Source organism: Papio anubis, chromosome 8 (assembly GCF_008728515.1).
Source record: "Papio anubis isolate 15944 chromosome 8, Panubis1.0, whole genome shotgun sequence".
Classification (NCBI taxonomy): domain Eukaryota; kingdom Metazoa; phylum Chordata; class Mammalia; order Primates; family Cercopithecidae; genus Papio; species Papio anubis.
The window spans coordinates 40,681,643-40,795,701 of record NC_044983.1 but is presented as its reverse complement, the minus strand read 5'-3'; the positions used below and the strand labels follow the sequence as shown (position 1 = coordinate 40,795,701).

General features: G+C 45.9%; 2 protein-coding genes, 2 long non-coding RNA genes and 1 other non-coding gene across 16 annotated transcripts; 3 read left to right on the top strand and 2 right to left on the bottom strand.

Annotated features, from left to right (window-relative positions):
- The first annotated feature begins 20,060 nt into the window (after window positions 1–20,060).
- LOC116268775 lies at window positions 20,061–20,162 on the top strand. The gene has a single exon (XR_004175940.1). It is a non-coding gene; the product is annotated as a small nucleolar RNA U13 (small nucleolar RNA).
- Window positions 20,163–30,183: 10,021 nt separating this feature from the next.
- On the top strand, window positions 30,184–71,429 carry PLAT (plasminogen activator, tissue type). 4 transcript variants are annotated; one of them, XM_021942276.2, is made up of 14 exons: window positions 30,184–30,959; window positions 53,493–53,590; window positions 55,574–55,616; window positions 57,881–58,018; window positions 58,941–59,051; window positions 59,384–59,558; window positions 61,470–61,561; window positions 63,788–63,959; window positions 64,655–64,740; window positions 65,994–66,189; window positions 66,301–66,437; window positions 66,638–66,778; window positions 67,639–67,805; window positions 70,515–71,429. In XM_021942276.2, the coding sequence occupies exons 2-14, from the start codon at window positions 53,519–53,521 to the stop codon at window positions 70,671–70,673; spliced, it is 1,689 nt and encodes a 562-aa protein (XP_021797968.2). In that variant the 5' UTR covers window positions 30,184–30,959; window positions 53,493–53,518; the 3' UTR covers window positions 70,674–71,429. The 4 variants fall into 4 exon arrangements, with proteins under 4 accessions (XP_021797968.2, XP_021797966.2, XP_021797969.2 ...); XM_021942274.2 differs by lacking the exon at window positions 30,184–30,959 and adding an exon at window positions 38,414–38,641; XM_021942277.2 differs by lacking the exons at window positions 30,184–30,959; window positions 70,515–71,429 and adding exons at window positions 38,414–38,641; window positions 68,012–68,198.
- A 3,386-nt stretch (window positions 71,430–74,815) lies between these two features.
- Window positions 74,816–93,161, bottom strand: AP3M2 (adaptor related protein complex 3 subunit mu 2). 9 transcript variants are annotated; one of them, XM_021942272.2, is made up of 11 exons: window positions 91,558–92,385; window positions 91,134–91,478; window positions 87,988–88,159; window positions 83,611–83,748; window positions 80,835–80,920; window positions 80,435–80,568; window positions 78,636–78,843; window positions 78,190–78,334; window positions 77,030–77,037; window positions 75,936–76,046; window positions 74,816–75,073 (listed from the first exon to the last, which is right to left on the bottom strand). In XM_021942272.2, the coding sequence occupies exons 2-10, from the start codon at window positions 91,404–91,406 to the stop codon at window positions 75,960–75,962; spliced, it is 1,251 nt and encodes a 416-aa protein (XP_021797964.1). In that variant the 5' UTR covers window positions 91,407–91,478; window positions 91,558–92,385; the 3' UTR covers window positions 74,816–75,073; window positions 75,936–75,959. The 9 variants fall into 9 exon arrangements, 8 of the variants coding, with proteins under 8 accessions (XP_021797964.1, XP_017817467.1, XP_021797963.1 ...); XR_004185802.1 differs by having other exon boundaries at window positions 75,776–77,037; window positions 91,558–92,051; XM_017961978.3 differs by adding an exon at window positions 92,998–93,161 and having other exon boundaries at window positions 74,816–77,037; window positions 91,558–91,616.
- A 9,524-nt stretch (window positions 93,162–102,685) lies between these two features.
- On the bottom strand, window positions 102,686–105,368 carry LOC108587217. Its single transcript, XR_001905505.3, has 2 exons — window positions 105,265–105,368; window positions 102,686–102,872 (listed from the first exon to the last, which is right to left on the bottom strand). It is a non-coding gene; the product is annotated as an uncharacterized LOC108587217 (long non-coding RNA).
- Window positions 104,440–106,876, top strand: LOC110743936. The gene is made up of 2 exons (XR_002523781.2): window positions 104,440–105,225; window positions 105,363–106,876. It is a non-coding gene; the product is annotated as an uncharacterized LOC110743936 (long non-coding RNA).
- Window positions 106,877–114,059: the final 7,183 nt, after the last annotated feature.

Genomic DNA, 114,059 nt, shown 5'->3' with positions numbered 1-114,059 from the left:
GAGACGGGGTTTCACCGTGTTAGCCAGGATGGTCTCGATCTCCTGACCTCGTGATCCGCCCGTCTCGGCCTCCCAAAGTGCTGGGATTACAGGCTTGAGCCACCGCGCCCGGCCGACCAACTTCTTTTGAAGCTATTTTTCCTAATTAACGAGAGTGAATGGATTCTTCACTCTAAAGATGAAAGGTTCTTGTTCCCTCTGAACTGTGAGAGTGCTCTAAATAATTAGAGACATGGTGAAGGTGTTGGACTCTTGTCCATGATATCTAGTGGCCTTACAGGGTTTCCTCTCTCAGAGGAACATCTGCAATCTCTTGCTCTGCCAGCAAATGCACATGAAGCCTGGTCACCTAGCACTAGTGAGCCCTCTGTGACCCTCCAGGGACTCCAAGTTTCTAAGACACATAAAGAGTGGACCCAACTCATTGGTGACATATTGAGGAGCTACACTCACAAGCAGCATGTTTTGAACCACAACATTCCCCAGAGCTTAGTCCTGAGTGATTCAGCCCTCTAAATTATGAGTGTTAAAGCAAACTAAATATGGCCTGAGAAGGACTCCATACTTCTACATTTGAGTCCTTGCGGACGAACTGTAACCTAGCTTAATAGGCAGACAAGGCTGGTTTGCAGTGGCTCACACCTGTAACCCCAGCACTTTGGGAGGCCAAGGCCAGTGAATCATTTGAGGTCAGGAGTTTGAGACCAGCTCGGCCAATATGGTGAGACCCCATCTCTACTAAAAGTACAAAAATTAGCTAGGCGTGGTGGCACACACCTGTAATCCCAGCTACTCGGGAGGCTGAGGCAGAAGAATCGCTTGAGCCTGGGAGGCGGAGGTTGTGGTGAGCCGAGATCGTGTCACTGCACTCCAGTCTAGGCAACAGAGTGACACTCTGTCTCCAAAAAAAAAAAAAAAAAAAAAAAAAAAAAAATGCAGACAAGATTGAAAATCTAACTTAGGAGTATGTGCCTGTAACAATAACTGAGTCTTGGCCAATCCCAGCAGCCATACTTCAACCACTCATAGACTGCTAAGTGTTCAAACTGTGTTCAAATAAGGTAAACACCAACCTGCAACCGATCCAGCTGTTTCTGTACCTCACTGCGATTTCTGTATGTCACTTCCCTTTTTTTGTCTATAAATTTGTTCTGACCATGAGGCATCCCTGGAGTCTCTCTGAATCTGCTGTGATTCTGGGGGCTGCCTGATTCACAAACCGTTCCTTGCTCAATTAAACTCCTTAAAATTTAATTCGGCTGAAGTTTTTCTTTTAACGTGGGGTAACAAATCATCCAACTCCAAAGACTCTCTAAGGAGGCAGCCTTTCTTGGAGACACCAACTGGGTTTATGTACAACACCTAATGGGGTGTCCTCTTGTAAATATCTAGGAAAATGGACCCACATAACCCAGGGATAGTCATAAGCAACAGTGGTCAAAATGGGGGTCCTTTGAAATGCCTAAAATAATTCATTTGCATGCACTATTGGAAAAAGCTGGTTTTAAAACCATGCAAATTAAATGACAGACCTACTTTCTCTTTGTCCTGGATGAAATCTAGTAATAATAGATTTGAAAAAAAATGTTTTAAGAGCTCCGTGGTCAGAAGTCAGCCTAACTAGAAGTTTGTAAACGAAAAATAAAATCCTAAGTCCCCCAACTGACTGAATAGATCCCCTCTTGGCCAAGGAGACCCCAGAGAAACCTGAAAAACTGAATTCCCAGCCATAATGATGTTGAGGAATAGAGTCAAACTCTGTAAAATATTTGAAGAGATTTATTCTGAGCCAAATATGAGTGACCAATGGCCTGTGGCACAGCCCTCAGGAGATCCTGAGAATATGGTGGTTGGGCCACAACTTGGCTTTACACATTTTAGGGAGACATGAGACATCACTCAATACATGTAAGATGTACACTGGTTTAGTCCAGAAAGGCAGGGCAACTAGAAGCTGGTGGAGGGCTTCTAGGTCATAGGTAGATTTAAAGATTTTCTGATTGGCAATTGGCTGAAAGAGTTAAGTTACTGTCTAAAGGCTTAGAAATGTCCAGGTTAAGATAAGGGATTGTAGAGACCAAGGTTTTATGATGCAGGTGAAGCCTCCAGGTTCGGAGAGAATAGATTATACATGTTTCTTATCAAACTTAAAGATCCTGTTCTATCAGTAAATCCAAAAGGGAGGAGGGTATCATGAGGCATGTCTGAACCCCCTTCCCATCATGGCCTGAACTAGTGTTTCAGGTTAACTTTGGAATGCCCTTTACAGACAGGAGGAGTCCATTCAGATGGCTGGGGGTTTAGACTTTTATTTTTGGTTTACAGTGGGACGTGAGGTCAGATGCGGCTTGTTATACCCCTCTCCCCTTTGGTGTTTAGGCACAACTGACAAGCATTGTGGTTAAAATAGGGATTATAAGACTGGCAAAAGAGAGTTTTTGTGGCAATAAGATACCAAATTTTTTTTTTTTTTTTTTTTTGAGACAGAGTCTAGCTCTGTTGCTCAGGCTGGAGTGCAGTGGCACGATCTCAGCTCACTGCAAGCCTCACCTCCCAGGTTCATGCCATTCTCCTGCCTCAGCCTCCCAAGTAGCTGGGACTAGAGGCACCCGCCACCAGGCCCGGCTAATTTTTTTTGTATTTTTAGTAGAGATAGGGTTTCACCATGTTAGCCAGGATGGTCTCAATCTCCTGACCTGGTGATCCGCCCACCTCGGCCTCCCAAAGTGCTGGGATTACAGGTGTGAGCCACCACGTCTGGCCTAAGATACCAAATTTTGAACAAGAATCTGTTAGGTACAAACAGTTTCTCTTCAAAGGTTTCACTTCCTGATTCTTTGTTCTATTCTGAAAGTAATCTTACCCGTCCATTCATCAGCCCTCCCTATCTCTGTTGCATCCAAACACATCCAAGCATGTCCTGTCACCTATGTACCCGTCCTTCCCGTCAAGTGGCCACTCTTTCCTCCTTCGATGATGTCAATACTAGCCAATTGGAATTAGCTTAGATTGTGTGGTCTGACCCCAGACAATGGGGGGAGGACACAGGAACAGGGTCTGCGTTAGGGATAAAAACGCCTGCTCTCCTTTGTTCACTGTGCTCCCTTGCCTCTGCCTTGCATGCAGTAGCACCCTTCTATAGAAGTAAAATTTTGCCTTGACGGGGTGCGGTGGCTCATGCCTGTAATCCCAGCACTTTGGGAGGCCAAGGCGGGTGGATCACAAGGTCAGGAGATCGAGACCATCCTGGCTAACACGGTGAAACTGTGTCTCTACTAAAAATACAAAACATTAGCTGGGTGCAGTGGCGGGCACCTGTAGTCCCAGCTACTCGGGAGGCTGAGGCAGGAGAATGGCGTGAACCTGGGAGGTGGAGTTTGCAGTGAGCCGAGATCACACCATTGCACTCCAGCCTGGGCAATAGAACGAGACACTGTCTGAAAAAAAAAAAAAAAACGAGTAAAATTTGCCTTGCTGAGAAGTTCTCTGAGTGCTCATTTCCTTTGTGACTTGAGCTTTATTTCCAACAAATCTAATAACCAGGCAGAATTAGGGGAAAAATAGAATTTCCAGAAATTAAAAATATGATATTTTAATTAAAGACTCAGTGAAAGATTAGAAACTGCTAGAGGCCATGAAAGGCAAGGGTTAAATCATACCCAACAAACCATAAAATCTCGTTAACTGGGTTTTTTAAATTAACGCAGTATACTATGGCATACTTTCCAACCTGACTGTGGCTTAGCACCACATGGCAGATAACAGGCCCTGAAGGAAATAAAAATATTTTACTCCAAAATATATTTGTTTGGCATATTTTGAAATGGCCCTGCAAAGCTGTCTTTTGTGGGGAAAGTTTGTATCTATAGAGAATCTCCATCACTGCAACTAGGTCTTCCCTTTCCAGGCCTTTCCAAGATCTAGGAGAGATTAACTGAGAGGCTGACACTTTTAAAAATCTGAAAAGAGACATTTACCATCTATTCTTTCTGAGGACTGCTCCCTGTGAGGCTTCATCTCCATAATAAGGGCCTTGGCACCAATGACTCCCTTTTTTATTTGTTGTTGTTGTTTTTAGACAGTCTCACTCTGTTGCCCAAGTTAGAGTGTAGTGGCATGATCTCGGCTCACTGCAACCTCCACCTTTCAGGTTCAAGGGATTCTCATGCGTCAGCCTCCCAAGTAGCTGGGATTACAGGCGTGCACCACCAGGCCCGGCTAATTTTTGTATTTTTAGTAAAGAGGGTGCTTCACCGTGTTGGCCAAGCTGGTCTTGAACTCCTGACCTCAAGTGATTCACCCACCTCAGCCTCCAAAAGTGCTGGGATTACAGGCATGAGCCACCAAGCTGGTCTGACCCTTTTCCCTTAACTCAAGCATTCTTTTCTACTGATTTCAAGTCTTTAAACAATAGCTTAACTCTCTCAACTATCAACTAAAGAATTTCTAAAACCCATCCATGACTTGCAAGCTCCCACTTCAAGATGCCTCAACTTTTCAGGCCAAATCAATGTACACCTTTTATGTATTGATTTATATCTTTGCCTGTAACTCCTGTCCCTCAAAAATGTATAAAACCAAAGTGTAACCTGACTCCTCAGGCACACTTTCTCAGGACCTCTTGAGACTATTTATTCCCCTGGCCATGGTCACTCATGTCGGCTCAGAATCAACCTCTTTGATATATTTCAGAGTTTGGTTTTTCTGTTTACAAGCCAATACCCAGGCTATATTTGGGGCTGGGGGCTTTTTGCTTTTTCTGTTTTGGATTCTGTTTCTGGGAATTTTTTTCAGTCGATTGACACCCCTTTAAAAAAAAACGTTCGATCCCTGTTTGCTTTCTTGTTGGCATGATTTTGCTGATGAAAATGTAAAACTTAACTGGCTTTTTAGAAAGCTTAAAATCTCCCCAAATTGGCTCCTCTAAGATTTGTTCTTCCATTTCCTGCCACTTCTGGTCCTCTATAACCCACATGCTATAGCTCAACACTGTACAGCCAATCATTAATCAATGTTATTTCTGTAAACCAATGAGAATTCCTGACAAACAACTTTGTATCAGCCCACTCCTTGTCCCCTTTTTTGCCTTTAAAAACTGCTTGTAGGCCGGGCGCGGTGGCTCAAGCCTGTAATCCCAGCACTTTGGGAGGCCGAGGCGGGTGGATCACGAGGTCAGGAGATCGAGACCATCCTGGCTAACATGGTGAAACCCCGTCTCTACTAAAAATACAAAAAAAAAAACCTAGCCGGGCGTGGTGGCGGGCGCCTGTAGTCTCAGCTACTCGGGAGGCTGAGGCGGGAGAATGGCGTGAACCCGGGAGGCGGAGCTTGCAGTGAGCTGAGATCACGCCACTGCACTCCAGCCTGGGAGCACAGCGAGACTCCGTCTCAAAAAAAAAAAAAGAATTCAGAGGCTAGGGATTTTATGGCTAATTTAGCAAGCAGAGGCTAGGGAATGGGTGCTGCTGATTGGTAGGGGATGAAATCACAGGGGTGTGAAAATGAGTCCTCTGGGTGGTGGCCACAGGACTGGGTGAGTCATGACTCTTGGGTCCAGGTGGAGTCAGTTGGTCCCAGAATTAAAAAGCCTGAAAAATACCACAAAAGACCAATCTTAGGTTCTACAACAGGGATGTTATCTATAGAAGTGATTGGGGAAGTCACACATCTTGTGACCTCTGGCACCATGACTCCCAACTAGTAAAGGATTATAGGAAAGCCACCTGAGGAACCATGGTTGGTTATCATTTAACTACACTTGCATCTTAGCAAAATTCAGGCCCCTCCCATCATCCTCATCTTGTGGACTTTCATTAGTCTTACAAAGGCTGTTTCAGTCCCTGAACAAGGAGGGGGTCAGTTTTATGGAGGGGCTATTATCATCCTTGCTTTAAAGTTAAACTATAAACTAAATTCCTCCCATGGCTAGCTTGGCTTGCACTCAGGAATGAGTGAGGACAGCCAGCCTGTAAGACTAGAAGCAAGATGGACCCAGCCATGCTAGATTTCTCTCACTCTCATAATTTCAGCAAAGATGATTTCACATGCTCCCCACTCCCCACTCAGCCAATGTTGGTTCTCAAGGGTGGGGACTCATTACTGCTAGGCAGGGACAATGGTTTCCACTAACACTTCTCTGGCTGGCAGGGATTGGAATTCCTAGTTACTGCTCCCCACTTGGTCTCTACTGATACTAAGTTGTGGGGTAGCCTTGTTACCCCTGGGTCTTGGTGAAAGTCCTTATTCTTTTTTTTTTTTTTTTTTTTTGAGACAGGGCCTTGCTCTGTTGCCCAAACTGAAGTGCTGTGGTACCATCTCAGCTAACTGCAACCTTGACCTCCTGGGCTCGAGTGGTCCTCCCACCTCAGCCTCTGAAGTAGCTGGGACGATAGGCATGCACTACCACACCTAGCTAATTTTTGTAGAAAGGGGGTCTTACTCTGTTGCCCAAGATGATGTTGAACTTCTACATTCAAGCAATCCTCCTGCCTTGGCCTTCCAAAGTACAGGTGTGAGCTACTGCACCTGGCCAGTCCATATTCTTCACCAGGCTCTTCTGTAACCCCCAGAAGAGAGGAGCAGATCCCCCTCATCATAACCTGGGGAGAGAGAGAGTCCCCCACTTGGCCTTTAGTGGTAGGGGTGGGTGTCAGTCCAGAATTTTTTCTTCGATGTTTGGCAAGGTATAAACTAAAAATAAGATCCTAAGGCCCACATCAACTGAATGGGCCCCCTCTTGACCAAGGGAACACTAGAAAAACCTTAAAAACTGAATTCCCAGGCACTACGGGAAGGGAGGTCACATATGCCCCATTATATCCCTCCCTTTCAGAGTTTAGGTGGAGCAACTGATGAGTATTAATGTTAAAATAGAGATCATAAGACTAGGCCGGGCACGGTGGCTCATGCCTGTAATCCCAGCACTTTGGGAGGCCAAGGCAGCAGGATCACCTAAGCTCAGGAGTTCGAGACCAGCCTGGCTAACATGATGAAACCCTATCTCTACTAAAAATACAAAAATTAGCTGGGCATGGTGGTGGGTGCCTGTAGTTCCAGCCACTCAGGAGGCTAAGGCAGGAGGATTGCTTGAACCCGGGAGGCGGAGGTTGCAGTAAGCCGAGATTGCACCACTCCACTCTATCCTGGGCAACAGTGAGTCTCTATCTCAAAAAACAAACAAAAAACATCAGCCTTCTCTCATAAAAGAGATAAGATTGGGGGTGTTTTTTTTAAAAAACAACTACATTGGCTGGGTGTGGTGGTTCATGCCTGTAATCTCAGCACTTCGGGAGGCTGAGGTGGAAGGACTGCTTGAGCTCAAGAGCTCAAGACCAGCCTGGGCAACATGGTGAGACCTTGTCTCTAATTTAAAAAAGATTTTAAATTAAAATTTGGAAATATTTTTTAAAAGCTATGTTAGTTTTTGTATTTGCTCTTGAATTTTTTTTTCACTTTGGTTATATGGATAACTAAGTATTGTTTCACAGTTACTTGTGATTTCTTTGTGTGTGTGTGTGAGAGAGAGACGGAGTTTCGCTCTTTTTGCCTAGGCTGGAGTGCAGTGGCACAATCTCAGCTCACCACAACCTCCACCTCCTGGGTTAAAGCAATTCGCATCTCAGCCTCCAGAGTAGTTGGGATCACAGGCATGCGTCATCACGCCCAGCTAATTTTTAGTAGAGACGAGGTTTCTCCATGTTGGTCACATTGGTCTCAAACTCCCAGCCTCAGGTGATCCATCTGCCTCGGCCTTCCAAAGTGCTGGGATTACAGGCATGAGCCACTACACCCAGCCCCTGTTGATTTATTTTAATCAAGAATTTTAAACGTTTTGACAGTTTTGACAACTTTCCCAAATTAAAATCTAAATGAAGTCTTTTTGACCTAGAACTCACTCTGAGATTTTACAGAGAGGTATTAAACTAATTAGGCTTATTTGATATGTTAAATTACATAGGAAGCATGACTGAAAAAGAAGTAGCCAGGCACAGTGGCTCACACCTGGAATCCCAGCATTTTGGGAGGTCAAGGTGGGGGGATTGCTTGAGGCCAGGAGTTCAAGACCACCCTTTGCAACATGGCAAGACCCCATCTCTAAATATTAAAAAAAATAAAAAGAAAGAAAGAGAGAGAGAGAGAGAGAAAGAAAGAGAGAGAGAGAGAGAGAGAGAGAGAAGTGATGCTTAATCTTTTAAAAGTTTCCTTTGTATGGATATATGTTATTAATATGAATGTTCCATGCTATGTCCTGGTATAATGCTATCAGTCATAATTCTAGTTTTTTGGTTTTTTGTTGTTGTTGTTTCTTGAGATGGAGTCTCACTCTGTCACCAGGCTGGAGTGCAGTCATGTGATCTCAGCTCACTGTAACCTCCGCCCCCCAACCCCCACCTGGTTCAAGCAATTCTCCTGCCTCAACAGGCGCCTGCCACCATGGCTAGCTAATTTTGTATTTTTAGTGGAGATGGGGTTTCACCATGTTGGCCAGGCTGAGCCAATGGGTTCTTACTGCCCACTACACAAACAAAATCAAGTCACTCAGACCATGGCATTGCAGTAAAGACAGTTTAATTGACATGAGGCTGGCCATGCCACGTGGGAGATGAAGTTATTACTCAAATCGATCTCCCCAGACGCTTGGAGGTTAGGGGGTTTTCAAAGATAGTTTGGTGGGCAGGCCGGTAAAGTAGAGGGAATACTGATTGTTTGGGTTGGAGATGAAATCACAGGAAATTGAAGCTGTCCTCTTATGCTGAGTCAGTTCCTAGGTGGGGGCCACAAGACTGGTTGGTGGGGCCATCTGGTTGTCAGAAATGCAAAAACTTGAAAAGTCATCTCAAAAGGTCAATCAGGCCATGTGCGGTGGCTCATGCCTGTAATCTCAGCAATATGGGGCACCAAGGTGGGTGGATCACTTGAGGCCAGGAGTTTGAGACCACCCCGGTCAACATAGAGAAACCCTGACTCTAGTAAAAATACAAAAAATTAGCTGGGTATGGTGGTGTACACCTGTAATCCCAGCTACTTGGGAGACTGAGGCATGAGAATCGCTTGAACCTGGAAAGCAGAGGTTGCAGTGAGCTGAGATTGTGCCACTGCACTCCAGCCTGGGCGACAGAGGAAGACCCTGTCAAAAAAGAGAGAAAGAAAGAGAAAGAAAGAAGGAAAGATGGAAAAGAAAGGAAAGGAAAGGAAAGGAAAGGAAAGGAAAGGAAAGGAAAGGAAAGGAGGAGAAAGAAAGAAAGAAAGAAAGAGAAAGAGAAAGAAAAAGAAAGAAAGAAAGAAAACAAAGAAAGAAAGAAAAGGAAGGAAGGAAGGAAAGAAGGAAGGAAGGAGAAAGAATCCACAGTAACTAAAGTAAAAAGAAAAAAATCAAAAAGAAAAAGAAAAACATTTTGACATCAAAAAGCCAACGTTAGATTCTAGAGTAGTGATGTTATCGTCACGAGTAATTGGAGAAGTTGCAAATCTTATGACCTCCGGAATAACGGCAGGTAATTATTTGGAATTCGAGCCCTTCTCTTTCTCTTAACTTGGTGGCCTTTCATTAGTTTTATAACAGTTCAGTTTTGGGGAAGGACCATCATTATTTAAACTATAAAATAGGCCAGCACAATTGCTCACGCCTGTAGTCTCAGCACTTTGGGAGGCCGAGGTAAGCGTATCACCTTAGGTCAGGAGTTCGAGACCAGCCTTGCCAACATGGTGAAACCCCATCTCTATTGAAAGTACAAAAATTAATCAGGTATGGTGGTGAACGCCCGTAATCTCAGCTACTTAGGAGGCTGAGGCATGAGAATTGCTTGAACTTGGGAAGTGGAGGTTGCAGTGAGCCAAGATTGCACCACTGCACTCCAGCCTGGGTGATGGAGTGAGACTCCGTCTCAAAAAATAAAATAAAATAAAATAAAGTATAAAATAAATTTCTCCCAAAGTTAGCTTGGCCCACGCCCAAGAATGAACAGACAGCCAATCTGTGCAGCTACAGACAAATGCAGTCAGACACATCAGATTTATCTTCCTGTCTTAATTTTGCAAAGGTGATTTCATTATTGCCTTAAAATGTGTATCACGGAAATAATCACATTTTCTTATCAATTACATTATAATGAACTCTCATAAAATCTTTAATCATGACCATTTTAAGAATTTCATCATCCATAGTTAATTGTTTTATTTTTGTTACAGTGGGAAGCTAGTCAGGCAGAAACAGGGCAGGAGCAGGCCTCATGCCTCACCAGGAATTGCCTTTGCAAAATGACTGAGACAGTGAAAGAGGTCTAACTTAACCGACCCCATCTTGCTTCTAACCTCCAAGCTGCCCTTATTCATTCCTGGGCATAGGTTGAACTAACTTTGGAAGAAACTCAGTTTATAGCTTATAGTTTAAAACAAAGATGATAGCAGCCCTTTCCCAAAGCAGATCTGCTTCTTGCCTGGGAACTAGATTACCTTTGTAGGACTGACACTAGCCACAAGAGTAGAAATTATGGTTTAGGAGTCATGCAGCTGGAGGCTACAAGATTCTGACCCTCCCTAAACTGTTCCTAAGATCAGTGCTTGATATTTTGCAGACCCTGTACTTGATGGATCAGCTGGCACCACCCAGTTCAATAAACTGACTCATCTGATCTTGCAGCCCGCACCTAGGAACTGACTCAGTGAAAGACAGCTTCAACTCCCTATGATTTCATCCCTGACCAATCAGCTCTCCTGGCTCCTGGCTTCCTCCCACCCACCAAGTTGTCCTTAAAAACTCTGCTCGCCGTCTTCTGGTATGTCCAAAATTGGTGGGTTCCTGGTCTCACTGACTTCAAGAATGAAGCCGCAGACCCTCATGGTGAGTGTTACAGTTCTTAAAGATCGTGTGTCCGGAGGTTGTTCCTTCTGATGTTCGGACGTGTTTGGAGTTTCTTCCTTCTGGTGGGTTTGTGGTCTCGCTGAGCCTCAGGAGTGAAGTTGCAGACCTTCACAGTGAATGTTACAGTTCTTAAGGCAGCACGGCTGGAGTTGTTCATTTCTCCCGGTGGGTTCATAGTCTTGCTGGCCTCAGGAGTGAAGCTACAGACCTTCCCCGTGAGTGTTAAAGCTCATAAAGGCAGTGCGGACCCAAAGAGCAAAAGAATAAAGCTTCCACACCCCCGAAGGGGACCCAACCAGATTGCCTCGGCTGTCTTGGGCAGCCTGCTTTTATTCCCTTATCTGGCCCCACCCACATCCTGCTGATTGGTCCATTTTACAGAGAGCTGATTGGTCCGTTTTGACAGACTGCTGATGGGTGCATTTACAATCCTTTAGCTACACACAGAGTGCTAGACAGAAAAGTTCTCCAAGTCCCCACTAGATTAGCTGGATACAGAGTACTGATTGGTGTATTTACAAACCTTGAGCTAGACACAGGGTACTGATTGGTGCGTTTAGAATCCCTGAGCTAGATATAAATGTTCTCCAAGTCCCCACTAGACTCAGGAGCCCAGCTGGCTTCACCTAGTGGATCCCATGCCAGGGCTGCGGGCGGAGCTGCCCGCCAGTCCCATGCCACGTGCCTGCACTCCTCAGCCCTTGGGTGGTCAGTGAGACCAGGCGCCACATGGAGCAGCGGGTGGTGCCCGTTGGGGAGGTTCGGGCAGCGTGGGAGCCCACCGGCGGGGAGGCTCGGGCATGGTGGGCTGCAGGTCCCCAGCCCTGTCCTGCGGGGAGGCAGCTGAGGCCCTGCAAGAACTCCTGTGGGTGGGCCACCAGTGCTGGGGGACCTGGCGCACCCTCCACAGCTGCTGACCCAGCTGCTAAGCCCCTCACTGCCAGGGGCCAGTGGTGCTGGCCGGCCGACCAATCCAAGTGTGGGGCCCGCCGAACCCGTGCCCACCCAGAACTCCCGCTGGCCCGCGAGCGCTGCATGCAGCCCCAGTTCTCGCCCATGCCTCTCCCTCCACACCTCCTTGCAAGCAGAAGAAGCTGGCTCTGGCCTCGGCCAGCCCAGAGAGGGACTCCCACAGTGCAGTGGTGGGCTGAAGTGCTCCTAAAGCACGGCCAGAATGGACGCGGAGGCTGAGGAGGCACAGAGAGGGAGGGAGGGCTGCTAGCATGTTGTCACCTCTCACTGGGAGAGACTGATTTGAGTAATAATAAAACTCCGGTCTCCTGCACAGCCAGCTCTGTGTGAATTAGTCTTTCTCTATTGCAATTCCCCTGTGTTGATGAATTGGCTCTCTCTAGGAGGTGAACAAGATGAACCCCTTGGGTGGTTACAATCAGGCAGTTGTCACACTGCCTCTCTAAAATAATAATTCGTCCCAGCCACTGCCAAAGAAAGGCAGTCTCCCTATAGATTAAAAAAAACCCTGAAACTGGTGATCAGCATCTTCCTGATAAGATCTCAGGAGTTGGGCGAGTGAGTTCAAGCATGCACATTAAGAGGCAAAATGGCAGAGTTTAACTGGTATATGACCTTCTTGGGGTATTCCACTGGAAAAGGAATGCAAGATGCTGGAAGTATGCCAACATATAAAGCCCCAAGTCAAAAGGTCAAACCTGGCTGGGCACGGTGGCTCACACCTGTAATCCTAGCACTTTGGGAGGCCGAGGCAGGCAGATCACTTGAGGTCAGAAGCTTGAGACCAGCCTGGCCAACATGGTGAAACCTTGTCTCTACTAAAAGTACAAAATTAGCCGTGCATGGTGGTGTACACCTGTAATCCCAGCTACTCACTTGGGAGGCTGAGGGAGGAGAATTGCTTGAACCCAGGATGTGGAGGCTGCAGTGAGCTGAGATCAAGCCATTGCACTCCACCCTGGTCAAGAGTGAAACTCCATCATATAAAAAAAATTAAAAAATAAAAAGGTCAAACCCCACACTTGACCTCCAAGATGTCCGCATGGCTCTCTTCCAAGTGTACTTTCTTTTCATTACTGCTCTAAAGCTTTTTAATAAACTTTCACTCCTGCTCTGAAACTTGCCTTGGACTCTTCTTCTGCCTTATGCCCCTCAGTCCAGAATTCTGATAATGAAACTGGTGGGTTCTTAAAACCAAGATAAAGCAAAACAAGAATTAATTACCTGGGACTAAATAAACTGAGGAGGCTGATTATAATTTTTATGACTCCTTGTTTGAAACATTGCTTTTTTAAATGTTTTGTTTTTTCCTGATTTAAGGAAATTTTTTTTTCTTTTTCTTAAGCTAACTATAATTTACAGCAATCTGCTAAATTATACGTTTGTAAACAGAATTGAAGTATTTATTTTTTTCTCTCTACCTGTTCCATCTGGAATTCAGAACTCTTACGAAGCAGTCTTATTTTCATGGCAATGTAGTTTTTTGCATAGGTTCAATGAGAATCTGTTCTGTGTATAATAGAACACAACTGGAAACACTGGTGATATTACCAATTATTTCACTGAGCCGTACATGAGAAGAACGTGCACAGAATCAGATATGACCTGACTGTTTTTGGGAACTAAAGAGGACTTTAAGGAACCAATAAGGCCTTTTGGAGGAATTGACTTGGTACCTGGCTCAAAAGGGCTCCTGGCCTTATGGTGTCAACCTAAAAGGAAGAAGTTGTGGCAAAATTAGTACAAGTAAAATGTTTATTTGAGTCACGCGTGAGGATTGCAACCCAGGAACACAGATTCAAGTTGCCCTGAATACGTACTCTGCTTAGCAGCAATTACAAGTGGATTTTTATGGGAGGGAAGAGGCAGTTTCTGAGTTGTTTACCAAGAATTTACATTAAAACAACATGAGTTATTGATTGGCTATACATCGTTAAACTGACAGTGTGGGTTATAGTGTCTGTTATAGCATTGTTGTGTTAATTTATAGCTACCTGTGGTAATAGCAACAGGTTCAAGAGATGAATACATAGCTCAACAGAAGGGGAGTAGAATGTGTAGAATGTGATTGCTGTCAGCACACTGATCATAAGATCCCCTCGTTCACCAAAAGCTAAAGGGCCTTAGCAGCAAGCACACTGTAAGGCATACCACATCTTGTTTGACCATGTCACCCCGGAATCAGCAGTGATTTTTAAAAATCAAATGATACATGAGGGTTTGACTAAGCTATCCTCAGAATGGTAAATTTCATCCTAGCAACTGAATTTAAGTGAATGGTATCATTGACTTAAACAAGTACTCTCCAGTGTGCAGTATGTTTAAAATTTAAAAAGTGGCTGGACGCAGTGATTCACGCCTGGGATTTACTCATTTTTTAGGTATCGCCCATGTATACATGAGGCACACATGTAATTAAACATCTGCTTCTTTTTCTCTTGTAATCTGTCTTTTGTTACAGGGGTCTATCCTGTCCACATAAAAGGAAGGGATTGAGACACAAAGTATAATTTGAAGAGTCTACTTGAGACAATGTGAGGACAGCTGCCTGGAGGACTCCGACTCAAGCAACCTCGAATAGAAGCTCCATTTGGTCTTGGCTACAAGTGGATTTTTAAAGGCAATAAAAGGGGGATACAAAGTTGCTTGTCCAGAATTCTCATTGTTTACAGAAATAGCACTGATTTGTGATTGGCTGTATATTGTTATAAGGTACAGGGTATGTGTCATAGTGTGCAGTGCACCATTCTTAGGTTAATTCACTACTTGTGGCACTAGCAAGTAGTTTCAATAGATGAACACATAGCTCAGTGGGGAGCAGGACATGATTGCTGGCTCATTTTTATGCCTCTCTGGGGTTGAATAATTTCTTTTCTTTTTTCTTTTTTTTTTCCTGAAACAAAGTCTCACTCTGTTGCCCAGGCTCCAATGCAGTGGTGCAATCTGGGCTCCCTGCAACCTCTGCCTCCTGGGTTCAAGCAATTCTCATGCCTCAGCCTCCAGAGTAGCTGGGATTGCAGGCATCCGCCACCACACTCAGGTAATTTTTGGTGTATTCATTAGAGGTAGAGTTTTGCCATGTTGGCCGTGCTGGTTCTTGAACTTCTGGGCTCAAGTGATTTGCCCGCCTAGGCCTCCCAAAGTGCTGGGATTACAGCCTGGGGATGCTAATTTAAAAGGCTCACTTTCATCACATAAAAGTTATTTTCTCAGTTCCAATTAAGAACTGTGGGCCGGGCGCGGTGGCTCAAGCCTGTTATCCCAGCACTCTGGGAGGCCGAGACGGGCGGATCACGAGGTCAGGAGATCGAGACCATCCTGGCTAACACAGTGAAACCCCGTCTCTACTAAAAAATACAAACTAGCCGGGCGAGGTAGCGGCACCTGTAGTCCCAGCTACTTGGGAGGCTGAGGCATGAGAATCCGTCTCAAAAAAAAAAAAAAGAACTGTGTATAATAGAAAATGATCTTTCCTCCTCTATGTAAACATTACTGTTTCACTGGTAGGTCTAAATTAACTATTTGCAGCTCTCTAATTGTATGGAATTATTATAATAGAATATAGGAAATTTATATATCAATTAATTAATTAAGACAATGTCTTGCTCTGTCACCCAGGCTGGAGTGCAGTGGCACAATCATAGCTCACTGCAACCTCAATTCGCCTAGGCTCAAGCGATCCTCCTGCCTCAGCCTTCTGAGTAGCTGGGACTACAGGCGTGTGTCACTAAACCCAGCTAATTTTTTAAAAATTTGTAGTAGAGGTGAAGTCTCACTATGTTTCCCAGGCTGGTCTCCAACTCTTGAGCTCAAACAGTCTTCCTGCCTCAGCCTCCCAAAGTACTGGGACCACAGATGTGCCCCAAGGTACTTGGCCGAGGATCCTTCTTCTTGGCACTGGGCCACTGTTCAAAGCAATTTCTAGGCTAAAATATAGACAGCTAGTATCTGAGTCTTTCTTCAAGATCATGCAACCCAAAATTAACCTTCATTCTCTTAAATAAAACATTATGACAACGAATTCATGACTAATAGATCTGTAGTCATGCATAACTGGTTTCATCTGTTGGATATCTTTTGTTTTGTTTTATTTTAATGTAACCTTAGCAGAAAAACAGAAAAGTGCACGAATCATATGGATACAGTTTGCCATCACCCAGGTCACATGGTATCTTATTAAATATGAAGGATGCTGCAACCCTGATATGGCCATGGAAACCAAAAAATAGGATCACAGCTTGCCAAGTGCAACCTGGAAATGCTGTTTACTTAATGTTTGTGAGTAGTCAGGTATGGTGGCTCACGCCTGTAATTCCAGCATTTCGGGAGGCCGAGGCCACTGCACTCCAGCCTGGGTGACAGAGTAAGACTCTATCTCAAAAAAAAAAAGTATAAAGTAGAAATAAATATAAAATTAAATTAATCTAATTAATTCACCACAAATCCTCCCACCTCCCTGAATTACTAACCCTATTACTTTTATTATCTTGTTAAGCCTCTAAAGGAAGATTAGTATCTACAACAGCAATAGCTATTACACTATATGAGAAGGCTAATTGTTAAGTATAAACAATGTTTAAGTTACTAATGTGTCCTATAATACTTGTAAATTGGATTTACATTTATGTAAACTACTTGATTTTATGCTTTAATAACGACACAGGCTGGGCATGGAGGCTCACACCTGTAATCCCAGCACTTTGGGGGCCGAGGTATGCGGATCACTTGAGGTCAAGAGTTTGAGACCAGCCTGGCTAACATGATGAAACCCTGTCTCCACTAAAAATACAAAAATTAGCCAGGCGTGGTGGCGGGTACCTGTAGTCCCAGCTACTCGGGAGGCTGAGGCAGAGAAACACTTGAACCCCGGAGATGTAGGTTGCAGTGAGCCAAGATCACACCACTGCACTCCAGCTTGGGCAACAGAGTGAGACTCTGTCTCAAAAAAAGTAATAATAATACAGACACAGGACACAAAAGCTTCCCGAGTTAACTTAGCTTATATGAGAGCCGGGCAATGGAAACCCACAGATGGGCTTTTATAGGCCCAGAAGCATAGAGGTTGGGCCTGGCTTCACTGTTAGTTGTCAGCAGAACTATGCATGGGAGCATCAGCACACTGATCATAAGGGCCCCTCGTTCACCGAAAGCTCAAGGGCCCTGGCAGCAAGCACACCATGAGGCAGTTCACCATATCTTGTTCGACTGTGTCACCTGGAAATCAGCAGTGATTTTGGAAAATCAAGTGATACCTGAGGGTTTAACTAAGCTATCCTCAGAATGGTAAATTTCATTCTAGCATAGTAACTGAATTCATACCATTCACTTAAACCAGTACTCACCAATGTACAGTATATTTAAGATTTACAAAGTGAAGTTAAGTTTCAACTAAATCATGGATGGCTCCAGCTGAAATAAAAATGAAGCTAAAACTATTTTTCCATTTTTGAAGGGGAGGGGTTCCAACACAGAAAAGTTGAAAGAATGGTACTATGAAAATCTATACACCTTCCACCCAGATTAAACAATTGCTGACATATTATCATATTTGTGCATTCTTTCTCTCTCAACCTGTCTCTTAGGTGGACAGATGAGAGATAGATAGATAGCTAAATAGAAAATGTTTGTTTAGATTTTGCTATACCATTTGAAAATAAGCTGTAGAAATTATTATGAATGACAGGTCATCCCTAAATATTACAGTGTGAATATTCTTTTTTTTTCGAGATGGAGTCTCACTCTGTGACCCAGGCTAGAGTGTAGTGGCATGATTTCGGCTCATTGCAACCTCCCCCTCTTGGGTTCAAGCGATGCTCCTGCCTCAGCTTCCCAAAAACCTGGCACTACAGGCATCACCACCTCACCCAGCTTTTTTTTTTTTTTTTTTTTTTTGAGACAGAGTTTCGTTCTCATCACCCAGGCTAGACTGCAGTGGTGCAGTCTCGGCTCACTGCAACCTCCACCTCCCAAGTTCAAGCGATTCTTCTGTCTCAGCCTCCCAAGTAGCTGGGATTACAGGCACCAGCCACCACCCCTGGCTAATTTTTGTATTTTTAGTAGAGACAGGGTTTTACCGTGTTGGCCAGGCTGTTCTCAAACTCCTGACCTTGGGTGATCTGCCCACCTTGGCTTCTCAAAGTGCTGGGATTACAGGTGTGGGCCACTGCTCCCAGCCTCCAGTGTTAATCTTCTAAGAATAATCTCCTATGTAAGCACAGTACTATTATCAGACCTGTAAGAACAAATCATATTTCCATAAGATCATCTACATGCAAACCGTATTCCAATTTCTGAAATGATCCCAGGAATGTCTTTTGTAGCTTTCATTGTTTGCAAGCGCTAGTTGTGTGTTCTTCCATCATCCCTTTCAGCCTAGCCCTGAAACACCCAGCCCTTTTTTTCCCCCTCCATAACTTTAATTTTTTTTTCTTCTTTTTTAGAGACAGGATCTTGCTGTGCCACCCAGGCTAGAGTACAGTGGTGCGATCGCAGCTCACTGCACTTTGAATTCCCAGGCTCAAGCGATCCTCCCACTTCAGCCTCCGCAGTAGCTGGGACCACAGGCACATGCCACCGTGCCCTATCCGTTTAATTTTTAAACATTTTTTTGTAGAGACAGGGTCTCACTATGTTGCCCAGGCTGGTTTTGAACTCCCGGCTTCAAGTGGCCCTCCAGCCTTGGCCTCCCAAAGTGCTAGGGTTATAGGTGTGTGCCACTGCATCTGGCTGACCTTGAATTTGTGGTAAGTCTGGGACAGTTGTCTTGTGGAATGTTACACAGGTTGAAGTTGCCTAGATTTGTGTAATTGATCTCTTGATGGCTTTTTAAAGTTTTTCTCTATCCCCTCTGCTTCCAGGGACCTGGAGGTTACGTTTACCACCTTGAATAGACTCAGATTAAACATTATGGACAAGAAAGAGTTCATGAATGATAGGGTGTACTTTTTGCATCACATAAGGAGGCACATTGGGTGAGGTTGTTCCACTATCTGTGAGGCTAATTTTGATTGCCTTATTAAAGTGGTGACTGCCAGATCTCTCCATCATAAAACTACATTTTCTCTTTGCAACTTGCAATGAATCTGTGCATAATTATTTAGTGCCATGAAAATATTCTGTTTACCATAACCTTTCACCTGATGGTTTTAGTATCTGTTGATAATTCTTGACTAAATAAATTATTACATTTAGGTTTGTAAGTAGGTGATATTACAAAAATGATTTTAACATTAGAGAATACATAAGTCGAGACCCTGACGAGAAGTAGGTATCTCACCATGCTTTGTCCTAAATACAGACAAATAATTTTTTTACCAGAGAACTGCAAGTAATGGCTTAACATTAAATGTGTGGTGCTAATATCTCTCTGAGAACCTCTTCTAGAAATGATATTCTCCTATAACCTCAGCTTATTTGCCCACCATATTAGCAAAGCCTTGGTTGAATAGAAGAGTCAGTACAAGTGTAGTTATAAAACTGTTAGGAAGGCTGGGTGCAGTGGCTCACACCTGTAATCTCAGCACTTTGAGAGGCCAAAGTGGGAGGATCATGAGGTCAGGAGTTTGAGACCAGCCTGACCAGCATGGTGAAACGCCGTCTCTAGTAAAAATACAAAAGTTAGCCTGGCATGGTGACGTGTACCTGTAATCCCAGCTACTTGGAAGGCTGAGGCAGGTTAATTGCTTGAACCCGGGAGGCGGAAGTTGCAGCGAGCACAGATTGCACCACTGCATTCCAGCCTGAGTGACAGAGTGAGACTCCATCTCACAAAAGAAAAAAATAAAAAACTGTTAGGAAAAGCGCAGACTTTAAATTTAAATCAACAGGCTACATTCACTTGCTTAGACTACAATGTGAATGAAGGTCTCCATGGTTAAATAGTCCAAAGGAGAATTTGACAATTAATAAAACAGTCCATAAAGTGCTCATACACCACCCCTCTCTCTCCTCAATGAAAAATCTGTAATTCATAATATGATGCATTTTATTGGAACTTCTAAAGGACATGAGTCAGAACATGGTAAGAATGCTAAAAGGTTTCGATGATCAAATTATAGCTCAGTCCAAGAAACTAATTTACTAGGGGTAGTTTTGGGGACATCTGATTACTCTGAATTCACCCTAGTCCTTTCCCAAGTCTAATTAAATTGTGTTTAACATTTCCCAAAATATTCATATTCAGTCATTGACATGAACAACACTGGGAATCTAGAAGAAGTGCTACGTAATCCTTTCGTAGCTCATAAGCAGATGGTTGAGTTTTCACGATCATGGGTGGATGTGCCTCCCTCAAAACTTATCAAGATGTCGGCACACTACCTGTGTGATGTAAATTTTTAAAAAGAAAAAAAAGAAACAGTGCTGTATGAAAATAACAAAGTAGGCCGGGTGCGGTGACTCACACCTGTAATCTCAACACTTTAGGAGGCCGAGGTGGGTGGAATACCTGAGGTCAGGAGTTCGGGACCAGCCTGACCAATATGGTGAAACCCCATCTCTACTAAGAATACAAAAGTTAGCCGGGCATGGTGGCATGAGCCTGTAATCCCAGCTACTCGAGAGGCTGAGGCGGGAGAATCGCTTGAACCTGGGAGGCAGAGGTTGCAGTGAGCTGAGATTGCGCCACTGTACTCCGACCTGGGTGACAGAGTTAGACTCCATCTCAAGAAAACAAAAACAAAACAAAACAAAACAAAAAACAGCAACAACAAAAGAAAATAACAAAGTAATAATAAAAGTGAGCAAAGACAAAAAGTTACATAGTTAGCATAAAAAATTAACTGGAACTATACACCCAACTCTTATCAGTTTAAAATCCCATAACTAACGTTAACAGTTAACAGAATGAAGTCATCTATGTTGCAAAATAGTGAGAAGATTTATTAATAGTGGAAGAGGCCAACTTCACTTTGACATAGTTGTTTAAATGGAACTTGGGTTAAACTTTAAATACGCTTTTACCAATAATAACCTTAGGATTATTTTAATAGAAAAAAGAGGTACAGCTATTTGGAAATAAGGAATATTATTTGTCCATGAAGAAAAACACCAAAATTCCCTAGCAGGCATAAGAGAAGTCATCAATTAAGTGGCTTAAGTCCTATAATCAACCAGCACTTTTTTTTTTTTTTTTTGAGACGGAGTTTCACTCTGTTGCCCAGGCTGAAGTGCAGTGACGTGATCTCTGCTCACTGCAACCTCCACCTCCGAGTTCATGCGATTCTCCTGCCTCAGCCTCCCCAGTAGCTGGGACTACAGACATGTGCCACCATGCCCAGCTAATTTTTGTATTTTTAGTAGAGATGGGGTTTCACCATCTTGATCAGGCTGGTCTTGAACTCCTGACTTCAAGCGATCCGCCCACCTCAGCCTCCCAAAGGATTACAGGTGTGAGCTACTGAGCCTAGTCTCAATCAGCACTCTTAACAGTCCGTTGAAGAATTCTCCAACCTTTTTGGCACCAGGGACTGGTTTTGTAGAAGACAATTTTTCTATGAACCAGGGTTGTGGGGCATGGTTTCAGGAAGATATAAGAGGATTACATTTATTATGCACTTTATTTCTATTGTTATTACATTGTAATATATAATGAAATAATGGTACGACTCAGCATAATGTGTAGAATCAGTGGGAGCCCTGCACTTGTTTTCCTGCAACTAGACAGTTCCGTCTAGGGGTGATGGGAGACAGTGACAGATCATCAGGCATTAGATTCTGATAAGGAGCACACACACAACCTAGATCCCTCACATGCGCAGTTCACAATAGGGCTCACACTCCTGTGGGAATCTAATGCTGCTGCTGATCCGACAGGAAGCAGAGCTCAGGTGGTAATGCTAGCTGGCCTGCCACTCACCTCCTGCTATGTGGCCCGGTTCCTAACAGGCCATGGACTGGCACCAGTCCATGGCCGGGAGGTTGGGGATTCCTGCGCCATTGGACTTGTCTATATATTTCTAGAAAAAAAATTATGTAAATTAGAAATAAGAAAATCAGATTTGTTAGCACACCTTCATTTAAAGGAGAAGTAGGATAGAAGTAGGCTGGAAGTGTGAGATGGGGACCAGATCGGGGAGGCCTTGAGTTCTAGAGTCTGCACATTTTCCCACAGGTAGCAGAGTGTCAGTGAAGGTTGTGGAACGAGGTGGCAATGTGTACAACACGTGGTTGGGAGATGACTAGGGGCACCTCTCTGAGAAATAACATCTAATACAAGCTGAACACTGCAGGCCCAGCTGACATGTTTTCTTCAGTCGTCAGAGCTATTCTGCAAAGTGAATATTGTCCCTGTCGGAACAGGCTCAGAGAGCATGTGTCTCGCTGAAGGCCACACTACTGGTAAATTGTGGAACTAAGATTTAAAACAGGTGTCTGATGTGGGAGCTGGCATTCTTCCTTCCACCACAGGCAGTGGCCATGAAGCAGCAGCTGCTGCAGCCAGAAATGTAGAAATCCTGCCTGCCACGGCAAGGGAGGGCACTGGCCTGGCACATGGGTTTCTCCTGTCTTTCCGGGGACATTGGCACAACCAGGGCATCCTCTGGGCTTACGTGTCCCTCTCCCCTCCCCATCCCTGCTGCTATGTGCGAGACCTTGGAAAAACCACCTTATCTTCTCTTTAGATGGCTAAAGACTTGGCAAAGGAATGAATTAACAGGGCACAGGATGTACACACCCTACGCAGAGTGGCAATTTCAGAGACGAGGTGTTCGGCTGTCACCCTCAAATGTGTCATTTCAACATTTTTCTACTCACTTCCTTCTTACCTACTTAAAACCATTATTGTTGCCAAAAACAGGGATGGGACAGGTACACTCAAGGGGAAGAATTTGGAAGAGGAAATTTGTAGGGGCTCATGATGTTTTCTGAACTCGGAATGTAACTTGATTCTGAATATATAAAGAATATCACTTTAGAAGTTATCAAAGGAATGGAATTGGGGTTAGTGATTGTTTCAGGGCACAAGTGCAAAATCACGTCTCCATTGTTTCTCAGATCTTAACGTGCACATGAAACACCGGAGGATCTTTTTGTAATAAAGCTTCTAGTTCAGCAGGTCTGGGGTGGAGCCCGGGAATCTGCATTTCTCACAAGCTCCCAGTTGCTGCTGGTCCCAAGTCCACACTTTGAGTTGCAAGGAGCCAGATTTCTTTGCTGTTTTTAAAATTATATATATATAAAGAGAGAGAGAGAGAGAGAGAGAGACTCAGTCTGTCACCCAGGCTGGAGTGCAGTGGTGCTATCTCAGCTCACTGCAACATCCACCTTCTGTGCTCAAGCGATTCTCCTGCCTCAGCCTCCCGAGTAGCTGGGATTACAGGCACCTGCCACCATGCCTGGCTAATTTTGTATTTTTAGTAAAGACAGGGTTTCGCCATATTGGCCAGGCTGGTCTCACACTCATGAGCTCAGGTGACCCACCCACTTCGGCCTCCCAAAGTGCCTGGATTACAGGTATGAGCCACCACACTTGGCTGAGCCAGACTTCTTTAAGGATAAATCTCTATAAAATGGTGGCAGAAGGTCTTGCTTGGTGTGGAGTAAATGTGAAGGAGTAAATAAAAGGCATTTGTACAAATGATGCACTTCAGTATTAATTGTTTAACTCAACAGATATTCGGTGAGGATTCCCCAAATGCCTGGTGCATATGACAGAGGAAAAGGGACCTGTTCTTGCAAATGGCTCCAACTTTCAGAGAGTGGAATGAAAAGAACCAAAATGTTCTGCAACTAAGCAACCGAGTAAACTGGGTGCAGAGAGGAGATGAGCTGGGGCTGACGCCTCAGCAGGAATCTCTGGAATTCCTCTCGCCTGGTGACCTCAGTCACAGAGCTGCGGAGCCACGACCCCTTGGGTGGGCTCCGGGTGGGTCTCAGCCAGGATGAAGGGAGCAGAGCAGACAAACACTCCACTCCCTTCTCCCCAAGGGAGCTAGGCTTTTGCATCCCCAGGCAGCTTCCCGGGGTGAGTGGCCAACGCCTTGAGGTCCCCACCCTGTACCACCCCAGGTTCCAGGGTCCAACTCTGGGAAATCGTGGCATTCTCTGAACCCTTCCTGCTGGTGGGGTGAGGAGGGGGGTGGTTCCTGGCAATAGGATGAGGGAGGAAAAGCGTCCTGGGTCTCAGGCTCCGTTGGAGGCTGCACTGTGGAGAGAGCAGGGGTCCAGCTCCTGGAGGATCTGGGTTGGACCGGACTCTGCCACTTAGGGAAAGCAGTAAACATTGAGCTAGTGTTGCTGTTGCAAAATGGGATGTGTAACACCCACCTCATCAAATTTCGTGAGAATGAATGAGATCATTAATCATTTATGTAAACTATCTGGAACAGCGATGAAACCCAGAGGCTCCATTAGTTCCTATTCTCCCTGCCCTGAGGATAAAGACCAAAGCCCTTAGCGTGGCTCACAGTGCCTCTCAGAGCTGGCCCCGCCTCCCTGTCTAGCCTAATTTCTGGCTTTCACCTCCCCCGACTCCAGCCACACTGATGGGCTGAGACTGCCATGGCCGCCACGATGCCATGCTGCAGGGCTTGGGCTCCCACCTATGCCCCCCTTTCCAGCAGTGCCCCTCGCCCCAGCCTGCTTGGCAAATGCCTACTTCCCTTATTCAGGTCTGCACAGCAATGCCTGTCTTACGAAGCCTGTCCCATTCTAACCCCCTGCTCGGTAAAAGCGACCAGTCCCTCCTTTGAGCTGCTTCTGTCCTGTGTGTCTCCTCTCTAGTGTAAGGTGGCAAACAACAGCCTACGGACTAAATCCAAATCACCACCCGATTTTGTAAATAACCTCTCACTCTGTCACCCAGGCTGGAATGCAGTGGCACGATCTCAGCTAACTGTAACCTCCGCCTCCCGGGTTTAAGTGATTCTCCTCCCTCAGCCTCCTGCGTAGCTGGGATTACAGGCACGCGACAGCACTCCTGGCTAGTTTTTGCATTTTTAGTAGAGATGGGGTTTCACCATGTTGGCCAGGCTGGTCTCCAACTTCTGACCTCAAGTGATCCACCTGCCTCAGCCTCCCAAAATGCTGGGATTACAGGCATGAGCCACTGTGTCTGGCCTAGAAATAACATTTTATTAGAACACAGCCACACTCATTGCATAGGATCCCTGGCTGTTTTCACACTGCAAGGGCACAATTGTGTAGTTACGACAGAGATCATGCGGCCTGTACAGCCTACACTATTCACCACCCGGCCCTTCCCAGAAAAGTGTTTCCACCCGCCAGCTCTAGTACTTCCCTGTCTCCTTTCCCTAGACTTCTGAGACATTTGTCCTGAGGGCCAAGAACAAATGTCACTAGCTTCTGCAGCACGCTACCTGGCCTAGCAGAACCCAGCACTGAGGAGGAGAAGGCTGAGCACATAATCATATGCGTGTTTTCATCTTTGTCCTTCTCATTCCCAGGGGAGGGAGGGCCCCTCCTGTGCCTTGAATTAGAGGCATAGGTTCTGTTTGATGGAAGCAAGGCTTCCTGGGTCCTAATAAGTAGACCAGAGTGAAACTGTGATGTGAAGCAGCCTCTCTGGATCAGGAAAAGCTCCGTCAGGAGAGATTCCCCTCCTGGCACAGTGCTCCTGAGGACAGCTTCCAGGACGTCCTAGAACCAGAGAGAGGACTCTGGGGATAGGAGAACAGCAGGGAAACCTGGCAGAAGTTCTGTCCGAGGAAGTGTTATACAGTCAGATTTTATAAATGTCAGATTTTGACAAACGATCAAATCAGTTTCTTAGGAAGTGATGATGACATTAAACTGGCTGAGAGTTTTTTTTTTTTTTTTTTTTTTTTTTTTTTTGTAGAGACGGGCTCTCCCTATGTTGCCCAGGCTGGCCTCAAACTCCTGAGCTCAAGCAATTCTCCTGCCTCACTCTCTCAAAGTGCTGGGATTACAGGAGTGAGCCACTGCGCCTCTCCCTACCCTTTTTCTTCAAGAGACATGGTCTTGCTCTGTCACCCAGGCTGGAGTGCAGTGGAGCAATCATAGCTCAATGCAGCCTCAATCTTCCAGGCTCAAGCAATCCTCCTACCTCAGCTTCCTGAGTAGCTGAGACTACAGGTGTTTGCCACCATGCCTGGCTAATTTTTAAATTTTTTTTTTTTTTTAGAGATGGGGTCTTGCTATGTTGCCCAAGCTGGTCTGAAACTCCTGGCTTCAAGCAATCCTCCCACCTTCGCCTCCCAAAGCTCTGGGATTGTAGCCGGGAGTCACCACACCTGGCCTGTTTTTAGAATTATAGTCAGGTCAAGGGAACCCGTGGTGGTGAAATGTTTGAAACCTTGACAACAGGAGTGCCAGTGGTCACAGCTGGTTACAGCAAGAGGCCAGACCCCAGAGGCCTCCCCTGCATGCTGGATAATCTTGTTGGGGGCACAAGAGAGCCACACAGAATCACAGAGACATGCGTTTGCTAATGGCAGTCACTCTCAGGAACACAGCCTCTCCCAGGGACCTGAAACCACCAGGAAATAAGAATGCAGGTTCCTGGGTTCCCAGAATGTTCTCTGCGGTGGGCGTGCCAGCACACACCAACAGGGGGCCCTGGTCCTTCGATGTCTTCTGTCACCACTGAGGAAGTTTGGACCATCCACTGAAGCACATTCTCCTTTCAGCTTGGGAGGGTAGGTGACTTAATATATTAATAAACACTTGAGTTTGACTTTTTGTCCAACTCCTGGCTGCCGGATAGGAGCACTTCAGATGTATTTTTGTTTATTCCTTTACCTTGAATCGTTTATAGGAATTTGGCAGTCAGGCACTACTTGCTTTTTAGGGGAGGCAGGAGTGCTTCAGGGAAATGGTGCTGTTCAGCCACTGGGTGCTTTGCTCCCTGCACTGTTGACCCCCTAAACCCCCAGTGCTTCCACTAGCACAGCTGGAGGACCCCAGGGCGGCCTGAACAACATCCCATGCAGCTGGGCTCCTAGGCAGAGCTGCAGAGGTAGCTGCATTCCTTCCCACCTTCTCTGCTCCCGATCCTCCTTTCTGGTCTGTGCAGTTTACAAAGTTACTTATTAGGGAATAATAATTTAATGTATGCTTGATTATAGAAATGTTGCACAAAATCTCCTTTGATCCTCTAAACCCCCTTTAGGGTAGATAGTGTCAGGTGCATTCCCATTTTATTTAATTTTGTTTTATTTATTTATTTAAGAGACAGGGTCTTGCTCTGTCACCCAGCCTGGAGTGCAGTCACATGAACATGGCTCACTGCAGCCTCGACCTCCTGGACTCAAGCAAACAATCTTCCCACCTCACCCTCAGCCTCTCGAGTCACTGTTAGCACAGGCAGACACCAAGCCAGGCTAATTTTCTAAAATGTTTTGTAGAGATGAGATCTCACTGTGTTGCTCAGGCTGGTCTCAAACTCCTGAGCTCAAGTGATCCCTCTGCTTCAGCCTCTCAAAGTGCTGGGGTCATAGGCAGGAGCCACTGTGCCCCGCTCACATTCCCATTTTACAGATGAGGAAACTCGGTCCAAGAAGCGAAGTGGCTTGCTCAGTGGCTCACGGCAGATGGTCTCGGGTGTGGTTTGACCTCTGGATCATGTTGATGTTAATGCGGGATGCCAGGGCCTTTGGGTAGATGTGTTCCACGTGTGGGCCTGTTCCCCGATTGGCCTCCTCCAGCCTCGTTCAGCTGGAAAATGGCTTCCCCTCCTGGCCCTGTGGCACAGCCAGGACAGCTCTGCCCTTCCGGAGCACAACCTCCTGCTGCTCTGACATCCTAGTGGCTGAGCGCAGGCCAGGAGGCTGCCAACATCTGCAGGGACAACTTAAAGACTCTGGCCAGGCAATGCCTTTGGCATCTGTGGGGATGGAAAATGGGCCACCTGTCCTGGCCCCGCAGGGTGGAGGCTGCTGTGAGGGCAGAGTGCCACCGCAGCTGCAGCTTCCCGGATTGGCACCTGCCCTCTGGCCAGGAGGCTGCAGCCACTGAGACCAATGGTTCCTGTGCTCAGCCGGGGGCTCCTAACTGGGAGATGGGCACAGAAGGCCCCAGAGGAGATGTGGGGCAGTTGTGGGACTCAGGAAGGGTTCTCTGTTCCCATCATGAGTGAGCAAGCAGGAGGAAATATCATGCAAAGTCTCAGGAATGTTCTGCGGAGACAGGAGCCCCACTTGCCCCCTCTGCCTTGGGGACCGGCCGCAGCATCTGCAGGGGTGGCCTGAGCTCCAGGAAGCCACAGGACATGCAACTGCCACCGCAATCCCTCCTGGCCAGCATGCTGTCGTCGGTGTTTCTCCTCTGGTGTGGGCTCTGCGTGCAGCGCAGCAGACAAAACATCAACAAACTCCGTCCTCACTTGAGCTGCCTTCTGGGAGGCTGACAGGTGGCCCAAAGGCATGGAGTGTCTCTGTGCATGGCGCCCTGGCTGGAACCCAGATTCCACTGTGGTTGGCCTTGTTGGTTTCCCTTATGTACCGATGAGCAAACCTGTGCCATAGGCAAGTCACCTGACCTCTCTGGGCCTTGGTTTCCTGTTCTGTGCATTGGGTATGACACCATCTCTGTCTGTTTCTCAGGATATGACACTTGTGAAGAGCAGATGTGGTGGTGTGCATGAAGGAGTTTTGTGAAAGGCGATGCACTTACAAAGTTGGTCCTTAGGCCCACCTGGGGTCTGCAAGGCAGGCTCTTGGGGAATTCTCTTGCTTCTCCTTGTTCGATTCTCCTTCCTCTCTCCCTCTTCTCTCCAAATCCTTACCATCCTTGAGGTATCGTGGTGGTGGTATGATGACTTGGAGGGCCACGCCATGCAGAATCAGGAATCACTGTCACCTTCCTTGATGACTCAGAATACTTTCATTTCCCCACCACTGCTTCCTTCTCTGCTCCATGTTAGAGTGACCCCCCCTGGCTTATCTGTGGTTTCACTTTCCACAGGGTAACTACCCGTGGTATAGCACTCACTGCAGCCTTGACCTCCTGGGCTGCAGAGATCGTCTTACCTCAGCCTCCCAAGTAGTTGGACCACAGGCGCAAACCACCATGCCTGGCTAATTTTCTGTATTTTTTTGTAAAGATGAGGTCGGTCTCACTATGTTGCCCAGGCTGATCTTGAACTCCTGGCTTCAAGCGATCCTTCACCTTGACCTCCCAAAGTGCTGGGATTACAGGTGTGAGCCACACCGTGCCCAGCTCAGAACTATAATAAGTTGAGAAAGAGGTATATATATAGAGACCACAGTCACATAACTTTTATTATAGTACCTTGATATGATTGTTCTATTTTACTGTTGGTTGTTGTTGTTAGTCTGTTGCCATGACTAATTTATACATTAACCATTTTTTTTTGTTTGTTTGTTTGTTTTAATTTTTTTTTGAGACACGGTCTCCCTCTGTTGCCCAGGCTGGAGTGCAATGGCACGATCTCGGCTCACTTCAGTCTTCACCTCTTGGATTCAAGTTATTCTCATGCCTCAGTCTTCTGAGTAGCTGGGACTACAGGTACACGCCACCACACCCGGCTAAGTTTTTTATTTTTAGTAGAGACAGGGTTTTACCATGTTGCCCAGGCTGATCTCGAACTCCTGACCTCAAGTGATCCACTTGCCTCGGCCTCCCAAAGTGCTGGGATTACAGGCATGAGCCACCGCGCCCGGCCACATTAACCTTGATCCTAAGTATGGATGTATAGGGAAGAGCATTTTATATATAGTGCTTGGTACTACTCATGGATTCAGGCATCCATTGGGATCTTGGAACACATCCTTGTGGTTAAGGGGGACAGCTGTGTGTGATGGCCCTCCCAGCTCCCTGCCTCCTGCTCCTGGAGTCTCCACAGCTCCTCAGCGCCACTCCTCCCTATCTTTCAGCCCTTTGCCCTCTGTCAGCCTAGACTCAATGACCCATCGTGAACCATTACCACCGTGCCCATTGACATGCTGGAAACTCTTTCCTTCTTATTCTAAACCCAAGTCCCTGTCAACACTCTCTACTGGGGAAGCACACCTACTGCTTTGGTTTCTAATATGATTTCAGAGCAATTACCTTGCAAACCTTCAGCAACAACCTCTCCTGTGCTGTTAACCCTTTGAGGGAGTGTGCATTTTTTAAAAGTTGGCATTGGGCACAGTGGCTCAAGCCTGTATCCCAGCACTTTGGGAGGTCAAGGCGGGTGGATCACCTAAGGTCAGGAGTTCAAGACCAGCATGGCCAATATGGTGAAACCCCATATCTACTAAAAACACAAAAATTAGCCGGGCATGGTAGTGGGCTACACAGGAGGGTGAGGCAGGAGAATCGTTTAAACTCGGGAGGCGGAGGTTGCAGTGAGCCGAGATCACATCATTGCACTCCAGCCAGGGTGATAGAGCAAGACTCTGTCTCAAAAAAAAAAAAAAAGTTGGCATCAATGTGTTTTTCCATCTGATTTATGTCTTCACATTATAGCATACTTTCTGCATGAGCCCACACATATCGGATGGTAACTTTGGAATGGGTGGGTCTGTGCCATTGTCCCTGCACAGCTGTGAGAGTGGTGACAGGCAGGTCAGCAGGTGCGTACAGAGGGGCTTTCTTCTACATTGGAGTTCAGGTCGGATGATTTGGGTCCATAGTGCTCATTCAGGGCTCTGTGTTCTGGTGGCTTCCGTTGATTTCTAATAAAAGCTGCAGACTGAGCCAGTCCTGCACACACAGGGAGATAGGACAACGGACATTTGGAATGTGATTAAGCCCATCAATCCAATCGGTGACTAAAATCAGACAGGAAGCCGTGTGCCCCTAGATAAAGACAGGCTGGGGGGAAAATGATCTCAAGTTCATTTCGATTGGCGCAAACTCCTCACAGAGGAAAAAATGTACAGTTAGAATGAAGCAAAAGAACAGCTCTATAAAATATGTGTCACTTCCCCTGGCGAGGAGGAGAGAGGAGCTACGGAAAGCTGCACCAAAGCTGTATTCACTGGACAAAAATGCTTGACTCAGGAAGGAGGCTGGGGCGGTGAGTCCTGTGATGCCATGGCGGGAGATGGGTCCCACGTAAACAGTGGTGTTCCCGTCACCCTGAGCACATGCAGTCTCCCGTGGGTGACCAGAACTGATGCAAGAGCCTCTGCTGCGGAAGTCACCATGCTCTCCTGGAACGCGCCTGCCCCCAGGTCTGAGTGATCTCATTACTGAGGTGAGTAGGGCTTTGGCCACTCTCCCAAAGGAGCCCACCCCAGACGCAGCCATGGCCTGGGACTCTGGAGTCACCCTGGGGTCAGAAGGAATTGAGTTATCCATATTGACTTGGTTTTGGTTATTTTCAGTGTTATTTGTTTGTTTGTTTATTTATTTTTTAGTTTTAGAGACAGGGTTTCACTCTGTCTCCCAGGCTGGAGTGCAGTGATGCGATCACAGCCCACTGCAACCTCAACTTTTCAGGCTCAAGGGATCCTTCCACCTCAGCCTCCTAAGTAGCTAAGTAGCTGGAACTACAGGCATGTGCCACCACACCTAATTTTTGAATTATTTGTAGAGATGGGGTCTCACCATGTTGCCCAAGCTGGTCTCAAACCGCTAGGCTCAAGGAATCCTCCCACCTTGGCCTCCCAAAGTGCTGGGATTACAGGAGTGAGCCACCTCGCCTGACCTGGTGTTGTTATTTTAAAACAAGAAAAGAAATGACCAGAAAGGCTGAAAGGAAACAAGCACCATCCTCCATAGGAGGCTGCAAAGGTTGGTGGCACCAGGTCCAGAAGAAGAAGGACCCATAGAGCAGAAACCAGAACTCCAGTACCAGCCGGGTGGCATTTGGAAGTGCCTCAGCACAGCCACTTTGCAGAGTTTGCACATTTAAAATAGGGAGTAGGCTGGGCACAGTTGTTCATGCCTGTAATCTCAGCACTTTAGGAGGCTGAGGCAGGCAGATAACTTGAGTTCAGGAGTTCGAGACCAGCCTGGCTGACATGGTGAAACCCTGTCTCTATCAAAAAAAAAAAAAAAAAAAAAAAATTAGCCAGGCATGGCTAAGTAGTGCCTGTAGTCCCAGCTACTCAGGAGACTGAGGTGAGAGAATCACTTGAACCGGGGAGGTGGAGGTTGCAGTGAGCCAAGATCATGCCACTGCACTTCAGCCTGGGCAACAGAGTGAGACCCTGTCTCAAAATTAATTAAGTTAAATAAAGAGTAGCTCAATTTTACCAAACAGATTGACCATAGACACCCTTAAAATTATAAGACTGTGATAAAATTCCTATATTCATTAGCTATGATATACTTGGATATGTAAATAAGCAGATGGCAGTGAATGTTCTCACAGACCAAATATTTCTGCAAATAAAATTAAATTCTTATGTATAATATGCATACATAAATATAGATATGATTTTATAATATTAGAAATGATAATATTTTTCATTTGCAAGTACTTTCTTTTTTTTATTTTTAGAGTTTGGGGTCTTGCTCTGTTGCCCAGGCTGTACTGCAGTGGCATGATCATAGCTCACTGCAGCCCTGGGATCCTGGGCTAAAGTGGTCTGCCTGCCTCAGCCTCCTGAATGGCTTCTTCTTCTTCTTCTTTTTTTTTTTTTTGAGACGGAGTTTCGCTCTTGTTGCCCAGCCTGGAGTGCAATGGCACGATCTCAGCTCACAGTAACCTCCACCTCCCAGATTCAAGCCCTGAATGACTTTTAAAAAATATTTTCTCGGAGTCAGGGTCTTGCTCTGTTGCCCAGACTGGTCTCAAACTTCTGGACTCAAGCGAACCCTCCTGTCTTGGCCTCCCAAAGTGCTTGGATTATAGATGTTAACCACTGCATCTTGTCAATATTTTTTAAATTAATAGACATTCCTTAGAGCAGTTTCGGGTTTACAGAAAAATTGAACAGGAAGCACAGAGTTCCCATATTATTATCCCTTCTCTTCCCTCCGCAGTTTCCCCTGTTATTATCTTGTACTTAGTGCAGTGATATTGTTTTTTGTTTAAACTACTATTGTTTTTCAGTTTTTAGACAGTCAAAACAAAGTTGTAGACCTATCATTATCTTGTATGGGAATTTTAAAAATGTATTTTACTCGGCTAATGTATTAGTCCGTTCTCATGCTGCTGTAAAGAAATACCCGAGACTGGATAATTTATAAAGAAAAGAGGTTTAATGGACTCAGTTCCCCATGGCTGGCAGACCATCAGGAAACTTACAATCATGGAGGAAGGCACCTCTTCACAGGGCGGCAGAAGAGAGAATGAGCACAAGCAGGGGAAATGCCAGACGATAATAAAACCACTAGAACTCGTGAGACTCACTCATTATCACTAGAACAGCTTGAGGAAAACCGCCCCCATGATCCAATTACCTCCACCTGGTCCTGCCCTTGACACGTAGGGATTATGGGGATTACAGTTAAAGGTGAGATTTGGGTGGGGACACAGAGCCAAACCATATCAGCTAAATAGTCAAAAAAATTGCTGCTCTGAGAGAATTCTCCAATTCTTAACTTTGTAGCCTTGGTTTTTTTTTCGTGTGTGTGACTTATGTTGCTTAGGAGACAGTTGGAGAAAATTTCAGTCAGGGGCTCTTTAAAGTTCCTTTCTTCATCTTTGAGAAAAGAGTATGAGGCTTTCCCTTGCAAAGTTCTTTCCTTCTGAGGATGGATATAGCTAAAGAACAAAGCTACAAAAAATGTTTATAAAACAGTTTACTAAGTCACCAATAGCATGTCCCAAAGCGTTTTCCTTCCCATGGTATCCTATTTGAGTCAAATAATAATCCTGTGAGTTTACTTCTCTTATCTGAAACGCAAGGAACCTATAGCTTAGCAAAGGCAAATGGACTTGCCCAGAGTCGCACAACTGACCTCAGAGGAGAGAAAGGAAACTTTTTGACTTCCAGGCGCAGGCTCATTCCAGTAGTCTGCATATTCACCAGCTCGGGGCAGGGTTGGGGGGGGGTGTTTATTTGAAGATTGATAGCTGGGGATGTGGGATGTGTTAGGAGGCTCAAAAGAGGTAGATTTAGGAGCAGAGAAAGTTCTGTGTTGGAGAATCAGCAAACCAATCTAAGAAACTCAACTCACTCCACAAAAGAATTGATTGAAAATGAGATGTGTTCAAAAATAATTTGAATAAACTCATGGATACTCCATCATAAGGAATAAGGAAAATTCCTATTCTTCTGACATGCTTCCATGAACAACCAGGCCCTTCCAGGGCCAGAGAGAGAGTGTTGGGCTGGTCACCGAGGGTGGAGCCAGTACGTCTACTTTTATGAAAGCCATTTAGAAGCATCACTAAAGGAACTGAAAAACAATTCACCAATAATGACAGTACTCCAACATCTCATTTTCTCTTCTAATCTCTATCCATATATCTATGTAGTGTTTACATTATTATTATTTTTTGAGATGGAGTCTCACTTTTGTTGCACAATCTTGGCTCACTGCAACCTCCACCTCCCAGGTTCAAGTGATTCTCTTGCCTCAGCTTCCCGAGTGGCTGGGATTACAGGTGCCCGCCACCATGACTGGCTAATTTTTGTATTTTTAGTAGAAATGGGGTTTCACCACGTTGGCCAGGCTTGTCTCGAACTCCTGACCTCAAGTGGTCTGCCTGCCTCAGCCTCCCAAAGGGCTGGGATTATGGGCGTGACAATGCCTGACCTACATTATTTATATCACAGCTCATGTACAAATTTATTTTCTTCTTCTTTTGGGCAAGGCAATTTTATGACTGATTTTGATATGTCGGTATAATTATGTTACCAGTCATCCCAATGGTTACACAATATTGCACTATTCTAACATGTCCTAGTCTACTAGGCCCCTATTTTTTGACATCTAAGTTATTTTCAGTTTTTAGATAGTCAAAACAATGTTGAATACCTATCATCATCTTGTATGGGGATTTAAAAATGCATGTCAGCAGGCTAAATATTCAAAAAATCACTGCTCCAAGAGAATAATCCAATTTTTAACTTAATATTTTGAAACAATCTCAAACTTACCAAAGAGTTGCAAGAATAAAGACCTCCTGCTACAGTTTGGTGAACAGCTCTTAACAAGAATAAGATTTGTAAGAGTTCTTCCCATGCCTTCAGCTTGTCCTGTTTTATGTTTCTCGTTGTTTGAGTGGAATTCACACAACTGGTGCTGTTACCACCATGGGAGTCTAGTCTAGATCAGTGGTCTTCAGCCTTTTTTGCACCAGGGACCAGTTTTGTAGAAGATAGTTTTTCCACGGACGGGGGAGGGGAGACAGTTTCGGGATGATTCAAGAGGATTACATTTATTGTGCACTTTATTTCTATTATTATTACATTGTAAAATATAATGAAATAATGGTATGACTCAGCATAATGTAGAATTAGTGGGAGCCCTGAGCTTGTTTTCTTACAACTAGACAGTCCCATCTGGGGGTGATAGAAGACAGTGACAGATCATCAGGCATTAGATTCTTATAAGAAGTGCACAACCGCCGGGCGCGGTGGCTCAAGCCTGTAATCCCAGCACTTTGGGAGGCCGAGACGGGCGGATCACGAGGTCAGGAGATCGAGACCATCCTGGTAAACACGGTGAAACCCCGTCTCTACTAAAAAATACAAAAAACTAGCCGGGCGAGGTGGCGGGCGCCTGTAGTCCCAGCTACTCGGGAGACTGAGGCAGGAGAATGGCGTGAACCCGGGAGGCGGGGCTTGCAGTGAGCTGAGGTCCGGCCACTGCACTCCAGCCTGGGTGACAGAGCGAGACTCCGTCTCAAAAAAAAAAAAAAAAAAAAAAAGAAGTGCACAACCTAGATCCCTCGCATGTGCAGTTCACAGTAGGGTTTGCACTTCTATGAGACTCTAGTGCCACTGCTGATCTCACCGGAGGCGCAGCTCAGGCAGTAATGCGAGCGATGGGGAGCGGCTGTAAACACAGATGACGCTTCACTAGCTCTCCAGCCACTCACCTTCTGCTGTGCAGCCTGGTTCCTTACAGGCCATGGACAGATACCAGTCCACGGCCCGGGGGTCAGGGATTCCTGGTCTAGATTGAGACCCAGACAAGGCGTGCACAATAACACCGATTTCAGATCCATCATGACATTTACCCCATTCCCTGGAAAACCAGATGACTACCAAAATTAAATTTTAGTTTAGACACAAAATGTCCATCTTCTGGTCCAAAACCAGCTTGTCATAAGTTTCTTGCCTACTTTTCCTTTCTCTGAGTTTCCAGAGACATCACGTCATTTCTTACCCAGCTGAAAAGAGTCTCAGCATGGCTCTCTTTCGAATGCCCATCCTGCCACCTGCCCCAGTGAGAAGGGTCCGAGCAGCCCCTGTTCTCTGCCCCTGCCACCTGCATGACTCATGCATTCCACGGAGGAGGCGCCCGCTGCAGAAACAGCCGGGCTGGGAAAAGCTCTGCAGCAATTCCCCATCCAGTTTCCCTGTGCCCACTTTGTATCTGTGTTATCTAGGCCTGGATTTATTTCTCTGTTTTGAAAACGAAGGACTTTGATAAAATGTTCCCAGGATGTGAGGTCACCAAGATTTATTTCCCTTTTTTCTATTATTTTCTTTTCCTCGACGTGATCCCTTGACTAAAATCAAGCCTCCCACTGTCACCTTATCAGCCTGCCCACTCCTACTTCTGCATTCTCAGGCTTCTCCAGAATCTGTCCAAGGGAAACCGATCTCAATTCAGAAGGAACACAGATACCCCAGTTTCTAGGGCTGCAGGGTACTACTGGGTCTTAATCATTCGGGTATATTTCAGCAAAGCTCAGGGCCCCGGCTAATGATGTGCAAACCCTCTCCTCTCAGTCTCCCATTGTTTAGCCCCTATTTATAAGTGAATGCATGTGGTTGTTCACTTTCTGTTCCTGAGTTATTTCAGTTAGGATAATGGCCTCCAGTTTCATCCATGTTGCTCCAAAAGACAGACTTTATTGTTTTTTATGGCTTTGTCATATTCCTTGGTGTATATGTGCATTTTCTTTATCCAGTCCTCCATTGATGGACACTTAGGTTGATTCTGTGCCTTTGCTACTGTGAATTGTGCTGTTATGAATTGTGTGTGATAAACACATGAGTGCAGGTGTCTTTTTGATGTAATGAATTCTTTTTTTTTTTTTGAATAGATACTCAGTAGTGGGATTGCTGGGTCAAATAGATGTCCTATTTTTAGTTACTTGGGAAATCTCCATGTTGTTTTCCATAGAGGTTCGGGTTCCAGTATTTAAGTGCAACCATTCAGTGGAAAACCATCCTCTCAAGAGTTCAAATGACAGTCCTCCTGACCAGCACTCCCTGCTGAACCACAATGCCCCACCCCCCAAAAAAGCCTCCCTCCTCACCATCTTAGACCACCTGACCATCTTAGACCACCTCACCGTCTTAGACCATCTCACCATCTTAGACCACATTGCAGCAAAGCAGCCCCGTGCCCACCAGACAGACCCACAGTTGCTGCCGCTCATGGGAGGTCTACCTCCCACGCTCAGCAGGCGACCCACCCCCAGTGCCCCTTTTCTACAATGACCATCAGCAGGGTTGCAGCTTGATAAAAATGTGGAAAAGCAGTTTGAAAGCAATGTGAAAAGCAGTTAGGTGCCTTTCAACTTCAAACTCAGCACTCATGGTTTGACACATATGAGTATATTTAGGATCAGAATGTATGAAATCTGGCCTCTCCTGGATAGTTGGTCGTCCCGCAATTTCCTCTGCCAAACTTCTCTTCCCTCCCTGCATTCTTTCTTTCACCTCTCTCTAATTTTTAAAAGGTCTGGTCTCAGCCAGACATGAACCAATGATGATAGATGCTCCTGCTGAGCCCCATGATGTGCCAGGGACCTGACATGCATGGCTTCTCTCTGATCCTCACGTGACCTGCAGATGCAAAAGCCAGAGCTCAGCATAGTTGAAAACCTTGACTGAGGTCATACCCCAGTTACTGGCACAGCCAGATTTAAACCTAAGACTTTCCCCTACACCACAGGGCTTTTATTTCTTAGTCATCTGAAAAGGTGTCAGCAAGGGAAATGGCTTGTCTATTTCCAGGGGCATTTTACAAGCAAACACTGAAAGGCTTCTGTGGGCTTAAGGGCTGATGGCTTTGATCGAATTTCAGGCATGTTGGCCCCAAGGCCCTGTGTATATTCCCTGGGCCCACTCGAGGGGATGCTGGAGTCAGAAACTCCCCAGAGGCCACCTACTGCAGCCCTGCACTTTACAGGGAAGAGAAAGATTCTCCCTAAAATTACAGAGCTGGGCCTGAGATGCCTACTGGAGCAAATCCCCATGGGGCACCTCCCACCACAGGTGAGCCAGAGGCTAGTCCTGCCTTCTCAGTGGCTACCCCCCTAAGCTCCCGCCACCACACAAAGTGTTCCAATCTTAACCTCTCATGTCCTGAGAGGCCAGAGCTACAGCCACAGATTCCAGAAGACACCCCACTCCCAGCCGCAGCCTGGTGCCTTTAGAATTATAAACACTTCTTGTCATCACAGGGTCCTGAAAGTCCCTTTTAAGTCTTGGACACTAAGACTCTAAAGGAAGATGAATCTTAAGATCCCGTCCCACTTCCAAATTCCTGCGATTCAATGACATCAGGGTTGTGAATAATCAGCCTGGCCCGAAGCCAGGATGGGCTGTGCTGCTTCCACCGTGAACTTCCTCCCCCTGCTTTATAAAAACAGGCCCGCCCCAGCTCCCTCATGGCCCTGTCCACTGAGCATCCTCCCGCCACACAGAAACCCGCCCAGCCGGGGCCACCGACCCCACCCCCTGCCTGGAAACTTAAAGGAGGCTGGAGCTGTTCAGGGAGCTCAGAGCTGAGATCCTACAGGAGTCCAGGGCTGGAGAGAAAACCTCTGCGAGGAAAGGCAAGGAGCAAGCCGCGGTAGGTCGGGTTTCTGTGTTGGGGTCTGTCTCCTCTTCTGTCTCTTAAAAGTCTTTCCAGCAAGCTGAGCCAGTGAAGGAATGCTTTAACCAACGGACCAACTTTGTAATTCAGGCAACTAGAGGATCCGCTAGAATCCACTCCAGAGGGGAGATGTCTGTTTGCATTTGCATGTGATTGGGATAGGCTGGAGTGTTTTGGAGGTGAGAGGGAGTCAGGGGAAGGGAGACTAGGGAGTTTGCATTCATTGGAGGAGCCTCTGCTGGCAGAGTAAGGGGGAAGGTGAAAAGAACGATACAGAAATGCCCCAAATAGGCTGTGGGAGCACCTCAAGATGAGCAGGCAATAAAAGGAAAATCGGCTGCCTTGGGACACGTGGCTGTGACAGCTGCGAGGGCCCTCTGGGGTCCCCCAGTTTCCTCCCTCCCCCGATGAACTCCCAGGAAGGAACTGAGGCTGTGGATGGAGCAGAGGGGCCTTACTTCCAGAGCACTATTCGCTAGGTGCTGGGAGAGGGAAGCAGGTGGCTTTCGCGCCCCACATTACCCCGTGGGGTAGAGAAATGCCTCTGATCTCCTCCCTAGGTGCCACCTCCACAAGTCTCCACAGGTCAGTTTGGCCCTCTGGCTTTTTGCCCAGGGTGCATCAGTCAAGCGTGTAGTCCTCCTTAAAGGACATTTTAATTACAGGGGAAAAAACTAACATCAATGTCTTTTATTCCTAAAGCACTCTGCAGAAAGCATGTGGGGTTCTCTAGATTTTCACTGTTATTATCTTTATTTTCTTAACCTCACAGGGAGGGAGAGAGGAAGGGAGGGAGGGAAGAGGAAAACATGCCGAGGTCCCAGGTAACTAATGACAAACTCAAGCTCAAAGAAGTGTGGTAACAAGGATGCATTTGGCGGCCAATTGGGAATAATATGGTGGTCTCCTGTAGCTGCTTGATAACAGAAAAAATGTCGTGTGTGTGTGTGTATGTGTGTGCATTGCAATCCCAGGAAGCGGTCCTGCAAATACCATTGTCAGGTGGAGTTCCCTCAAAGGTGACTTCCTAGCAGTACTTGCTGTGGCAAGAACACTCATTCTGGGATCTAGAATCAATCCACGACGGTCAGCTTGAGCTGCTGGGTGCGTGCTTCCTGTGCAGGCAGAGTCGGACTCCAGCACTGGCAGGGACACCGTGAGTATTGAGATATGAATAGCTCCATCCTGCCCACCCATTTATTCCACCTAAAATGTTCTCAAAGACACCAGCCTCCAAGCTCTGGATCAAATGATAAAGCCCAAGATCAAAATCTCAGGAGCAAATGAAAGCTGCCCTGTCTCCAAAGTGCTCCTTCTCTGCCCAACTCCCCAAGACCAGCTCGGTTTATTTCACGATGGCTTGCATCGGATTCTCCCAGTGTCTGTGGCTCCCCCTGCTTCATCACAGACCTGGGACAGTCCAGGCAGCCAGGGAGTAGCTGGGAATAGCAGTTCCCCTTTGTTGGTTTTTGAGTTCACTGAGGCTTTGATTTCCCCCAGGGCCTGACATTGCCGAGCAGAGTCAGTGGCCAGTAGATTTCAAAGGATTTCAACAAACAGCCCAGGCATTCCTTTGTCAACCCAAAAGTAACTGAGACAGGTCTGTCAATTTAGAAAGTTTATTTTGCCAGTGTTAAGAACACACCTGTGACACAGCCTCCAGAGGTCCTGAGGACGTGTGTCCAAGGTGGCCAAGGTGCGGCTTGGTTTCATACATTTCAGGGAGACATGAGACATCAATCAATGCATGTAAAGTGTGCACCAGTTCGGTCTGGAAAGGCAGGACAACTGGAAGTAGGAGCTTCCAGGTCATAGGTAGAGAAGAGAAGATATCATTCTTCTGCGTCTTTGTCAGCCTTTCACTGAATACACAATTTACAGGTGAGCGGGGGCAGAGGAAGAGTCACTTATGCCTTAGTTGGCTCAGTGAATCTACTTTTTTTTTTTCCGAGACGGAGTTTCACTCTTGTTGCCCAGGCTAGAGTGCAATGGCGTAATCCTGGCTAGTGCAACCTCCACTTCCCAGGTTTAAGTGATTCTCCTGCCTCAGCCTCCTGAGTAGCTGGGATTACAGGCGCCTGCCACCACACCCGGCTAATTTTTGTGTTTTTAGTAGAGACAGGGTTTCACCATGTTGACCAGACTGGTCTTGAACTCCTGATCTCAGGTGATCCACCCACCTCAGCCTCCTGAAGTGCTGGGATTACAGGCATGAGCCACCATGCCTGGCCTGAATCTTCATTTTTACAAAAACAATAGGGCAGAGGAAGCAATCAGATATGTGTTTGTCTCAGGTGAGCAGAGGGATGACTTTGAGTTCTGTCCTTTGTCCTGCACCCATTTGCATTGCCAAGGTGAAGTTCAGCAGAACTGTTTTAGGGTACAGATCTTGAAGTCCACAAGGAGTTTCCTTGTGGGTAAATTGTGAGGGAGGTATGTAGCTTTTTATCTTTGTAGCTGTCTTATGTAGGAATAAAATGGGAGGCAGGTTTGCCTCATGCAGTTCCCTGCTTGGCTTTTCCCTTTGGCTTAGTGATTTGGGGGTCTTGAGATTTATTTTCCTTTCATACCTTGGTAGTGTCACTTGAAGCCACCATTACCATCTAAGGCTTTTCTTTTTTTCTTTCTTTCTTTTTTTTTTTTTTTTTTTTTTTTTTCTTCTTTTTGGTAAGTGAGTAGCCAGGACTAAAGCACATTTGGGAAAACTTACTGTGTAGCTCAGGCGAGGCCTATTACTCTTCTGCCAACAGGTGTTTTTTTGGTCAAGGGTTTTTATTTTTATTTTTATTTTTTTTTTGAGACAGAGTCTAGCTCTGTCGCCCAGGCTGGAGTGCAGTGGCCGGATCTCAGCTCACTGCAAGCTCCGCCTCCCGGGTTTGCGCCATTCTCCGGGGTTTTATAGCAGCCTAAGAGGGCCTTTTGCTGGGTTCCTCCATTTGGAAAAAGTAGTGCTGGCTTCAGGATTTCCAAAGAGTATGTAAAGATTATTCTCAATCCTACGGCTGAGGGGGCAACATGGCTGATAAACAATGGTGGTGAATGTAGCTCCCCTTGGAATTCAAAATCCTTCTACTTCTCTGTGATACTGAGTATCTGGTGGTGAGGACAACTTTAGGTTTTTAGTTGAAATGCCAAGTTTTCCTTTTATTTTTATTTATTTATTTATTTATTTATTTTGAGATGGAGTCTTGCTCTGTCGCCCAGGTTGGAGTGCAGTGGCATGATCTCGGCTCACTGCAACCTCCACCTCCATGGTTCAAGCAATTTTCCTGCCTCAGCCTCCTGAGCAGCTGGGATTACAGGCATATGCCACCACGCCCGGCTAATTTTTGTATTTTTAGTAGAGATGAGTTTTCACCATGTTGATCAGGCTGGTCTCAAACTCCTGACCTTGTGATGCCCTCCTCCTCCAAAGTGCTGGGATTACAGGCATGAGCCACCATGCCCGGCCAATGTTTCTTTTCTTTTTTTTTTTTTTTTTTTTTTTTGAGACGGAGTCTCGCTCTGTCACCCAGGCTGGAGTGCAGTGGCCGGATCTCAGCTCACTGCAAGCTCCACCTCCCGGGTTCACGCCATTCTCCTGCCTCAGCCTCCCGAGTAGCTGGGACTACAGGCGCCTGCCACCTCGCCCGGCTAAGTTTTTGTATTTTTAGTAGAGACGGGGTTTCACTGTGTTAGCCAGGATGGTCTCGATCTCCTGACCTCGTGATCCGCCCGCCTCGGCCTCCCAAAGTGCTGGGATTACAGGCTTGAGCCACCGCGCCCGGCCTCTTTTCTTTTTTTTTTGAGACAGAGTCTCACTTGGTCACCCAGGCTGGGGTGCAGTGGCACGATCTTGGCTCACCGCAGCCTTTGCCTCCTGGGTTCAAGCGATTCTCCCGCCTCTGCCTCCTGAATAGCTAGGATTGCAGGTGCCCGCCATCACACCGGGCTAAGTTTTCACCATGTTGGCCAGGCTGGTCTTGAACACCTGACCCTAAGTGATCTGCCTGCCTTGGCTTCCCAAACTATTGGGATTACAGGCGTGAGCCACCACGCCCAGACAGGTTTTCCTTTGATTATTTGGCATTACGCATCTGCAGTCTCAAAATACATTTTTTACTTTCTCTGAGTGACTTCCGCTTCTGCCTTGACGAGACTGTTGGGACGGACAATGAGGGACCAGTGCATTCTGCTCATTCCTTCTTGGGGCCATTTCTTTCGTATGTACGGGAGAAAATTTCTGTCCATAGTGTCAGGCTATAAACCTCATCCTAGTCAGCCAGCTCACAAAACCATATGGTGGGTCTCACATCAAACCAGGTAAAAGAGTGAGGATGATTTAGACTCAAAGAAAATTAGAGCTAGAAAGAAATTTAAAGCTCATCCACTCTGCTCCAACCCTAAGTCAAGCCACATGGTCTTCTGATAGTGGCTGTTTTCTACTTACATATAAAGACAGCACATTCTCTTAGCAATATGTGTTTGTATATGTGTGTGTGTATATATATATATTTAGAGACAAGGTCTGACTCCATCACCCAGGCTGGAGTGCAGCAGCGTGATCACAGGTCACTGAACCTTCAAACTCCTGGGCTCAAGTGATCCTCCATCTCAGCCTCCCAAGTAGCTAGGACTACAGGCGCATGCTGCCACATCCAGCTAATTACAAAATTTTTTTTGTAGAAGCAGGGTTTTGCTTTGTTGCCCAGGCTGGTCTCAAACTCCTGGCCTCAAGCGACCCTCTTGCCATGGCTTCACAAAGTGCTGGGATTGCAGGCAAGAGCCACTGTGCCCAGCCCCTCTTAGTGATATTTTGCATATTATATATTCAAAAAATATTTTCTATTTATGCCACTTGGGAAACTTCTGTAGAATGGGATAGAGGGACAGATAAACCCAATTCTTGATCCACTGAAAAATAACACCTGTGACAGAGTGAAGATGAAACAGGTGCTGGGCACACAGCAAGTTTTGGAAACATTTTTGAACTCAACTTTGCTTGAGTTGTGGTGCTGATCATGACTGCCAGGGAATGCTAGCCAGCTGTTCTTCCTATACAAGTTACATGACCGGGTGTCTGCAGCAGCTGCCCCACTGTGAATTGCACACACCAATGGCCAAGACCCAGCAACGACTTGGCCAACAGGCCCAGCCGACGCACATGGGTGGCCACATGATGCTCCTGACACACGCACCGGTGGCTGGGGGAAGTTTTTTGAGGATTGATCAGAAGATCTGATTCCACCTGGAGCCTCTGAAGTGATCACTTCCGGGCTAGGCTGAACCCGGATACCAGGAGACCTATGTATTGAGAGCCTTTTGTGTTTATTATGTAGTCACAAATATTCCATTAACATATAGTTAGGCATTAGAGAATCCATGCTGGATTCCTCCAAAGGCCCCTAGATCCTTAGAACACTCAGAGATTCCAAAGCACACGTCCTCCTAGGACACCCTGGCAGGAGAGCCCGTGGGCGACTCTCACCTTTGCCTGCTGTCAGGGCCTGTGCTGATGGGTAGGGGCTCTGTGCTTGCTGTGGCCCAGGCCTAAGCTGTGGGGATGTGCTCTATCGGGAGCAGACCCCTTCGCTGTCTGCCTAACTCCTTCATGTGTTCCCGGAACAGCTTCTGTGTTATGCATTCCAGAAAGCCTGCCTGACCACCCCCACCTCAGCAAGCCTGGGATGGACACCCTCCCCCACATTCCACTCCAAGCCTACCCCCATCCCCCGCCTGCTGCGTGGTATGGCACTGCTCTGCTGTACCCTGAGTGTCTAGTTATTCATCAGGCCCCTTCCTAACTATGAGCTCTTTCAGGATAAGAGCTGTGTCTTTGCATGGCCAGAGCCTGTGCCAGGTCACAGCTGGTGCCCCATACACGTTGATGGTGAATAGATAGCACGGGTAGATCATTGTCTGTGAGTGCTTAACAGAGAAGCAGCTCACATGGGTGCTTGAGACCTGCGGGGGAGAGGTGGGGGTCTGGTAGGCGCTCGGAGGAGGACACCCCTGTAGCTTCTCCAGTCCCATAGATGAGACTCTTGATGTGGGCAGTTTTATTTTAGCTGAGTCTCCAGAAGGCAGGGGACGGGGACTGGTAGGGGATGCTAAACCTGGTAACCCAGTATGGATGAGCTAACAGAGGCCAGGCGCACAGCTCCTGCCTGTAATCCCAGCACTTTGGGAGCCCAAGGTGGGCGGGTTGCTTGAGCCAAGGAGTTCAAGACCAACCTGGGTCCCAAACCTAGAGAGACTCTGTCTCTACAAAAAAATGAAAAAAAAAAATTAGCCGGACATGGTGGCATGCACCTGTAGTCCCAGTTACTTGAGAAGCTGAGGTGGGAGGATCACTTGAGTCCGGGAGGTTGAGACTGCAGTGAGTTGTGATCACGCCACTGCACTCCAGTCTGAGTGACAGGGCAAGACCCTGTCTCAAAATAAATAAATAAATAAGAAAGAGAGACTACTGGTCAACTTGATTTCTGCTGGTTATTCTCTTTCTGTCATGTTCACCGAAAAGAGAAACTTGTTGTATTTTATCTTGTTGTAGCAAGAGCCAGTGTCTACCACCTGGGCTATTGAGAGAAAGGGAAGGGTTTTTTTCTGGGAAGCTCCAATTTACTTATTTCTCTCATGTGATGCCTCTGACTTTCATGGTGTGGCCTGGTCAGGTGGGCCTTATCAATAGAGATGGCCTGATGTCCCAGCTGTCTCATCTCAGCGGCTAGTTCTGCCTTCTGCTGGGAGTCCACAGTGGCCTCTGCATGCATGGTGTGGGAAAGGCAAATAAAAAAGCAGATTAAAAACCAGATTAAAGACACCACCCTGTATTTAGGAAATAATGGTTCCTGTTGATACTGTTCTACGAACGCAGATGAAGGCACAAAATTCTACGTCAACTGCAGAGAATTGGTTATAGACTAACACAGGTGGTCAGATGATCTAGGAAGCAGGATTCAGGATTAACAGGGATCCCTGAGGACCCCATGGAGCATGGCATCTCCTCTGCATCAGCAGCTTCAAGTCGTTCCAGGGAGAAGCTGGAAGCCTCAGTGCTTTTGTTGAAGAAGGATGTTCATGACAGTAGGTACAGGTCGTTCCTGCAGTGCACCCAGGTGTGGGGGAAGGACTTTGCTGCTGCTTCTCTAATTACCTTACAGTTCAGCAAGACGGAAATGATTAGCCCATGACAAAAACCAGGAAACGGGCTCAGAGAGAGTGAGTTGCTCACACAGGACCTGTACTGTAAATGCAGTTAGATTTCCAGGTTGAGAATCCAGTGACTACGCCCCTTCTTTGTGGCATTCTGCTGTTGTATACCACGTGGAACACATTAAGAACGTTATGGCCAGGTGTGGTGGCTCATGCCCGTAATCCCAGCACTTTGGGAGGCTGAGGCAGGCGGATCACCTGAGGGTGGGAGTTTGAGACCAGCCTGGCCAGCATGCCGAAACCTTGTCTCTACTAAAAATACAAAAATTAGCTGGGCGTGGTGGCATGCACTTGTAATCCAAGCTACTCGGGAGACTGAAGAAGGAGAATCGCTTGAACCCAGCAGGTAAAGTTTGCAGTGAGCTGAGATTGCTCCATTGCATCCAGCCTGGGCGACAGAGTGAAACTCTATCTCAAAAAAAAAAAAAAAACAACGTTACAATTCGGTGTCACATAGACAGTGAGGAATAGTGGAAAGAGTGTTAGGTTTGGGGTAAGAGAACTGTGTCCCCTGGGCTTGAGTCCTGATGCCAACTCTCACAGGATGTGTCACCATACAGCACGACCCTTATACTTTTTTTTTTTTTTTTGAGACAGGGTCTTGCTCTGTCACCCAAACTAGAGTGCAGTGGTATGATCACAGCTCACTGCCGCCTCAAACACCCAGGTTAAGGCCATCCTCCCACCTCAGCCTCCCAAGTAGCTGGGACTACAGGCATACACCACCATGCCCAACTAATTTTTTGTATTTTTTGTTGAGATGGGGTTTTGCCATGTTGCCCAGGCAGGTCTCAAACTCCTGGACGCAAATGATCCACCCTCCTCAGCCTCCCAAAGTGTTGGGATTAGAGACGTGAGCCACTGCTCTCAGCCCCTTACACTTTTTTGAAGTTCAGTTCTTCCGTCTGTAAAAACGAGGTAATAACATTGCCTCAGATTACTTAATGGATGTGAAAGCGTTTTGTAAACTCTGTGCCTGGAAAGGTGGAAGCTACTCAAATACCTGTTGAGTGAGTGGCATTAATCCGTGTACATTTCTCAGGCAACAATAATGTTACTTTCATGTAAGGCCAGTAAAATGTGGGTAAAGTCATGTAACAATACAATGAAAGTTTCTGATCAGTATTTCCTAATTCAAGTGTGTTGAAATGTGGAGTTGGGCTGGAGAATTGTCAAATCATTGAGTATTTAATTACCATGTGGTGATGTTTGCTTTAGGGAGTGGAAGGAACATAAGGAACGAACCACCTCCATCACGGAAGATGACACTCATTTAGATTCACTTTAGATCTCAGGGCTTGTTTAGATGCAGACTTTGCGGTTAACATTTTATTGTACTGACTGATTTAGTTTTCACCAGATGGACCTTGTGTTTGCTTCAGAATGATCTAAGTTTATTAGGACAGGGTTTCTTCTGTTTTGATTGTGGAAGGAGGCAGGATAGACTTCTGTTTTCCTAGACCGGAAACCAACATTCCCCACTCCTCCAAATAACCAGGATTACCAGGCAGAGGGTGGAGCATCGAGGAGATGACAGCTGTGCATGCCTGCTCTAGGTTTTTCTGAGTTTAATTCCATATAGCTTAGACACAGGCCATATGCCTACATTTGGAAGATGCTTTGGAGAAAATTCTGCTCTGATGGGTGGGGGACAGGGTGTGCCAGGAAAAGATTCTATTCTTTTGAAGACACGGGGTCTTGCTATGTTGCCTAGGCTGGTCTTGAACTCCTCACCTCAAGTGATCCTCCTGCCTCAGCCTCCTGAGTAGCTAGGACTACAGATGCAAACCACCACACGCAGCTCTGAGATGATTCTATTCTCTTCACCTTATTGGAATTGGTGAAATTAGATAAGAAACAGACTCTTCCTCTCTTCTCCCCTGGATATAAATGTTCTGTTAAGAGAGGGAAAATAACCATTTAGCCTATAGCAAATCACCTTTTCAAAAAGTTAAGAATTACTTATGTGATGGTAGTTTTTGAAAGTGGTTTTTATTTTGAGATCATGGCCTCTGTAATACACGGGGCCTGGAGAAGTCAGATGAGAGCTACCAGGCTCAAAGCTCCTGTCCCGAACAAAGGGATGCTTTCGTGGGAGCACGCCACCCTTTCCAAGGCTAGTTGCTCTCCCAGCATCACACTTCGGCTCTCATCCTGCTCTAGAAACGTGCCTTTGCTGGTCCAAGGAATCCTGGTCATTTCTTTTCTTAATTGTTGGCATCCATCTGGGCTATGGTGGCAGTGGAGAGTGTGTTGTTTTAAACCCGTGAGTCATTTTAGGGTATTGGTACTCTTGGAGACTGACTTTCTCTTGCTCAGGTTTTCAGAGAGACCTTTTGCAAAGCAACAATAACCTAAGAATCTCCTTGACCAAAGACAAATGTAGCAAACTTTGCACATGGTGCAACATTTGATAATGGTATCAATTTACATTTGTGTTTTCCTTGCAATTTCCCTCCTCCTCTAGCTTGCTCATGTTTCTGCCTTCTTCTTGCTGGCAAGAGTACAGACTATAATTCTCCAGTTCACTAACATCTGGAGTGACTGCACTGTTTGCAATTTGATTGATTGACTACATGTGTACAGTTCCTGTATTGCAAATCACTTTTCTATATAATCTTTTTTGAGATGAAGTCCTGCTGTGTCGCCCAGGCTGGAGTGCAGTAGCATGATCTTGGCTCACTGCAACCTCCGCCTCCCAGGTTCAAGCGATTCTCCTCTCTCAGCCTCCTGAGTGGCTGGGATTACAGTCATCTGCCACCATGCCCGGCTAATTTTTTTGTATTTTTAGGAGAGATGGGGTTTCACCATGTTGGCCAGGTTTGTTTTGAACCCCTGACCTCAAGAGATCCACCTGCCTCGGCCTCCCAAAGTGCTGGGATTACAGGCATGAGCCACCGCATCTGGCCATATAATCTATTTTTTTAAAAATGTTTTTGTATTAAAATAGATAGAGACAGAGTCTCACTGTGTTGCCCAGGCTGATCTCGAACTCCTGGGTTCAAGTGATCCTCCCACCCTGGCCTCTCGAAGTGCTGGGGTTACAGGCGTGAACCACCTCATGAGGCCTCACTTTCCTATATAATCGAAACAATAGATCTATAGCGCCATTTGTAAGAGTTTCCCAGTTTATACCCAGCATGTGACACTCCCTATATCACATGTCCTCACAGCAGAACAGAAACCACAGGATGTCAGCCCCAGAGGCAACCTTGGAGCATCCAGTCCACTTGGTTTTGCATTGCTGGCAGTAGCTTTTATGTCAAAATATAGATACTTTTTCGAAGGTCAGCACATTAATTTTTTTTCAGTCATTTTTATCTTATGTGAATAAGCTGATTAGTTCCTTTGCTAGGAGCTGGTTTTTATGGAGGGAAGATGGGGCTGGTAGAGGCAGATAGAGGGAGAAGTAATACACAGGCGCTGAGACAGCACCCCACCGACTTTCCCCTGTCCCTCTTCCAGTTGGCCTCCTCCTTTCCAGGGGCTGTGCCCAATCCAGAATCAGTTATTCAGTGGTGCCCATTGACCATCATTTCCCCATGTGGCCACCACAGAAATGAACACCACTTTTCTGGTTGGCATGATCATCAATTTCTCAGCCAAAAAGGCACACATCCTTGGCTCTGGGAAACAGTACATCTCCCAGGAAAGGGAGCTTACAGCACAGTACCCCACTTCCTGGTTACCAGACTATTGTTCCTATTTTCCCCGAGAACAGTCATCATTCACAGGTTGTTCGGCGGGGCCCGGGAACAGAGTCACTCCGGTTGCTACAGCCAACAGACCAAACACGGCTTCCAGGCAGGAAGGTCAGAGCTGCTCTGCAGGACGCACATGCAGATTAGAAGCAGACAGGGCCGGCCAAGCACAGATATGCTGGCTGTGTCCTACACACAGGTGCCTGCACACACATGCTTCAGATCCAGGCTGCACTCTATCAGCCAACCCATGGACTCTGTTTTTTCTAATTTGCACAGATTCTTTGTCAACCTGCCATGCCCTGAGGCTGTTGAACTTCATCCAACAGAGAGGGAGCCTTTTGCAAATCTAAAAAAATCAACTTTGTGTGCTAGGGTGGCCTGACAGGGCTAGGCCTTGGGGTCTTGGGGACCAGCATTCCACCTCTCCTCTCATATAGTGATTCCGGATTCCAGCCCAGCAAAAGTCAGTCAACCTTGGGGCCTTCCTTTCTTTTATCCTTTCTTTTTTTTTCCCTTTTCTGTCTTTCTGTGCGTCCCTTCCTACCCCCTTCCTTCCTTCTTCTCATTTGCCCGTTTTTTGTTTTTCTTTTTTTTTTCAGTTCTTTGATGATCCTGAGAAGCTACCAAATATAGCAAAAGGGAGATAACACATAACAAAATTAGAATTCTTTCTATTTATAAAAATGAGCCCCTGAAGGCTTCTACCATCCCTTCCGCCAATGTCATCTCTCACCCGGGCCTCGCCAGAGCACTCGTGGACCTCCCTTCGGTGAGGCCCAAAGTCCATCCCAGCCACGCCCTGTGGTCCCGAGTCTGAGTCCATGGTTCTGGCTTTCACTCTGCTCTGCATCCCGGCACTGCCCCCAGACCTCGACGCCCACCTCTTCAGCGAAGGCAAAACAAGGACACATTTTTCCTCCCTCTCTTCTCTCTTTCTTGTTTTCAGACTGCACTGTTTTTCTGCTGGCCAGATGACTCATTTCTTTGTCATCTCTTACCCCACTCGGCCTTTCCAGCTGCTCGAATCGCCTCTGCGTGATGCAGACAGAGCTATCGCCCCGCTGGGGTGAGATTCACTTGCACTGAATCAGCTCAAGGTGCAGCAAGGTCCAGGGAGGCCAAGGAAGAGAAGAAACAAGTCTCCAACTCTCTCAGGAGCAAAGACAAAAATATGTTCCTGCTCTCTTATCTCGTATTCAGATTGTTCAGTTGCAAAAGGGTTGAACATGATGCAGCCGGTGGTGTGTGTGGACCGGCCCTAGGTCGTGCTCCTCCTCCATCTGGTCCCCCCACCCCTAGTTATCCAGAAAGGGGGATGTTCCCAGGCAATGCCAACATGTCCATACTGCACTCTTGACATTGCAGTTTCCCGGCATCTGGGATTGCATTCCGTTTAGAAGGACTTTGAGTTCTTGAAATAAAACAGTATCTTGGTGGGCATCTGGAAAAAACACCCAAACTGATATCCCAGGCTGGGGTGCAGGACCCTATCGAGAGGGCTGGGTGGTATGGACAGCACAATGAAGAAGGTCAAGTTCCTTGTACTCACTCATTTGTTGTTTCATTCAGAATTCCTGTGAAGTGGGAGCTCTCACCATCCTTGGGTCTTACTTAAGAGTAAGGAGTGGGGTAACCTAGAAATACATGAACATCAGGGAGAAATGGGGAGGGAGTTTCACATGAGCTATTTTTACAAGATTAGGTAATGGGATAAAATTAAAAAGGGGAATTTAAGAGGAATTTTGGGAAGTTCTGAGAAACAGGACGTTTGAGGAAAGCTGAGAAAGAGAAGATCTGGAGTAAGTCTCCGTGATGAGAAGATTCCACCCCACACTTCTGTTTTGGGTGGCCTTGGCTTCTGACCTGCACTCCTGTTTTGGGTGGCCTGGGCTCCTGACTCCCTTTCCTCTGAAACTGCCTGGAGCCAGGGAGTAGCACAGCTGCTTCCTCCCAGGGAGAAAGGGATCCCCGAAGAGCGCACTGCAGGGAGACCTCAGGCACTGCGGGCGCAAAGGCTGGAGATGGCACTTCTGTTCCCTTGTGATGGGATAGGTGCAGGGAGGCTGGGAGGGTGCCAGGCTCGTGAGCCTCCCTCTGGGCCATGTTTTCCCATTGGAATCACTGTACCCAGAGCCTCCTGCAGGCTTCCCTCTCCCTCTCCCTACACCCCTCTGCCTGACACAGCAGCCCAGGGAGAATTCGTCAGGCATGAAATGTAGCAAGGCGAGGAGGGTGATCAGCACCTCCCACGGGGGAGCTCTTTTGAAAGTAATGATCAAAGATCCAGAGCCAGACCCAGGCAAGAAGGCAAGGCCTGGAAGCCCCTATGCATGCCTCCATGCCCTTAGGACACTCGGGGAAGCGGGAGGGTGGGACCTAAAGTTGTTGTGACCAAAGGGAAATGAGTCAGGGAAAGAAATGCCATGCTTCAATTTTTGTGGATGAAGGAGGGAGCAGGCCGCCAGACCACAAAATAACACCCGACCGACTAACCTACTTTGAGCTGCCAAGGGCAGGATCACAGGGGAGAAGCAGATGGAAACTGGGGCTCCGGGGTCCAGGAAGATCTGAGTCTTCCGACCAAACACCAGATGCCTCCCCTCCTTCCTGCAAATATGCACATTGCCAGATCTGTTGCAGGCTATGGAAAAGGAGACAGATGTTCGGCAGAGTGGTGGGGAGGGGTGGAGGTTGGGCTGGGGGCCTCTGCTTTGTGGGGAGACCCTCAGGCAGGGGAGTAGGCTCCATCCCGCACGGAGGAACCTGGGCAGTCTAAGGCAGGCTGGCTGTATGATGTGCTGGCAATAAAATCCCGACGGCTTCCGCTGCAGAAGTCCAGGAGGACATGACTGCGGCTCCATCTAGTCAGGCCCAGGGCGGGAATGCCCTTCCAGGAAACCAAGCCAGAGTGCTGTGGTCTCTGGGCTGCCAAAGAAGTCTCAGAAATGGTCTAGCCCTTCAGCCCACAGAAATCTCTGGGCAAAATTATCTCCCAGCATTGACAGATGAATGGATAAACAAAATGTGTTCTATCCCACAGTAGAGTATTATTCAACCTTAAAAAGGAAGGAAAAATGCTGGGCGCGGTGGCTCAAGCCTGATCCCAGAGCTTTGGAAGGCTGAGGAAGGAGGATCATTTGAGGCTAGGAGTTTGAGACTAGCCTGGACAACATTGAGAAACCTTGTCTCTACATACACACACACACACACACACACTCTCTCTGTCTCTCTCTCTCTCTCTCTCTCTCTCTCTCAGCCAGGCACGGTGGCATATGCCTGAAGTCCCAGCTCTTTGGGAAGCTGAGGCAGGAGGATCTCTTGGACCTGGTGGGTCAAGGCTGCAGTGAACCGTGTTCGTGCCACTGCACTCCAGTCTGGATGACAGAGCGAGACCCTGTCTCAAAAAAAAGAAAGAAAGAAAAAAGAAAAAAAAAAAAAAAGGACATGCTACAGCATGGATACACCTTGAAGACATTTGCAAAGTGAAATAAACCAGTCACAAAAGAAGAAACACTGTCTGATTCCAATTCTAGGATGTATGTAGAGCAGTCAGATTCCTACAGACAGAAAGTAGCAGGGTGGCTGCTGGGGGGAAATGGGGAATGGGGAGTTACTCTCTGGTGGCTACAGAGTTTCAGTTGGGGGTGATGGAGAAGTTCTGGAGATCGGTGGTCACAATGTGACATGCTTAATTCCACTGAACTGTGCACTTAACATCGTTAAGGTGGTAAATTTTGTGCTATGTGTATTTTACAACAATACAAAATACGTAGTTTCTAGAATCCTCTTCTAGATGTATGTCTGGCGTTTCTCCCGCGGGGCTGGCGCTGGAGGAAGCCAGCCAGGACAACATTGCGACTTCTCCTCCTCTGTTGCCATCATGGACTTCTCGCACCACGTGATCAAGCTCTTTTTTTCTCTTCTTCCAGAATTTAAGGGACGCTGTGAAGCAATCATGAATGCAATGAAGAGAGGGCTCTGCTGTGTGCTGCTGCTGTGTGGAGCAGTCTTTGCTTCGCCCAGCCAGGTGGGTGTCCCGGATCCCTATGTCCTGCCCCTCGAGGCTGCGATGCTTCCGGAGGCTCCAGGAGTCTGCATCCATCTGGGCCACGGGGGTGGGAATGCTGTCAGGGAGCAGAGAGGCACAGGGACCAAGGGCTGCATCGCTGCAGAGCACACAGCACACACTCCCTTCGGTACAGCAGACTCTGTATTTTCAGCCCAGTGCAGAGCCCAGGCACTTATTTTGACCTGAGTAAGCAGTTAATTCCACTCCCTGCCTGTGCCTGCCTTTTTTTGCCGCTGTTTTTAAAGAATGTATTTGAATTAATCCATAAAATACAGTTGTCCCTCATATCTGTGGAGTATTTGTTCCAGGACCCCCAAGGATACCAAAATCCAGAAATACACAAGTTCCTCATATAAAATGGTGCAGAGTTTGCATATCCTATACACATCCTTCTGTATACTTTAAATCATCTCTAAATTACTTATAATACCTAGTATAATATTAATGCTATGTAAATAGTTGTTATAATGTATTTTTTAATTTGTGTTATTTTTATTGTTGTATTATTTATATATTTTTTGGAGACAGGGTCTCACTCTGTCACCCAGGCTGGAGTGCAATGGCACAATCATAGCTCACGCAGCATCAAACTCTAGGCTTAAGCCTTGGCCTCCCAAAGCTCTGGGGTTACAGGTGTGAGCCACAAGCCCAGCTTATATTATTATTTTTAATTTTTCAAATATTTTACATCTGTTTTGGTTGAATCCACAGACATGGAACCTGCAGATATACAAGGTGGACTGTATTTATAAAAGACAATGCAAGGCCAGGCGCGGTAGCTCAAGCCTGTAATCCCAGCACTTTGGGAGGCCGAGACGGGCGGATCACGAGGTCGGGAGATCGAGACCATCCTATAGCTGGCACCCCGGTGAAACTCGTCTCTACTAAAAAATACAAAAACAGCAGGGCGAGGTGGGGAAGCCTGTAGTCCCAGCTGGGAGCTGAGGCAGGAGAATGGCGTGAACCTGGGGCCGGGCTGCAGTGAGCTGAGATCAGGCACTACACTCCCAACCTGGGCTGAAGCTGAGACTCCGTCTCAAAAAAAAAAAAAAAAAGACAATGCAGGGCAAGGCACAGTGGCTCACACCTGTAATCCCAGCACTTTGGGAGGCCGAGGTGGGAGGATCACTTGAGCCCAGGAGTTTGAGACCAGCCTGGGCAATATAGTGAAGGACTTCTCTACCACAAAAATTCAAAATTGTAGTCCAGGTGTGTGAGTGGTATGCACTTGTGGTCCCAGCTACTCTGAGGCTGGTGGGAGGATAAGCAAAGCCGGGAGGTTTGAGAGATTTTGGTGAGAGCTATGAGTTAAGCTAATGCACTCTAGCCTGGGTGACAAACTGAGATCCTGTCTCAAAAAAAAAAAGGCAATGCAAGAGCCATGAGCCACAGCAGAGGCAAGCTGCCCTCATGGTGTCTACTCTCTAGCTGAGATGGAAGTGCTACACACGCTCTCTGAAAATGCCTAGCAATAAAGGGCCTCATGGAAGTCCAAACTAGCCACACCTCTCCCCTAGAGTGGGGAGAGCCCAGGTGACTGTGTGGAGTAGACAGGCAGCTGCAACTCCACTGCCCAATATGGTGGCCACTGACCATGTGTAGTGGTTTAAATTTAAAAGAATTAAAGTTAAACATTGTTTCTTAGTCCCACTGGCCACATTCAAAGCCCTCGGTGGCCCTGTATCGCGTCTGTCGTGGACAGCACAGACAGAAAACATTTCCACCATGCAGAAAGCTCTTCTGGACAGTGCCAGTCAGAAAGGAAAGGAAAAATTGGACTAGAAGGCAGGAGATGGACTTTCACTTGGGCCAGTTACCCGAGGGGGTCTCTGAGCAGGGGCATCTGGCCGGCAGGTTCCTGTGGGCTTCTGGGTTGGCCACCTTTACTCTCAGTACACCTGGCGTGTGCTGATCCTTCCTCCACCTCTGGTTTCTTGGCAGGAAATCCACGCCCGATTCAGAAGAGGAGCCAGATCTTACCAAGGTCGGGTGAAGCTGAGGGGTACATGGGGTCATGGGAGTGGGAGGCAGGACGGGGGTGCGGGGTGCATTAGGCCCTATGAGGCCTTCTTCCACCTGCCACCTGCCTACGGTGTGACAGTGCCATTGCAGCATGATTCTACAGAGATGCCTGTGTCGGCACCATTCTCCCATCAGCTGCGGCCACGGGGCGGGTTCTGATTCTGAGGGAAGCAGAAACAGGTGTCCCCCCAAGGAGCCAGGCTGTCAGGGATCACAACCTGGTGGGGGGCGGGGGGCAGCCACCAGCCCAAGATCCTGGTTATACAGATCAGAAGGCGGAGCCCAGGAGAGAGCAAGCGGCTTGCCCAGGGCCACACAGCTGCCAGCAGCAGGGTGAGGGCAGTCACGGCGGAGGCCAGCCCCATGCTCTGGGTCTCATCCTAGGCTGTGATCCCACCACAGGGTGCCAGCGGCTTTGGTAACAACATCCCTGTGTATCCATTTCCCTCTGGTGATCTAACTGGGATGTCCCAACCGGAATGTCCCACCCAGGCAACCCCCAGACATGGTGGGGTCTCTAAGTCCACGCCTAGAGTTGACTCTAGAAGGCTGAGGAATGCGAGGCCCAGCTTCAGGTCCAAAACTACTAACCCAGGCCCTCAATTTCCCTCCTTCACGACCCAGTTCCTTTGAGTCTGGAAGACTCCGCAATACCCTTTGTAAAGGTGTTAAAAAAGGAGTGAGTCACACCTCGACTCTTAATGCCTTCACTGTTGGATGGCCTCCTGCTTCCTATGAGGGTATCCTGGCATCAGCGACCTCAAAAGCAGCAAGGGTCTGACTTACAGTGGGCACGTGCTACTTCTTTAATTAACTGAAAGTAAAGTTGTTGTTTTTTAAGTTGGCATTCTGACTTGAAAACAGAAAGATGGCATGACAATATTAATGGGAGTACTTCAACTACTTTCAGTATGCCAAAAATACTTGGAGAAGTAGCACATTTTCTGCAAAAACTAAAATGTCAATTTTCTTTGGGGCCAAAAATGCATCATTTCTGTGTGGTTAATACTTATGTGGATCAAAAACTCTGGTAGACAGTTATGCATATATATATTTGTTGATTAATTACAATGAGAAAAAGTCCAGGTGCAATGGCTCACATCTGTAACTCCAGCACTTTGGGAGGCTGATCCAGGAGGACGGCTTGAGCCCAGGAGTTCAAGACCAGCCTGGGCAACATAGTGAGACACTCCCCCCGCCGCCTCTCCCACCCCACCCCGCCTCTACAAAAAATTTTAAAAATTAGCTGGGTGTGGTGGTGTGCACTTGTACTCCCAGCTACTTGGGAGGTTGACGTAGGAAGATTGCTTGAGCCTGGGAGGCAGAGGTTGCAGTGAGCCAAGATAGCACCGCTGCACTCCAGCCTGGGTAACAGAGACCCTAAAAAAAGGAAAAAAAGAAAAAATTAGGCTGGGCGCGGTGGCTCACGCCTGTAATCCCAGCACTTTGGGAAGCCAAGGCAGGCAGATTACTTGAGATCAGGAGTTCAAGACCAGCCTGACCAATATGGTGAAACCCCATCTCTACCAAAAATACAAAAATTAGCCAGGCATGGTGGCGGGCACCTGTAATCCCAGCTACTCAGGAGGCTGAGGCAGGAGAATCACTTGAACCCGGGAGGTGGTGGAGGTTGCAGTGAGCCAAGATCGTGCCACTGCACTCCAGCCTGGGCGACAGAGTAAGATTTTGTCTCTAAATAAATAAATAAATAAATAAATCATATGAGAAGGTACTCAATGGCACTCAGAAAAGAAATGCAAATTTATTTTATTTTATTTTGAGATGGAGTCTTGCTTTGTCGCCCAGGCTGGAGTGCAGTGGTGCAATCTCAGCTCACTGCAACCTCCACTTCCTGCGTTCAAGCGATTCTCCTGCCTCAGCCTCCTGAGTAGCTGGGATTACAGGCACCTGCCACCATGCCTGGCTGATTTTTGTATTTTTAGTAGAGACAGGGTTTCACCATGTTGGCCAGGCTAGTCTCCGAACTCCTGACCTCAAGTGATCCGCCCACTTCGGCCTCCCAAAGTGCTGGGATTACAGGCGTTAACCACCATGTCCGGCCAGTATTCGTTATCTTTTTGTCTTCTAGTTGTGCCTCTTCAATAAGGGAGTATGCAATGGAGTCTATAGAAAGCAAGTGAGGGAGTTTTCTCAGTAGGTCCAAGGGTGGTAAGTCATTTCATCTTGAGTCATACTCTAATGAGGCTGGCCTGTCTTTTCTCATAGTGATCTGCAGAGATGAGAAAACGCAGATGATATACCAGCAACATCAGTCATGGCTGCGCCCCGTGCTCAGAAGCAACCGGGTGGAATACTGCTGGTGCAACAGTGGCAGGGCACAGTGCCACTCAGTGCCTGTCAAAAGTACGTACTGAGGCTGCGAGGTGGCGCATGCCTGTGATCCCAGCACTTTAGGAGGCCAAAGTGGGAGGATCACTGGAGCTCGGGAGTTCAAGACCAATCTGGGCAACATAGCAAGTCCCCTCTCTCTACAAAAAATAAAATTAGCCAGACCTGGTATGTAGTCCCAACTACTTGGGAGGCTGAGGTAAAAGGATCACTTGAGCCCAGGAGTTGCAGGCTGCAGTAATCTATGATTGTGCCACTGCACTTCAGCCTCGGTGACAGGGCAAGCCCCCATCTCTAAAACAAAACAAAACAACACAACACAAACAAAAACAAAAACACAGAAAAGCCCAGTACAAATCGACTTTAAGCTGAGGCTTCGAGTTCAGGGGTCCAGTCTCATGAGCCCTGTCCTTCATGGTCCCCAGCAAGTTCAAATCTTCAAAAGGAGCCTCCAGGCCTGTTCGACCTTAGGCAAAGGTGAAGGTATAAGCAGAAAAGGGAGCAAGACCAAGTGACCTTGGGCAAATGCCCAATTGCCTCAGTTTCCTCAGCTGTAAAGAGGCAGGAATAACAGTACACACTTCATGGTTTGCTGTGAGGATTAAATTAGCTAATTTTTGTAGACTGTACAACAGTGCCTGGCACGTAGAGCACATTCTTAATATTTTAACTCACATCATCCTTGGAGCTGCTTTGAAAGTACAGGGGACCCTTGAACAACACTTGTCTGACCTGCAGGGTCCACTTATGCATGGATTTTTTTCAACCAAAGGCAGGATGAAAACAGTATTTGTAGGATGCGGAACAGTATTTGTAGTGTGTTGCACACTGCGGGACTTGAGTGTGTGTGGACTGTGGTAGACAGGGCTCCTGGAACCATGGCGCGAGCACACAGAGGGAGGCTGTCATTAGGGGCTTCCCTGTTTATACTCAACAGGTTGCAGCGAGCCAAGGTGTTTCAATGGCGGCACCTGCCAGCAGGCCCTGTACTTCTCAGATTTCGTGTGCCAGTGCCCTGAAGGATTTGCTGGGAAGCACTGTGAAATAGGTGAGTAGGTGGGAGCATGTGAGAGGAGCTGAAATCCCACCTCCCCAGTTCTCCCCCACAGGAAGGAAAGGTAGGGTGCGGATGGCAGGGCCAAGGGTGGGGGCCAGGGACAGCACAGGCGCTTCTGCCATGGGTCGGGAAGCACAGTGCCAGGCAGCAGGCAGAGCCCAGGTGTGAATCTGGATCCAGGCTGGCACCCTCACTGCCCAGCCTATGGCTTCCCAGCCAGCCTGCGTCAGGCCTGGGGGATGACAGGGCAGAGAGGGGAGCGTCCTGAGGGCTGAATGAAAGGGGATTCCCATGTGAGGCATCCGTGCCCTGCTTTCCATCAGATACCAGGGCCACGTGCTACGAGGACCAGGGCATCAGCTACAGAGGCACATGGAGCACAGCAGAGAGCGGCGCCGAGTGCACCAACTGGAACAGCAGCGCACTGGCCCAGAAGCCCTACAGCGGGCGGAGGCCTGACGCCATCAGGCTGGGCTTGGGGAACCACAACTACTGCAGGTGAGGGCACATCCCCCAGGAGGGTTTCCCCCCGTAAGAAGCTGCTATGGCTGGGGAAAGATTCTGTCAGATCTGTCAGGGTTCTCCCAAGAAACATAACCAATATAGGATAGATGGATGGATGGATGGATGGATGGATGGATGGATGGATGGATGGATAGATGGATGGATGGACAGATGATAAATAGATGATAGATGGATAGATGATAGATGATAGACAGATGATAGGTGATACATTGATAGATAATAGATGATTGATAGATGATAGATTAGATAGATGATAGATACATAGATGATAGATAGTAGATGTAACATGATAGATGATAGATAGATGACAGACAGATAGATGATAGAGAGACAGGAGAGAGAGAAAGAGAGAGAGAGTGTGTGTGAACCCAAAGTATCTGAGACAGGTCTCAATCAATTTAGAAAGTTGATTTTGCCAAGGTTAAGGACACCCCTGTGACACAGCCTCATGAGGTCCTGAGGACATGTGCCCAAGGTGGTCAGGGCACAGCTTGCCTTTAGACATTTTAGGGAGTCATGAGACATCAATCAGCATGTGTGAGGTGTACATCCGTTTGGTCTGGAAAGGTGGGATAACTTGAAGCAAGGGCTTCCAGGCCATAGGTAGGTAAGAGACAAAAGGTTGTATTCTGAGTCCTTGATCAGTTTTTCACTGAACACACAATTGAGTCTGGCTCAGTTGATCTGCATTTTTACATAAACAATAGGGCAGAGGAAGCAATCAAATATGCATTTGTCTCAGGTAAGCAGAGGGATGACTTTCTGTCCTGCACCTGGGAAGATCAGCTATCCATTGACAATGCCAAGGTGAAAGTCAACAGAACTGTTTTAGGATAAAGATCTTCAGGCCCACAAGGAATTTCCTTGTAGGGAATTAAAAAAAAAAAAAAACAAAAAAAACAAAAAAAACCTTTGCAACTACCTTATTGAGGAATAAAATGAGAGGCAGGTTAGCCATAGTTCCTGGCTTGACATTTCCCTTGGCTCACTGACCCTGGGGTCCCCAGATTTGTTTTCCTTTCACACCAGATAGAAAGACATTTATGTTAAGGAACTGGTTGACAGGATCGTGGGGGCTGGCAAGTCTGAAACATGTAGGTAAGCCAGGCTGGAAATGCAGGCAGGAGCTGAGGCTGCTGTCTTAAGGCAGAATTTCTTATTCAGGAAACCTCATATTTGCTCTTAAGGCCTTTAAGTAATTGGATGAGGCCCAACTACATTATCTAGGACAATTTCCTTTTCTAAAGTCAGCCGGCTGTAGGTATTAACCACATCTATAAAACACTTTCACAACTCCTAGATGAATGTTTGATTAACTGACTGGGTGCCACAGCCTGGCCAAGTGACACATAAGACTATTCCAGTCCACGCCTTGTCAACTTGGCACCCACATGCAACTCCTTAAACCATACTTCACCGCCAAGTAAACACAGGAACGAAATCATACTCCTGCCTAACATGATACAACTACCAGTGTATAACCAAAAATGCACTCCTGGCTGGGCGCAGTGGCTCATGCCTGTAATCCCAGCACTTTGGGAGGCTGAGGCAGGTGGATCGCCTGAGGTTAGGAGTTCAAGACCAGCCTGGCCAACACGGTGAAACCTCGTCTCTACTAAAAATATAAAAATTAGCCAGGCATAGTGGTGGGCGCCTGTAATCCCAGCTACTCAGGAAGCTGAGGCTGGAAAAATGCCCAAACCCAGGAAGCAGAGGTTGCGGTGAGCAGAGATGCGCTGCTGCACTCCAGCCTGGGAGAAAGAGCGAGGCTCTGTCTCAAAAAAGCACTCCCCATTCCTCCAGAAAAGGATAGCAAACCTTGGGTCCTAGAGGAGAGGCTTCACCTTTGACCTACCCTGGCCCTTCCCTTGGCTGATTTTTCAGAAACCCAGACCGAGACTCAAAGCCCTGGTGCTATGTCTTTAAGGCGGGGAAGTACAGTTCCGAGTTCTGCAGCACCCCCGCCTGCTCTGAGGGTAAGTGGCAACCATCCCTCCTTTCCCTGAGTGTCCCTGGGGGAGGAGAGTCTGGGAGGACAGGCCGAAAGCCCTCCTGCGCCTGAGGGGAGAAAGGGGAGGCCAGGAGTGAGTCATTTTGGTTGCAGAGGGAAGAAAGACAGGACTTAGGTCTGTGCCTGGGCTTGGCCTCTGACTGGCTATTTGTCTGACCTGGAGCTGATCTCCTCACACTCTGACCCTCAGTTTCCTCCACTATGGAGGAGAGGATGGGGCTGAATCAGTGGTTTTCAGTCCTTTTGAGAATGAATGAAGATTCTCCCTTTTTTGATTAATGGGTGAATGGGCCTTTCTCTCTCTTTTGCTCCCTCTCAAACCTGTTAATGCAAAAACAAACAAACAAACAAACAAAAAAACCCACAAACTTCCAAAATTGAACAAAGAAAATATTAAGTTACAAGGCCAGGCACAGTGGCTTATGCCTGTAATCCCAGCACTTTGGAAGGCTGAGGTGGGTGGATAACCTGAGGTCAGGAGTTTGAGACCAGCCTGGCCAACATGATGAAACTGTGTGTCTACTAAAAATACAAAAATTAGCTGGGTGTGGTGGCAGGCACCTGTAGTCCCAGCTACTCAGGAGGCTGAGGCAGGAGAATTGCTTGAACCTGGGAGGTGGAGGTTTCAGTGAGCCAAGATGATGTCACTGCACTCCAACCTGGGCGATGGAATAAAAAAACTGTTTCAAATAAAAAAAAAGAAAGAAAAAAATCCTAAGTTACAGAAAGGTACTATGAATTCAGTGGTGCTTTTACAAATCATTACATTATTTATCACAGCACTATGAAAGATATTTTTTTAAGTTCTAAATATTTTTAGGGCAGGCACAGTGGCTCATGTCTATAATCCCAGCACTTTGGGAGGCTGAGGCGGGAGAACTGCTTGAGCCCAGGAGTTTGAGACCAGCCTAGGCAACAAAGTGAGACTCCATCTCTACAAAAAATACAAAAATTAGTAAGGTGTGGTGGCACATGCCGATGGTCCCAGCTGCTTGGGAGCCTGAGGTGGGAGGATCGCTTGAGCCCGGGAGATTGAGGCCGTGGTGAGCAATGATTGTGCCACTGCACTCCAGCCTGGGTGACAGTGGGATCCTGTCTCAAAATAAATACATAAATATGTATGTGTGTGTGTGTGTGTGTGTATATATATATATATATATATAAAACACACATATATTAAATTTGTACATGATATATATAAACACGCATCAGCTATGTGCATTCAGCACCCAGGTCCACAGGTGATGCCTGTGACTCTGAAGACTTTATGGTGACTCTAAAGCATCCTCCCCTTCCCCCATGATCTGGTCTAAATGAGGACTTGCAGATCTAGATAATCTTGAAAATCCCTTCCATTTATGGTATTTATGTATAGAAGTATGCTTTGTCAGTTTCAGGTGGGGAGAAAAAAATGGAAAAATGGGGGAAATAGATGAAAACAGGCAGCACTCTACGGCTCATCCCCTCCTCCTTCCCAAGCCCATCATCAGATCCTCAGGACACTGGCAGACACAGTCTGAGAAATAACTCCCACCCCAGCCCTACTGAAGCACCTTGGTTCACCGCAGCCTGTTAAGTGTACACAAGGAAACCCCTACCAGCTTTCAAAGCAGCTCCAGAAACAGTCCCCGCTCATGGAACGCAGCAGCCTTCCTGCTGAACCTGAAGATGCCCCCAGTCTGTCTCTCAACACAGCAATCTAGGGAGCCACTTCCGGTGGAGATGAAACCCCCCTGCCATCTCTAAGTAAAAGGACTCAAAGAAGGGGGAAAAGGCTCAGGCCGGGCGCGGTGGCTCACACCTGTAATCCTAGCACTTTGGGAGGCTGAGGCAGGCGGATCACCTGAGGTCAGGAGTTCAAGACCAGCCTGACCAACATGGTGAAACCCCATCTCAACTAAAAATACAAAATTAGCCTAGCATGGTGGCGCATGCCTGTAACCCCACCTACTTGGGAGGCTGAGTTAGGAGAATCGCTTGAACCCAGGAGGTGGCAGTTGCAGTGAGCCGAGATCGCACATTACACTCCAGCCTGGGCAACAAAAGGGGAAGTGTGAGGTGTTACACTCTTCTCAGTGCTGGGCTAGTGGCCTCCAGCTTCCCCGGCCGGCAGCTCTTCTTCAAGCCCCAGCCCCGACTTGCATGCTTCAGAATTTGTTTTTGTTTCAGTTTGAGAATTCTTTTCTTCTAGGAAACAGTGACTGCTACTTTGGGAATGGGTTAGCCTACCGTGGCACCCACAGCCTCACCGCATCGGGTGCCTCCTGCCTCCCGTGGAATTCCATGATCCTGATAGGCAAGGTTTACACAGCACAGAACCCCAATGCCCAGGCACTGGGCCTGGGCAAACATAATTACTGCCGGTAGGTAGCACAGGGGCGGGGGGTTCAGGTTTTGGCAGAACGTGGGATTAGGGTGTGAGATGGGGGAAGATTCAATGCCTCAAGTTACATGACAGACCCAGTATGTGGGAAACACCCATCAATACTATCTAGTCCAACCTCTTCACTTGCTAGAATAACACTTATTGTGAAAAGGAAGGTCTGCCAGTTTTCCAACCCAAATCCCAAGTTAAGGGTCCTGGCCTGTAACCATTTAGTCCTCAGTTGTTCTCATGACATCTTTATTCCAACGATTTGTAAGAGTTCCATAACAGGACAGCTCACACAGTTCTGCCCAACAGCCCTATGAGATTAGAACACTGCATTACTGATTGCATAACAAAGTTAAAGAGAAGTTCTCCTAGGGTGGGGGTGTGCCACAAAGTCAAGATGAACTCAGCGTCCTCCCTCCCAGCTCAGTGGTTTTCATCGGTTTACTGAGTCTCCTACTCTTACATGGCCTGTGATGTGACTGAAAATGGGATTGAAAACCTTAAACTCCTGACCTGGTCTGGTGGTGTACGCCTGTAATCCCAGCACTTTGGGAGGTTGAGGCAGGAGGATCACTTGAGCCCACGAGTTCAAGACCAACCTGGGCAACATGGCAAGACCCCATCTCTGTAAAAATTAAAAAATAAGAAGATAAAAAGGAAACGTTAAACTCCCTTATCATTTAGGAATCCTGATGGGGACGCCAAGCCCTGGTGCCACGTGCTGAAGAACCGCAGGCTGACATGGGAGTACTGTGATGTGCCCTCCTGCTGTAAGGACTGGGCCCCGGCCACCTCCCTGCACCTGGTTTCCCTTCTTCACCATCTCCTCGTCACTTTCTAGGCCTCCATGGCTGTCCGGTGCAGATTGTGTGCCTACCAGACTTCCAGGCTGGGTGTGGAGGGGGCTTCCATGACTGAAGCCATGGTGGGTGGACAGGTGTCCATGTCCCATGCATGGGGGTGGTGGGGAGTGGCGAGAAGAAAGAAAAGAACACAGCAACCTCTCTGAGAAGTCAGTAGGCTCTACCCCACTCTCTCTAGACGCCTCTATTGGTGATGCTGACAGTAATGGGGAATGAGGAGGAGGCCTCGCATGCATGGCTCCTTAGATGATAAAGTGCCTTCACCACATTCGTCCAATAGCGTGGTGGAGGTGGTCTTCCCACCTCCAGTTCACTGAGTAGGAAGCAGTCTCCCAGACGCCAGGTGGCCTGCCCAAGCTTGCTGGGCGCCGGGAGGTAAAGCCAGGGCCTGCCCTCATGCCCTCTGACCCCAAGGCATGTACTTCCACTGTGAGCTCTCCCGCGTTTCCTGCTGACCTAGTTCACACAGGGGAGCTGGCTCATGACGTGGGTGAGAGATACGAGATTCAAGTTGGTGCATATTGCTACAAAATGAAACTTTAGTTTGGAAATGGCTGGTGAGTAGGTTATTAATCAGCTCCTGTGAACACACAGATCAACCATGTTCCCCAAGGAACACAAGTCTAATTGGGACGATGAGACACAGACCACCAGCTAACTCACACCCAAGGGCATTAGTGTGAGTCCGCAGTGGTCCGTGCCCCTAAGCTCCTCAGAGCTGAGCGGGCGGGGACGTCAGGAAAGCTTTGTGAGGAGGCAGGATTGCACATGGGCCTTGAAGCATGGGTAAGGTTGGGCAGATGGAAAAGAAGTGAGCAGACATTCCTCAGAAGGAAGCTGCAATCCTTTATTTCTTAGGCCAGGAAATGGCTGTAGGAAAACATTAGAAGAAATGAAGGATGGCAGATCCCCAGTTTTGGAGTCAAACATACTTGGGAACTAATCCGGGTGCCACTGCAACCTTGGGCAAAAAAAGGAGTCTCCGCCTCCTGAAACTCATTGCTGTGAGAACTAAAGAGAATGTATGGACAACACTTGGCATGCTGATCCCACCAAGTGAAAGTTGTGGTTTTACAGCCACGCAGACGGCCCCCTCCCTCTACCTACACACATGCAGGAGGCCTGTGGGTCTGACAGCTTCCTCATCCTTTCCTCCGAAGCCACCTGCGGCCTGAGACAGTACAGCCAGCCTCAGTTTCGCATCAAAGGAGGGCTCTTCGCCGACATCGCCTCCCACCCCTGGCAGGCTGCCATCTTTGCCAAGCACAGGAGGTCGCCGGGAGAGCGGTTCCTGTGCGGGGGCATACTCATCAGCTCCTGCTGGATTCTCTCCGCCGCCCACTGCTTCCAGGAGAGGTAGGGGCTCGGAAACCTAGCTGGTTTTTCCACCCTCTAAGGCCTAGAAATCAAGCCCTTTAGGGGAAATCCCACAGCAAAAATAGCATTCTAAGGCTGTTTCTCCACCAGGTTTCCACCCCACCACCTGACGGTGTACTTGGGCAGAACATACCGGGTGGTCCCTGGTGAGGAAGAGCAGAAGTTTGAAGTAGAAAAATACATTGTCCATAAGGAATTCGATGATGACACTTACGACAATGACATTGGTAAGAGCTCGTCATTCCCGACTCCAAGAGCTCGTCATTCCCGGCTCCAGTTCACACTCAGATCACACCACACACCCACATGCACTCGCCTGTGTTTACACACACGGGCCTCCTCCTCCAGCCCCTGTCCCTCCTGCGTGTTCCTCCCCTCCCAGGGACGTGGCCCTCACGCCCGCTCACTCCTCCTTTCTCTCTCCCAGCGCTACTGCAGCTGAAATCAGATTCGTCCCACTGTGCACAGGAGAGCAGCGTGGTCCGCACTGTGTGCCTCCCCCCGGCGGACCTGCAGCTGCCGGACTGGACTGAGTGTGAGCTCTCCGGCTACGGCAAGCATGAGGCCTGTAAGTGGAAGGATGTCTCGGCCCCATCCTGTCTGCAGGACAGCAGGGGAAGCTGCGGTCCACCAGAGGAAAATGGGGTCAGGAGAGTGAGGTTCCAGCCCAGGTCAGGCACTGACACCAGTCCCCTGTCTCCCTGTGAAGTGGGGGTCTGTCTCTGCTGTCCCTGCCTCACAGGGACACTGCAGGCCAGGAAAGAACACAACAGTATGAAGACCTCAAAGTGCTGCAGGTGTTGGGAAGGTTCTGAGTAGGAAGTGGAGTACAGTAGCTAAGCGTGTGGGTTCTGGGAAGCTGGAGTTGCATAGACCCGATTTCAAATCCCAGTTGCTGAACTATGTGACTGTGGACATGGACTTTTATTTTGAACTGTTCCCAGCCTCAGTTTCCTCATTGGTAAAGTGGAGACAGAACTATCTCCCTAATTAGATTAGGAGGGTTAAATGAGATACCATTGAACAAATGGTTGTCAGCTGGGGTGCTTTTGTCCCCCAGGAAACGTTTGGCGAGGTCTGGAGACATTTTTGGTTGTTAGAGTTCAGGGTGAGGGTTAACACCAGCCTTCAGTGAGTGCAGCCAGGGACGCTGCACACTGCAGGGCTCAGGACTGTCCCCGTCCCCCACAACAGGGACCTGCCTGGTCCAAAGCATCAGCAGTGCCACTAGGGAGAGGCTGGGGGTTCAGTCCCGGAATCCTGTTGTTTTTGTGGGTCAAAACGATAAAATACCAGCAGTGTCATAGGATTCGACCTAATATATGTTGAATCTAGATCAATGTTAGCTATTGGAAAATTTGGCTTTCTCTTTCTAAAAGGTTTATAAATAACTTTCCCTAAAACCATATGACGGTTCTCCCCTTTCAGCGTCTCCTTTCTATTCGGAGCGGCTGAAGGAGGCTCACGTCAGACTGTACCCATCCAGCCGCTGCACATCACAACACTTACTTAACAGAACGGTCACCGACAACATGCTGTGTGCTGGAGACACTCGGAGCGGCGGGCCCCAGGCGAACCTGCACGACGCCTGCCAGGTAAACAGGAGTGGCGCGCCCATGCTGGGCACAACCCAGGGGAAAATGCCCCTGGGACAACAGGTTCTTCACCAAGGAAAAAAAAAGTTATCACCAGAGTGATTTCCTCTTAGCGATACCCCTGGGGATTCCAGATGAGGGCCTCAGAGAATAAAGCAACTGGAGGAAGATCAAAGTCCCCTAAACCTAAGAACTTTAAACTGCAGGAAATTTCCCCAGGATCTGCACAAGAAACTCCACCTGTACAGGATTTCCTTTCAGCCCAGGCAATTGACTGACTGTTGAAGCGATGGAGAGAGCCACATAATTAAGAAATGTTTGCCACGGCCTGGTGTGGTGGCTCACGCCTGTAATCCCAGCACTTTGGGAGGCTAAGGCGGGCGGATCACCTGAGGTCAGGAGTTCGAGACCAGCCTGACCAACATGGAGAAACCCCATCTCTAATAAAAATACAAAATTAGCCTGGCGTGGTGGCACATCCCTGTATTCCCAGCTACTCGAGAGGCTGAGGCAGGAGAATCGCTTGAATCCAGGAGGCAGAGGTTGCACTGAGCCGAGATTGCGCCATTGCACTCCAGCCTAGGCAACAAGAGCGAAACTCGGTCTCAAAAAAAAAAAAAAAAGAAAGAAAGAAGTGTTTGCCTCTGTTGGTGCTAGAGAATTGGAGTCTGCTTTGTAGAAGGAGAAGGTAGAAAGGCAACTTATTGGGAAGCAGGATCTAGATGATGTGAGAAAGAAGTTTTCAAAACTCACATTCAGCCCTAATACTCTGGGAAAGCACACTATTTGGAGTCCTTTGTGTGGGCATCCTTATCAGAATTAGTACTTATATTTCATGATTAGCCAGATACGGGGGTGCGGGAGGACAGGCCAGTCTGCTGGTATTAAGACCTACACATAGCCAAGGAATTGATCTTCCTCAGACATTTCAGTGTCTGCAGTGTGCCAAGCTCTTCTTTAGGGGCTGGGAGTAGAAGAGATACAAAGAGAAGTGAGGCCAGGCTCTGGCACTGAAGGATGTGTGGGCTTTGTTTTTGCAAGGCAGTCATATCAGCGGTTTCCCCTCTGATTCCCTGACAGTACTTAGTTTCTTTTTGAATGGTTACTTCAGAAACCTCAGCTGTACCACCCAGCTTACACTCCAAAAACAAAAAGGTTGTACCAAAGTGAAACCATTATCTATCTGCATGCTTCAAAGCAAAACCAAATCATTTTAATTTAATATAAGAACAGCTAACAATTACCAAGACTTTTACTAGATATCTTCCATTGCTTTTCACGCATTTTTCTACTGAATGCCATAACCACCCTATGGTTAGTATTAATATTATCTCTATGGTACCGATAAGAAAACCATGGTTAGTCTAAGGCCACTCAGCTAGTAGGTGGTGGAGCCAAGCCAGGGTTTTTGAGGCCTGAAACGTTTGAGTAATTAACTCTACTTTACCAGAATAGATACAGCCTAATCCTCCAGAGGACCAAGATAACTGAGATACAATTTTCCCACTCTTCAGTAAGTCTCCACTTAACAGCATGCCAGGAAAAAACAGGTTCTTAGAAACTGCAACTGTAAGTGAAATGACGTATAACAAAACCAATTTTACCATCAGCTAATCGATATAAATAAGAGTTGGTCAGGTGCGGTGACTCATCCCTATAATCCCAGCACTTTGAGAGGCTGAGGCAGGCAGATCACCTGACCAAGGAGACCAGCCTGACCAACATGGTGAAACCCTGTCTCCACTAAAAACACAAAAATTAGCCAGGTGTGGTGGCGCATGCCCATAAGCACAAGAATTGCTTGAACCCCGGAGGCGGAGGCCACAATGAGCTGAGATTGCGCCACTGCACCCTAGCCTGGGTGGGTGACAGAGTGAGACTCCATCTCAAAAAAAAAAAAAAAAAAGATAAAAAGAGTGAAGTTCTTGTGGCAATATTTCTAGTCATAAAAATATCAGCAAACTTCTAAAGACCCAAAACACTTCTAACATTCAATATTGACATAAATACAACATTTAAGAAAAGTTAATAAAAACAAATGGTATTTATTCACCCAATTTTTGGAGAATAAGTGAATGATGGCAGTCGAAATAGTGGTGGGTTAATTCAGGGAATAAATGTTTGCAAAGCAAAAATGGTAAGGAACACCTTACTACCATGAAGTTCAAAAACAATCACAAATAGGGCAGGCTCCCTGACTGCCTCCACACCTCACAGTTTATCATCATTCATTCGTGTATTTATCATAGACCAGACAGATTTTTACTTTATAACACTTTGTATTCATTCATTCATTTTCCAACCTGCTTATTTGAATTCAGGGTCTCAGGTGGGGGTGGCCAGAGCCACCTGGCAGCTCAGGGTACCAGGCAGGACCAGCCCTGGACAGATGCCACCAACCTATTGCAGAGCCACTGACACCCACACTCACTCAGACTGGGCCCATGTAGACACATCCTCAGTCAGCCTAACGTGCAAGCTTTGGGATGTGGAAGGAAACCAGGATACCCGGACAAAACCCAGGCAGACAGTGTCCCCAGACAGGAATTGATTTTTTTTTTCTTGTCAATGTTATAATGAAATGACATTGAATGGAATATTATTGAAGGGCTTGCTGTATTTTGAAGAATACAATGTTCATGCTGCACATACTTTCTCCAGATAGTCTGCTTTTTTTTGCAAACACTAAACCTGCTATCTCCTTTGCAGGGTGATTCGGGAGGCCCCCTGGTGTGTCTGAATGATGGCCGCATGACTTTGGTGGGCATCATCAGCTGGGGCCTGGGCTGTGGACAGAAGGATGTCCCAGGTGTGTACACCAAGGTCACCAACTACCTAGACTGGATTCAAGACAACATGCAACCGTGACCAGGAACAACTGACTCCTCAAAAGCAAATGAGACCCCGCCTCTTCCTCTTCAGAAGACACTGCAAAGGCAGAGTGCTTCTCTATACAGACATCTCCAGACCCACCACACCGCAGGAGCGGGAGGAGACCCTATAGGAGAGGGAAGACTGCATTTTCCCAGATACTTCCCATTTTGGAAGTTTTCAGGAGTTGGTCTGATTGCAGGATGCTCTGTCAGATGGGAAGACATGAATGCACACTAGCCTCTCCAGGAATGCCTCCTCCCAGGGCAGAAAGTGGCCATGCCACCCTGTTTTCAGCTAAAGCTCAACCTCCTGACCTGTCACCGTGAGCAGCTTTGGAAACAGGACCACAAAGATAAAAGTATGTCTCAATAGTAAAACATAACAAGATCTTTCAGGAAAGACAGATTGCATTAGAAACAGACAGTATATTTATAGTCACAAGAGCCCAGCAGGGCCTCAACGTTGGGGCAGGCTGGCCAGCCCGTCATGTTCCTCAAAAGCACCCTTGACATCAAGTCTCCTTCCCCTTTAGCCACTCCCCGGCTCTCGGAAGGTATTCCTTTTGTGTACAGTGTAAAGTGTAAATCCTTTTTCTTTATAAACTTTAGAGTAGCATGAAAGAATTGTATCATTTGAACAACTAGGCTTTAGCATATTTATAGCAATCCATGTTAGTTTTTACTGTTGCCACAACCCTGTTTTGTACTATACTTAATAAATTCAGATATATTTTTCACGGTTTTTCCAAAATCAGAGTGGAATGGTTTTGATATAGATGCTGTATCCCACTGTTTATTCATGTTCACATTTTAAAATCATTTGGAATTCTGCTTCACTCGTTCAACACGTACACAACACCTGTAACATACAAGGCTAGGTGCTCCGGAACAGGAAAAGGAGGAACAGGGATGCTTGGTCTGATGGGATGATCGGCATTTAGAGAAGTACTAAGGTACAATGGAGCTGGCCACAAAAGGGCAGACTTGTAGTGGAACTCAGTTGCAAGAGGGTTTGGGGAATCTTAAGGAAAAAAATAACTGGGTGAGATGTGGACTGTGGACAGGTGTGGAAAAGGCACTCTCCATGGAGAGGTGAGTATCTAGAGGACCAAGAGAGGGGAATACAGGGAGAAATGAGGAGTTGAGCTTGTCTAAAGTGAACTTCAGGAAGAGGAACATAGGCTGGAATTTAGATTATGGGGGCTCCGAACACCAAACTGATTTTGGACTTAATTGACTTAATTCTGTAGGCAACCAGCAGCCATGGAGATTTGTGCTCAGGGAAGTGAGGAACTAAGCATGCCCTAGGAAAATTAACCAGAGGGTGGCTGGCGAGCGAGCAGACAGCAGGAGAGGAATGTTGCGGGGATAGGGAGGAAGAACCTCACACGACCTTGCTAACACAGCAACATCCCAACTGTTGGTTCGGCCTAGAAGCTGGTATTTGGGCCATCTGTTTCCCATTCTGTCTTAATTTTCTGCTCATTAGCAAGAACCCCTAGACCAGTCCACACAAGTATGTTATCTAAGTAAGGCTGCATTCTGCTTCTCTTAGATTACTTTCTACTCGTGAGATGCAACCCCTATTCCTGGCTGCTGCCTGGCAGCTTTTGTTCTCGCTGACATCCTAGTTCCAAGAATAAATCAGACGCTGCAATGCTGCTGTTGGGGATATGCTGACACAGCTCCTCAGAGAGGAGAAAGGTGGTCTCTCTGGTGCAGTTGTCAGAACTGCTCAGTTTAGAGGTTCTTGGAAGAAAAGACGTTTAAACTCACAAAAGAAAGAGATTCTTTAACACCCAAGAGCTTGATTGGGGTGGGGGGAGGCAGTGGGGGACATCCCTGAAGTGCTGAAGTCCCTAGGCCAGTAAGTAAATGCAGGTCACAGAGACTTAAGTCACATATTTCTTGACTTCAGACTGCTCACTTGCATGTTCTACAATTTTTAGACAGATGTGTATCTCAGTCATTTCAGAAAAACATTGTCTGAGGCCAGGAACGGTGGGTCATGCCTATAATGCCAGCACTTTAGGAGGTTGAGGTGGGCGGATCACTTGAGGCCAGGAGTTCGAGACCAGCCTGGCCAACATGGCGAAACCCCAACTCTACTAAAAACACAAAAGTTAGCCAGGTGCGGTGGTGCATACCTGTGGCTCCAGCTACTTGGAACACTGAGGCAGGAGAATCACTTGAGCCTGGGAGGCAGACGTTGCAGTGAGCTGAAATTGTGTCACTACACTAAGGCCTGGGCAACAGAGCAAGACTCTGTCTAAAAAAAAAAAAAAAGAAAGAAAAAAAAAAAAAAACACTGAGGATCAGTACAAAGGAACCCCCAGCCACTGAATCTCTGGCAGAAATTCAGCTGATTTCATTCCCTCCCGCTTTGCAGGACAAGCTCTTCTTCAGGATTAATGAAATGAACTGAGGCAATGAGGCCCCTGGGGATGGAAAAGGGAGGTTAAAAGGCCCCAGCATTCCTCCCACACAGTCTTGGAACCACAGACTAGATAGAGACAATTGCTCAGAAGAGGCCCCTGACTGAGGGACGGGGCCCCAGCCCAGTGAGGCAAATTCTAAAACACAAAGAACACCACATCATTACCGGGAACGGGTGTCAGGGGAAATTAAATATCATCTCCTCATTATTCCCAGCTAGTTAATAAAACAAATAGATGGTAACAGCCCAGGAGAACAAGATCTCCAGGTACCTGTGCAACTCTTCCTACTGGGTGAAGACCTAGAGGAACTCGGATGGTGACACTGTACCCTCCCAGAGCCCGTCATGTCTGTTTATCAAAAAGTGCATAAACTTTTGGTTACACTTAACTTCAAAAGAGAAAGACTCATGCAATCCTCAGTACTTAGGATCTTGGAGGAAGTTTGAATTTGAAATTCAATTTCCTTTTATTTATTTTGTTTTATTTTGAGATGGGGTCTCACTCTTTTTGCCCAGGCTGGAGTGCAGTGGCGCGATCTCGGCTCACTGCAACCTCCACCTCACGGGTTCAAGCGATTCTCCTGCCTCAGCCTCCCGAGTAGCTGGGATTACAGGTGCCTGCCACCAGGCTCGGCTAATTTTTGTATTTTTCAGTAGAGATGGGTTTTGTCATGTTGGCCAGGCTGGTCAAATTTCCTTTGAAAAATTCTAACAGTTTGCCAGGCACGGGGGCTCATGCCTGTAATCCCAGCACTTTGGGAGGCCGAGGCGGGCAGATCATGAGTTCAGGAGTTCAAGACCAGCCTGGCCAACATAGTGAAACCATGTCTCTACTAAAAATACAAAAAAAAAAAAAAAATTTAGCTGGGCATGGTGGTGGGCGCCTGTAATCCTAGCTACTCAGGAGTCTGAGGCAGGAGAAAAGCTTGAACCCAGGAGGTGGAGATTGCACTGAGCCGAGATCGCTCCACTGTACACCAGCCCGGGCAACAGTGCGAGACTCCGTCTCAAAAAAAAAAAAAAAAAATTCTAACTATTAACATAATGAGTATTGATGGCATAGAGTCCCCACCTACCGGCCACAGAGAAAAGTACATGTATACAACCAACTTCCTCTGCCACCACCAGGGTCAGAGCATCAGGAGCACAGGCAAAGAGGCAGTCAACGCTGGCTGAGAGGGAGAAGGGGTGGAGCACTAGCTGGCACTGAACACTCACAGCGACTACACACAAGTTTTAAGGTCTTTTCACGGCCATGAGATGTTTACAGAAAATCGTTACAGGTGTGGCGTAACCATCGGCTCCCAGTGCCTTATCTTGTAAGAAGCCTGTCCTGGAATAAAAATGCCAAGTACCGTGACACCCTGTTTCAAGCCTAAATTAACAAGACAAGAGAAGCAGGTCAAGAGAATGGGGAAAGTGCTAGACTAAATGCCTGCAGCTTCAACGGTTTCGTCTTTTAAAACCCTGGTGAAAAATAACTAGCACAACCCTAAAAATGATGTTAATATCAGTATCCGCTATCTTCCCGATGCGACCAGAGAACTGATAGAAACACATGCTTTAGGTCTGCTGGCTGGAGAGGACAGAAGCGGTAAGATCCTCCCAAGTCGATGAGTTCCTTACTCACTGCTTCTACTGAGGTGTGAGTGGCATAGCATTATTGTTAGTTCTGGTAACAAACCACTTAGGACATAGAGGACTGGTGAAACTCAACTTTATTAAACAGAGAAGCTACTTCTGCACGTTAAACACACATGGAACCGAACAGCTTGATGGAGACACCCTACACTGCTTATGCTGACGCTGCAGGGATGGTGGTGGCGATGCCTGCTTCACTCCATGGTCTGCACCACATGTGACAGGACAGTTATTTCATCTATGCTTACACCTGCAGGTCCTTTACTCTAGAAACACTCTATATCTTCTTAGGTGCTTCCCTTGAAACAGGATGAGTTCTAGAGGAAATAAAACAGCTGCACTTACAAACCTAGAAATATTCAGGGACCAAGATTAGTTGTTCCGTGACCTAGGAAACCTTAGGATCCTGTAGGTCCCTCAGGAGAAGTGCTTCCAAGTACTCGGGAATTGTGGGGCAGAGATGATTCCCTTTCCGTGGTGGATGTGTATGTCACTCCAGGACAAATTGCGGAGTGATGGAATGTGGAACACATCCGGTTGTGTCCAGTACACTTTATCCCAGAGGAAAATCACAAAGCAACACAACTCTGCAGCAAAAACTAGTCGCAAAGTCGGAAGATAAAACTAGCAAAAACTTTGCACAATATTTAGAGAAAAGCTCTAGGGTGTGGAGAGTATGGGTCTTCCTTTTTCTCCATGCACAAAGCAGAGCACAGTATCATTCCTTAAGCTATACTTAAACGAAAAACCTTTTGTATACATATTTAAATAGTAATAGACACACTGAACTAGGACAAAAATGAGCCACTGGGAAAGAAAGCCCGAGGTATCCCTTTAGTTGCCATGTTTCTTAAACTGGGTTGCTTACACCCATGATCAACAGAGTCCATCTTCCTATAGCACTGATTTTATTCAGAGATTTAGGGGAAATGTTTTGTCTTAGAATGAAAAGGGACTGGTAGATATTAATGAATACATGATAGAGTACAAAAGAAAAGACTGTGAGGAAATAACTTTACCAAGCAGCTTCAAGGATCAACCACACCCTCGATGGTAAGCTTTCTCTTTTCCTAGGGCAACAGATGGAAAAGTTTCCAACCAACGGGAAAGTTAGGATCTGGTTCCAGTCCAGCACTGGCAAATGGAGATATGAGCTCACTCACTCACAGCCGTGCCCACCTTCATGGGAAGAGTTGGCCCTCTCTACTCCAGTACGATGACGCACAATCCCTGGCTGCACCGGGGATTATGAGACTGGCTTCTCTGAAACTCTCCGACTTTTAAAAAATCCTGTGGAAGGATCAGGTAACAGGAAAATGGCTGGTGAATTCTGTAAAAGGAATTGAGTAGAACTGTTTTGGGTTAGAAAAGAAGCATTTTAGGCAGCCACCATGGGAAGAAGGCGGGTCACCTTCTCACTGAAGACAAGAGACCAAGTGCTGATGGACAGCAACAGGCAGGCAGTGTCTGAAAACTAGTCCGATACCATCATGGTCTTCGAGGGAAAATCTCATTTCACTGGGGTTTCCATGTCAATAGTGGACTCAAATTTAAAAAGCCTCCAGTCCATTTCCAGAAGTGCAAGTGTTTTCTACATGAGTAGAGGAATGAGAAAGAAACCAACTCAACTCCTTCCTTCCCAGCCCTCCTTAAAGTAGAGTCTGACCACTTTTCTTGCCAATCTTTCATTTCAGTGTCTCCTCCTAACTCCTTTACTTCTTTTTCCTCTTTCTTCTCCTTCATAGATCAGATCCTTAACTGGTCTTTCCTTGACTAACATTCATTTTCTTCCCATCTTTCTTTCTTTCTAATCTTTCTACCTTAAAAATCAACAAAGAAGTATTTCATTGGCTTTAGATAATTAAAGCCAAGCAAGCTAAACAATGCTGGTCTTTCCTATAGAAACCATGTTTAAAATGGTTACATAAGCACCAAGCTTCCTACCCCCATCACACACCTCGTCCTTGAGAACTGGTGTTGCTGTGTTTCAGTTCCATCCAGTTCTCCCTGGTGACCTTTTCCTCCCTTGATTAGTTCCATGGCACTGAAGGCTAAGGAAAAAAGGGAGCGGGTGGGTCCAGGAGGGGACTGACCTAGGAGACAGGCTGATTTTTTTTTTACTTTTAGACAAGTAAGAAATGAAAAAGTGTGCAATACTATTCCCTCTGCAAATGCTCCCTTCAGGTTCGAACTTGGAACTTTCCAGCTTTGGTCATGTATTTTATACCCTTAAAGGGTTTGTACTTTTCTCCATACATATCCAGACGATTCACCTTGAGTCCTAGAAAGGAGGGAGAGAGGGAAAATAGACATGAGGATTATTCAAAAGGAGCAGGTCACCTGTTTCTGTTCACTTCAATACACTGAGGTCAGTGGGACCAAAGTCGCTGTGACAGGGAACCACTTATGCAGAGCAGATGGATTCTCCAGTCTCAGGACAGATACAGCAAAAAAAGGCTCCAACAGACAAGCTACCTATGAGAAGACCTGTCCCTAAAGTGCAAAGGGCACAAAGTGATGTGCAGACTGAAATGAGGATAAGAAAAAAATTAGACCACTGCATGATTTTTCTCAAATTATTGGACTGAATAAATGAATTAATAACAAAACAAATGAATAGTGAAGTAAATTATAACTAAAGGAATTAACAATGAAAGTGATAATAAATGAATGCTTCCTAAGTATTCTCACTAGACTAAGCCAAAAATATTTTATACTGTATAGAGCTTTATAGTTTATCGTTTTAAGATGGAAGAGCTTATACATTAAATGAATTCCAATCACTTAAATTGTATAAGGCCCGTTTGTACAGAAAAACAGAAACTTCATATAAAGCTAAAATCATCTCCTTTCCACATCACAGAGTTATTCCAAGGATTAAAAGAGAAAACACATGAAAAGAGCTTAAAACAGTGCCTGGAACATAGTAAATGCCCCCAAAGTGGGAACTGATTACTATCGTGTCAAGGTCGGCACAGACTACAGTGAACTGACCTGGAAAGGCCCAGTCATTCCAAAATAGAAATAAGAGCAAACATGAAAGTCTTCTGAAATCAGGAGAAAGGAGTGGAAATTACTCTTCAGTTATAGCTGAGAATGCACATGCATTCTCATACTGAAAACCTTGAAAACCTGAAATGAACAACCCTAAGATGATCCAAAAATGGCTGGTGAACACTTTCTTCTACCAATACTGTTTCTTTCTCAGTGTGTCTCAGGGACTTTTATTCAGGTCACTTATGCCAACTTCAAAGGAAGGATTGTAAATTTTCCCAAGAAATGTGCCATAAAAGATGTTACTAAAGATTGCATATCAGGTAATGAAACTAAACCTTGTAAACAGGAAGCCCAGAAAAGTCTCCTGGTGCCTGCACCGTGTGGCAGAAAGCCATTTTTGTTCCCTTTGGAGCCTCTTGAGCTCTGGGTCACTTACCAGAAATGGCCAACTGCTGGATCTTAAACTGCAGGTTAATAGTGGGATTTTCATCTGGTTTGGAAGCTCCAGCCTGAAGACTCATGGTCCCCTTCAAATTTGGTGGCTTTTGTGGATTTATTTTTCCTACATCCCAAGACAGCATCTTCAAAGAAAATAAAAATGGAGAAGCAGTCTTTCCAAAAAATAGTTACAGCAGAATCCTGCATTTGAGGTGGCTGAGATCTAAACTCAGGGCACCTGTCCACAACATTATAAGCTGCCTCTGGGTATCTTTCCATTGAGAATCCTATGTGTTACTGTTAAGTTATCTCGCAGTTTAGAAAACAAGGTCCCTTTGATTCATCTCACCTTCCAAACAAGGTCTAGAGTCTACGCAGGGAGCCTGCAGACTGGTTTCTGCTTAAGTTAACATCAGCAATTCAAGATGTCCTGCTCATCCCTACCTTTGTGACTGGGTCGAATGTGTGCGTCCCCTGTGATGGAGTAAGGCTCATGTTCAGGACTCCCTTGGGCATCTGGCTGGTGACAGTCACTCCCTCGATGGTCTTCCCCATCGTCTGCTTGGGTCCCACCGTTATTTCAAAGCGTCCAAGGGAACTACTGTCCCGGAAACTGATGTTATGTTTGACATACACTGGGATTGCAACCAGACTGGAAATGAGAGACAAAGAGCCATTTCATTTGTGCACTGGGAAAATAGTAGTTCTCTCTCCTTTCTGCCTGTGGGTAGCTTCTTCTCCCTTAACTGTGTCCTACCTTTTTATCTGAAAAAATAAACAGAAAAAAACCCCAGTAATCTATTTTTTTCTTTTTGAAAAGCTAAAATACTGTCTAGTAAGTAAATTAACTTTTCTAATGACTCTGAATAAGATAAACAAAATCAAAGAGTATACTACTATGAGAAAGGCATAATGTACAAAAATGTATTGTCATTATGACTCTATGTTTTTAACTTGTAACGTGACCAATCATCATTTGCACTGGGGAGAATAATATTCATAGCTCATGGGCCTTTTATAATTTTTTTTCTTTTTTTTTTTTTTTTTGAGACAGGGTCTGGCTCGGTCACCCTGGTTGGAGTGCAGTGGCATGATCATAGCTCACTGCAGCCTTGACCTACCAGGCTCAAGTGATCCTCCCACCTCTGCCTCCTGAGTAGCTGGGACCACAGGCACACAACATTGCACCCTGCTAATTTTTACTCTTTTTTTTTTTGTAGAGGCAGGGTTTGGCCATGCTGCCCATGCCTGGTCTCAAACTCTTGGGCTCAAGTGATCCTCTTGTCTCTACAATTTCTTTAGGATGCTTTCATCTGACCTCATCTGGTCCTTACAAAAACCCCACAAGGTAGGGTAGGCTGTCATGATTTGACAGAAGAAAAGGATTCAGAGAAGTCACAGAGTAATCCTGAAGTAATAACGGTTTCTAACATTTATTGAGTACTTCCTGTTTGCCAGTCACTATGCTAAATGGTTTATATCCAGTTAACCCCTACTGTGTTTAATCCTCCCAGTAAGTATGAAATAGATATTGCTACTGTAACTATGCAGTAGGTACTGATTTTATAGGTCAATACTGATGTCCTTATACTTAACTGAGATTAAGTAACTTGCCCAAGGTTCTAAGACTGAAGATAGAGTTTAAGTCCAGGGAGTCTGATTTCAGAGGCTGCAGCCTCAAGCCCTCAGATATTTTCCCCAATGATTCACTCCACATCACACGGGAAGCGACTGGTGGCTCTGAGGCCTCCTGACTCTCTTCTGTCTGCATACCTTATACTATTCAAAACTGCTTCCAAAAGCCTTTAGATTCCAAATTAAAGAGAATGTTCAAGACCCAAAATCACTGCATTTTATGCTTTTTCATAGCATAACTTCATGCTTCTTTTAGATCAGGGACATTGAACACAGTATGCCCAGATTCTGATTTGAGAAAATAATGTTCTTGTTTAGACACATAACAACAACAAAAATAACAGCAAACTTAATGAGCACTTCTTTGTGTTAAGCACTATTCAGATTCTCTTATTCAATCTTCAGAACTTTTACTATTTTCAATTTACAGATGAGAAAAGGGATACACAGAGGTTAAGCAACTCACCTGAGATTACCCAATTAGTAACCACAGAAGCTGGGATGTGAACCCAGGTAACTCTAGAGCCTGAGTTCTTAATCACTACAGATATGGTTTCCACATACACGTACATACACAGATTCCATTCTTAATTATAAGAGCTGCTTACTTCTGTGCACTGACATGGTAAGACAGCAGGCGGAAGTTTCCATCAGGAGGGATGAAGGAGAGGATGCGCTCAGATTCCCAGCGCTTGAAACGAACACAAGGATGGAAGCTGACATCATCCAACAACCTAGGGTTCTACAGTCACCAGGAGAGGAGAAGCAAGAAGTGGGCATTAAACACCCGCTGTGCTTTCAGGAAAGCAATTTAAATGCCGTTTTTTATTAAAACACACACCGCACACACAGAAATCATGTGGTAACTTCTAGAAAATTCAAGCCTGAGACAAGCTTCGTGGCTGTCCTAATTATTTTTTCTTGTTTTATTCCATTCCCACTGCTCTGTCTTTCCAGCAGCATTTAATTTCTCATCCCAAGAACTCAATCTCTGGCCCAGGATTTTACCATGAAGGAAAGTGTAAGATCCGGCATGCCAGTCAGCTTGACACAGGCATCAATCACCCCTTGGATCTCGGCAGTAATTGTGGAGCCTGAGACAGGAATAAGACAAAAAGAACAGATTACTGAAACCTTCTCTGTCCTTCTCAACAAACTTACCTCCTCCCTCCTTCTTTTCCTCTCTCCCTCCCCTTCCTCTCTCTCCCTTTCTTTCCTTCTGTCTAGCCATCCAATTCATTTATACAATCCATCTATCCATCATTCTGAACACTTAACAACTGCATATCAAGTATGAGACACTATGGTGAGGAAATGGTGATAAAAAGATTAATGAGGTAGTTATTAGCCTAAAGGAGTTTTCAGTCTAGTATCAGAATTAAACAGAGCACCATTATTTTAGCCAACAGTTCAGAAAACTTCCTATCAGAAACTGTTCTCCCTAAGGTCGCCAGTGAGCTCTGCTGCTATAGTGAGCGGCCACTCCCGGTCTCTATCCTATAGGTCCTCTCTGTGGCATGTGTCACTGTCGATCACTTCTGCCTTCTCAAACATCCCTTCCTCCTAACCTTTCCTGGTGTCCTCCTATTTTCCCAGCTCCTCTTCCTCAGTGTCTTCGGCAGGTTCTCTTTCTTTGCACATCCCTTAAATGCTTTTTCAGTTCTGAACTTCTATATTCTTTCACTTTACACACTCTCCTGGGTTATTTTGCCTACTTCCCAAGGCTTCAATGTTCATTTACAGCCTATTATTACCTATTCTTTTTTCAAGTTCAGCCCCAATCCTGCCTAATGGACATCTCCACTTGGATGTCACTGAGGCACATGTCAGAAGTGAGTCCATTCTCTCACGCCCTGAACCCGGTGCTCCCATTTCCCCACCTGTGTGATGGCACCATCTATCCTGCTGCCTAAGCCAGAAACACAGACACATCCCTGACGACGTCCACTGCCTCTGCCCACATCCAGCCAATGATCAGCTCCTCTCTTTTCGAGGACTCACCTCTCTCTGGTCTGTGCATTCTTCTCTGTCCTCATTGCACTATGGACGTCTATGTTTTGGGCCTGGATTTCAGCCTCCTAGCTGCTCCCTGCCTTCAGGCCCACCCCACTTTAGACCATTCTTCACACAGCAGCCAGACTCATCGCTCTAAACTACAAGTCTCATCAAGTCACTCCCCAACTTAAAACTCTTCAATCACTCACATCTGCCCTCCTTAAACTGGCAGGCAAGGTTCTTCATGATCTGGCCATATATATTTTACATTTTCGTTGAGGTAAAATAGTAAAATGTAAAAATCTTAAAGTGTACAGCTCAATGAATTTTTAAATATATATACATTTATGCAAATACTAGCTACAGCAAGATACGGAACATTTTCAGCATCCAAGAGCTCCCTCTTACCCATCCCAGGTAATCCACATCCCCAAAATTCTGACTTCTATTACCTTAGACTAAATTGCATCTGTTTTCAAACTTCATATACATGTAATCCCACTGTCTATAATCTTATGCATCTGATTTTTTGCTCAATATTGTGATGTTTGCGCATACTTTGCTCCCAAATCCACACATCTTAATAACTTCATTTCATTCCACCGATGAAGCATAAACACCTCCACCTCTCTGTTGTGTTTTGCTCAGGGGTGGGTACCTCTCATATGCTCCACCTTTTTACCTTCCTCTTTCCCTCACTAGACTAAACTAAGCTTTCTGCAGCTGCAGACTATGTCTTATTCATCATCGAGTGCCCACTCTCTAGCACTGTGCTATGATGCAAGTTTTCAATAAGCATCTGTTGAACGAATAAGTTCACTAATGTGAAGAGGTTTCTTTTTAATTAAAAACAGGGTCTTACTATGTTGCCCAGGCTAGAGTGCAGCTGTTATTCACAGGCATAATCATAGCTCATTGCAGTCTCCAACTACCAGGCTTAAGTAATCCTCTCGCCTCAGCCTCCCAACAGTTGGGACTACAGGCACATTACCACCATGACTTGCTTCTACAAATTCTGAAGCTCTAGGACTTCTAGTCATATTTACCTAATTCAGAATACACAGAAAAGGCGGCACCCTGAATTTTGTGATTACAACTTTAGTTCTGCCATCAAAACTGGAAGCCACTTTCAAGAAGGAAATTTAATCAATAAGAAAGTTAATTTGTTACTTCTTTTTTTTTTTTTTTTTTTTTTGAACAGGGTCTTGCTGTTGACCAGGCTGGAGTGCAGTGTCATGATCAGGCCTTACTGCAACCTCAACTTCCCAGGCTCAAGCAATCCTCCCACCTCAGCCCCTCACGAAGCTAGGAATACAGGCATGAACCACTACACTCAGCTATTTTTTTTCACTTCTTATAGAGATGGGGTCTCACTATGTTGCTCAGGGTCTCACTATATTGCTCAGGCTGGTCTTAAACTCCAGGGCTCAAGCAATCCTCCCGCCTCGGCTTCCCAAAGTGCTGGGATTACAGGCATGAGTCACTGCATCTGGCCTGTTACTTCTCTTTTTTATTCAAGACGTTAGTATTATGATGCAGACCAGGATTTATTTCATACTTTCACTTGCTTTTATTTCACCAATAAAGCAAGTGAAAGTATGAAATAAATCCTGGTCTGCATCATAATACTAACGTCCATTCCCAGTACCCAGCACACTGCCTGGCACAAAGTAGGCACTAAATTAAAGTGCATGACCTTGAATGGGGGTTAATTCTGAAACTATAAGCATTATATGAAAGAGGCCCCTTTCTATTTTCATATTTCTGAGAACATATTAAAAGCACCTACCTGATTTATCAATAATTGCATCAATCTCTTCAATCACATCAAAATAGGCCTCATTGTTGGTGTATTTCACCCCAGTCCGTCGCCAAGGCACCACTGACAGCTGCCCAGTGGGAAGTTGGTCACCCACATTGGTGCTTCCTGAGACAATTAATATTACTGTATTTTAAGACCATTTTGACTCTAGAAACCACAGAACACCTCCCTGGAAGTTTCTATGCTCCCATTATTCATGCACTCAACTGAATAATTTTTCAAACATAAGATGAGATTTTTCCCAACTTCCATATAGGGTAACTTTGTCTATTTTTAAAACCCCCCCTTGTTGCCATCTGGTCTGCCTCTTCAAACAGAATAAAGGTTTAAGAAAAAGTTACCTGAGAAACAGATATCATATTTTGGTTTTGAAAGTAACCTGAACTTAGTATCTCAGATTCCACAATAGCTTACAGTTTAAATAATGTATTGGCTTTCAGTAGAGTTGGTAATCTACATATAGATATAAAAATTTCATGGGTAAAAACAGTATTTGAGCCTGAGGTAGGTTCTTAGGTACATTTATGGTAGGTATTAAAATGTACATATCAACATGATCTGTCTCATTCCTAAGTTCCAACACTGAAACTTAGGAATAGAATACAAATTTGATCTCTCCCTGTCTTTAAGAATTGTAGATCAATTCCTTCACTAGTTTTTTCCTTTATAGGCATAATTTTTTTTTAACTCAAAAGGTTTTATACCGACACAATAAAATACATTAATTTAAATTCTATTTCCTTCTTCCATTACCTGGATCCTTTTATTTTCTGTCTTTAAAAAAATTTTTTTTGAGATAGAGTCTTGCTCTATTGCCCAGGCTAGAGTGCAGTGGTATAATCTTGGCTCACTGCAACCTCTGCCTTCTGGGTTCAAGCAATTCTCCTAACTCAGCCTCCCGAGTAGCTGTGACTACAGGCGCGCACCACCACGCCCAGCTAATTTTTGTATTTTTAGTAGAGACGGGGTTTCACTATGTTGGCCAGGCTGGTCTTGAACTCCTGACCTTGTGATCCACCCGCCTCGGCCTCCCAAAGTGCTGGGATTACAGGTGTGAGCCACCGTGACCAGCTAAACAAAATTTTTTAAGAGATAGGGTCTTCCTATGCTGCCCATGCTGGAGTGCAGTGGCTATTCGCAGACACAATCATAACTCACTGCAGCCTTGACCTCCTGGGCGCAAGTGATCCTCCCACCTTAGCCTCCAGAGCAGCTGGGACCACAGGCATGCGCCACCATGCCTGGCTAATTTTTGTATTTTTTTGTAAAGACAGGGTTTCGAAACCATCTTGGTCAGGCTGGTTTCGAACTCCTGTACTCAAGTGATCCTCCCACCTCGGCCTCCTAAAGTATTGGATACAGGCGTGAGCCAAAGTGTCAGGCCCATTTCAACTTTTCAAAAGTGGTTCTTAGATACCCTTTTCTAGATTAAAGTGAGATACAGGCTTAACTAACTTCATAATATTCGTAAATGATTTAGGCACTAACAAAGCTTTCAAGGCTTAAAATGAACTCAGAATACTGAAGAAACCACCAACTTTGTTTCCTTAAAAAGAGGAACTATGTATTAAAATGTATCATCAAGATATAATAATCAAAGCAGTCTAGGGAAAAGGCAAGAAAGCCTGAAAACAGACCAAGAATCCACAATGACAGGACAAGATAGAAATGTTATTCTAAAACAGGGGAAAAGGATAAATTACACAGTGGTGCTAGGACAACTATTTTGAAGAAAGAAACATTATTGTACACCAAGATAATTTTCAAATGGATTAAATAATTAAATCCAAAAATAAAATCACAAACTAACTAGAATAGACATTTGAAAAAGATCTTCCCTTCTGAGATCAAAAAGACATTCTCCTGCTTTTGTCTAATAATTATAAAGTTTGTGTTTAGCTCCTTAACCTAGCTGGAATTTATTTTGTGTATAGTATGAAGTGGAAGGACTTAATTTTTTCCATATTGAAGCTGACTGTCCTAACACAATATAGTTAACAACTGGCCCCTGGTCCACTGATTTGATAAATGACCACATCTATCTACACCAAATTCCTATAAAAGCAAGAGTCGGTTTCTGGACTCTTTTATCCCAGTGATCTATCTGTCTGTTACTGGACAAATACCAAATTTTAAAAACTACCCAAACTTCATACAGATTGAGTAATCTTTATCTGAAATGTTCGGGACCAGAAATGTTTCAAATTTTGGATTTTTTAAAATGTTGGAATATCTGGATTATACCAGTTGAGCATCCCAAATTCAAAAATCTGAAATCCTCTAATGAGCATTTCCTTTGAGTGTCACATCAGTGTCCAAAAAGTTTTGGATTGTAGAGCATTCTGGATTTTGGATTTGGGATGTTCAACCTGTAATATATCTTACATTACATTTTATAGGACACATTTTATCTTTCCGCTTTTTAAAAATATTATTTTCAAAACTCTCTTGGGTCTTGTAGGATGTCTACTGTATGAATATTTGTCTTGTGTACTATACAAACTTAACCTGTAGTGATATTTAACAGGGCAAATCTTCCCAACAACCCCTTTGTAATTCTTTTTCAAAACTGTCCTGGCTATTCTTGCAATATTTATGCTTTTAAAATGCATTTTTCAATCAGTTTGTAAAATTCCATGAATATGTTCGTTTACGCATTAAACAAGACCCAAAATGTAAAACCTTAATGAAACAGAATGATTAATTTGATTAAATCAAAACATTTAGAATGTGGCTAAACTACACCAGAACAAAGCTAAATCACAAGTGACAGATTGTAAGAAAATATCTGTAATGCAGTAATCAAAAGACATAAAGATCTCCCATAAAAGAGATTATTTTAAATCCATATGTAAAAAGAAAAACATTTCAACAACAAAAAAATGAACAAAGGACATGAAAAGGTAATTCACAATAGAGGGAAAACAGTCAATAAATACTTGAAAAGATTTTAGTCTCCTTAATAACAAAAAATGACTGTGTAAATACAAGATATCAATAAACTATCAAATTGCCAATGTTTCTAAAAAACTATTAATGACAATTTGACTATAGCACTTTGAAATTGTTACTGAAAGTATAAATTGGCCTAACTTTTCTGGAGGGCTACACATTATGGTACTTAAAATGTATACGCCCCTTGACACAGCATTGCTACCTCTACTACTTAAAAGAAATCATCCAGATGTGCACACCAATGTTCAAGTATAAGAATGGTAATCTTTATTATTTAAAAGAACAAAAATATCAGTAACATCTTAATTAGGGATTCAGTAAAAACTGAAAAACTTTGGGTCCACACATGAAAGAAAACTGTAAGTTATTAAAAATGAAGGCCAGGCGTGGTAGCTCCCACCTGTAAGCCCAGAACTTTGGGAGGCGGAGGTGGGTGGATCACTTGAGGTCAGGCGTTCGAGACCAGCATAGTCAACATGATGAAACCACATCTCTACTAAAGAATACAAAAATTAGCTGGGCATGGTGGCGTGTGCCTGTAATCCCAGCTACTAGGGAGGCTGTGGCAGGAGAATCACTTGAGCCCGGGAGGCAGAGGTTGTAGGGAGTTGAGATCGCACCACTGCACTCCAGCCTGGGCGACACAGCAAGACGCCATCTCAAAAAAAAAAAAAAAAGGAAAAAAGAAAAAGAAAAAAAAAGAACAAGAACCATGTACAAGACATCATCATGGGATAATGTTCATAAAATATTATATGTTAAAAGTGTGGTGGGATTAAGAGTGATTTTTACATTCTTGGTGCTTTTCTGTATTTCTGAGGTTTCTACAATAATCATGTGTTTCTTCTGTAATCAGAAAAAAATATTTTTAAAGAACATTTCATTTTGTCATCAAAACCAGGGTATTTTCCACAAAGCAAAAATATTATTTCAGGTTGTACTCAGTTTACAAGAGTGGCCAGGTGCGGTGGCTCACGCCTGTAATCCCAGGACTTTGGGAGGCTTAGGCAGGTGGATCCCCTGAGGTCAGGAGTTTAAGATCAGCCTGGTCAACATAGTGAAACACCATCTCTACTAAAAATACAAAAATTAGCTGGGTGTGGTGGTGCATGCCTGTAATCCTAGCTACTCAGGAGGCTGAGGCAGGAGAATCACTACGACCCAGGAGGCAGAGGTTGCAGGGAGCCAAGATCACGCCACTGCACTCCAGCCTGGGTGACAGAGGGAGACTCTGTCTCAAAAAAAAAAAAAAATCTACAAAGAGCAAAATTAAAACACTGGGACACCTGAGATCCCCAAAGACAAACACTCAAAACAATGTGTGACACTGGACTAAGTCACTCAGGCTGCAGGATGGCCACTCTCTATCGGTTTCCCCCTCTGCCATACCTGTGATGGTGTTGACAACCGTTCGAAGGATAGTGGGAGGCTTTATGAGTTCTTTAAGAATGTTCGACTCGGTAGCCAATGGAAAACCATTGTCAAGCATCTCTTCCAATACCTCATAAACCACAACCACATTGTCTTTGATCACTGGCTCTGAACAGACTCCAAAATAATCCTGATGGAGATAGAATACATGCATTGATCACTCAGATACTGTAAAATAAATAAATAAATAAATAAATAAAAAGAATGTGCCTACAGAGGATAAGGATCTGGCCTGTCCATGTGTTACTGTGCTACTCTTCTACAATGAGGGAATGCAGCATAACCATAGTTCTCCTAGGCAGTCTGTTTGGTAGAGAGCACTAGACTGGCTTATGGTACTACTGTGATTACTAGCTTCCTCTACAAACAAGAGGAACTTAAATCTTTGGGTTAATTTCCTAAACTTGATAAAATACACAGAATACAAAATTGAATCTTGATTATATATGCTTATGAACAAGAATTTGAAAGAATTACACAAAACAATACTTGATATAACAAAGAACAGTACATGAAAATCTTTACCCCTACTGTTGTGCTATTTCTTAATATTCATGCAGTGAATAAGAGTTGAGAGGGGAAAAAAATGAAATGAGGGGGACAAGCTAGCATACCTGAAAATCCCTCTGGATCATCTTTAAGATGCTAAGATTCCAAGAACTCTTTGTCCTTTTATTTAAAAGGCTACCGTTAGATGCTAAATTATCTGGATTGTGGGAAAGTACTGGATTTCAAACCCGAAAACCTAGATTATAATTTTGTCATTTGTAGATTAAGTCATGTTAACTAATTTTGATCTTGATTCTTTAATGGTATAATTAGGATAACACCATTGGAGGCACAGGGCTGCAAGAACTAGGCATGACTAATTAAGCACTAACGCTCATGAATGTACTTTGTAAACTATAAAGCACTACAAAATGGAATGTGTGATCTTTAGCAAGAAATGTTCATGGCCATTCAATGTTCCCTTCTAGCAATGTCAGTATGTCTTTTACAGGACCTCTGAGAGGGTCACGAAACCCTCCTGAACTCATAGAATGAAGGAAAACTTACCCCGTTTGAGAAAGTCCATTCTATTCATGAACAGCTCTGATCATTCCAAAGTTCGTTCTTTTGCTAAACTGAAATTTGCCTCCTAGCTCTGTTTTACAGAGCAAGTGTATGTAACAGCCCTGCAATTATTTGAAAACTATGAGTTTTCACTTCAGTTTTTTTCTTCTCAGAGCCACACTTTCAAGATACTTGTGCAGTTCATGATAAGGTATGGTTTCCAGGTTGTTTCACCATCTTTCCATTTCTTTGACATCCAAAACTGAACAGACTCTACTAGAGTCTAAATTACATTAGATAACGTCAATTATCTACAAGATTCCAATACCCGGGTCACCTAAGAGTCAGGAATATATTCCTAAAACAAAAAGATTTCCTCTTTTTAAGAGAAAAATTCTCATTTTGAATGAGAATTCAAAAGAAAAAAAAGTCACATATTTCCTTCCCAAGAGTGACTTATTTTTAAAAAATAAAACACCACTAGGTTTTATAAACCAGGCATCATGTGAACTAAGCAGCTGGAAAGGAGCCTCGCAATACGGCCAAGTGCTGCAGCCAGCCAGCGAGCTTGCAATTCTATTGCCAGGCTGCTCCTGACACAGTTCCGGTCCTGGAAAAATCATGTTGCCGGAAAGGATGCACATCAGAGAAGACCTGATAATCAGGATGTCCACTGACTTTTAACAAGTGCTTCAAAAATGACAAGCTCTGAAGTCTCAGACTTCCAAATTAGCACCTTTACTCTGCTTTCCCAAATTCCTCTGTGGTTTCAACTAGATCAAACAACTCTTCTCACTTCCTGTCTTGTAATAAGTTACATTAGTATGGCCATATGAAGCGGCTGTCAGTTCCACCAGTGGAACTGTTCATCTTAGAATGGGTAAAGTATCACATGCAGAAATCATAACAAGCCCTAGTTACAGTGGTTTAGGATCACAACTCCTGGGTTCTTCTAGTTCTTCCACATACTGGGCTTATCATACTTAGGTTTTCACTGCGCAAAGGGGCTGGTATGCTGCATGAGAATTGAAATTCCAGAATAGTAGTACTATCAGAGAGTATTTGCAGGGGAAAACCCAAAACGTATTTTAATTTTCTTGGGAAGGGAAGTTGTTCTAGACGTGAGTACAAGAGAAATCACTCTTTGACTTGCTTTTTAACTTTTATCATAGTATGTGAGTCCTCATTCTCTTCTCCAATTCCACAATTCCAGTGTTCATATGACTCATTCCAGACCTCATATGACACAGAACTTAAACCAAAGGGCCCTTGCTTCTCATTCGAGTTATGCATATAACCACAACAGTTAGAAGCTGAGTGGTTCTGTTGGGAGAAGGTTCCTGTGTGTGAATCCAGGGCCGGTGCAGTCTAAACTCCTGTGCTGCAAGTGGCATTGTGTCCTGCTATCACTGACCTCCCTTAGACACCACTCCCTAAGTTCTTAAAATCTATTCCTGAAGAAAAAGCTTAAAATGAAAACTGCCTCATAAAATGGCTCACTTAAATTCTTACAGGCACATGAGATTTCCCAATCTCATCTTTGCAAGCAGAGCTCATCAGTAGCACTCTCTCGCTAAAAAGAAACACCCCAAACCTGAGAACTAGTACAGGTTCGTGAATTACGCGACTGGGACAGTTAAATTAAGCATTGCTTAGCTTGTTCTACTTGTTCTTTTCTAAAACTTTACGCAATCACTTTCTGATGCAACTCAAAGCAATGCAGATAATAGGATCAAGACCACCAGGCAAAAACAACCTAAACTCTAATTTGTGAGCAAAAAGTAGAATCAGAGCTACAAAGGCTATATACAGTCATCACAAATAGGTTGGCTTTCCCACGCCAGAGGTTCAAAAGTATTCCATTTGTCATTTTGTATGCAGCCAATTCAATAAATAGAAACCAGAAACTTATCAGATGGGAAAGGAAGTGAGTAATACCAGAGTTTCGATTTTTTTTTTTTAAGTTTCTTAATGGAGGCTTTATACAATGGAAACAGGACTATAAAGACACTTCACGGTTTACATATATGAACTTTCTCACATTCACGAACCTGAAATGTGTCCACCACTCGGTGAAGAAACTCAATGACAAACAGAGGGGGGACCTCCGTCTGGATCACAGCCACAAAAAAGATCTTGTGGCGGTAAACACTTAAGAGATAGTGGTGAGGGGTAGGGATAACTGGAGGCACATTTTCTGCCTCAGTAGCTCTCTCTTGCGCCTCAAAAAAGTAATCACAAACAGAACGGCTGACCACACTTTTCCAGTGTTTCTCCAGGAAAATGTCTCCAGAGGAGTTGATCAAGAAAAGACTATGAATCATGGTGGCGATTGTCAGTGACAGAAGAAAGCCTTTTTCAGTCTGAAAGCCTCAGGACTCTGTAAATTTTCAACTCTAAAAACAAAAGCAGTGATATTCAGTTCCATTCAACCAAAACGTCCTCCCCATCTTTTCCCAACAGTCCAAGACTTACCCATCTTTCAAGACCAGGCCCAATCTTCCCCTCCTGCATGAGCCTGAAGATAGCCCTCCCTTGAATTCCAAAGGATAATGATCAGCCATCTGACGGTCAATCATATACTCCCAGTTCTCTTTACTATCGCCCGAATTGCATCCATTTAAAATAGTACTTAATCTGTGGGTGTCTATTTTCTCAACCAAACTGCAAGCTCCTTGAAGAAAAGGACCGTGCCTCATGTTTTGTGTTGCCTGACTGCAACACAATCAGAGTTCTTTGAAGAGGGCTTCGAAGAACACTGAATTTGATGTCACGTTCTGGCAACAGCTCACGCATATACAAGAAATGTGCAGCTTAATAATACGATAGCCACTGTGGGACCAGCGACCACTTGAAAGGTAACTGGTGCAAACTGAGATGTGCTGTAAGTGTAAGACACACGACAAATTTGGAAGGCTTTGTATGAAAAAAAAAATTTCAAATCTTACCAATAATTTAATATTGATTATATGTTGTAATAATATTTTGGATATCCTGGGTTAATTCAAATATATTAAAATTAATTTAACCTGTTTTATTATTTTAAGGTGGTTACCAGAACACGTACAATTAGATATGTGGTTCGCTTTCCATTTCTGCCCGCCAGAATAGGTGGGAGGAATGGAAAGCTGCTCTTGGGGGTCTTTATTCATCCAATCAGATCTGTTCTCTGAGCACTCCTTAGGCACTTGTTAATGCAGTAAGACATTGGAGGCCTTTAAAAAGATCCCTTGGGGCTCCCACCTGTGACCCCAGCACTTAGGGAGGCCTCCGCGGGCAGATCGCTGGAGCTCAGGTCCAGACCAGCAACAGAGCGAGACCCCGCCTCCAAAAAAAAAAAAAAAAAAAATCCCCGGGGGGACAGACACCCCAAGGCCCTCAGGCGGTTGCATCTCTCCGGCGCCAGTCCCCAGGATGTGGCCATTCCGCGGACCGGCGCAGGTGGTCAAAACGCAGAGGCCTGCGGTGCCCAGCGCTGCCGGACGAGACGGCGGGAGAGAGGGACAGCCGGGCATGCAAGGGAGAGGCGGCGGCCCAGGCGGGCGGTCCCTGGGCTGGCCCCGGCCCAGAGCCGTCGGCGACGGAGGCCGCGGGGCTGCGGGCTGGCAGGGGCCGGGCTAAAGGGGCACGCCCGTTCCCGGGTGAAGAGCGCAGGGGCGCCGGGCCGCGCCAGCGAGCGCACGTGCGCTGCCATGGCAACAGTGTCCCCTCCGCCCGCCGCCGCCGCGGCGCCGGAGCGGACCCCTCCCCGAGCCCTGAACCCGGCCCCTCACCTCTCCCTGCCGCGTCCCGCAGCCCTGAGAGGTCGCCCGGCGGTATCCTGAGATCCCGCCCCCGCGCCGCGCATCCCGGCCCCGACCCTCACGCGCCCCCTTCTGCCCCCGCCCCAGGCCCGGGGTCGTCACTACTCCTCACCCTGCCTAGCTGCTCACAGAGCCCACCGCTCCTAGGCGCGGACAGGCCCTGCCCCGCCCACCGCGCGCGCTGAGGCAGCCGCTCGCCCGCTGATTGGCCGACCCGGGAGCCTCGCGACCGCTCCGCCCACGATCTGCGCCTGAAGGCCGCTGATTGGGCATCTGGGAGCCGCTCCTCCCCTCTGATTGATCGCTGTTGGCGGCTTGCCCTGTTGTCGGGCTCGAGTACCCCGATTGGCCCTGTTGAGGTCCCGGTCATCTCCGATTGGTGCAGCTCTGTAGCCCCGAGCTCTGATTGGAGGTCGAAGACAGTGCGGGCCGGTCGGCCCCAATCATCCAGTCACAAAGGGCTGGGGCGGCCGCTGCGCTCGGGTGATTGCGGAGTGCTCCTGGAGGGGGCGCTGGAGTATGTGTGTGCCGGGGCGGGGTGGCTTCCGGGCAGGAGTTGCTGACGGCACCTCGCGGGTGATAAATCCTGAGGGCGGCGACTACCCTCCGCTCCATCGGTGCCTTTGGGAAGAGCCGCCTTCTCTGTTGTACCGGGCCCTGGGTCAGGTCGGCGCGGCTGGCGTTGGAGCCTCTGACGCCGAGCCCTGAACCCCTACTCTGGAGGCCCCCAGCCCCACTGGGCCGCGGCAGGGCGCCTACCCTCCAGAATCTCAGTTCCCAGACGGGGAGCGAGGGGCTGGACGGGTCTCTCCACCGCTTTGGAGACCTCAGGACTTGGATACGCTTTTGAGTGGTCCCAGTCGTCGTGATCCACGACGGCGTGGAGTGGAAGTCAGGACCAGGGGTCGCCCCAGTGTCTCAGGAAGTCAGGCCCAGATGCGGTGAGGCGTCGCCAGCCTTGGACCCAGCAGTGGACACTGGTGACAGTGGCGACCTCGCTGATGAGGGGTTCGCCCTCCCTGGCATTAGTTTTCACTTTGGTGAAATGGAGCGTGGGTGGCAGCTCCTCCACACACGAGCCCTTTGCTGAGGTGGTGCGGTGGGGGGTTCTCTCCACGCTTGTTAAGGGCAGACAGTTGGCTGACTTTGAACTAAGGAGAAAAGCCAGAAGCAAAATGGCAGAATGGTGTGACGCTGGTTGGGCTTAGGGACACTGGTGCCAGAGGACTTGGCTTGAACCCGCTCCAACACTTAAAACCTGGGTGACGGTGAGAAGGAACTCCTCTAAACTTCAAGTTCCTCAGTTCTCAAATAAGGACGTGAATAGTACCTCCTCCTAGAGTTGTGAGGATTGAGTTAGAAAATGCTAGCAATTGTTATGCCCTAAGGAACAGCACACGATACGATAACACGTGATAATGTGTGTCGAAGGTGCAGAAATGCAGTCGCTGCTGTGAGCATCTCATTCATTCACTGAATTAACATTTGCCGAAAACCGCCAGGTATCTTCCTGTGCTTGATGCTGGAGATGCTGCAATGACTGCTGTCACAGGCATTGTCCCTGTGGTTACAGGGCCCAGCAGGAAAGACAAATGAGAAGCAAGGGACTGCAATGCAGTGTGATGAATAAGGAACGCATAGCGGGTGGGAGGAGTGCTGTAGAGATGGCTGACCTAGAGTCAGGGAAGACCCTCTACCTTGAAACCTGAAAATGAGAATGGATCCCTCAAATGCAGGGATAGATGAACAGAGAAAAAAGTACATGAGGAAGGCTCTGGAGATGAGCAAGTTAAGTATAACTGAGCTGGAATGGTAGGAAGAGTGCAGGGAGATGAGGCTGGAAAGGTAAGTAGGAGCCAAGTGGTTGTGAACCTTGGAATTGCTAATATTTATAAAACACTGTGCCATACACTGTGTTTTAAATTTGTAAGTACCATTCCATAAATATTTAGTGAGCCACCATGTGCCAGGCACTGTTCCAGTGCTTGGATACATAACACCAGTAAAGGAAAGACAAAAATCCCTTGGGGCTGGGCGCGGTGGCTCACGCCTGTGATCCCAGCACTTTGGGAGGCCAAGGTGGGTAGATCACTTGAGATCAGGAGTTCTAGACCAGCCTGGCCAACATGATGAAACCCTGTCTCTACTAAAATTAATTAGCCAGGTGTGATGGCACGTGCCTGTGGTCCCAGCTACTCAGGAGGCTGAGACAGGAGAATCGCTTGAACCCAGGAGGCAGAGGTAGCAGTGAGCCAAGATTGCACCACTGCACTCCAACCTGGGTGACAGAGTGAGACTCTGTCTCAAAAAAAAAAAATCCGTGTCATAGTGAAGCTTATATTTTCGTGGGGGAAAGACAGATAATCAATAAACATAAGTAAAGTACATAGTAGGTTATAAGATGACATGGGCAATAAAAAGAAAAAAAAAACTCTATCAGGAGTGTTATGGGATTGGAGGGCAAATTACAGTTTTTAAGAGAGTAGTGAGAATAAGCCTCATTTAGAAGAGACATTAGCGCCAAGACTTGAAGAAGGCAGAGAGTTAACTATAGGGAGATCTCAGGGGAAAGCATTCCAGGAAAGGGAACAGGCACTGCAAAGCCTGTAAGGCCAGAATGCTCCTGGGGAGTTCCTGGAGCAGGAAGGGTGACAGTGTGGCTGGAGTGAAATGAGCGCAGGGTAAAGGAGGAGACAAGGTTACAGGCTGGGTGACCTGATCACACAGGGGCTAGAAAACTCTTTTAAAGATTATGGAGAGCCCATGGAGGGTTTGGACAAAGGGATGATAGGATCTGATTTATCAGTTATCTGGGTTGAGAAGACTGTGCAAGGAGACCAGTGAGGAGGCCGCTTCAGTGACCCAGGTGAGAGGTGATGGATCCCAGACCAGGCTGTGGCCATGGAGGTGGTGAGGAGGAGGTGGACTGTGCATGAGTCTCCAGGAGGAGCCAGCTGGATTTTCAGATGGATGGGATGTGGGGAGTGAGAACAAGAGAGAAGCGAGGGCCACTGAGCTTCAGCATGGAGAAGGATAGTTTAATCAACTGAGACTAGAAAGACTATGGGTAGGCCAGGTGTGGTGGCTCACACCTATAATTCCAGCACTTTGGGAGGCTGAGGGAGGTGGATCACCTGAGGTCAGGAGTTCGAGACCAGCTTGGCCAACATGATGAAACCCTATCTCTACTAAAAATACAAAATTTAGCCGGGTGTGGTGGCGGGTGCCTGTAATTCCAGCTACTCAGGAGGCTGAGGCAAAAGAATTGCTTAAGCCTGGAAGGCGGAAGTTGCAGTGAGCCGAGATTGTGCCACTGCACTCCAGCCTGGGCAATAAAGCAAGACTCCATCTCAAAAAAAAGAAAGAAAGAAAGAAAGAAAGACTATGGTAGGGCAGGTTGGAAGGGAGAAAACTCAGGAGTTTGGTTTTGAACATGTTAAGTTTATTATATGTGTTAGTCCATTTTGCTTTGCTATAAAGCAGGGAGGTCCAATCTTTTGGCTTCCCTGGGCCTCTTTGGAAGAATAATTGTCTTGGGCCACACATAAAATACAGTAACACTAACAATAGCTGATGAGCTAAAATAAAAAAAAAAAAAATCACAAAGAAATCTGATAATGTTTTAAGAGAGTTTATGAGTTCGTATTGGGCTGCATTCAGAGCTATCCTGGGCCGCATGCAGCCTATGGGCCTCGGGCTGGACAAGCTTGCTATAAAGGATTACCTGAGACTCAGTAATTTATAATAAATGTAAAAGAAGTTTATTTTGCTCATGGTTCTGTAGGCTATGCAAGCGTGGCACCAGCATCTGCTCGGCTTCTAGTGAGGCTTCAGGAAGCTTTCACCTATGGCAGAAGGTGAAAGGGGAGCAGGCAGTTGCATGGTGAAAGCAGAAGCGAGCCAGCGAGAGAGAGAGAGAGAGAGAGAGAGAGAGAGGAGGTGCCAGGCTCCTTTAAACAACCAGCTCTCTTATAAACCAACAGAGTGAGAACTCACTCATTAGCACGGGGAGGGCACCAAGCCATTCACAAGGGATCCACCCCCATGACACCTACTAGACCCACCTCCAAAACTGGGGATCACATTCCAACATAAGATTTGGAGGGGACAAACATCCAAACTATATCAATGTATCTGTGAGCTCCATTAGCTATCCAATTGATGTTGAGAAGGCAACTGGACATATGAGTCCAGGGTTCAGGAGAGTGCCTGAGCTTGAGATATAAATTTGGGTGTTTTTAGTATATGGATATTTAAAGTAGTAGGACCTGTTGCGATGACTGAGGGAAAGAGCGTGGAGAGATAAGAGAACCAGATTCCAGGGGCTCTCCAAATTTAAGAGTTCACATAAGAGAGGAGGATCCGGAATCATGTAATTCCCCCAACTATAAAATGAATTACTGTTGTGATCCCCTTTTTGTAGATGAGGAAGGTGCAAAGACTGCTTAAATAACCTGTCTAAGGTCAAACAGCAAAACTGTGATTCAAGGACGTTGGAAGATCTGAGCAGAATGGCTCAGATTCCACACCTTCTATCTCTAAGCCCAAGAACCCACTGAAGAAATGTGAAGCAGGAGAGTGGCACGCTTTCAGATTTCCATTTCAGAAAGACTACGTGTGCAGGATGGACTGGAACAGGCTGAGCCTGGAGGCTGGGAGGTCATTTAGACAATTGCAGCAATCCCTAGGAGAGAGCTTGTGCCTGGAGCCATGAGGCAGGGATTAGAGAGAAGTGGACGCCTTCCAGAGAAGATAGGGATTAGGGATTAGTGGAATGTCGGTGGTGAGGCAGAGTAGGTTTCTAATTCGGGCAACAACGTGGATGGAAGCATCATGCATTGAGATGGGGATCACTGGAAGAGAGGCCCCTTGAGGGGAGGGTGTATTAATCCAGTCATACAGCAATGCCTGGGGGCATGAACCAAGTTGACACTCAAGTACTTGTTGAATTGAATCAAGTAACATAGAATCTGAGAGCTCATATAATACTTTCCCATGACTTTAAGAGAGGCCACAGGAAATCATTGACAAATGATAAGTCAGTCTATTTTGTGCATAAAAATCTCTAGGGAAAGATTTTCTAAAGCTGCCACTGACAAACCATTCTGGTGTTTAACAGCTGAGAAATTTTTCTACCATAAAAAGTCAATCCCAGCTATCAGGATTCACTGAGAACCATTTGTTTATTTATTTATTTATATTTAATTTTTGGTCCCAGACAAGAAGGGCCTTGCCCACCCAGAAAGACCTTTTTTTCAGAGCTCCAACGTCATTTCTGTGGCTTTGCCACTTCCTCCCTGTTCACACGTATGCTCTCCTTGCAACACACCTCACTACCGGTCATGCACTGAAGCAATGGAATGCCTTCTCCTCATACCCCCCTTCTCACAGAGCCCTCTACCTGGCACATGTTTGTCTTTTTCTAATCCTATTTTGGAAATTTGCTCCAGCCCGCAAGGCCCAGCCATATGTTTCCTCCTCCACAAAGTCTGTTTGAAGCTTCATACCCCCACACTAGGAGTAATGTTTCCCTCCTCTGTGATCAAAGAGCATTTCCCGGCTCTTTCATGTAACCTACAGAGCGGGCACACTCTGCCATGCATCAGTGTGTGCATCTGCTGACCAAATCTGGATTCTAAGCTCTTTGGGAAACCATAGTGTGTGTCTCACAATGTCTAGTGAACAATCACCTATTAAACTAACAGTGATGGAGTGCTTACAACCTCCTGGACACCGCGGGTACAAAGATGCGGTACTCTATGTTACTTCAAGGAACATACAATCAAGTGGAGGGAGGATTTAAAGAACAGACCGCTCCCCTTATCAAAACCAGGCCAGGCGCCGTGGCTCACACCTGTAATCCCAGCACTTTGGGAGTCTGAGGCAGGTCACCTGAAGTCAAGAGTTCGAAACCAGCTTGGCCAACATGGGGAAACCTTGTCTCTACTAAAAAATAAAAATAAAAAAAAAATTAGCTGACTGTGGTGGCGTGCACCTATGGTCCCAGCTACTCGGGGAGGCTGAGGCAGGAGAATCGCTTGAACCCAGGAGGCGGAGGTTGCAGTGAGCCAAGGTTGCGCCACTGTACTCCAGCCTGGGCTACAGACGGAAACTCCATCTAAAAAAAAAATCAAAACCAGCTCCGTCAAGCCTGGCCATGAAAGGAGCCCGTCCATGTGGAGAGGAGAAACTGAACCTGACACCCTACTCTAGAAAAAGAGACCCACCTTCCCCTTAGGGACCTCTCACTGCTGGCTACAGCTCCCACCACCATAGTGGTTTTGGGCAGGTCAGTATCCCTTTAACTCTTCAATGGCATTTAGACACACTATTTTTTTGTTGTTTGTTTAATTTTCTATGGCAGAGCAGAAACTAGGATGGACATTTATCCAAAGCTTGTTTAAAGACTTGAAGATAGACCGGGCGCAGTGGCTCATGCCTGTAATCCCAACATTTTGGGAGACAGAGGTGGGTGGATCAGTTGAGGTCAGGAGTTCCAGACCAGCCTGGTCAACATGGTGAAACCCCGTTTCTACTAAAAATACAAAAATTAGCCAGGCATGGTGGCGGCCGCTTGTAATCCCAGCTACTTGGGAGGCTGAGGCATGAGAATAGCTTGAACCTGGGAGGCGGAGTTTGCAGTGAACCAAGATCGTGCCACTGCACTCCAGCCTGTGTGATAGAGCGAGACTCAGTCTCAAAACAAACAAACAAACAAACAAAAAAAAGACCTGAAGATAACAGGAAGTGAGCAGAAAGAGTAACATGCAACTAAAAATGTAGCTCACAAATGTGATCCAATCCTGGCATCTTAGATGTCTCTATGGGATGCACACCTGCTTCTGGGGGCAGGGGTGCTGTGTACCTCCTTTCACCCAGGAACCCCAGGAAGCCATCTCAAGTTCCTGAAATTCAAGCCCTGTCTGACAAGGAGACAGCAGCCTCCCTCTCCTGGTGGCCTCAGGCTGGCTTCCTGGTTCCAGTCTCCTGAGGGACATAATTATTGCACCAAATGGTCCCTTCTCCAGATGATTAACCATAAGAATATCCAATCATGAGGCCACACTCTTGCCTCAGGGGCATGGCATTATTCTGTGGCTTGTTAGCAGACGCTCCAAGGTTCTTTCTCTACACTTTCCCTGGATGGCTTCATGAGTGTACTACTGTTTTAATGATGACAGCTCTCAATGTATCTCCAACCTTAACTGTTTTCCCCAGCATAGTAAACAATACTACCATCCACCCAGCTACTCAAACCCATGAGTCATCCTCAAGTCCTCCATTACCCTCATCCCCTCATGTAATCAGAAGTACACCCTGTGGATTCTATCTTTAATGTACATCAAGAATTCAGGCTCTCTCCGATGTAATGTCATCACTCTAGTCCAGGCCACCATCACCACTTCCCTGAAAGATGATAATCACTGCTGTACTGGCCTCCCATTTCTACTCTCACCCCTCCAATTCATTTTCTATACAGCAGCAAAAGTGAACTTTTAAAACTGTAAACAGTTATGTGCAGCTTGGAACCCATCAATGCATTCCGATGGCATTAAATAAAAAATGCCTTTACTTCTTTTTTTTTTTTTTTTCCTTAGAGTCAGGGTCTCACTGTGTTGCCCAGGCTAGAGTGCAGTGGTGTGATCATAGCTCATTGCAGCCTTGAACTCCTGGACTCAAGCAATACTCCCGCTTCAGCCTCCAGAGTAAATGGGACTACAGGCATGCAACCACACCCAACTACCTTTACCAGTTATCTGTCCTCTCCATCTCTCCAGCTGAATCTCTTGCCACACCTCTCCACCACTCACCCCCACTCTCAGCTCTGGGCCTAGAATATGCTCTTTCCTCTGCTTGGAAGCTCCTGTTCTTCCTTTAAGTCTTCCTTTATGGTACCTTCTCAGGAAGTCTTCCATTAAGCACCTTGTCTAAATCTACCCCCCATCTTCCTCTTCCTCTACCACCCTAAGTATTCTGTCTCTATTCTTTATAATACCCATCACAGCTTGTAATTACTGTGTTTATTTCTCTGTGGTCTCTTCTTCTTTGTCAGTCTTCCCCCCTAGAGTACATGCCCTCTGAGGGCAGGCACTATGTCTGTCCTGCTCACCTTTGTAGTCATTGCCTAGCATAAATCTGGCACCCAGGATATTTCAATAAATGTTTGTTGCCCTGTGAAAAACAGTTTGGGGATCTCTCAAAGAACTTAAAATAGCACTACCATTCAACCCAGCAATCCCATTACTGGACATATATCCAAAGGAAATAAATTGTTCTACCAAAAAGACACATGCACCCGTATGTTCATCACTATGCTATTCACAACAGCAAAGACATGGAATCAACCTAGGTGCCCATCAACGGTGGATTGGATAAAGAAAATGTGGTACATATATACCGTGGAATACTATGTAGCCATAAAACAGAGTGAAATCATGTCATTTGCAGCAACATGGATGCAGCTGGAGGCCATTATCCTAAGCAAATTAATGCAGAAACAGAAAAGCAAATACTGCATGTTTTCACTTGTAAGTGGGAGCTAAATGTTAGGTACACACAGACACAAAGATGGGAACAATAAACACTGGGATCCCAAAAGAGGGGGAAAGGGAGGAAGTCAAGGGTTGAAAAACTACCTATGGGTACTGCGCTCACTACTTGGCCGACGGGATCATTAAAGCCTCAGCATCATGCAATATATTCATGTAACAAACCTGCACGTGCACCCCTGAATCTAAAATTTTAAATAAATAAATGTTTGTGGCTTACATGGACTGTTGTGATTACCTTCCACTGTTGGTGAAGGAGGGGGACCCCTGCCCTAAAAAGTATAAGATGGCCAAACACATGACACCTGGCCCTGGACGGATGAGGTTGACAGCAGTTTATTCACAATGTAAACTCACAGCTGCAGGAGGAGGAGATTGCAGACTGTGGGGGCTGCATTCTGGAGTAGAGCAAACCCCCAGAGAGGCAGCTTTGGTAAATACAAGAGGGCAGGATGGCCCTTGGTTCCCATTGGAGCATGTGATTGGTTTGTTTGAATTATTTCACAGGCTAATGAGAGGGTGAAGCTCATTAGGTTGAGAACTGCATGGGGTGCAGCTTGTCCTGCTGACAGAATTAGCCAGGGATGTCTGGTGAGATTAGGGGAATTCACGAGCCTTTGGGCCCTGTGATCTTCAAGAATGTCAAGGTCGCACTTGAAAGTTTAGTTCTTACCATACATGGATCTATAATAGCATCTGGACAAGAGACATACACATATAGTAGCCAGAGGCAGGGGGTAGGGAGAAGAGATTATTTTATTACAAGACTAAGCGAATGAATTATTATACTATAGCCCTGTGATTTGTATGTACGGGCTACTAGATGAGTAACTAATAAGTTTCCTTAAAAAACTGAATTCCTAATCCTACTTTTTTTTTTGAGACATGGTCTCACTCTCACCCAGGCTGGAGTACAGTGGCGTGATCTTGGCTCACTGCTGCAGCCTTCACCTCCTGGGCTTAAGTGATCCTCCCACCTCAGCCTCTCAAGCAGCTGGGACTACTGGTGTGTGGTCACCATACCTGGCTAATTTTTCTATTTTTTTTTGTAGAGACAGGGCTTCACAACATTGCCCAGGCTGGTCTCGAACTGGACTCAAGCAATTTGCCTGCCTCGGCTCCCAAAGTGCTAGGGTTGCAGGTGTGAGCCACTGTGCCAGGCCCCCTAATTCTCCTTTATTCTTGTCCTAAATGGGAGCCCATGGGGATTATGCTTAGCTGCATGTAACAGAAAAGCCAAATAACACTGGCTTAAACAAGATAGGGGTTTAGTTTTCTCTCCACATCATGAGAAGTCAAGAAGTTCATAAATCCAGAGCTGGAATGGCAGCTTCCATCGTGGACTCAGACATCTCTCAGCTTGTCATTCTACCCTTCCTGGGGGTGGAGCTTTCATCCTCATGCTCATAACATTGTTGCTGTGGCTCCAGGCATCAAGCTATATTCCAGGCAGAAAAGAGAAAAGATAAAAAGCAAATGGGCATGAGCCAACTGAGTTGGCTCCCTTTAAGGAACTTTTCCTGAATTCCACTAGTACTCTTTTGTTCAGATAATATTATGTTAAAAGAGGTCCTGGGATTTTTCTTAGCTGGGCACATTACTGCCCCCACTGCCACTTCCAAAATGGATTCTGTGAATAAAGAAGACAGGAGAATGGATATCCAATAGGCAACTAACAAACAGGCAATCCACAGCCAGTGGGAGTGAACAGTGTGATTACAATTAGTGAATAGAGTGAATATTTTAATTAAGGTCTGGAATTGAAGGGCTTAGGTAAGGTGGACTGGAAAACAGGAAGGTCCACAAGATAGCCTTTACTTAAATTTTTTTTTCTTTTTTTTTTTTTTTTTTTTTTTTGAGGGTCTTGCTCTGTTGCCGAGACTGGCCTTGAGCTGCTGGTCTCAAGCAATCTTCCAGCCTCAGCCTCCTGAGTTGGGATTACAGGCACAAGCCACAGTGCTCCACCTTTTATTTAATCTTGTTAGAAAACAAGACAGAAACATGTCCATTGTGAAAACAAGGTACAGTACGTGATGCCAGGGTAAGGGTCATGTCTGAAAGCATCGTGGGGATGACAAGCAATCACAAGGTCATCGCTACAAACTGGCAGTGTGACCTCAGGAGTTTACCTCGGGAGGTCCTTGGGTCTCATGGGTCTTAAAATGAGAGGATTGAACTATTATCTGTAAGATCTTTCCCAACTCTAAAATTCTAGTGGTTTTTTTTTTTTTTTTTTTTTTTTTAAGAGAGGGTCTGGCTCTGCTGACCAGGCTTAAAGTACAGTGGCATGATCTCTGGTCACTGCAACCTATGCCTCCTTGACTCAAGTCATCCTGCAACCTCAGCCTTCAGAGTAGCTGGCACCACAGGTGTGCACCACCATGCCTGGCTAATTTTTTTTATTTTAAAGGATGGGGGTTTCACCATATTGCCCAGGCTGGTCCTGAACTCCTGGGCTCAAGGGATCCTTCCGCCTCGGCCTTCCAAAGTGCTGGAATTACAGGTGTGAGCGACTACACCTGGCCAACTTTTATTTTAATTAAGGGAAATATTTTAGACAAATGGAAGGTTTCATAGAAAACAGATGAAGAGCTGGGTGAGAGCACACACCTGTATTCTCAACTACTCAGGAAGCTGTGGGCAGATCGATTGACCCCAGGAGTTCATGACTGTTCTGGGCAACAGAGCAAAACTCTATCTCTGAAAACAAAACCAACCAATCAACCAAGAAACAAAAAAGATCAAGCAGAGGTGCTCCAGAGGACGCAGGAATAGAATTCCGGAGCAATGTCTACTTGGCCTCCGTCTTCATTCCATGGTGGCCCCTGAGTCTTGTGGCGCTCACTTCTACATAGTTCCATGTGTGACTTCAACAAAATAAAATGATGCATTTACTGGTTAAAAATCAGACAGATTACCATCAGATATGGAAAATTGCTTTTACTTGATAATAAGAATCTTACGCACTTTATACCAAAGCCATCACATTAAATAACTAGCGTTTCAAATTTTGACACTGCATAATAAACCCTCATTTCAAATGACTGGAGAAATATTCATCAAATCTCATGGAAGAATGACAGAATTTTCTCCAGAATTTATCGGAAAAGAAAAGAGGTTGGACTGTCAGGAAACGTTTTCAGGGTAACATACTTACTATTTTCTAGATAGTTACTCAGATAACACTTGTACGCAGAGGGAAACACACCCCTGAGCTTTGCAAACACTTGTTTCCTGTGTGTCAGACTTGCCTGCATCCTGTTTATCAAATGGAACTGATAGTAGTTGGACGCAAAGACCAGAACAACTTACCTCTCATTGGTCACCTGCTTTTCTTTGTCATACTTTTAGCGTTTACAAAGTTTTAAAAATGTGTTTATCATTTGGTAATTATTTTTAAACTTTATTAGAAAATACAGTCTCAGTTCTGAACAAATTATCCTTAAATTTCTTCCTCTAGTAGTTACACTTTTCAGTATCAGTGAAGTTTTATGACTCCTCTATTTTTCCTACCCGCACAGCATCTAAAGTGTGTCTTTACAGAATAGCTGGAAGTCCCAGCTTTATCCTCTCTCCGCGTTTCCCTCTCACAGCCCCCTCCTCTTGGACTCTGCTCTTCCTCTCAGCACCGTAACCTCTTTTATTTCCAGATAGGTTTTGAAAACACCATCTGTTCTCATCTTAGGATCCCTGTGGCAGATGATAGGTGAACCCCACATCCCAGACACATGACCACCAAAGATATTCTTGCCTTTTTAATGTTTATCAAGTTCCTCCTCAAACAACAGAAAGTAAGTCATATTTAGGTATTTATGAAAGGTAACACAGACCTTTAAAAATATGATCATGATACATTTCGAATGAGAACTGTGTGAAAAATATACAGGTCCTATTGTTTCCCTAGTCGTTTTGTCTTTTCTTCAACCAGAAAATGATCCGCTGCCAGCGACAGGGAGACACACAACTGGTCCTTATTCTAAGGACCGGGTCCAGCCTGGAATGCTGTCCAGCGAGGAGTTCTTGCGCCGGCCGCTGGGACGGGGCGGTAATGAGCCGCTGATTTCGGAAGGTGGTGCTGTTGGGTGTGAGGGGAGATCTGGCTCGCCCTGGAACTCAGCAAGCGGCGTGCAAAAAGGAAGCCGCGATTTCCAAGGCGGATTCCCCTCGCTGGGACACTAATCTTGAGAGTGAGACTTCTAAGGACTCTGAGAGTTTGAGGCAGAGGCAGAACGGCTCTGGGCTGAGTGATGGGGAGGATACCAGCACCCAGCGCGGGTGGCGGGCGCGGGGCCGAGCGCGCGCATCCAGGGGCGCCTTGGGGACTGGGCGCGGAGAAGAGTTGCCGGGAGGAGAGAAAGGGTGGCGCTGGAAACCAAATGGCTTTCATCCCCTGGAGACAAAGAGGTGCCTTCTTTTGACAACAGCTGCCACTGGCACACACACCATACGGCGGGGCGGGCGGGGGAGGGGAGCCCGGGAGGAGAGCGTCTAAGGCGGGGACCGGCTCTGACTTTCAATAATGGGTGGTTGCCATGGTGACGGGCCAGGCATCTGAAGGGGCGACTGAAAGCACCCATTGTTCTGGGGCCCGGCTGCCTGGGTTGTGCCTGTTCCTAAGCGACACCTTTAGACACCTCCCTCCGTGCAGCGGCGAGCTGCGGCCCGCGGCTGGGAGCACCTCCGCGGGAGTTTCACACCAGGGCCCCAGACCGCAGATCGCAGCGCCATCGCGGCTGCACGCGCGCTGCATAACGGAGGGCAGCGCCGCCTCCCATGCACTATCCACCCGAAATCCGAGCGCGATGCGCGCCCGCCTGGGCCCAGACGCGCAGGCCGGGACACGCAGCTCCGCCAGCTCCCCGCTGTCCCGGGGAGACTTCGAATAACAATGCGGAGCAGGACCTGGTGACTCCACAGATAACTCGCGGAGGTCTGGGGCGAGGGCACTCGGGAAAGCCCCGCAGAGTCACTTTGCAGTCGTACTGGAAGGAAAAGCAGGACGGAATCACAAGATAAAGAAGATTAAAAGTAACACGGCAGCGTTGCAATGTTGCTTGTAAGAGCAAGCAGCTGGAAACAACCTAAAAGTCCGTCCCTGGGGGCTGGGTGAATGATATGGGGCGCATCCCTCTGCGGGAACACTAAGCTGCCATTAAAGAGTACAGGGCAGCTGTATTTGCTGAGACGTGGAAAATTTCCCGTGTATTCTAAGTAATAAAGTGCAGAAGAGTATGAGTAGGGGTGTGTGTATGTGGTATGTGTGTTTGCATCTCTGGAAGTGGTTGCTTCTTAGGATGGTCACTGGGACTAGGAGTGGAGGAGAGAAAGAAAACTTGCTTTTCACCATACTAGAATCTTCCGCACCTTTTGAATTTTGCCGTTTATACTATGTCTTACCTGTAAAGAAAAAAGAACTTTGAAATAAAATTGCATTTGCTTGAACACTGTCTAATGAGATGTGCCACTTTCCATCAAGCATCTGAACTCATTTTTAGTGCTTTAATAAATATTAATTTTTAAAATATATATGCACAAATGCCATTAGCCCACAGATATGTAAAAGTAGTGGCAGTGGCAAGTTAGAGATAAAAATATACACTTATTTCCTGCCTTCCTGTGGTGCAGAGATGGACGGAGCCAGCTGTCATTCAAGGAGCCTGCTGTATAACCCATCTATTATTATATCACGTTAATCACAGGGCCTTCACATTAAACAAACATGACATTAGGGAAATTTTCCTAGTTACAAAATGGTATATAATCAGTGAAATGGACTACTGAACACCAAATGTCATGGATGATTTTTTTTTTTTTTTTTTTTTTTGAGAGGAGTCAAGCTGCCACCCAGGCTGGAGTGCAATGGCACAATCTCTGCTCACTGCAACCTCCGCCTCCCGGTTTCAAGTGATTCTCCTGTCTCAGCCTCTGGAGTAGCTGGGACTACAGGCGCCCACCACCACCCCCAGCTAATTTTATTTTATTTTATTTGTATTTTTAGTAGAGATGGGGTTTCACCATGTTGGTCAGGCTGGTCTTGAACCCCTGACCTCAGGTGATCCACCTGCCTCGACCTCCCAAAGTGCTGGGATTACAGGTGGGAGCCACCGCACCTGGCCATGGATGTTATTTCTACACAAATAAAAATAATCATTACTTAGCAATGACTTCAGTGACTAATGATAGTAAGTTAACATCTATTGAGCATTTACTGTGTGCCTTATTGAGCACTGGGTTTAGAGTTTGATATGCAGGCTGGGAGCAGTGGCTTATGCCTGTAATCCCAGCATTTTGGGAGACCGAGGAGGGTGGATCACTTGAGGTCAGGAGTTGAAGACCAGCTTGGCCAACATGGTGAAACTCCGTCTCTACTAAAAATACAAAATTAGCTGGCCATGGTGGCATGGGCCTGTAGTCCCAGCTACTTGGGAGGCTAAGGCAGGAGAATCACTTGAACCTGGGAGGCTGAGGCTGCAGTGAGCCAAAAGGGCAATATATTGAGACTCAGTTTAAAAAAAAAAAAGAGTTTGATATGCATTATTTTAATCTTCAAAACAATTTCCCTATTTCACAAATGAAGAAACAGAAACATTCTTCAGTTTACCTGATATCACACAACTAAGAAAGCCACAGTCTGGATTTGAATTCACATCTGACTGACTCTAAAACTTAAGTTTTTAACCTCTACCCTACCTATTACTTTTAAAATTATAGTGAAAATTCAGGCTCAGGATGACTGTCTGTAATCCTGTAGTTTCACGAACTGAATAAAAGGTGTCTAAAGGTTGAGAACTAGATTACCTTTGAGGAAACAGTTGCAAAGTATAGCAGGTATAGCTGATGTAGTCTTCATCTCAGTCCATAACTAAAGTTTGATTGGAATCCAGTCAAGCTCATTTGTTGGTGTTGTCTACGGCTGCTTCTCTGCTACTATGGCAGAGTTGAGTACTTGTAACAACCAAAGATATTGACTAAATGGACCTTTACAGAAATGTTTGCTGATCCTTGTTCTAGAGGGATGGTCATGTACTCAGAAAGGCAAAAGAGAACAAAACTTTTAGAATTTAAAAATACCAGCCCATTCTAAATGTGTTATTTTCATATTCACCCAAGTACTCCATTCCTGTTCAAAATCCCATATTCAGGCCAGGGGTGTTGGCTCACACCCGTAATCCCAGCACTTTGGGAGGTTGAGGTGGGTGGATCATTTTAGGTCAGGAGTTCAAGAGCAGCTTGGCCAATATGGTGAGACTCCCATCTCTACTAAAAATACAAAAATTAGCCAGGCATGGTGGTGAGTGCCTTCTAATCCCAGCTACTTGGGAGGCTGAGGTCGGAGAATTGCTTAAACCCGGGAGACAGAAGTTGCAGTGAGCTGAGATCGTGCCACTGTACTCCAGCCTGGGCAAGAGAGTGAGACTCCAATTCAAAAACAAAAACACAAAATTGCATATTCAGTGCTGACCTAAAGAGCTTTAGCATTTGGGGAAATAACACCCGTTTTTAACAGGATGAATATGGTATGGATTTCATTCAACCACAAAGCCTCTTTTTTATGCTTGATTGGAGCCAAAAGGCTGAGAAGCAATAGGGTTCTTCTTTGATTTTGTTTTTTGGTTGGTTTTTCTGTGAGAAGGAGCTAGCTTACCTATGAGCACACATCCTTTGCTCCTGAGTCTGTTCTTAAGCAAAGACTCTCCAGGAAAAGAAATAAGCCAAGGATAGATGATATTTTGCCAAAATGAAGTAATTATTATGGCTTGAGATATATATACACCGTACTTGGAACCGACTTAGAGAGATGATTGCCAGTTTTCCTTAGATTTCAAATAACAGTGCTCCTTTTAAAAAAGTTTTAATGGCTCTAGAAAACATACCGAAGATTGTGTGAATTTGTAGAAGAGGACAGGGCTCTCTGTCAGGACCATGGCCACCAATTGCAGGGTGGAACTTTCAGTGAAACTGATGTGAAGGGATATGAATTCCAGTTACCCCTTCTCTTGTCACTGTCTCTGTCACCTTCTGCCCCAGAGAGGTGGCAGTTGCTCCTTGTTGCACAACCAGAAACCCAAGGTTATGCTTATGGACATCACCTGCTTCTAAGAGCCAAAAGCTGTAGGTGTCTTTAGGCAACATGCCAGATGGCTTTGAAATTTTGTTTCTTTAAGCTGGGAAGAACTCTCTAGAAGCTCCTCCACCCAGCTAACAGTTGACCTGTGTTGGCTTGTTTAAAACACTCATGAAATTGGCCATAGTACAAAACTCTTATGAAGCACTGGACTTACCAGTAGAAACAGAGTACGTCTATGTTATTATGGTAGAGCTATCACTACTCAATATCACTTGTAGGTCTAGGCAAATACTAATTCTAGCTAATAAAAATTAGGTTCTGATTATAGAATCTGGGTGGTGGGTATATGGGTGTTTACTGTACATTTATTTTTTCTTTTCTCTCTTTCTTATTCTATTTTTTATAATTTTTTATATTTTTTGGAGACAGGGTCTCTCTCTGTTGGCCAGGCTGGAGTTCAGTGGCTCACTGCAGGCTCCACCTGCTGTGCTGCGCAAGCCATCCTCCCACCTCAGCCTCCTGAGTAGGTGGACTACAGGTGTGCACCACCACACCCGGCTAATATTTATTTATTTATTTATTTATTTATTTATTTATTTATTTTGAGATGAAGTCTCGCTCTGTCACCCAGGCTGGGGTGCAGTGACACTCACCGCAGCCTCTACCTCCTGGGTTCAAGCGATTCTTGTATCTCAGCCTCCCAAGTAGCTGGGACTACAGGCACACACCACCACACCTGGCTAATTTTTATATTTTTAGTAGAGACAGGGTTTTACCATGTTGTCCAGGCTAGTTTGTAACACTTGGGCTCAAGTGATCCTCCCACCTCAGCCTCCCAGAGCGCTGGGATTGCAGGTATGAGCCACCGCACCCAGTCATTTACTGTGATGTCTTACAAATTTCCTATATGTTTGAAGTTTCTTCTAACCAAATACTGGGAAAAAATTAGATTCCGGTCTGAAAGCTGTCTTTTCTCCAGTTTTCTGGAAGACAAAACAAGATTGAGGAAATATTAGAACATAGGTAAAAACATATATATCCTCTCCCCCAAAAATACCTCAATTAAGATCATAAGGATTCCATGAATAATAAAAATACAAGATAAGATTCATAAGCTATGATAATGTTAATGATCTTTTCCTAAGCCTTGAAAACACTTTGGGAAAAACATTTGGACATTTCCTAATAAAATAATTCCCAGGATTATTCTTTTTTTTTTTTTTTTTTGAGACGGAGTCTCGCTCTGTCGCCCAGGCTGGAGAGCAGTGGCCGGATCTCAGCTCACTGCAAGCTCCGCCTCCCGGGTTTACTCCATTCTCCTGCCTCAGCCTCCCAAGTAGCTGGGACTACAGGCGCCCACCACCTCGCCCGGCTAGTTTTTTGTACTTTTTTTGGTAGAGACGGGGTTTCACCATGTTAGCCAGGATGGTCTCGATCTCCTGACCTTGTGATCCGCCCGTCTCGGCCTCCCAAAGTGCTGGGATTACAGGCTTGAGCCACCGCGCCCGGCCCCCAGGATTATTCTTAAATTATCAATGAATAATAGTAAGACTAATTGTGTGTGTAAGCGGAATGTTCTCCTCCCATTCAGACTTAAATTGCCATTACTTAATTGTTTCTAACTCCCAAGTAGCCCTCTTTGAACACTTTCATCTCCCGGAATTTACCAAAAAGCCTCAACCCATGAGGATGTTGAAGTTCCCTCTTTCATTTTCTCTCATCTCCCTAATAAGCATCCATTGCCATCTCTTGCTACAGCTCCCAAACTACCCCCGAGCTTCTACTCAGTCCACCTCTCAGCATTTTCTGCACACATATAAACAAGCAGAGAAGAATATGAAGTGACTACTGAACATCGTACGTTTGGCTAATTAGACCTAATGAATTTTCTTAGCTTACTGGTATTTTTATATTAATATACTGATATTTCATATTCATATACTATTACACCCTAAACCTAATCCCCCGCTCCACAAAAAGTCTCTTAAGTACATAAGGAGCTACGTATTTAGCTTAATAAGAAAAAAGAAAGAAATTGAAGAAGAGAAAATGAAAATAACAATAAAAAGTGAAATTGAAAACTGATCAAGCAAAAAAGAGAGAAAGTAAGGGAGATGGGGAGAGTTAATACGTACAAAAAAATAGAAAGAATGAATAAGACCTAGTATTTGGTAGCACAACAGGGTGACTATGGTCAATAATAATTTAATTATACATTTTAAAAAATACTGGAAGAGGGGCAGGGCACAGTGGCTTACGCCTGTAATCCCAGCACTTGAGAGGCCAAGGTGGAAAGATCATTTATTTGAGGGCAGGAGTTCGAGACCAGCCTGACCAACATGGTGAAACCCCATCTCTACTAAAAAACAAAAATTAGCTGGGCGTGTTGGCTGGTGCCTGAAATCTGAGCTACGTGGGAAGCTGAGGCAGGAGAATTGCTAGAACCCAGGAGGCAGAGGTTGCAGTGAGCTGCGATCATGCCACCATACTCCAGCCTGAGTGACAGAGCAAGACTCCATCTGAAAAATAAATAAATAAAATAAAAATTACTAAAAGAGTATAATCAGGTTGCTTGTAACACAGAGGATAAATGCTTCAGGGGATGGATACCCCATTTATTTATTTATTTATTTATGTGTTTTTTTGAGACAGTCTCGCTCTGTTACCCAGGCTGGAGTACAATGCCACGATCTCAGCTTACTGCAACCTCCACCTCCCAGGTTCAAGCGATTCTCCTGCCTCAGCCTCCCGAGTAGCTGGGACTATAGGTGTGCACCACCAGGCCCAGCTAATTTTTCTAGTTTTAGTAGAGATGCGGTTTCACCATGTTGGCCAGGATGGTCTCAATCTCTTGACCTCGTGATCAGCCCACCTCGGCCTCCCAAAGTGCTGGGATTACAGCCGTGAGCCACCAGACCTGGCCAGATACCAGATTTTACATGATCTGATTATTATGCACTGCATGCCTGCATCAAAACATCTCATGTCCTCCATAAATATATACACTTGCTATGTACCCACAAAAATTAAAATAAAAAATTAAAAAGGGGGAAAGTAAAGTAAAAATAAAAAGAATAAGAAAGATACAACCATGAATACGGGAGAGATTAAAGATATAAATGTTTACTTCACAAAATTATGTGGCAGCAAATATGATAATCTAGAGGAAATGGGTAACTTCCAGGTAGCATATGAATTACCAGAAATGACCCAAAAGAAAATGGAAAATCTGAATGGTCCATTATCATAGAAGAAATCGGAAAGGTTATTAGACATCTTTCATTAGAAGAAGAGGAAACAAGTCCGGCATGGTGACTCAGACCTGTAATCCCAGCACTTTGGGATGCTGAGGTGAGCAGAGGTGAGCAGATCACTTGAGGTCAGGAGTTCGAGACCAGCCTGGCCAACATGGTGAAACCCTGTCTCTACTAAAAATACAAAAATTAGCCAGGCATGGTGGCGCATGCCTGTAATCCCAGCTACTCGGGAGGCTGAGGCAAGAAAATTGTTTGAACCTGTGAGGTGGAGGTTGCAGTGAGCTGAGATCACACCACTGCACTCCAGCCTGGGCGAGAGAGTGAGACTCTGTCTCAAAAAAAAAAAAAGAGATAGTGTAAAAACTGTTATCAAAGTGATCTCCATGGAATGAGAGCAGAATAATACAAAACAAGGAGCAACAGAGAGCAGAGGATAGAAAATAACTTTCAGAAATTTAAAATATGACTATCTACATAAAAAACTCAATAACACATTTGGGAGAGTAAGTCTAGAAAATCTCCCAGAAAGTATAGAAACAAAGACAAAAGTATAGAAAACAGAAGATAACATATAAGAGAAATAGAAGACCATTTCAGGAAGTCTAATTTTTATTTTATTTTATTTTATGAGAGAGAGTCTCACTCTGTCATCCAGGCTAGAGTGCAGTGGAGCGATCTCCGCTCACTGCAACCTCTGCCTCCTGGGTTCAAGACATTCTCCTACCTCAACCTCCCGAGTAGCTGGGACTACAGGTGCACACCACCATGCCTTGCTAATTTTTTGTATTTTTTGGTAGAGACAGAATTTTGCCATGTTGGCCAGGCTGGTCGCGAACTCCTGGCCCTCAAGTGATCTGCCTGCTTCAGCTTCCCAAAGTGCTGGGATTATAAGCCCAAGCTACCGCACCTGGCCCTTATCAATAGGAATGTTATTGTAAGTAGAGAAAAGGAAGTTGTTTTGAGGTTTTTTATTTTTTTAACTGGTAAGTTTCCTAGTACTGAAGGGAAGTAAATCACTGAGTATCTAAATTGAAATAAATCAATGAGTGCCTAGGTCAAAGAATGAAAATCAATCACAGTAAAACAAAGAAACAACTAAAACCTACATGGATGCAAATTTGTTAAAGTGGAGAAAAAAGAAAAGGAGGAGGTGGGGAGGAATTGATAGGTTGCCTGGTGCCTTTGACCAGGTGGGGAATAAGAAAGAGAAGTTATATAACGTAGTTCTATTGAAGAATGAAGGAAGAATGATTTGGGTACATAGAAACCTGAGCAAGTGAACGAACAAAAAGTAATCATT

Coding starts and splice junctions, on each gene's coding strand:
- PLAT (XM_021942276.2), top strand. CDS start 53,519: ATGAATGCAATGAAGAGAGGGCTCTGCTGTGTGCTGCTGCTGTGTGGA. Junction 59,052..59,383: donor TGGGAAGCACTGTGAAATAG/GTGAGTAGGTGG, acceptor GCTTTCCATCAG/ATACCAGGGCCACGTGCTAC. Junction 59,559..61,469: donor GGGAACCACAACTACTGCAG/GTGAGGGCACAT, acceptor CTGATTTTTCAG/AAACCCAGACCGAGACTCAA.
- AP3M2 (XM_017961978.3), bottom strand. CDS start 91,406: ATGATTCATAGTCTTTTCTTGATCAACTCCTCTGGAGACATTTTCCTG. Junction 88,160..91,133: donor GAGTGGTGGACACATTTCAG/GTTCGTGAATGT, acceptor TATCTCCATCAG/GATTATTTTGGAGTCTGTTC. Junction 80,921..83,610: donor TGCAATTATTGATAAATCAG/GTAGGTGCTTTT, acceptor TTCCTGTCTCAG/GCTCCACAATTACTGCCGAG.